Here is a 108,238-nt window from a genome sequence, read left to right on the forward strand (position 1 = left end):
CATTAAAAATACATTTTTTATAGATTCACATAATATATATCATTTTTAAACTGGTTTGTATTTCTTCAGTTGAAAACTTAAACGCATGCTGCCCAACCAAGTGGACATGTAAAAAACATAACTTCATAATTTTTTCATGCCTAAAGAGGAATAAAACACTCAAGAAAAGAAAATCTTGACCGAGGTCCTAATAATTCATGCATGAAAGGGTTAAGGTTACCCCTCAAGGTTAACAGGAGAAACAATAAGCTGAATTTATATGTCATATCTCTGACTTTGATTAATTTAAGCCTATGTTGATTGAAATCGACCCCAAAGTTTACTTTTCTTGATTTCACATGTCTATGTGGATTTGTTTCTTTAGTCTAAACTACTGAACTATAGTCTAAAAAAATTGAGCTGATGCTTACTGTCTGGACACTCAGCTTCATTACAAAGTAAAGACCACAGTACTTAAGGCTGCAGGGTCAGCAAAATCTGTTCATTTTCAAGTCAAATGAAAGAACAAACTTAAGTTCAAAACTTTCACAGACAATCTCTGTCTATCTTGACACAAATTTAGTTCCATATTCAGGCTTTAAACAGTCACAAAGAGAAAAAATAAAATAAATATTATTAGTTGTAGTATTATTAGTAATTATTATTAATGATAATTATAATAATAAACTTTATTTATATAACACCTTTCATACAAGAAATGCAGCACAAAGTCTTCACATGAAAATAGACATAATGGACATAAAACAGGCAAAACAATTCAGAAGGACATTTAAAACTGTTTAAAACATGGATTAACTGATTCATAAAATCACAGAGTTGTAAATCTGTAAATCAACATTATAAAACCCACTGTTCCTCTCTTAAATGTATTCACTTTGCGTTTGGACACAAGGAGGAAGGAAAAGCAGCACCTAGAATTAAATAAATACGCATTGTTTTGTGCAGTCACTAGGTGGCGCCACAGGGATACGGCTACACCCTCTCACACCCAACAAAATGATTTCCTTACTGCACTGAATAAACAGAGCTGCTCATACTGTGAGAACAGCTGGCAATAAACGATCAGGTCACCCATTGTCTCAGAGAGGACACACTGTGGGGATCAGATCTGTGATTGTTTTGATGTTTGGCTGGCGTCGTCACCAGGCTGCTGTCATTTTAGAAAAGGTCAAACACCATGTGTTATGTTGGGGACCACTGCTACATTGTGTTTTGCACTGCACAACAAGAAAGTTTGTAGTGTGTTGAATATTTTTATTTTTGTGGTGTCCTCATGTGCGTGGCTCCTGTCATGTACAGGAACATATAAACAAACGGAGAACCTGGCCTCCGATGGTGGGACTCCAAACATTCATTGCTATGGGAGACGTGTCTGCTGGGATCAAGCATGCTGGGAGCTGTCACCATAGCGATGGCTTCAGACAGAGGCCGGGAGGGGGAGGAAACGATACAGACCCAACCAAGTGAAGAAAAGGGAATCCGTGGATGAGAGAGCATTTTTTATTCTATTCAACATTGTGTCACAACTCCAGTTTTCCTTAAATTGAACACTGCCAGCAAGAAGTTTGTGGTGCTAGGAGACTTTTTTTCAGCATCTTCAGTGATGCAGTTATTCTAGGGGATATTGTATTGGCAGCCTGTTGGAAAATTGCAGCACAATAGCATATTTAGAGTTTATTCACACCATTAAAGGATTGACAGTAAGATAAATCCAATATAGCTACCGGTATCCGTTTAAAACTACATTGAAAATACATGCAGGGAAAGAGGGAGGCCAATTGGTTAAAATAAACTGTCCTAATAAGACAAAAATAATAATCTGAGATTCAGTAACCATTGGTCAGATGAACCTGAGACTGCTTAAAGCCTGAATATGGAACTAAATTTGTGTCAAGATAGACAGAGATTGTCGGTGACAGTTTTAAACTTAAGTTTGCTCTTTCATTTGACTCCAGAATGAAAAGATTTTGCTGAGCTTGCAGCCTTGAGTACTGTGGTCTTTACTGTGTAATGAAGCCGAGCGTCCAGACAATAAACGTCAGCTCCTCTTCATGCTACACAGACCACAGCAAACAAAGTCTTTGTTCTGAACCTGCTCTTTTCAAAGTGGATGCACATGAAGGATTTTTGGGAAACGTGTCATTGCTCTTCCTACATTGTATATTGTCTGTTTTGAACTTAAATGTTGACATAAAACTTAAACCACTATTTTCATAGAGTCATTATTTAAGGTGGTGATGCTCTTATAGCTGATCTGCTTAAACTATGCCCACACATTTCATTTTATTTTGTATTAGGATATTGGACAAAGTTAATATTTATTAACTAAACATTAAGAAAAGAAGGCTTCTCTTCATTTGTTCACCCGGTAAGATGTTAACCCTTTGAAACCTGAGCACCTTGGCTTGATTTCTTTCAAAAACACTGGAAAAAGGCAGTGAGCAACTCAACAGGAAATGACCCAGAATTAGTAAAAATTTACTAAAAAGTTACAAATAAATTACCAGAAAATTAACAAGAAAACGAAATAAAAAAGCAACAATGGGCTACACAAATAAATTACCTGAAAATTAGCAATAAAAGTAACAAAAAAAAAACAATAAATGGGAAAATGACCTGAAAAAGGGCTAAAATGGAAAAATACAGTCATATCTATTTTATTCCATAACATAAGTTTGAATATAAAATCATATTAATCATAAATATAGTTTTCTGGACATTCATTCAGTCATTCATTTTCTTCTTCTAACTGCATAGCTTGGTTTTCTGGACATTTTTCCCCATTTTTTAAGAATCATTTTCTATGAATTTTCTGTCTTTATGTATTTTTAATAGCTGATTTTCACTTTATTTTCTTGTCAGCTTTTATCTTTTTCTTGCTAATATTTTCCAAACAAAACAAAACAACAACAACAAATCAGAACGGTTCATTCAGGTTTCAAAGGTTTAAACAGCACCCTGAAAATAAAATAAAATGACATATTTTACTTAAAGATTAATATCTAACATAATATATCTACAAAACATACTATAGTACACTCTTAGCAATGATGCCACAGTATAACACATTTGGTTTTTAAGCCACAATCCAATCTGAGTTATCACAAAGGAGGAAAAACATACAAGGAAAGTAACAGTGAGGGATCGTATGTGGGACATTTATTTAATGACCAGTATACTCTGAGCTGCACTATGAAATCATAAATTGTGTTTCAGCTGAAGACCTCTGCAAAGATAAGTCACCAGACTGTCACATAAACCAAAATGTTATTGATGTCCCAATCTGCTGCCTCCACTGACAGGCCTCAGTGTGTGACAACTTGTTCTGCTGCCTCCACTGACAGGCCTCAGTGTGTGACAACTTGTGTGCAGACTGCCGTCCCGCAAATGTTCAGAGTCTTTTACACCAAACTGAAGATCACAGAAGTTGCTTTAATAAATGTACAGGATCATTACATGAGCCAACCCACAAGTGTTTTTTAAATCTATGAATGTCCCGTCTGTTGATGAATAAAACAAAAGATCTTCACTTCTGCTTCACTCAAACTTCTGCTTTCACATGTGCACTGTGACAGTTTAAGTGTCCATATCACCTTTATCAACCTTTGACCACTTTGTTTTCATTTAGTAGACTATGGAGAATATTCAGCAGGTTTCAAAAGGGCCCAAATAATAATATTAAATGGTGATAAATATTAAAATATTTATAATAAAAGCCAACTCTGCCTTAGTGTATGAATTTGTCCTACTGTTTTAACAAAGTGCCAAAGTCAGTGGCACTGTTTCTTTATATATTGAGCAGTTTTTGATTTTGTGTTTTTTTGTATTTTGTCTTTTGAAAGTAAAATAAATTATAAAAAGAATTTAAGACAGACACTTTCCTGGAAAGCTCTGTCTTGGAGAGGATTTGTCCTGATATTAAAAGAGGTATTTATTGTTTATCCACGTTATGACATAAATGGTGATACCAGAATATTTCCGTCCAATTAGTCGCTATTTTAGTCTTTCACAACAGCTCCAATTTATCAGTATTTACAGATATAAATAGTTTGACGACTCATTAACTCATAAAAGACAGCTCAAAGCTCCCTGATAAGAGCTGCAGGATTATCAGGACACTCTGGGAGAGGAGAGGAATGTTCTGATTTCAGGGAAAACATTGTCAGGAGTCAGAAAACAGATGTCAGTGCACAATAGCCACGTCTTAAAAGTAAGGGGGTAGGTAAACTCGCTGTCGACATATTAATACCACCAGCAAAACAATCGCATGACACAGCTGGAGAGAACAAAGCTGTGATTGTCGTGGTGCCTCATTTTCTCAGATAAATTATTATATTGTTTAAAAAAATAAAATATGTGAAGGCTCTGGTCATGTTCATGTTCACTGCGGTTCTTTAAGTAACTAATTTAAAAGTTTCTTAAATTATTTTTTATGGAATTACTGAAGCTTTGACTCTGATGGACAACAGCACGAGCCAACATGCTACTTCCAAATAACCAGAGTGATCTGTGTCTTCTTACAAACACAAAATAGAGAGTCTAGAAAAGTAACCTAATATCCTCCTGAGACCCAACTTTTGTTTGATATGCAATTTTAATTTCTCCCGGCTGTTTGGATCAGCAATCAATCAACAATATTTAAGTCCCAATGTCCTCAAACAAGACAACAATAAAGTCCCATAGTCTTCAAATTAGTACTTCCTAATTAACAGCGTCTTATCTTGTTACTCTTGCTAGAATTGGCCAAATTTGTCGCCATTTTGAACTACAAACATTATTAATCATAAATAAACAAGTTTCAACCATAAAATGTGATCAGGTTTTGGACCTTGTCCACGTTTGTGTCGGGATCAGCGGCAGACTGACTTGGCAGAGATGGCTGCCATCTTGTTTTTGCATGGATTAGTGTATTGTGCTCTTACTGCCACTTGATGGCACAAATAAGAACGAGGACAACAGGTCTAAGTTCCGCAGAATGAAGTATAAGGTCAGGTAAACCCAAAATGTGATGTCCTTTTATGAGGACACAGGGTCTCAGGAGGATACGTAATCGATAAATAGGTAGACTGTACTGTGTTTTTGCTTATCGTATTAATTTACCTATCTTATATCTTGCATTTTGTGTGGTAGCACTGCCTAATCACATCTCACCTGCAGAATGACAGTAACAGTTATACACCGTGTGTTACACTGAATTCATGAAGAAAACTTAAGTTTTCTCACATGCCTCCATAGTGAACGGAGAACACAAAAAAAGGCAGAAATTTCTCGTGAATTGAAGTGAAAGGGGGCTGCATTTAATGACAGCAAAACTACATCAAAAAATCTGAATAATTTGCAAAAATATCTGTTTGCAAACTCTCACACAACTCGCGCAGTGTAATCCAAGTCTCATTTATCATGCGTTTTCACTAAAACATTTTTTTAAAGCGTATCAGTGCAAAAAGACTGATGCACAGCCAGTGCCGTAACAGAAACACGTGAGGCCGAGTGAGCCACTGCGGGGGTATACTTTACGGGCATATGTACAGCTGAGTAGTGTTCCTGTGCTCATATCCACACCAAGTCCAGGCACGTTACTCAGCATGCTACTCTGAGGCGAAAGTGTTTTATATTGGAATGGTTTAGCTAAAATGCATGTGTTTTACAAGCACTGAGCATACGACTGAATAAATTAGACTTGGATTACTCTGCGCGAGTTGTGTGAGAGTTTGTAAACAGATGTTTTGATATAGTTTTGCTGTTGTCAAATATGGTCCCCATTGACTTCAATTCATGGACAATATTTGCCTTTTTTGGATTCCCCATTCACTCTGGAAGCATACAAGAAAAACAGTTTTCTTCACAAATTCAAGGTAATACGCGATGAGTAACTGGTATACATTTTGCAGGTGAGGTATTCTTTATGTAATGACTGATAATTATCTAAAATACAACAGTTTTGTTGACACATGCCTGAGGAAGTGTTTGCAACAGATAGTTTATCTGCTTTACACAACTTTACAGTCCATCAGTCAGTGAGGTTAAAAAAATCAGTGATAACCTGAGCTAATGAGAGAGCTAGAGCCTCTATCAGGTGCTTGTTGGACTTTGCCGTTCAGTCATCATCTTGTTTTTGAGAAATCTGCTACCTGTCAACTTCACGTGTTCCTGCTGGAAAGAGAAGTTGACATTCAAATGTTCAAACATCTGTGGACTCAAAAAGAGCAATGGCCTTTATTCTCTCGTCACAGCACTGTTTTGACCTTTTCTTTTTTGTGTTTCTGCCCTGTCATGCAAATTCAGTTCTCACTTTGTTAACGTCACAGTGTACAAAATCAGATGCTCACTGATTAACTTCACATTAAGACCCTCCAATGCAGTGATAATAATGATTAATTTAATTGGTTTATTTCTTCTTCTCCCTTTATATTAAATTATTTTAATATATGCTAAAGTTGATTAAAGGTACCCTATGTAGTTTTTGACCACTAGGAGCGCGGTGGAGCAATGTTTCTATTGTGCATGCACACAAGCATGCAGGCAATGTGATATTTGAATTTAGCGGACTAGTTTGTTGGCACTGATGTGCTACTGTACAATAAGTAGGGGTGTAATGATCGATTTGGATCGATTCGATGAACGTGAAAACATTGTTACATATCATCATCTTTGAGACACGCCTTTATTTTGAAATTCCCATGACACGTCTGTGGCATGATTTTTGTTCGAGCGCAGCTGATCTCTAAACATTTAAACAGTGCTAGCGACCTAGCAGCAAGCAGGCAATGGTGATGGTAGGCAGCCAAGATAAAGACAATGGGAATATTTGCTGATACTGTGTCGAATCAAATCAAGTTGAATCGTGGCATTCTTTGTGATATCAGAAAATATCATGCATCATGTAACATGCATTTGTATTGAACCGTTCAGTACGAGTTGTTAGGTTCAATACGCACCACAAACTGAACAGTTCACTGAACTATCCCATTACATTTGAAAAGTAAATATACCGCTTAAATTGTGTCCAATCTTGTGTTCTCAGTGCAACTGCACTAAACGCGGCAGCCCACACGACGTTACAACATGCCGTCTGTCCCTTCCACCCCCAAACCGAAACACTCTGCTGCAGTGAGACACGCCTGGAGGCAGCTGTGCTAAGCTAGCTCACTGCAGTATGGTTCGTAACACCATTACCTGACAAGAAATAGAAGATCCTCTGATAACCTACAGGTCTGACGCTTGGAGCCACTTTGGTTTCACTGTGAATTATGACAGCAATGTCGAGAGTTATGGATATAAACAGTATGTTGCATCTGGTACATGGTCAAAATGTACTGTGCCGTGACACCACTGTGTCGTATCAAACCAAACCATGAATTTTGTGATCTGTTACACCCCCAGGAATATCTTATTGTTGCCCAAATAATCAGTATAATATTGCATCCTGATAAAACTTATGATTTACACCCCAACAACAAATGTTGTAACTAATGACTGTTTTCAGAATTGATTTGATCTTTGTTTCTTTTGTTAATTTATGGTTAAATAAAATGTATCAAAACAATGTTCGCTATTATTGCTGGATAAATGACTTAAACATTTTATCACTGGCTAAAACTGATGTCAGATCAAATTGTCTGTCAGTCACCTTGTTGTTTAGCACAACACACATGCCATGATCTGTGACTTTGTTGTGCTTTAGTCTACAGAGATTATACTGTGGATAGAGGAATTTCCATCTCTGTCTTCTCCATAATGCATTTCTGCTTGAGTGATTGTTTTGTGCCAGCGTGCACTAATGAGTCCAGAGAGAAATTCTTTATTTGAGGAACTGAAAACTGAAACCTGATGTTTACCAGTTGTTTGTGTGGATAAGGAACTACTTCACCTCTCAAAGTCAAGAATACTGACAGGACAGTGAGTGTCACATTTTTCTGTTGATTTCCACTCACTGATCCACCTTGGTCATTGTCCTTTGAGATTACAGGTATAAAACCTGGAGCAGAGAACTGTTCAGTGTAGCAGAGATGTTACAAGGCTGATAAAGTACCTTTGGTTCTACTTTCTACAGATAAGGCTGTAAAATGTTGACTCAGTGGTGCAAAATCCTCACGGGACCCTGCATCATTTCCTGACTCAGCATAAGCATAGATAATATTGATACTGATCAGTCAGTTCAACCACATCTGTTGTCCTGTTGTACCTTGACCAACAGAGAAGCAACAAAATTATGCTTTAATTGATTATTCATATTTCTAACCTTCTGCTACCCCATGAACCATCCAGACCTCTCAGGTCTTCGGGGACAGGTCTGCTTTGTGTTCCCATGGTCAAGACTAAACAGGAAGGAGCAGTATTTAGCTTTCATGCGCCACATATCTGGAATAAACTCCCAGGAAAGTGCACGTCTGTCCCGTCTTTCACTTCTTTTAAATCGAGGTTGAAGACTTGTCTGTTTGTCGCTGCCTTTTATTAAATTAAATATTTATCCATTTCTTGCACTGCGCTGTATTTTTTTTATTATTCAAATACTTTTAGCGATAACTGCACTTCAACTTTATTAAACTCCATTTTAAATCATCTTAAATTATTTTTTTGATCTTTTGACCTCGTCTGCTATTTTAATGGTGATTTTTTTTTAAATTATAAATACTTTAGAATTGAATTTACCTTACATATCTTTTTTCTTTTTATTCTTTTATTGTAAATCTGTATCCTTTGTTATGTTTTTTTTTATTGCTCTGTAAAGCACTTTGAATTGCCCTGGTGTGTGAAATGTGCTATATATGTAAAGCTGCCTTGACTTGCCCTCCATTCACACCATGAACGGATGCAGAAAAGGGAAGGAAGAGTCTGATGCTCAACGATATCTGAGCATCAAACATTATTATATTTTCCAAAGCATTTGTTAAATGTTTTAGTGTTAAAAAGGAAATCTATGCTCTTGGATCTTGTAACCTTGTGTCAAAAGTGTTGGGACAATCGTTGGCAAAGTCTGTCTTAGTGTTAAAGCCTGTTAGTGTTAATATACAACAGGCAAACATCTTTGACAGGTATGTGGCAGCCTAACGGTACCTGCCACACCTCAGCGTTATTTAGCTCTGCCTAAACAGGGAGATGAATTTAACTCAGATGTAACACTAGCTAAACAAAGAAACCCAACTCCCAAAGCCCAACCTGACTTTCAGCTTTTTGAACTATTTGATTTGGATGGAACCTTGTTTGTTTTGGAGGCACCACACTTTGTGGTGTGCCTGCTTTATTCTCATAGTGCTCTACAAAAGTGTTAAACCATCTTTCTTGTGCAAAAATGAAGAATAACAATCCAGCACATCATTCTTTATATGACTTTTATTGAAATCTTCAGCACATAATAAATTCAAGCATTGCTGTAAAACATTTAACAAAGCATTGCATGTCAGAAATCATCTCTTTTAACAATGTTTGAACGACACAGTAAAAATAAAATTTGTTACATCTCAAACACAAAATCTTATTAAAAGGAGGTGAAGATAAATTTATAAAATGTTTCATTTGTACACACAAAACACATCCTGCTGATATGGAAACAAACATCCTACAACAGTTGTAGTCATGTTCCCTCAGGCTGTCTCTCTCTCTCTCTCTCACAAACACACACACACACACACACACACTGAAAATGTCCTTTGACTGTTTGATATACAGAGGACCATACATGCTGTTGCTTATGATAGATATAAGATACAAATCTAAGATCCAAAAACTAAAAAACACAATATAAATCTATTTAAAACACTCACATAAAGTTGAATATATGGTGTTAGAATACATTACAAATACACTTTATTACATAAATATAAAATAAGCTCACACATATGGTGTGGGTGGCAACCGAAACAGTCTTTTATATGTCCTCAAACAGTTAAACTGTGAGGAAGAAGATAGAGTTGTTTCCTGGGGCCGTATCATGGAGCCATCTTTAGTTTCAGTCTCAGCAGAAACTCTCCTAAGCAAATATTACATGCAAAACACACACACACACACACACACACACACACACACACACACACACACACACACACACACACACACACACGGAACAATCACACAACCAAATCCATGTAAAATGAGAGCTGGCTTTTCCTTGTCATTGTCAGTGACACACAGTATTTTCTCTGAAAGTTTCAGTGAAACACGACACCAGCACGCCAACAGCTAATGGTAGAGCGACACAAAAGAAGCAGGTGTTTTCAGATTCACATAATGCCATAGACATAGTTTGGGTATAAATAGAACATGTCCTTAGCATTTCAAACAATAAAGTTATGTTTTACAGGAAAACAGGCTCTAATGTTCATATAATGAAAATAGGAGCCTTTTTTAACAAGACACACCTGCTGGATTATAGCAGAGCAAAGACATTATGATAATGCAAATGAACATGCCGGCTAAAAGCAAAGCAGAAAGATCAATATTTGTACGAACATCTTCATCTCGGAGTCTTTTTGTGGGATTCACCCTGTGGTTTCAGACAGCAAAATACAACACAGACACACAGAAACACAAATGTGCAACAAACATTTTCATTTCATCCTACATTCCAAATCACTCTGTCGGAGACTTCTGTTCAAACATAGTCTTTCCTGTCGTATCCTGCACCTGCACTGGTGCTGCGTGGGGCAGAGTAGGCCATCCGGGGCGGCTTGTACTGCTTCTCTTTTGGCGGGCAGCTGCTGCACAGCATCGCCCCACCAATCAGAAGCAGGGCAGCTCCTGCCCAGCCGATGTAGAGAGCCGCTCCCAGCTCCCTCCTCTGTGCGGAGGTCAGGATGGGGTTGTAGAAATCCCTGATGACGACACTGGCCGTCCAAGACACAGGAATGAGAACCAAAAGGCCGCCGAGGAGGAAGAAGATTCCAGCGATGATCATCACTTTGGCTTTGGCTGCCTCCTCATCGATGCAGTTGGTGCACTTGGCGCCGACAATGGAGATCATAACCCCCAGCACTCCGAGTATGATGGCGATGATCATCATGGCTCTGGAGGCCTGTAGCTCCTGAGGCAAAGCCAGCAGCGAGTCGTAGACCTTGCATTGCATCTGGCCCGTGCTCTGGGTGACACAGTTCATCCATAAACCCTCCCAGATGGTCTGAGCTGTGATGATGTTGGCTCCAACGAAAGCCGACACCCTCCACATTGGCAGGGCGCATGTCACTATTGCAATGATAAAACCAATGACTCCAAGGGCAATGCCCACGATCTCCATACCCATCGACATGTTGACTCTTTGTCTGATGACCGAACAAAACTTAAATGGTGAGTCCACGGATTTTCCAGCAAAACTATCAGATCACAATGAACACCTGCCTCTGCTGTTCAGCCGTCCTTGAAAAGTGTGAGCACCTGGAAGAGGGTGTGATGTCGCTATGAGATGCTGCCACGGAAACATCTGATCCTTTATACCTCAGGGGAGTAAGGAGGAGTCCCCTGGTGATGATGTCAACAGGAGGCTGTCTTCACCTAAAAAAAAAGCACCACCTGTTCACAGTTAGTGGAGGAGGGGAACTGGAGGCAGGGTGGGTGAGGGAGGATGTGATGTTCAGAGGGTGTGGCTGTAGGTGGTGGGGGTTGGTTGCTGGTGCGATGGCTGCTCTCTTGAGAAAAAGGAAGAGAAGTTCTGGATAAAATGGCTTAAAATCAGCAACTATAGTTCCTTTAACATAAATACTGACTTACATCTTTGCAGTAGTTAACCACAGTGGGGAACTGAGAGGTAGCTCCAGCCTCTGGCTACTTGGGCACCTTGTTGTGTGTAAGCATGGAAACATAAACACACACACAATGGTGCAAACACACACTCAGGCTACAAGTAGGCTCTGATACTATTGATCTTGTGTTGCTTCCTGGTTCCAGTTGTGTGGGTTTCTTAAACAGTTAGGATTCGGTGTTGGGAAAACAATCCCAAAAGCTCGTCTGGAAACCGGAATAACTGCACCCAGAGCAAATATGAGCAGAGAGAAAACATAATAGGCTGGTTCTCAGACACCTTTAGCATACAGACAGCGTGATCTTCTCAGTATCGGTTGGACTCTTTACACTGACCAAACATTTCCTGGAGACACATGTGGTTGAGTTTAAAATTAGAAATGTATACTGTTGCTTGCAGCAGTATTTTAACCCTTGTTGAAGACTGGTCAAACAATCCAGAAAATTTTAATTTTTACAGAAAATTAGGATTTGTATTTTTTTTTTGTTCCAAAAAAAGGAAAAGGAATGAGAAAAGTACAGTTACACTTTCAGAGACACCTTATAAGTTACTGTAAATAGGTTAAATGTAGGTGAAACAACCTTCTTCATAAAACAGATGCATATTTTTTTAACTATTGCCTCAAATTTTCCTACAATGATCTATGTAATTCTGTACTAGTTGTAGGGAAAATAGGAATATTCTTGTACAAAGCTCCATGTAAACCAAAGTAAATATTAATTCTTTATTAATGTGTTATTGTTATTCTGCATTGATGTTCAATTGCAAGCTTGCCTGTAGACAAACTGCACATTTTTGCACGTTCAGGGACTCTTTAGATGATGCAGCCAGCAACTGGAATTAAAGGATAGCTTCACAATTTTTAAAGTCTGCCTGGAAACAGCAGTCAGGTACACTAATGAGCATTGAAACAGTATTTGTATGTTGTAATTATTCCTGCTGTTTATTTACTTTACAGTGTAAGAGGGACAAAATCCACAGCAGGCAACAAACTAATTTGTCAAATAGTGCCACTTTGTTAGTGATCTCTGTGTCAGATACAGAAACACAGAGGCACCTTTTGCGCGGTATGAAAACGCACTGGCCGGCGGCTACCTTAGTGTAAAGAGCGAGAAAGTCCCTAAGGCAGGCGGGAGTGGAGGTGGACGAGTCAAACAAGTTCCTGCTGTTCATTTCCAATGTAATACTAAAGCCGACTGAGTTATTTTGATAACAAAGTAATGTGTTAGTATGTGTGGTAGGGAGGTATGTCACATGACTATGTCACATGATGCTGCATGATGTTAGAAACAACAATACTTATTTTGAGCCAAACCATGATGTTTTTCTCTCAACCTAACCACCTGCTTTTGTTGCCTAAACATAAGGAAATAAACATAAAAATGAGATGTTTTACCTATGTTGTAATTTATTTTGAAAAATACTGTATGCATGTAACCAGCAGAAACTGTACATTTCCTGTAAAAACAGAACTGTATTTTGAAAAGACACAGTACATGTAATAAGTGTAAGTTGCCATCCCACAATGTGCAAAACTGACACAGGAGGCTAACTAGCACGTCATATTTTAATGTGTATGTCCCCTGATAAAGCGGCAGTATTAAGTACTATTCGGACGGGATTAGTTTTACATAGGGATGTGGACTAATGTCAGTTTACCACAGGATGTCTGTAATATAAATGTCCGATTTGCACGGGACAAGAAATCTCCATAATTCTACCAGAGATGGGAGTGGTAACTCGGTTTGCATCCTGGCGTCACCTCCCTGTCGGCATGTGCGTGCTACATGTTGGTGGAGCAGGGAATAAAGCATCAGCTGAAGGATAATAATAATTAATGATTAACAAAAATATGAAATATTGCCCATGATCAGGATTGTGTGTACACAACAATTAGCAATATGGATTTATATTAGGCCTACCTAACACAACCAGAAGTCTTGTGGCTCTGAAAAGTGCTTTCTTCTCGACCTTTTTGATTGGTCTCCCACGTAGAGCTATGCGATCATTAGAAGAATGTCTACTATCACGACTGCCGACAACACCAAATGCTTCTTCAAGCGCCTCCATCATCGAAAAAACACGGAAAACTAGTTGTAAACGTGGGAAAATGGTTGTAAACAGGACATGACGAAATATTTACATACATTTTACAGAGGATCGCGTTCACACGGGATTAATATAACCCGAGGTATTTTCTCCGGACCGTTTTACAGAAGGTAAAAGTCGTCGTAATTTTTACTGACATTACCCGTAATGATTACAGACATGGCGCGTTCGGACGGGACTAAAATCTCTGGTAATAATTACTGTACCCCACCTCTCCACATTAAACTAATCCTGCCCGAATAGGGCTTTAGACAGTAGGGATGAAAATGGGTTGAAGCTTCAGAAAAACATTCCAACACATCCCGCTTATTTGTCACCCATCTGTTGAGGTACCCAGCACGCTGATCTGACGCTAAAAGGTGGAGCATGAAACACTGCAGTCTGTTAATGGGTCAAGAGAGAGTCGTCACTCTTGCTCGACTGTGACCACTGTTCCTATGGATGCAAGTTTACATACATTAGTCAACTATAACTATAAAAATAAAATATGTTTTGCTGCTTTTTCATCGTTACTAGTTAACATTTAGCAGCTATAGACTAAGAAAACTGAATTCATTGTGCCACTCAAAGGCTACCATCGGCAGCTATTGACAGCTTTTAAAGTGGAATGTTTGCTTGCATGTTACTTGATGCATGAGTTGACACAGTGAATCAGTCAGCACACCGTAAATGTCAGCATGACAACTTTGACCTTTCTGTTTGTTGTTATTGTCTCTCCTGCATAGCATGTGATTTAATGATGATTGGATCTTCAAGCATTTAAAAAATGTGTATGAATTTCAACCGGCTCCAGTGCACGCTAATATGACGTGCCCTAGTGTCAAATTTTGCATCTAAACATGCTAATATATATATATTTATTGTCTCATCTTGTTACATGATCAAATAGACACTTTACGTTGCATCAACACACACATTACCCAGTAACTGTGTTTGCATATCTGTATAAGACAAAAATACCAAAGGAAATAAGAAATTATTAATTTAATTGAATAGTTTTTTATATATAGTTTATGTTGGGTAAACATATATTCATAGATTGCCACTGACTATCTAGCAAAAAAAACAAAAACATGAAGTAGATGAATTTGCAATTTTCGAGGGCATAAAAAGCAAATGGCACAACTTTTGATTTAATTTCAGTTCTTCTTTGATCACAGATTTTTGAGCTCTTCTCCCAACTCTGTACAGCCCCCCCCCCCCACTCAACAAGCCCTAGTGCAACCACACTATCTGTGTTTATGCCCCTGATTTAGAGTGTACCAATTAATTTTCCAAATATTTAGTGCCAATTTACACTATCCTCTGAATATGTTGGGATTACTACAAAATACAGCCAAGTGTCACTAATATAATTTGTCATTATCATGTCATTATCAAGAGGAGTACACAACAGGGCAACTTTTATCTTTTCAGAAACGTCACTCATCTCCAAATCTCAAGGGGCTACAACTGCTCTTTGCTTATAGGTTTGAATAACAGGCTAATCCAATGTTTTAGTCAAACACACATTTACATGTGACAGAAAATTGTCCTCGCAAATGTCCTTTACGTTATGAGTATGGAGCCCAAAATACTTCTCACAGCAACAACACATAAAAACAAACCCTAAGGCTCAACAACAGGGAGGCTCTGTTTGTCCTTTCATCGTGTTTATGTAACAACACCGGTTGACGCATCACCACCAAGATAACAGCGATAACCTTTAGGCTACCTGTATCAGTACACCGACCGACCGGTGTTGACCAGCTGCTTGCGTAGCTAAAACAAGAGCCACATGTGTCTGTTCTTGTCAATTAGTAAAGATATCTTTTCCATATAAAACCATGTAAGTTGTTATCACTGTGGAAGAATGAAAGCTAAAACTAAGACACGCCTATATGTGTTTAAATCATGATGTCACCAATTTACAAGCTACCCAGCAGTATATAAAGAAATTAACAAATAGTCCCATTTTTACAAGCTGCAACATTGAAGGGATGTGCAAATACATTCATCAAGAACTACGTTTGATTGGCTGCTACCTTTGCCAGGTCTTCTTCCTTGTTGAATAAAGGTAAAATAAAATATAATATAAAATAATATAATATAATATAATATAAAATAAAATAAAATAAAATAAAATATTTTTTTTCATAATGAGTACTTTTGCTTTTGGTAGCTTAATTTTAATTCTAATACTTTTGTATTTTTAAAAGAAATTTGAATGTAGGACCTTTTCTTATTTTACTTCTAACAGAGTATATTGTATATACATACAGTATTGCTGTTTTTACTTAAGTAAAAGTACTTCTTCCACCACAAGGTGTTCATTGGTGTGGTCGTTTATATTCACAGAGGAGTTTTGAAAACTTAAAGAGGTTTGTTCAGAGGAGCAGAAATAGGTCATGTGTAGTAATGCTCCTGGTGCAAAACAAATAGGCTGCTCTGCACCTGCCAGAAGACAGAGGGATAATTTGACTATTCAAATGAGGAAAGAGTTGGTATGTGGTTCAGATACTGAGTCAGACACCAACAGAAGGGACTGCCCTCAACATATCATCAGAGCCTGAAAGAAGATATCTGTCACACCTAACTCTGACATCACTCACATTGCCAACATCTTTTTTTTTAATGCTGGTTTTGTCAAAGATAAAAAACAAAACGAAGGTAAAAACAAACACGAATGAAATAACTTCTTTTCTTTTTAAAATGTGCTCAAGTTGTCTTCATCTTGTTGTTAATCGTAATTTGTGTTGATTTGAGTCACCACTTTTATTTCAACAGTATGTAGAAGCAAAACCTCATCATATTTAATATTTAAACATGCAATGACCTTAATAATTTTTAAACTGAACCAGGATAAATTCGGCCCACATAATGTTTCACAGTGAAAATCTTTATTACTTTATTATTTAAGTTATTTTAATCATTTCAGTCGATCTCAAAACAATACATTTGCATTCATATAGTAAACTCTCATTATTGCAAGTACATTAAATGTTTAAACAACAAAAGTCATGTTATATAAAGGCATCAACCTTTGTAGAAACACAGCCTCATAATGCGCTGCATGTGAAGTGTGATAGAGACAGAAAATCACACACATATCACCCAACCAAATGTTCATTTTACATAACCTGTCTTTACAGTCCACTCCGCCATGTTGACCTTGCTTTGAGCTCCACTTTGGTTGACTGTACAATGTTCAACGTCCGTGACTATGTGTGTATTTTGTAATAATAGCAGGAAAGCTAATACCCCCCTAGAGACACAACAGTGTCTCTGTTTGCTTTATATATATACACGTACACACTGATCAGTACAAGAAGGAACATTCACAACATAAATGCTACGAGCACAAATAATAAATATATATGAGATGAAGTCTCCTCGTTGAACTGACCACACAGACCAAATTTTCAAACTTCTCTTACCATATTCGGTCACATCTTGTTAGACTGGCTTTAGACCAATGGTAACTGTAAACAATACTATCAAACATCTGTAAAGAGCTTTTAAACCTCAAAAATATATAAAACCCAGCCTCCATATTTACACTTATTTATGGTCGTAAATATCCACAAAGTGGTTTGGCTCTTTTACCATTTTCTAGTGAACAACTGGCTCCACTAAAAACCAGTTTAATCATTATGTAGCTACACTTTTGTACACATTTCTTGACAATGCACAAATAAGCAGGATCCAAGTGGAAATAGAGTTCACAACTCCTCCTACTCCCCCCTCGGTCCTGTCCTCTTCCCTCACACGTAGTCCCTTCTGTTGTAGGAGCTTGGGGCGTTCGACCTCGCTGTGGTGGAGTATGCTACACGGCTCTGGGGGTGCACGCTGTACCTCAGTGGTTTCTCATCCTGTGGTGGGCAACTGCAACAGAGGATGGATCCTCCAATCAGCAGAAGAGCTGCAGCAGCCCAGCCCAGATACAGCGCTGCACCGATTTCCATCTTCTGAGCCAAGGGGATGATTGGGCTGTAGAACTCATACACGATGGTGTGTGCTGACCAGGAGACGGGCACCAGCTGGGTCAGAGCTGCTGTGATGAACAAGGCACCCGAGGCAATCATCACCTTGGCTTTAACCCCTTCTTCCTCAATGCAGTTGGTGCACTTTGCTCCTACTGTAGAGATGAGGAGAGCCACCACCGCCACGATGATGGAGACAACGGTGAGCGCCCTGGCGGCCTGTAGGTCCTGAGGTAAAGCCAACATGGAGTCGTAGACCTTACACTGCATCTGCCCCGTGCTCTGGAACACACAGTTCATCCACAGGCCCTCCCAGTACACCTGAGCTGTGATGATGTTGGAGCCAATGAAAGCGGAGACCCTCCACATTGGCAAGGCACAGCTGGTCACACTCAGCAGCAAGCCGAGCACTGACAGAATGACGCCGACAAGTTCAAGTCCCAAAGACACCATCGTGCACTCAGGCAGGCGTCCACTCTTCGCCCCAAAAGTTCCTTTGTTTGTCTTTCCACTCCTCTTGGTTCCCTTTTATTGAATTCTCTCTTGCACTGTGCTCTTTCCTTCCCTTTCCCCCTTTTACTGTCCAGCAAAAGTCTAATGGCCTTCTGGATTTTGCCCTTAAGCCTCCTCTTTGCCAGCTCCTCTTTCCCCCAAGTACGCCTCCTCCTCAAACTGTAGCTCCCACACCTGCTGCTGATTCCAGAAGTGTCGACTTGTCAGTGTGTTTCCTCCTCTCTGCCGTGTGTACGTGTCCGCTCAGACGTTGTTTTCCAGTGTTCTGCTGCTCTTAAGCAGTCGATGACCCTTATCTGTGTATCGTTTTATTACTAAGTGGTCAGGCCCTCCTGCGAGGTGACATCACTCGTCAAACCAAGCCAATCAGGCAAGTCCTGGGCATTGGCCTCGTTTACCACCTGGGTGTGTTGGTGCTCGTTTGTGTGCTTTTTCAAATGAAGAGTAGTTTTATGGTTTAACCTTTTGCCCATGGTAGCTCTGGGTGTGTCTGCTTTACTGCTGTCAGTAGGTAATAAGTGGCCAGAAAGAGCTTGTTATGTGGTTGATAGGTGACCACATGAGACTGTAACGGATATACAATGTATTAGATGTGTGTATGTATGAGTGTGTGTATGTTTGCATAGAGTGGGATTGTGTTTGAGTGAGACTGAGGAAGAGAAAAAGAGAACTTCACCTCATATTTCATCAGGCTTTCTCAGTCTGTTTTCTGTTCTGTTTTTATTTATTTATTTTTTTTTCAGTTTTGATTTAATGCTATAATGTTTATATAGCCTCGACAAAAACATGATGTGACGGTTTTTATATCAGTTTTTATTACACCTACCATCTCTACTGGGTCACACAGTCTATGGGTAATCATACAGTAAAATTTGAGTTAATGTCAAACTAGAAATGCTATGAATATATTTTATAGATATGGGACTACGGCTTCTGTGAACCTGCTGTTTTCAAATGAAGCAAATTATCTTTTCATGTTTGGGAGCATTTATGATACAAACTAAAGTATACATGAACTTTGAAGCAATAACAGTGTGATAAACACTTAAAAAACTGAAACATGAGTCCAATGAAAAGACCAGAACCAACAAAGCGTTAGCTGAGCTTTCAGTACCTTTTAACCTCTCTTTTCTGTTTGTGAAACACAGGAAGCCCATTTGTACATACTGAAGATGTAAATATTTAGAAAAGGTCACTTATAGATTATTTAAAAAAAGACGAAATAATTTCTTCAAACAGCTGGGCACTGTAGCCTCTAGCAAACATTACTCAAATCTGTGTACAAAGTGCATTTGTTGGGGACTATTTTCAGTGGTGGATTAATACACATTTAGTGTATTAGTAAGTATTCTAGCAGCATGGCAGAGTATGTGGGATTGACCCCAAAAAGCTACAATGCCCCTGTTCCTTGTAATGATAGAATAAGTCACCAAGTGCAATAGTTATTATTATGTAGAAACAGACTTTGGATTTATACAGCACAGAGGAATAAGGCTTTGGATACACAACAACAGGCAGTTGATTAATTATTGGAAAAGTCACAAGACATGAGGTTATCTTTGAGCAGCCAGTATCCACAAGAACAAAAAGCTTAAAACAAACAAACAGCAAATCTTTTAAAATAAAAAAATATATAAGAAATGCAGAAAAGGAAAAGTGTTTTGGTTGGTTGGCATGTTGGACTATTATCCCGTGGAGCAGACTGAGCGCAATATTTTTCTACGAGGCAGACTGAGCGAGGTACATTTGCTGTTCATTATCAATACCACACTCTGACACACTTTTATCTTGTACAGTATACGTGTACACATTATCACACTTCAATATTAGTCAAACATGTCTGCTATAGTAACCACGATAAGATAAAGCCTAATAAAAGGCAATTTATTGAGATTATCTTGGTGTTTAGGAAGGAAACGAACAATCTGCCAACAATTCAAATCATATCTGACCGTCAGTACAATCAAGTTCTTTGTTTGCATGCTTAAACAAGAAATCTTTGATGCTGCTCAACAGCACTACTACAGTGTGTACTCCAGCAAGATGTGTCTTGTGCAAAAGTGATAGAGTCATAGACACAATTGTTGAAGTAACGTTTTTTTAAATTTTTTATGACAGATTCTAATTGCACCAAGCTGTCCGTAGCCAACAATGCTTTTGGCAACTGGGGTGGAATAGCCAATGTGGCTATTTACGCCCAGGTGTATATTCCTGGGTGCCCTAGCAACATTGAAATATGATGTTAACAAGAACGTGTCTATTCAGCTATGCTGCTAAGATTTATGTACACAATGTGCATTCAGCAGCTTTATACATCTAAAAACTGAAAATAATAAACTATCTAAGTCAAAAAAGAAGGCAATATTGACTCATACAGGACCTTGTCTTCTGCATGATAGTCCCTTATTTAACTCACTCACCCACCACATCTGGCTCCCTCTGTGAACTGTGTCGCTCTTTATCTTGCATCACCTGACTTTCTGGCTGTACACGTGTGAGTTTTTTCTGGCAAATTTACCACTTAAATCTCAGAGAATACTCAACACTGGCTAGTTCTAGCCCTAACCATGACGTCTTTGCCCTGGTCCTAACCGCTTCTGACCTTGACAAGTCGACATGACAAAGTTGACAATCACAGTACACAGCAGGATCCATAATAATGCGTCGTAAGGATGGGTACATAGCTGCGTAGCTGCAGTGTGACACTCCAGACACTCCATTTTTTTTTATACACACAGCAAAAGTAGCATTCATTTGGACTCCAAGACAAATGCAGGTCTAAAAGTCACTCTTCTTTTAGCTCTGTTTTGTTCTCCACCATCTCCTAAAGGAAATATCTGGCTCTTTGAAACAGGGTCGGGGTTTCTGGCACAACTTCACCTACTTGAAGGGAAAGAAGTTTAGAGAAGTTGAAACTCCAGCAGCACTTTAAGTATATAGAGCAACTTTATTGCAAGACCAACGTGTTTCGGCTTATCAGGACCCTGATAAAGGCCATAAGCCGAAATGCATTGGTCTTGCAATAAAGATGTTCTATATACTACAGGTGTTGCTGGAGTTTCAACCTCTTTAAATATCTTAATCTTTAGCTGCTAAATGCTCCATTATATTCACCCGGTAGCAGCTAACTGTGTCTCACTGCTGTTTGGGGCTGAGCAGGTAGTGTGCAGTAGGTTTATTAAAGCTTTATTACTTGAAATAGCTGCTGCTGGCAATTGATAAAAGGAGTCGAACTTAAGAAAGAGCATTTACTGCCTGTAAAACCAAAACAATCAGCTAAAAGAGCTGACTAGATCTTCAGAGTTGCAAGTGATACCTTTCACATCATCCTCCACAACAGCCTATCTCATCTGGAAAAGAAAGGGAGCTATGTGAGATTGCTGTTCATTGACTACAGTTCAGAGTTTAACACCACTGTTCCCTCAAGGCTGGTCACAGAGCTCAAGAAGCTGGGATTAAACAACTCACTGTGCATGAGGATCCTTGCTTCCTGAAAGGCAGAACCCAAGTGGTCAGAGTGGGCGGACACACCTCTTCCACCCTCATCCTTAACACAGGAGGACCCCAGGGCTGTGTTTCGAGTCCCCTGCTATACTCCCTGCACACACACGACTGTGTAGCCTCTTCAGACTCCAACACCATCAAGTTTGCTGACCTCATAGCTGCAGTGGGCCTGATCACAGATAACAACAAAAAGGCCTACCTGGAAAAAGTAGAGGACCTGACCTGCTGGTGTCAGGACAACAACCTACTCTTAAACATCAGCAAAACTAAGGAGGTGATAGTGGACTTTGGGGAGAAGCAGCAATGGAACAACACCCCCCTTACTATCAATGGGTGAAGAGGGTGGATAGCTTCATCAGAGGGCCTGAACTGGATGTTGCATACTGACTCAGTGGTGAGAAAAACAAGGAAGAGACTGTTTTATCTGAGATGCATGAGGAAATTCTCAGAACCCCCTTCGATACTAAGGAAACAGATACCAGTTACACAAGGCCAGCACTGAGAGACTCAGGAAGAGCTTCTACCCTCAAGCCACAAGGATACTGACTGCTGCTTTATCCTAAACATGAACATTCATTTACTACTACTACTACAAATTGACAGAACGGACAACTATTACATTTTATTGAAATCATATCTAATGAACTCATGTAACAAATAAAGTGATGAATTGACTGATTGATATTAAAGAAAACACTAATTAATAGAGCTTTAGGATTTTAAAATGTACATAAAAAGGCACTCAAACAAATCAGTCAATCCTTAAAATTACAACAGAAGCAATGTCACAAGTATCATTGCAGTGAATTAAAAAAGAATATATATATGAAACAGCCAGAGGGATAATCCAGATATACTATTTACATGAATATATGAATCAGCTTTGAATTATGTCCATATTTAACTTACTTAAATCATCTGTTTTTGATTTTAAAAGCTGTACAGGTTCTAGCCCCATGCATGTTCAGTAATTCAACAGTTCAAAATGCTATAACAACTCTACATAAATGTACGCAGCTGGTGGAGTTTCACTGGACGGCTCTATCTCTCACATGAGTCGATAAATGAGTTTCAGTTAGCAGAGGGATTATCCATTTCCCTGTTGTTTTTTTCTGTGTGCCATTCGTGAGAGTGTGATCTCTTCCTCCTCCCCAGTTGCAGAGAAAACACACAAATGATCTATCATCATATCCAAGTGGGTGTGTGGAGAGGGTATTTCAGAGGGCGCACTGTGTGAGTAACAGGTTTATCTGTTTGGTACGCTGCCAAGCGAAATTCAGTCAATACGTGCATGGGTCAGCAACAACTGCCAGCACACTGATTATACCTTAGTAACCTAAATAAAGGAGGGGAGACAGACAGTTATAAAAATACCTGTTCAGGAAGTAAGCTACTGATACTGTCCTGCTGGAAGAGCTGCAACAATCTGAAGTTAAAGTACTTGTTGACATATAAAGATGTTTTATTGTGTTGTTTTTTTTTTTTTTTTTATGAATTTATGTCTTATGTTTCAGTGTTTCAAATATGTACAGGTCATGCTTCAGGAGAGTGTTTGAAATGTGATTTGGATCTGACCTACTATCAGTCTAAAACATGCATAGGGAATGAGTTTAACTGCAAGTATGTTGTGCGTTGTTTATCATATATGCAAAGTCTTTCACTGTTAAAAAAAAAAAAAAAAAAAAGGGTCACCTGGTGGTAAACTCAAGCAGCAACTTCCAGGGCTGTCAGTGAAGCCAACATGGAAGTGCTTAAAACTGCAGTTCATTGAATGACCACTTGAGGCAGGCGCTGTAGAGCCCTATGTTAACAAGCCTAACTTTACAGCAGACATAAACATGTTATACAACTCACCCAGTAACAGTTAGTTGCATAGTTAAGGTTGGGCCACTGACTGACAGGCTGTCTGCGAGGTGTCACTGCAGTCTGTGAGTCACATCCATCCATTGCTCCAAAGCTCCACCCTCTCATCTACATTAGGTCACCTCTGGCTCCAAAAAACAAGATGGCAACAGCCAAAATTATAAACTCGAGGCTCCAAAATGGGCGACATCACATAGGCTACATCTATTATTTGGGTAAAATGGATGAAAAATCAATGCTAACTAAGAGACCGGAATTAAAGACGTCTGATGTATGAAACTTAAAGTTCACAAGTATGTAACAAATGTTACGTGACATACAGCATGCCGTATATGTCAAGGACAACTGCAGCACTTGATAAATGATCGTGAACTATCCCAGTAACAGTTTAGTTATGCATAATTAAGGTTGGGCCACTGACTGACAGGCTGTCTGTGAGGTGTCACAACAGTCTATGAGTCACATCCATCCCTTGCTCCAAAGCTCCACCCTTTCATCCAAATCTGGTCACTTCTGGCTCTGAAACCTCCCACCAAAAAACAAGAAGGCAACGGCAAAAATTCCAAATTCGAGGCGCCAAAACAGTCCACAAAACAATAGGTAACGTTACGTAGGCTACGTCCATTATTTGAGTAAAATAGAAGAAAAATCACCACTAACTAAGAGACTGGAATTAAAGACGTCTGATTTATGATACAAGCTGTTGCTGTCTGCTTTGTTATCGATTCAACGATCATTTATCAAGTGCTGCTGCTGTAATTGAATTTAATTTGGACTTTCACCCTGTGTTTGTATCCCATGTGAAACCAAAAGTGAAGGTGACATACATGGAATGCTGTATGTCATGTAACACTTGTCACATACTTGTGAACTTTACGTTATGTTACAACTGTAGTTATTTTAACCCAAATCATGATACTTTATCCAAACCTAAGCAGTTTTGTTGCTGAAATCTCCTTTTTTGTGTGAAGATGTTTATTTTAAAAAGACACTTTGCATGTAAAAAGTGGAAACTAACACATCTAGATTTGTTGCTAGATGGGTACCTGGAGCGTCATAGTTTGATGCGTAGGGCGACTGACCAAGCTGAAATATTTGACATTATGGAAGTGAAAACATGTTGACCACAGAAACTGCAGCACGTTGTCTTTGATTGTATGAACTATACTGGGCTGTTAAACAGTCTGTTTAGCAAGATGAGTCAGAGCTAGTTTATAAACTGTTGCCTTGAGAGGACCTCGTAAACATGTTACACCCTGTAAAGAATGCAAAAGAATTACTAGTTCTATATTGATTAAATTTACTGTGTCGAATGAATATTTTCTCTATCAAAATCACACTTGTATATCTGCATTTATCTTTGAAATATCTCTTAACCAATCACAGCCTTTCATTTCAAACTGCCCTTTTCAAAGAAAGATGGGGATTTTACTAGGTCACTGGTCGGTGGCAATACCACTATAAGCGGATGTTCAGTTACTAAGTAATAAGTCCTTTGAAAGAGGTAGGGAGCCTTGGATTTAATGGCTGCTTAGAGATTTATGGACACATTAAAAACTGCAGTCAGAGGCTCTTTGATGCCACTTTGTTACAACCACCCAGGCATTCTTCTTTCTCTTTGTGCATAGAAAGCACCAGAGTAGATCAAACAACACCATAGTGGACTACTTTATTGGTGCATAATAGGCATTATAAAAATGAAATGTACGAGTTCACACCAAACTGCATGACACAATCAGAAAAGATGTTGTTATCAGTTTGCCTCTGCTTCCTCTTTGTCCAGGTTAAACCTCCAAGGGACTTTTTTTTCCTGTATTCTGTGTACTCTTACAAACAGACACACCACAAAAACAAAGTAAAATGACAGAGACATCTTGAAAGTAGACGCTGCTGCCTCCCTTTGGACAGAGGAGTGAACAGCAGACAGAGGAGCTGACCTGACGAGAGTTCAACTTTTTCTTTCATGTCAGGCTACAATATTTAGAAGTTGCAAAATCCAGTCCTGTCAGATACGTCATATATCATAGCACTTGCTCTTAAACTGACCCCTCTTTGTTGCCCTTCCTGACTCTGCCCACACAAATTTCACATAAACATCTCTGTGATCTCCTCTGAACAAAAAAACCTTATATGTTCACACTTACAATCGGCCTTCAGTCTGATTCACAGAACACACACAGACTGGAAATGACAGAGCTTCTCTCAGAGCCGACCTCAGCCTGTATTTCACATGGCCTCTTCAGTTTTAACCTCAATTCTATTTGTTTTGAGAAATGTTATTTCTTAAAGTAACAGAATACCTAAAAGGCACAGATCACTACCTCATGAACTCTGTAGGCCTATTTATCTAACATCAGCGAGTGTCATGAAATGACGCTGGTGACCTGCGTTATATCAGGGGTCACATGCCTCACACGTTGTGCGTTTCCTTATTAAAGTGATTTAATTGCAAGTATGTGACAAAGTGTACGTCAGGTTTTTTCACTGTCTGTGTACACACTGGTCAACAACAGCACTGAGGAATGCAGAAGGCCTGCTATAAAACTGAATACAGCTACAGTGAAGCACATAAAGGATTCTGCTTTTTACACACACACCTCTACCTACCATGTTAGAGAAAAGAAAATTGTTGCTAAATGATACAAAGAGAGTCACCAAGAATTGATAATATGTTGTTAGCCGAAGCAACAAGTTGAAAGTGTTCTCAGTTTTACACACAGTTTCAGTTCCACACAGTGCCAACCTCTTCCTCTGGAAGTTTACGGCCTCACAAAACTTCAAACTGTTTTCTTTGCCATGATTGCAATTTTGAGCAAATCTGAAAGTGAGTTTGTGTATGTGTGGATCAAAATAATGACCGACAGAACACAAAGAGCGAATTGGTAGTAGTAGTGGTATATTGATGTTCCAGGTGTTTTGTGGCATATACGTCCCTTTTATTACGTATGTGAGGGTATTGCAGGCTTATGGGAATGATGTGGGGGTCGGCTGGTAAATGAGAGCTTTAGATGTAGCCTATGTTTTATGCTGTGATTGTGTCCATTGTAATGAAGTGTTTTACATGTTTTGTTTTGGAACCCCTTGAAAACGAGATTGTTTATCTCAAGGGGCTATCCACTAAACTTTTTTGAATTATGACTATAGAGGGGATCTCAAACTACCCACAAGGATTTCCTCCCCAGTCTTAGTAATAATAAAATTTTCCAGCGAGGCTGCGAAACCAGAGCATAAACATTGGCTCTTTATGTCACATTTAACAGACCGTGCAACTTGTCAACATAAACACTAAAGCTGTGATGAACAGCACTCTAAAATAACTGTAACAGACACCAAAATGTCTCCCTCCAAAACCCAAGCAAAGGTTGACCCCAAATATAGACAGTTTCAACACAGACGGACAAATGATGATTACTTTAATTTAAAGTCTTCCTTCCAGTCCAACCCTGTCTCCTAGAAATTACTTGTTTATGTTACTGACCTGCTTTCTTAATCACATTGTTGTAGCAATGTAAAAATTGGAGGACTTTGACACTTCAGGTTAGCAAACAGATTCCTGTTTTAGATTTAGGCAACAAATGCACTTTGGCTGTGATTGGGAAAGATCGTGATTTTTGTTAAGTGTTAATGAAAATAATGGAACAAAAAATGAATGCTGTTGTCTGTAGGAGTGGATACTGTATTGTGAGATTGGCTATTTTGGTGGAAATACATTGTCAGTGAACACTGATACGTTCAGTATTAACGTTTTAATTTTCATATTAGTTGTGTTTGAATGGATTAGATAGTCTAATGGATTAGACTTAGATTGAGCCGTTTAAATCTTCATACGGAGTGGATCCCTTTCCACAGAGTCTGCCATGTTTTTCTACAGTCGCCTAATACGGACAAACCAAACACTGGCCTAGTTATGGCCATTTGCGTTTTAATGTTGAGCACCATAGTTCTCCTACATAATTAGCACATGGAATAAGTTTCAGATCTGCAACCTCACCGCAATATGCCACCAAATCCTCCACACTAGACCTTTAATCATCTTTCACGCAATAAAACGGACACAGTTGAGTAACGACATTCTAGATATTTTTTTGGACTCCAGCAGCATGTCAGCCATACTTTGCGAAGGTGTAATACAACAAAATAACTGAGCACAAGACCAAATTTGGTCCGTCGGAAATTTTCGTCAGAGGTATCGTCATTCAAAACAGACTGAGTCATCTTTCACTCAGGATGTTACTCCACCCTCCTGCTGCATGAGGTGAAACTGAAAATGGGGGAGGGGTAATTATCAGAGGGAAGATGAAGTAAATAAATGTTATGTTACTATAATTTTTCTCTGATAAGATGCCTATATTGTGTTAAATTGTGTGTTTTATCATGCATGTGGTGCTACATGTAAAGCAGTTTCACCTGCTTTCTTTTGTTAGACTTAATGAGACAGAATGGGTGGGGGAGGGTAAACAGGTTATGGGTTTGTGGAGTTTGGGGGAGTGGAGCTGAAGAGCAGGGACTGATGATGGTTAGCTGTTTTTCCTCCATGGCCCCTCCTCTCTCAGAGGGAGGAGATCATATGTACCTGTTCCTCTGAATCCTCTCCCATTCAGCAAACTCACCTGACTGACAAAGAACTTGCCTCCATCACAGAACGAAACAAACAACTCACAGGCTTACGTCACTGCCAGAGAGGAATTACAGTCTACAGAGAGGCTTTCAAGTCAAGAACAACTCAAAGAACAAATCAGCCGTCAACCATGGTGTCCGCTGGGCTACAAATCCTGGGAGCAGCCCTGGGAATCCTGGGCTGGATTGGTGCCATCATCGTGTGCGCCATTCCCATGTGGAAGGTCACTGCCTTCATCGGCAGCAACATCGTGACCTCGCAGACGTCATGGGAAGGTATTTGGATGAGCTGCGTGCACCAGAGCACGGGCCAGATGCAGTGTAAAGTCTATGACTCCATGCTGGCCCTCAGCCCTGACCTCCAGGCCGCCCGGGCCCTGACCATCGTCGCCATCGTGGTGGGCATCATGGCTATCCTGCTCTCCGTAGCCGGGGGGCAATGCACCAACTGTGTGGAGGATCAGGTGACCAAGTCCAAGGTGGGCATTGCAGCTGGAGTTATGTTCATCATTGCTGGGATCCTCTTAGCCATCCCTGTCTGCTGGACGGCCCACACCATCATCCAAAACTTCTACAACCCACTGATGGTCAGCGCCCAGAAGAGAGAGCTGGGTGCTGCGCTCTACATCGGGTGGGGGGCGGCTGCCTTGATGCTGATCGGAGGGGGAATGCTCTGTTGCCACTGTCCCCCTAAGGATGAAGACTCCTACACTGCAAGGTACAAAGCAGCCCGATCTGAGGCCTCAGCACCAGCGTCTGGGAAAGACTATGTCTGAAACAGATCTAGCAGTCAGTAAATATCTTCCACAAAGCAATGTTTACTGGGACAGATGCACTGGTGCTGCTGGGTTGGGAGTGTTGATATTTCAGGATGTTACTTGAGCAAAAAGTATTCCTGAGTTTTACTCCTCATGAGAGTGTTTGGATGAAATCAACAGCAAGAAGGGAACCACACCCAAAGAGGAAATTAAATTTTATATGTTAACACAGTCATTTGTGTATGTATGATTTATGATATGAATATTAGTCATTTGTAAGTCTTTTCTGAGTGGTATGAATATTCTATAACCTAAGTTGAAATGCTGTATGTGGGTTATTTTTGTAAACCATGTCTATGAGATTCATCATGTGTCAGTTAAATTGTAAATAAATATTTTGTTTACAAATGAGAGATCACTTGTGCTTGCCTTTTATTTTCACACGCATTCACACAACAGCTGTTAAACATGTTTCATCCAGTGGTCTTGAAACAAAGCAAATCAGCATATCATCAAATTCTAATTGCAACTTTTATTGTATTCTTTGTTTTCTATATACTTTTTGACACATTTAGTGACACAGAATTGTCTCTTCACCCCTGCATTACATCAAAACAAGGACCCTTTTTCCAAACAAAACACCCTCAGACGGTTTGAGAAGTATCTATTGTCTGACATTCTTGCAGATCAGGTTTAGGTGTGGCAGAAAAAAAAAAGAGGCAAGGCGGTTGGAAACAGGTCTTTGTTTAAACTGTGAGCCTACGGGCAAAGGTGTTTGTGCTTCATATAGACTCACAGAACCAATTTTTCATTTGTTAAGAGAGCACATATTATGTCAGGAAATATCCACATCCCTTTGCTTCGATCTTGTAAAGTTAACAACATTTCCTGCCTCGAGGAATCTATTTTGACCGATCTGATGCAAGTCCCTTAATTAAATATGCAAACCTTAATACAACAGTGTGTCTGAGATTGAGTGACTGATTTTAATTGCAATACCAATGAAGATTAGTTTTTATGAAGTTTGTCAACTTTTTCCTGTTTTAGAAACATCCACTTCCTGATCTGTTTTTAGTTGAATATGCTGACCCCAACTCTGAAGTCTAGAGTTTGTGTTTGCTCAAGGCTTGATCTGTGTGAATGGGTTGGTATGTGTTTGTGTGCGAGCACAGGTGGGATCTGGAGCCATTGTTCCCAGTCGCAAAGTCTTGCTTGAGGTAACAGAGCTTGTATGTGTGGGAACAATGAACAGAGAGAGAACAAGGTTTGTGGATATCAGATCTCAGTTTTCCCCTTTTGTCTGGGAGCACAGAAACTCCACCCTGAAAGTTTGAACCACAATGGGAATCAGTTATCTTCTCACAGTGCGACCTCGCAGCATCAGAGCACAGCAAACACTTCCTCAAGCAGGTGTGAGAGTGGAGGAGTATATGAGAGCAGCTATAACCCCTGTTGGGTTTTTATGCATTCACAATCTTAAAACCTTCAAGACGTGAGCATTTCTGTAAGAGCGACTTATTCCAGTGTAGAGGTTGAGTCCTGGCTGCAGTGGCGCTATCATGGCTTCTCAGGGCCTCCAGATCATGGGTGTGCTGCTCGCCTTCATCGGCTGGCTGGGCACCATCATCACCTGCGCTATGCCCATGTGGAGAGTCACCGCTTTCGTTGGGGCGAACATCGTCACGGCCCAGGTGATCTGGGAAGGCTTGTGGATGAACTGCGTGGTCCAGAGCACAGGCCAGATGCAGTGTAAAGTGTACGACTCCATGCTGGCTTTGCCTCAAGACCTGCAGGCTGCCAGGGCCATGGTGGTCGTCTCTGTGATCGTCGGGGTGTTCGGTATCCTCATGGCTGTAGTAGGAGGAAAGTGCACCAACTGCATGGAGGACGAAGTGGCCAAAGCCAAAGCCTGCATCGTGTCCGGAGTGATCTTCATAATAGCCGCCTTGCTGATCATGATCCCAGTGTCGTGGTCAGCTCACGCGGTGATCAGGGACTTTTATAACCCCCTGGTGGTCGCGGCTCAGAGGAGGGAGCTGGGGGCCGCACTCTATATCGGATGGGGCTCTGCTGGGCTGCTGCTGCTGGGAGGAGGCCTGCTCTGCAACAACTGCCCCCCAAAAGATGACACAAGACCCTACATGCCTGCCAAGTTTGCCCCTGTAAGAACCGCATCTTCAAACGTGGACTATGTGTGAGTTTTTTTGGGCTAGAACTGCAGAATAAAATGTCTCGATGATTTTTATTAAAATTTGTAAAGGCTCCCACGAAAAGTTTCACAGAAGGATCTGTTTCTCAAAAATGTTGATGCTAAGGCTGACATGAGCGAGAAAGCGGTGTATTAAAGAAGAAGAAACTTCTCAGTCTTTGAAATATTTCACAAACTCTATCAACAATTTGGAGCATTAAAGGTACAAAATCCAGTAAAGTTGTTGTCTGGTAGTTGTTTTGTTTTTTTCCAGATAAAATGTGTACCCACAAAAGGTTGACATATGCTGTCAATTATCATTTTTCACAAAGAAATGTTTTTCTCCTTCTTTTGTTACAAATAAATATTTTCCCTAGTGTGAATCTGAAGGCTGAAAACCTGTAACATTTCTCTGAAACAATATTATTTTTCGGGACAACATGCCCACTATCAAGAATTGTTTTCTTCATAAAGAGAGTGATGCTCTATACCTGAATACATACTGTACATCCTTTATTAAATTTCTCTGATTTATAAGTTATTGTCTAGACTGCTGCCTAGAGAAGTTGTGAAAGCCAAACAATTTGGATGAATTCAGATTTTGATATTAGACAATGTGCTTGAATCCGGTTGTAAAGTGTTTTTTAGTCACGCATTTTAGTCACTATCTTTAAACCGTCAGAAATAAAGCTTCTTTGTTCATACATTCCTCTCTGCTGTTCACTCTGCACCTGCAAACAACACTGTAATAAAACTGAAACTGAACTTCTCAATAAGCGTGATAAGGAATTCAGGAATCTGGGGGAGTAGACTCCTGGGAATTTACTGTATCTGCCTGAGATGTTTGCCATGGTGTAATCCTCCGCCCTTGTATTAAGATGGTAATTTAGGGTTTCTGTCCTGAGTAAAATGGACGTCACTGCCAGAGACAACAGTGCGCTGTGTATGCTCCGATTCATGTTGCTAAGGAACTGTTTTATATCTCCAAAGAATGGATATTTACACTTTGCCCAGTGAGAGCACATCTGCCAAGTCTTGTCAGCTTGATCTATCCTGAACCTCTTTAATGGTTTTCAGTTTAAACCAGTCTGACAAGAAAAAACAATACGTCCCTGTAATATTTCACTTCAGGTCTGTTTTCATTTTGGCCACTCGGATGAGAGCAGGCCAAAGAAGTGTTCCGATCTTTCACTTTGGTAACAGCAGCAGTACCGCAAAAAAGTAAATTACAAGTAAAAGTCCTGTATTAAAATTATAATTATTTCACGGTAAAAGTACAGAAGTATTATCAACAAAGTGTATTAAAATATCAAATGTAAAGATACTCATTCTGCAGAACAACCACTGCCAAAAGCATACACAGGAAAGGAAAATACCAAAAAGCCTTTATTAAAGTGGCTGAATCATTAAAAGATTGTGTGCTTCATGTGTTGTATATTGGGTTGTAATGTGAATGTGGGAGCAACATTTTAATGTTTAAGTTGGTCAAGGTGGACCTAAATTAAACTATTTTATATAGTCAAGTCAATTTCATTCATATAGCCCAATATCACAAACCACAAGGGGCTTTAAAATCCGTACGGCATACAACACCCTCTATCCTTAGATTCTGTGAGATAGTTTAATCTCTAACAATGTATCACGCCATCTAAGTTTAACATAATTTTGTGTGTAAAATCTTAATATTTAACAAAAAAAAAAAAGCTATAGCAGTTAAATAAGTAATGGGTGAAAAGTGCAATATTTCCCCTTGAAATGTGGCATAGAATAATAGCTCTTAAGGTAAGTATCGTAAATTGATTATGTAAAAACAATACTCAAGTAAATGTACTTTATGTTCCACCAGATCAGGCATATCAAAAAAACATCACTGACAAAAATTCAGTTTATTGTCTGAATGAAAACAAATCACACGATGAATACATGACTTTTTCTGAAGTGCTTATGTTGCACAAAAGAAGATGAATGAAAACATCAGAAGAGTCTGAGAGTGAATTAATATCGAAATTATAACAGAAAACAAAACAAACAAATTAAGTTTCAATCTTAACTTCATGTTGCGTTATTGTAACATGGCACATGTCTTATAGGGTCTCTTGCATGTCACAGAAACAAAAGGCCACAATGTGTTAGTCAAAAGTTAGTCACAATGCAAATCAGAAATTGATAAGCAACAGGTTTGTGCTGTATGTAAAGTCAGGTGCTTTTCAAAGGGTGCTGCTTCTCATGTAATGCAGCTACTCAGACAAATTCCTTCCCGGGCGTTGTGGATTTAGGCGCAGAGTACTTTGCTCCATTATACCGGTCTCCTCCTGTCGGGCACTGACAGCAGAGGAGAGTACCACCGATCAGCAGTAGTCCTGATGCTCCCCAGCCCATGTACAAACACGCACCCAGCTCCCTCCTCTGGGCGTCTGGGACCATGGGGTTGTAGAAGTCCTTTATGATAGTATTAGCAGGCAGAGACACAGTCACCAGACACAGAGCTCCACTCAGGATGAAGAAAACACCTGCGGACATGGCCACTCTGGCTTTTGCTACCTTGTCCCCAACACAGGTGGTGCATTTCCCTCCAACCACAGACAGCAGCAGGCCGAACAGAGAGAACAGGATGGCGATGACCACCATAGCCCGAGCCGCCTGGAGGTCCGGAGGCAGGGCCAGCAGGGAGTCGTAGACCTTGCACTGCATCTGGCCAGTGCTCTGCACCACACAGGTCATCCACAGTCCTTCCCAGATAGTCTGAGCCACCACGATGTTGTTCCCAATGAAAGCAGACACCTTCCACAGAGGCAGCATACAGATCAGTATGTTTCCAATCCATCCCAGCACCGCCAGCCCGACGCCCAGAATCTGCAGCCCTAAAGATGCCATTGCTGTTCGGTGGTGCTCCTTGTCTTTCTTGCTGTCTCAGTTCTAAACTGGGCTGCCAACTGAAAGCTCTCCCACTGAGGCAAAGTTTTATACGATCCACAGATGCCTCGGAGCAGCCCCCTCCTCTGGGTGAGCTTTGGCTTCATTGCTCAGATGTAAACATCCATCATGTTGCCTTTGGGTTCAGAGGTGTTTCTCTTCTACAAAGAGGCCCTGTGGTGCCCCAGCAGAGCTCTGAGAGAGAAACCAAGCTTAAACAGTGTGGCTCGCTCAAAAGCTTGCTACAGTAAATGTCTGATGTTGTAAAAACTGAAACATGAAAAACTAACTTAATAGAGTGAAAAAATACTGTACAATATGGACTTTGTTTAAAATATTAATATCAAGTCTTTTGCAAACCAGTAATGTCAAACAATAATGGGTTATTAATAGGATGTGGATCCAAGCAGGGGCCTCAGTATGTTGAGAGACTGAAAAGCTCTGCCTGTATGAAAAGTAGAAATGTTAATTCGGTTAAAAATATATATATATTTTAATATTATTAAACCTTGTTTAACTATTTAAGTGCCACTGAGATCACAAAATCTCATTTTCATCGGAGTGTATGTGTGTTTCATATCCACATATCTGTGTTTAGGAGGAAAATAAATACAAAAAAGGGAGTATAAAGTGATGCAGTGCTCATCTTGAGGTTGTCACAGTAACCAATAAACCACCTGCTAGTACAGGCTGAATGTACAAGACACTGAGTCAGCTCTAGCACCACGTGTTGCACTTGACAGTTTGTGGAAACTATCGATGAGCAAAAAAATCACAACAGCTAAATCAGGCAAAGTGTCTACAGCAAGGATACTTGATTTGCCCAGGGGCCACTTTTGCAAAATGACAAGAGACCAGGGGACAGTCAATAAACAAACATTAATATTATTTATCAGTGTGTATAATAAATTAATTGCCTGTTTTCAACCTTTTGACATTTGCTGTCCTCACTCATCTTTGCCCAGAGGCAAATCCAGTCGCAGCAGCCCCACACAGGTCAGATACACAGTAGGATTGCTGGGATTTGAGGACGTTCCTGGACCTCTGCTGGTAGGTCTGGGGAATCCTCCCCTGCACTTTTTTTTAATGTATGAGAAAAGCTCTACTTTAAGGCTCTTAATATATATGTATAGATATATATATATATTAACTGTAAATGGACTGCACTTGTATAGCACCTTTCTAGTCATCCGATCACATAAAGCACCTTTTACATGAGTCACATTCACACACACATTCATATCAAGGCTACCACACAAGGTGCCACCTGCTACTCAGTTTTTAACACACGCACACAGTGACATATCAGCCATAGGGAGCAATTTGGGGTCCAGTGTCTTGCTCAAGAATACTTCAACATACAGACTGGAGAAGCCAGGGACTGAACCACAGATCTTCCAATTAGTGGACAACCTGCTCTACCTCCTGAGCCATAGCCACTCTAGATTTCCGCCCTGGTGGATTTTGCAACACCTGTAGTTACTGTGGCAATAGTAAATGTGTTTTAATACACAGAGTCACAGAGTTCAGACAGTAATTGGCCTTTTTCTAGCATGCTGCACATGGCACAAGTCTGCGGACAGTGAAACGGTTACCTCGCTAAATAGGAGGTGTGCCGCCTGTCGCCTGCAGCTCTTCAACTGACAGCTCACTGCTCCTCCTTGTTCAGTTACTCTATGCAAATGCCGAAAATGACTGTTGTCTTGTTTTGTAGATGCATTCTTGATGAATGACAGCAGTAAGTGCTAACTCATTGACACACACACTGCATGGCCAGTGAGTACTTCACAATAAAAGTCAGCCTATGTCTCTCCTCCAAAATGCTTTTAATGTGAAGGTGAAGCAGGAGGAAATGTTCACATTAGCAGTAACTTTACTTTTTTTCTTGAACACCCAGTTTATGATATTGCAAATACATTAATATTGCAGTACTTTAATCAGTGGGCTATAGGCCCAATCAACATTGTGTTACTGATTGGGAGCCAGTGTGATAAGCTATAAGATGTAGTTAATTATTGTTACTGTTACTATTACTGCTGTTTTAATATCATCTCATATTTACTCTCTGTGGAATATCTCCAGGACTATCCTTCATATTTTTACTGTCTTTGCTTTGATACATCTTTGTTGTTCATTCTGATACAGATGTTTGGCACATGTTCAAAAACTCAAGAACAAATAACCCCAACAGGTCAACTGAGGCTCACTGTTAATCAGCACAGGTGGAGTCACTCTGCTTGATTGCTGCACTGGTGAAAGAGCATGAAATAAGGTGGCATGCAGGCAGCCATCAATACAATGTAATGTTTAAGGTCTGTAGAGACAATTCAGAATGTAAAACAAGATAATATTTTCAGTCTTGTTACATAATGCAAAAAAAGAAAGAAAATACATCCGACCACGTCTTATTTCTTCTCATGAGTCAGATGAAAGTTTAACAATAAATCATCACATGCACTTTAAATAAAAGGGCACATGCCTTTCTTCATGTTTTGCTTATACTTCACAAATCAAGAGAAAGAAATTATTCGAGATTAATAAACAAAGTGAACGGGTGGAGATATTTCAGAAATGATTGATGCAGTTTATATTTTCATTTGAAGCAAAACATTTGATATGTGTAAAGCTGCAATCTCAACTTCCACCAGTGTGTTGCTGACAATATGGGACCAACTTAATGATCACATGTGTTTTCAATATGGACAATTTTGTACAACCAATCAGGAGAGACAACAGCCCTACCACATGAATAAAAAGGCTGCAGGTGGGAACTCCAATCTCTGCTGTTCATTGCTGCTGCTGCTCAATGTGAGACAAACATGGCATCTGCAGGTCTTGAGATTTTGGGCATCTTTCTGGCCACCATCGGCTTCCTGGGAGACATCATCATCTGCGCCCTGCCCATGTGGAAGGTGTCTGCATTCATCGGAAACAACATTGTGACAGCGCAGACCTTTTGGGAGGGCCTGTGGATGAACTGTGTGAAGCAGAGCACCGGACAGATGCAGTGCAAGGTCTATGACTCCATGCTGGCCTTGCCCCGTGACCTGCAAGCGGCCCGGGCCCTGGTTGTGATCTCCATCCTGGTCGTCCTCATGGGAATCCTTCTTGCTGTCGCAGGGGGGAAATGCACCAACTGCATTGAAGACGAGGGGGCCAAGAGCAAGGTAGCCATTGCTGCGGGGGTGTTCTTCATCGTTGGTGGTATCCTGTGCCTGATCCCCGTGTGTTGGTCTGCCAATGCAGTCATCAGGAACTTCTACAACCCCATTTTGAGTGACCCACAGAGGAGAGAGCTCGGAGCATGTATGTTCATCGGTTGGGGATCAGCAGGTCTCCTGTTAATTGGAGGGGCACTTCTCTGTTGCCAGTGTCCACAGAATAAGGATAGCAGGTACTCTGTGAAATATTCTGCCCCACGCTCAACAGCAAGTGGAGGAGCCTATGTTTAAAATGACTGCATGCTTCTCTTGCTCCAAGAAACTGGACTGAACTCAAGTATTGTTTTATAGTCAACTTTAATTTCAAGGTGTTTTTAACTGATGTTTTTAATAAATCAAACTTTTTATATGATCACTGCCTTTTTGTTTGTGTGGGAGGTGAAAGACAAAGGTTTTAAGATGGTTTGCTTTGATGAAGCCTTTAATTCTTGGCTGAATTCAACCTAGTTGGTGCCTCATCCACATTTCCTAAATTCTTTAATTCTAGTGTTAAAAAAACTGATCAGTAAATGCCAGCAGGAACTACTCTGCAGTTCATTCTAGGCTGTTAAGTGTTTTAGAGTCACTTTGAGTTAACTTTTCATTAAAGGGTCTCTGTAGTGGATGAAAATCTGTTGCTTGCCGTCAAATTATGGCAGGGTTGGAAACTTCCACATGCCACTCATGCAATTGGTCTTTGACAGATGTTGCATGTGGCTTAGTGGTAGAGCAGGCGCCCCATATACAAGGCTGTTGCCGCAGCGGCCCGGGGTTTGAGTCCAGCCTGTGGCCCTTTGCTGCATGTCATCCCCCTCTCTCTCCCCCTTTCACACTTAGCTGTCCTATCCATTAAAGGCAAAAAAATGCCCAAAAACATATTTAAAAAAACAAAACAAAACTGCCATGATAATATCCAACTCCATTTCCATTGTCAACTCATTAAGTCCAAATGTGTGCCTTTGATCCCACAGTGTTAACCCCCGAATTATTACGGTGCAAGACACCTCCTTTTCATCCTGTCTCTATGTCAGTCATTATTCATAACATTCGATCAATTTACAGTCTAAGTCTACTAATGCTTACAATGATCTCTTTGTGACACCAAAGATCATAAATATAAACACTTAGTGCATAAACCTCTGTCAACAGAATTTGACTTTCCCACGTGGGTCCTAATGATGCAGGATTTCAAATGCCAAACTATCCTATCAGTCAACAGAACGCCATGTCTACTCCTTTTGTTTGTTTGTAAAAACAAGTGTGTCAAGGCAGTGTGAGCAGGAACCAAACCAGAACTGAAAAACAAGAATGTACCATTTTTCCCTCTGGCATCGACTAAATGATCTGAACTACAGGTGAGAAAGCACCTGAAGTTTTACAATCAGTGCATGGTGACTGAATCACACTGGTGCACAGGTGTTGATATACTTTACTCTCTCTTCATCAGTGTGTGTTTCTCCTCTTCCCCAAGCTCTTTTTGTAGTTTTTTTTAAAGAAGCTGTTCAGGCATTTGTTTAATGTCGTGTCAGGTTTAAAATGATTCTTATATAAAGTCTGACCTAAAGATATGTGAAAGCTTTCCTCCTGGAAATGATTACAATGAGTACTTCATTTAAGATTTGTGATCAGAGTCCTTTGTTTTGCTTCACAGAGCAGTCTTTCACACACCAGAGCTTTTGTTAACAGCTTTCGCCTCCTCTTTATCACAAAGAGCAGGAATCAGGACAAGCAGGAAACCTGATCCACAAACTAGCAGAGTCCCCTCCCTGTTGCTCGTCCTTCTCAACATGCAGCGCAAAACCACATTGCAAAACAACCACTGCTGCGTTTACAGCCAAGTGAATGCTTGTGGTAAAAATGATCTCCAGCTCAACTGAAGGGGGATTGTTTTGTCTTCTTTGACTTTGTGACAAACTTGGATACGTGTCTTGGACTTGTTTTTTGGCAACATGCAGACTCAGCTAGTTGGTGTGTGTTTGGCAATCATCGGCTTTCTTGGCACCATCCTTATCTGCGGACTGCCTATGTGGAAGGTGACGGCCTTTGTTGGGGCAAACATCGTCACCTCTCAGGTCTTCTGGGAAGGTTTATGGATGAACTGTGTGATCCAGAGCACGGGTCAATCGCAGTGTAAGGCCTACGACTCCATTCTGGCTTTACCACAGGATCTGCAGGCCTCCAGGGCTCTCATCTGTGTCTCCATCGGTGTCAGCGTGGTGGCCATCGGGCTCACTGTGGTCGGGGCCCGCTGCACCAACTTCTTTCATCGTGACTGGCTGACCAAAGCTAATATTGGCCTGGCTGGAGGTCTGGTGTTTATATTGGCAGGGCTCCTGTGTATTATTCCTGTCAGCTTGTCAGCTCACAGCATCATCACAGGTTTCTACAACCCTCTGCCCACCACGGAGAGGAGGGGAGAGCTCGGGGCTTCCATATATGTGGGCTGGGCATCTGGAGCTCTGCTCGTCATTGGAGGAGGGGTGTTGTGTAGCACCTACAGATGCTGAGGACGGGGAGAAGAGAGAAGAGGAGAGGACATGGCGTCAAATATATACTGCAGCTGAAAATACTGTGTTTACTGTGATGGACTTTCTTTGCTTAAGTCTTTGATCAAAGCCTCTTTTTTAATGTTAATTTCAACCTTAATTTAATGCACTATACTGACTTTTTACAACTAATCTTTGTAAAATATTAGAGTGTGTAGCACATTGAAGTGTACAGTGAATTGCATGACCAGGACATACAGTGTTTACGTTTGATTTTAAAGTGAAGAATGAAAAATGAAGATGAAATGGTTGAGCCAATAGTTTGTATATTGTGATATTACAGATCGTTAACAGAAAAAATGTGTTTTTATATATATTTCATGCTGGGTTTATGTGATGTTTTTTAATATGTACAGAGCAAGATATAAATAAGACCCTGAGAGATCACTGCTGTCGTGTTTAATCACAGACTTAAACATTATATTTTAAAGGTCCACTGTGTAGGATTTAGTGACATTTAATGGCAGAAATGTTATAGAATATTCATAACTATGTTTTCATTAGTGTATAATCACCTGAAAATAAGAACTGTTGTGTCGTTGTTACCTTAGAATGAGCCACTTACATCTACCTATGGAGCAGGTCCTCTTCCATGAAGTCAGCCTGGTTGTTTCTACAGTAGCCCAGATAGGACAAACCAAACAGTGGCTTCACATAGGGACATTTACATTTTAGATTCACATATAGAAACTGTAAAACTGTTGTGAAACTGTAACTGACACAACGTCTCAGTTCACTAGTCGACTTTTTCCCCATCTGTTCCTCCCACTTGAGTAGATGAATGACATGTTTGCTGTTTATGGGCATGTTTTGCCATGTCAAATGAAGGAAACTACGAATGTTTGTATGTTTATATCTTAACAAAACAATAAATTCACTTTGTATATTTGTATTTTTGCACAAGCTCTGCATTTTTTTCTGTCTTATTATTTATACAGCTGCAATTTTCAGCCTATTGCAAGTAACACAAGTTGCTTGAATGAAAGAAAAAAATAAAGATTATCTTAAGTGATATGATGCCTAGATAAAAGAAAAATATGTCACTGAGGAAACCTCTGTGCTCTACATCAGCCTTCTCAGTGTGAATAAAAACCTGAAAAACTTGGTTTGGCTCTAGCTCAGAGGTGTTTCAATACTCTCTGTAATATTTACAGATGAGTCACACGTTTACATATCCCTGTTGATCTTTGTGTCATCTGACTACTGAACGTAACAGAAAAACATAGCAGCTGCAAAGAGCAGTTAACTCTCTATTTCAGCAAAAACAAGACCAGAGAAATGCCTTTTCTGGAGTCACAGTGGATACTTTCGGCGGAATAGCTTCCTTTTTAAAATTAATTGCTATATAACCTAATATTTTTTAAATGGGAGGAAAGGGCATGAAGATCGGGGGTCTGGCACTGGTGCTGATTGGTGTTTTAGGAGTTTGTTTGGCATGTGGACTGCCAATGTGGCGCGAGACATCTTTTGTGGGAGCAAATATTGTGACGGCACAATCGGTAAGTCCATATGCATCACAGAGAAATTCATTTCACATACCGCAAGTTGAATGGGATCATGCTGTGTCCATAACCACAGATACGCCTTACAGACTGAAACTGAGGGGGTTAGACTCAGCAAAGCATGGAGGGTCGATATGAAGGTGTGAAAAGTCGGATATGTAACACGAAAGTCATTAAATTTACATTTGTCAATGCTAGATTACATTTAAATGTTCGGTTTCGTCACTTTAATTTACAAAATGACACAGCATAAAATATAAAAGGGCTTTAAAGGGACAGTTCACCCCAAATCAAAAATACATATTTTTCTTCTTATCTATGGCGCTATTTATCAAGCTGGATTTTTTTGGGGAAACTTGCAGAGTGATGGGGATATTAACCGTAGAGATGTCTGCCTTTTCTTGAATATAGTGGAACAAGATGGCACTCAGCTTGTGGTGCCAAAAGCATCAATGCAAGCAATGTCTCTTTCCAGATGTCGTGACCCAGTTACTTAAGATAATCCACAGACCTTGTTGTGAGCATTTCATGTGGGAGCCAGTTTCTTTGTTCCGAAGTACACCCACCAGCTGCATCACAGTGCAATAGGAAGTGAGCATCTACTCATGAATGAGAGGCTCGTGTTTGTGACAATGCGACATGTAAACACTAATGGCGTCCTCCTCGGCTGAGCTGTAACATTAGCTACCACAGTGGTGCTAGGTGAGCTAGCAGAAGATGCACGCTTCCTTCTGCACGGTGATCCGGTTGGCGGGTGTGGTTTGGTAGAAAGAAAATAGTTACTACATTAAACTTCTCACAACAAGGTCTGTGGATTATCTTGAAAAAGCAGTTCATGAATTCTGGAAAGAGACATTGCTGTTGAGTTTTTCAATTGTATTCTTTTAATAGCTCTACAGAGTTTATGGACCACTCCACCTACAACAAAACTTAATGAACATCTTGTCTGGTTTGTTTATATCTTGCTGAAAGGTCCCTCTGTCTCTGTCTCTGTCTTAGGTGTGGGATGGTCTGTGGTTACACTGTATCTTTCAGGCCACAGGTCAGATGCAGTGCAAGAGACACACAACATCCATCACTATGACCTCTGACATCCAAGCTGGACGGGCCCTCACATTGATCTCCATCATCGCCGGCCTCTTGGGCTTCATCGTCACCCTGCTTGGAGGAGGTGTAGTCAACTGTAGTGGCGCTCCACCTGATCCCTCAGAGCCTCCAACCAACTCTTCCTCCAGCAAAAAGGTGCTGAAGTTGTATATCATGTAGACTGGGTGTTTTGGGGATTTGCAAGGAAACACTATAATATTTACACTGTGGCAATGAGTTTATTTCAGTTTTTAAGAATTCTACTGTCCTCAAAAAAATGCAAATGGAGGGCCTCTGGTGAAAAGGGCTATGGATCCTGTATGTTAGTTAGTTAGTGGTAATTTGAAGAAACAAAAATGTATTTAGGAATTTGCACTGTGTAAGAATAATATCAAAATAAATAATACAAATGTTAAAGGTGGTCCTTCTGCAAAACGGAGCCTTAAAATTAAGTAAAAATGTCTAATTCATGTCTAATTCATCCAGTTTATGGTCTCACTCATTTCTCTATAAACAACTGAGGCCATCAAAATAACATTAATATGTTATAATCTGAAAATCTCTGCACATATTCACTGAGCATAGATATATATGGTTTCACTGATATCCTTTGTATTTCTAGGTGTGTCTAGTGGGTGGAGCTCTGTGCATCCTAGCAGGCATCCTCTGCCTGATCTCAGTCAGCTGGTCAGCAGCAGCAACCATCTCACTCTACAATGACCCCTTAGTGGCTGCAGCCCTGAAGAGAGAGGTGGGCTCCTCCATCTACATAGGCTGGGTCTCCTCTGTGCTGCTCCTGCTCGGTGGTGCCTTGATCTGTTGCGTCTGTGGGGAGAAGCAGATAAACCCACCTCCCCGTTACACCTACATGCCATACAGCACCAACACTCAATACAGCGGCCCTGCATCTCACATGGCCACTCTGAGGTCTGATGTTATAGGACCAAACTCCTCAAGGATGTCTGACCATCGTACGCCAAGTAGGATGATAGAGCACAAAGCCCAAGTGCATGAGCATAATCAAGCTCAGAGTGGGCGGTATTATCAGCCTCTGCGGACACCACCAAGATCTGAGCAGGGGACATTTGGTCGTAATCCGTCATACAGATCAGGGACACCAGACAAGGCAAAGGGCTTAGTCATGGGAATGAATCCAAATCTGGTGCGTGACATTCCCAGCAGAGCCACAACAGTGCGCAGTGAATATTATTTTAATTCTGTATAAATCTGGATGGATTTGCCTGGATCATTGCTCTGAGAACGGCTGAACACAGCAATCACTTAACTGTGTCACTGATTGTCTCTGTTCACATGTTAATTAATGCTCACTGTCTTGATCTTTTCTTTGGAGAGGTCAATAAAATTTGATACCATTGTTATTATTACTTGTGATTTCTGGGTTTACAAGCAGCTGTCATTGCAAACTCATACTGTGCAGCCAAACATTTTTCTAACTTGGAAAATTTGCTTTCTAATTCTAGTGGAGTTTCAAAATATCCCAAACACTTCCAGTATATTTTTCATGGTGCAGCCATAAAGAAAATGGAGTCTTAGGTTTGAACATAAACTTAATTTACCTCAATGACGAACTGATACTGTACAAGATGAAACAAGACATCCATTAACAGCGTGAAATAATTTCAATTTAGTGAATTTCAATTCAATACCATCATTTAAATGGTATGTTAACAGATTAATTTTATAACTTGCATTGCTCTTTAACCACACTTAAATAATAATACAATAATGCCAATATGGAAATGTAATACTATGGACAAATATTGAATTTCCATATATGAAATGTATTTACAGATGAAGTCACAGAATATAGAACAAACGAAAAATGAAACCTATTGAAACAATTTTATAAACTAACATGTATGTCTTGCCTATTTTTGTATATTATGTTACTTTAATAAACTTGCATATGTAAATTAAATGTATATCCATAACATATATAGTAGCAACATAAAACACTGTATAAAAATCTATCATATAGATATTTTTTAATATATCTACATACTGTAAAACTCGGGCTTTTATTTGTTTAAATCACTGAATTCACCAGGTCTATATTTGGGACAGGCCTTTCATTCCTTTCACACAAAAACTGTTGCTCAGCAAAGATGAAAAAATACAATCAAATTGTTTATTTAAACCAGTATGAATAGTACTTGTTTAAAAATGTGAGTAATTTCTATTAAAAAAAACCCTTTTAATTCTTTTGATCTGTTGAAATTGGACATGTAATTTGAGGTGGCCAACAACCCAGTTTTATACACCCAAAGAACATCTATAAAAACCAAACAAACAAATAAACAAAAAAACTAACTGCTTGGCAACCAGACCAGGCATCTTATTGAGAAAGATGTTTATTTGTAAAAACATGTAGCCACACTGGGCTAGTAAAAGGGACTTTTCATTGAAGTTTTGCTGTATACAGATTTTACTATAGGTATTTCACATATGTTATGAACCTATATCTTCATAAATCCAGACAATGTATGTATGTGATAATAATATATTGCCTCACAGGTAACATACATCACTCTTGACATAGTGGCACACAAGTCATATGAAATTTCCATGTTTTTCTGAGCTATGCATGAAAATATAATATTATATGATCTCAAATCTAAACAAAAAATAGATTTTTATTAGATTAAAATAAAAGTATGAATACTCACTTTTGCTGTAGCCTGGTGCCAATTTGTATTTTAGGGGTAAAATCACAGGCCTGTAAGACAGCAATCATAATCTGAAGACTGTGGAAAAGACTTTACCCTTATTTCATATTGTTTTCTGGTTTGTGAATGAATGACTGAAGCTCTGCTACAGCTTTAAAGTGCCACAAACTTGCTGAAGTGTCAGATTTGCGTTAAAGGAAAACCTTTGCTGCACATTACCTGCTGCATTATCTGCTGTGTCACTGAGCAACATGGTGAACACTGACCACATCTACAGGCGGTGCTCTGCTGACCCCCCTCTGCTGTGAGAAGAACAGGAGGGAATTTCCCTGCGGGGATGTTGTCATGTGTGCATTCAAACACTTACATGTCATTGTACTCTACTGGTATCGATAGGCGTGAGTGTAATCACTCAGGAAGTGATGTGCTCTGTCTGGGACTCATGAGCATTTACACACACAGTGGATGACTGTTACCTGTTACTGATATTGTAAGAATTATGATTTCTCAAGAGGAGCTTCATTACTTGAGGATTTAAGAGGTGATTTTTTTTGTTTTAAGGCAACATGAATAATTGTACAGGGTGACATGAGTAATAAATCACACCTGGATGCTCTCACAGGTGTGAAAAACAGTTTCATTTAATTTGAAATGAATCACAATAAAGTAGAAACTAAGACTGAAACTGGGTCTTTTATATCCTCCAAATAAACACTGTTTGAGTGTCTTCATTACTGGTAAATTATTTCAAAATCATCTTGCTTGTGTGTTGATGAGAGACAAATTGTCTGCGTGCTGTATTTCAGTGATATTTGACCTTCTGGGGGCTCTATGTGCATCTCTGTTCACAGGAAATCTGGTCAGGTGACATTTCTCCACAAACCAGTTTCAGCTGAGAGGCGACGGCGGCAAACTCCTCCTCTGACTTCTCCCTCAACAACAGAAAACCTGTAAGTGAGGTAGCCACTGTTCTTGTAAGTGGGCAATAAAAACCTCTGCCCGCTCCTCACAGGCGAATTACTCCAGCTCTCTGCCGCACGCAGGCTCACCTCTTTGAAGAGACCGACAAAGCTTCAGCATGGTGTCTGGCGGAAGACAGATTCTGGGTTTGGCCCTGGCCATCATTGGCTTTCTGGGCAGCATCATCATCTCCGCTCTCCCCACCTGGAAAGTCACAGCCTTCATTGGAGCCAACATCGTCACCTCTCAGGTAATCTGGGAGGGTCTGTGGATGAACTGTGTGACCCAGAGTACAGGCCAGATGCAGTGCAAAGTCTACGACTCTCTCCTGGCCTTACCCCAAGACCTGCAGGCTGCCAGAGCACTCACCATCATCGCCATCATCGCTGGGGTCTTTGGGATCCTTCTTGGCGTGGTCGGGGGCAAGTGCACCAACTTTGTGGAGGACGAAAGGCAAAAGTGCAAAGTGGCCATTGCTGCCGGAATTGTCTTTATCATCGCAGGCCTCTTGGTGCTGATCCCCGTCTGCTGGACTGCCAACACCATCATTCGTGATTTCTACAACCCCATCATGACCAACGCTCAGAGGAGGGAGCTGGGAGCCTCGCTCTACATCGGCTGGGGCTCCGCAGGGCTGCTGTTCCTGGGTGGGGGCCTCCTCTGCAGCTCCTGTCCCCCCAGAGATGAGAATGACTATGATGTGAAGTACGCCAAGGCTCGCTCTATGGAAAGCAGCAAGGCCTACGTTTAGATCTTCAGTGAGAAGCAGAACTGGGATAGTCTGTTAGAAAGCAATAAGACAAAGAGTTTACGAACGTTTTACCTTCTGTTTGTCCCATGAGGATAAGTTCATTCAGAAAAATAATGTTTATGATGTGGTTGGGAACTTTTGCAGTATGAACGTGTAACTTGTGCATGTGTTTTAGTCTTAAAAACATCCATAGTCAAATGTTGTAAAATGTGCCTTTTTTTAATCTTTATAAGTTGGACACTTTCATATAGTTTTTTTGTTTATGTCTCAAACACTCACACACGATGTTCTCCATGGCATGAGAGATTCAGAATATGACTGCTATATGTGAAATACATTGTCTATTTATATGAAATCTGCCTGTGCAGTCGCTGTTTTGTGTTGAAATCTGATGATTTCTGCTATTTCTCCATCAAACTAGAATGATTATGTGAGTGATTCACTAAGAAGCTGTTTGAATATAACTTTCTGAGTCAATGTTTTTATCTGTATACCGTTAACATTTAAATCATTTGTAACACGCATTGCTGTGAGTGTGTGAGACTGTTTTCTTGAGACCTTTTCCCTCCTGTCACTGTGTTTTTTTCTCTTCGAAGGGAAGAACAGTTACAGGGATAACGTGCCAAAGAACTGGCTGAACTGTGGATCTGGTTTTTCTAGTGTACATGAAGGAATCCTTGCAAACAGGTTGTGTCACAATGTGAGCTTCCTGCCAAAGAGACGTTGCTAAATAAACAAAGAGACTGAGTGATACCTTTCTGTTTGTGTGTGTGTGTTTTGAGCTTGTGTGTGTGTAGTAATCCCTCTTTTTATCCTGTAAAACTGATCAGGTTTGTAAACTTTTGCACAAGAGAACAAGATTTCTTGTGTCCTTTAAGAGTAAGGAATTGTACAGAAATTAAAACTGAGTTTGTCATAAATGTTGTGAGGGACAAAATGAATAGACAGAACAAAGTATCCCTCTGAACTTTACAAGGACAGCAAGATTAAAGATTATTTTGAGCCTGATTAAAAGGCTAGGGTGTGTGTGTGTGTGTGTGTGTGTGTGTGTGTGTGTGTGTGTGTGTGTGTGTGTGTGGAGAGAGACAGGTTTTCCATGTTTCAAACAGGTTTTTTTTCTGCGCAGTCGTCGCTGTTAGAATGAAACTGGTTTTCCCCCAGGAGATTGTGTTTCACATCATTCTGCATTCTGCGTTTCTGCTTACACGAATGCATTCTGCTTACACGCATAATTCACATGCACAAAAGTCTTGCCAGAGGATGCAACACACACACACACTGAGCCCACACAAGTATTAACTTTTGAACCAAATCAAATCCCTCTTTTTTTAAAATTTTAAAATCCAATTCAGTGTTTCAACAGAAAGATGGTGTGTGACAGGATCAAGACGATGTCTCATGAGTGTTTATCTTTAAACATGTTTGAAGCCCAGAGGCCTATCGTTCTTTCTGCCTCATCTAAAGCTCATCGTTTCCAAAATAATCTTGTCAGACAAAGATAATAAGGGAGGGAATATGATGTCACGGTTTCACAGCTACCTCTCTCTCTCTCTTGCTCTGGTTTTCTGTCAACCTCCTCCCCTTTTGTTTCCCTATAGAGTAGGTGTGGTGCATGTGCACCTGGCCAGTAGCGCACAGGCAGCCGCTCAGGTGACAGAAAAGAAAGAGAACTCTCAGGTAGAGAAATAAAGAGAGAGAGGGGACAGAGGGAGACAGAGGGGGAGGAGAGGACAGCAGTTAGGGATACAAAGGAGGAGGGGCAGAGACAAAGGAAAAGTAGGCTGTAAACAAATGAACTGAGGCTGAACAGGGACACACCTGGAGTCAAGTAAAAGCTGCTGAAGGCCGGACGGGCAACTGAAATAGCCAGAGAGGTCTCTGCGTTCCTGGGACAGATACTTAAACAACATTGCAACTGTGGCAAGAGAAAATGGAGGCATGTGACAACGGCAACATCACACGTTGAGAAAGACAAACAAAAGCTCACGGAGAAATACAAGAGAGGAGAGAGTCACCAGGAGTGAAAGTAAGAAAAGCTCCACAGAGAAACTTAAAAACATCAGAACACTTTTCACCAGTCTGTGAGGATTTCTCAAGCAGCCTCAGAGATCTCTTTACCACCTCTGCATCATGGCCTCTATGGGGATACAGATGCTTGCCAGTGCCCTGTGCCTCGCGGGGTGGGCAGGGGTCATCATCAGCTGTATACTGCCCATGTGGCGGGTCACGGCCTTCGTGGGAAGCACCATCGTCACCTCCCAGACCATCTGGGAGGGGATCTGGATGACCTGTGTGGTCCAGAGCACAGGGCAGCTCCAGTGTAAACCTTATGAGTCTCTCCTTGCTCTCAGCGCAGACTTGCAGGCTGCCAGGGCACTCATCGTCCTCGCCATTACTACGGGTAGCATAGGCCTCATTTTGGCCTTTGTTGGAGGGAAGTGCACTCGCTTCTTGGATGAAGAAGGAGGTGGGGTTAAGGGCAAGGTGGCTGTAGCAGCAGGGGCAGTTTTGATTGTCACAGGGCTGCTGTGTTTGATTCCCACCTCGTGGGCAGCTGGGGCCGTGGTGAGGAAGTTCTACAGTGCCTCTATAGATGCTCAGCGCAGGGAGATTGGAGCCTGCCTCTACATCGGCTGGGGAGCATCCATCCTGCTTATTCTGGGAGGGGGTCTGTTCATCAGCTCAGCATGCCCCCTCAAAGCCCACGACGCAGACAAGAGCCCCTCTGTCCGCTACCTGGTGGTCCGCTCCTCCAACGGGTCCCAGCAGACTGGTTCTCAGCGCAGCAGAGCAACAGCTCAGCCTGTTGGAGCGGTGTTTCCCAGGTCTCAGAGCTACAATGGGGCATCGACAAAGCCCCCGCTGTACACAAGGCCTCCCTGGGAGGATGGGTCCGAGCAGAACTCGAGGCTTGAGTCAGAGACATCATGGGCACCATCAACGAAGTCTCAATTGAAAAGGCCGGAGTCGACAAAGTCTGAATACAGTGAGGCACCGTCTACAAAGTCTCAGCTCAAACGAGCAGAGATGGAAGAGACTTTATCAGTCAAGAGTGACAATGAGGACGTGTCCACAAATCCAGCAAGAACATACCTATAAAATGGACACACACACACACATATACACACACAAATGCAGAGCACATATATACTTACTTATGTTTACACACACAATAGAAGTCTTTCATACTAAGAGTTATTTAGAAATAGTAGTTCAATTATTTTGTGACTGTTTACATGCAAACTAGTTCATGGTTTTTAACTACAGTTATCCTCATACTTTACCATGTTGCTTTGATAGAAGGACAGAAGGGAAAAGGTTTGGTCTACATTCGTTAATATGAAGGAGAATAACAGCTTAAGTTGAGTTTAAGACCAAATACAGTGACAAAATCAATCCTGGTGCAAATGAAGTATGCTATCTTTGTCATCGTTTTAAGAAATGGACTTCTACATCACTGACATTTGTTTTGGCATGTTATGTTCGACCTGTTAATGTGGAGCATTACACTGGTATCAACTGTTTTTCATTCTCACTGTTTAAATGCACTGAATGAGGATGATTCCGTCCGCAGTACAAATTTTACCTCAAACTTATTGGCTTGTTTGTTTCTGCTGGATGTACAGCAACCTGAATGCAACAAATTTGAGCCTATTTTCCATCATTACATTAACTTGATACTAAGGAATTTTATATTCAAGCATGTGTGCTCGTTTGATGAGCTCTACAGATTTTTGTCACAACTGTGAAATGAGATTTTATGTTTATTTTGATGTACAGATTTTATTGGTGAATATCTGCGTACCTACTTCTTAATAAATGACTGTAATAATCGAGCCAGTCTTTTTCACTGATCTAAATGTTTTAAACATGTTAACATGTCACACATGACCTGAAAAGAACCTTTGCTCTATAGTTTACAGCATCCCCCTGGACTTTCAGTCCTCTCTCTGGCTATTAAAATCTACAGGACAAACTGGTTTGACAGAGAGTGTGTTGACAGCGCAGGTGTGCAGGGTTAGAGGAGGGAGGCACAGTGTGTTTGTGGAGGATTCAGACTCTGTCTTTTAATCAGGTTTATGAAACATCTGTTGTTGGGGATTTGTAAATTCTAATGTGCAGCAGCATTCATATCTAGTCATAATCTCACCCTGACAGTTGTCTTAAACACATAAGTTTTACTTAAAAGACTACTTTGTGTTTTGGAGAGATTGACATAAACTCCTAAAATTGTATCTACATACATGAGCAGGTTATTTAAAAATAAAACTACATGGAAGAAAGCTAAAATGTTTAAAATAAAGTTCTGTAGTTCTGATCCACTAGTAGGCCACTTATCAGGACTGATGTTCATGCTTGTCTCATAGCACTGTAAAAACACTGCCATCTCGTGGTTAGTGGTGCACACAAAAACATTAGACCCTGTCAGATCAAAAATATACTGCACCAAATTGTTGAATAATTCAATAAATCTCCATCTATCTGTCCCCAACATACTAAGAGAGATTTGTAGTGATCCAGTGGGAAAAATCTGATTATATTTAACATCAAAGGCATTTCTGTTTGCCAAAAAGACAGCTACAGCATCTTATGTTATTTGCATGTATTATCACACAACACCAGCACAATTTGCTTTTGAACTTTGCTGACAGGACACAAGAGTACATGTGTACATTTGTCTTGCAGGTCTGCTATTTCTATAAGTAGTGTTGAGTTATTTGATTTGTGTATCTTAATATTGCTTTTTGCAAGTCTGGTGTCCAAAGACTTTTTATTTATTGTTGATCATTTATGCAGGGGGTGTCTCTTTTCTGGTTAATTAAAACTAGCTGATAATTAGTTGTATGTACAGGCTGTGAAGTGCTATCTATAGAGATTGAATGTACTGTTGGTTTGGAGAGTCGTGTTGCTGATGTTATTCCACTAGCACACGTAACCGAGTGATGCCACTCAACAGTAGGCCTAATTTTACTTAAGTACAATATTCTAGTACTTTTTTTCACCTCTGCAAAGAACAGAGAAACTCAGATTAATACACACAGAGGAACTGTGACTTCACTCTCTGCTTAGAACACCATTGATCCACTGTATCTGTACATAGTTGTTCCTTGTTTTGTATTTTGATGTATTGATGATCAAATATTTATTTTTTTAACATGATTTTTTGATGTATTAGTGCACATCTTTGACTAGAAAGATGTCTGTAAGATCACTGATTGCCTATAAAAATGATTAAACATAAACACAAACGCTGCCATCCTGTGGTTAACCTGAATATCATTGCAAGATTCCATACTTTAACCAGAAAATAATTCTGTTAATTCAAAGGGAAAGTACAGCATACATCAAATGCATTTTTTGTGTGACACATTTTCAAGTATTAAATAATGTTGTTAGCATGCCATATAACACATCACATGTTATTTGCCGACAGACTAAACAGGCAATACGATCTATTGTAAATTATTAGTGCTTGTTTCTTTCTCTTAAGTTTCAGTCAGTAAGAGGCTGACAGCAGAGTATTAGAGTATTTTGTATCTTGCATGTTTTGTTGTCTGTATTTGCTGGTCTGTAATGTCACATCCCTGTGGTGCATCGGGATACACATAGCCTGACGAATGGTCGTTCCCTGCTGCTGAAACTCCTCCTCCATCTGCTTCAGCTCATGAAGTATAATCCAAGTCTAATTTATTCAGTTGCATGCTTAGTACTTCCCAAACACATGTATTCTCACTAGAAAAATTATTGTATTGTATTGGAGTCTGGCTTTGAAGAAAGCATAGATATTTTTTTACTCACAGATCAGTTTTAAATAGTCAGAGCAATCAAAAAAATCAGAATGCAATTTTCCATGGATGCATGCAAAAAAAACAAAGTTTCTTCATGAATTAAAGGTAACATGGCATGTGTAATTGATATACAAATGGTCGTTCAGTGGGTGAAACAGTCCTTTAAAGCTGCATTTGATGGCTCCATCTAAATCAAACATACAGTCACTTTATTCATTGTTATATATAATGTAGTAAAAAATGTACTGTAAATTTTTGACATAATTACTCTACTGTTTTTGACAGGTAGCCAAAATGTTTAAGCTTAATGCTTAAGGTCTTGGTACAACCCTTTCCTTTGGGCCTCCTCCAGCTTTGCTTCCATCAACGCCCACAAAATGTCAGGAACCACACTGTAAAAAACACACAGTTGATTCCATGTCACTGAGATCAGATTTAAAAAAAAAACACAAGGGAAAGTGTGAGAGGTTTAGGAGATTTAGGAGATTACAACCAGCTGACACTTGTCTTGGTAAGAATTTCTTCAGATTTAATGAAAATGTATTCATTTGAACTGTAGCAAAATGTGCTTTCTGTGACTTCAGCGGGAGAACACAGGTGTAATGGGGAGAACTATGGTATGGTAATCTAAAAGTTCATGGAATTTTCTAATATAGCTTTAATGTATGAAGACCTACACTCAGTGATGACAACCAGAACTTCAATGAGTCTTGGGTTTATTTGAATGTTGTTTTGATGTGATGACACAAGAAGGAGGTCAGATTCAGAATCACTTTATTTGATACATACAGTAAATGTACAGATGTTTGTCATAGACAGAATAGCTTGATGGGAGAACCAGGTGGATTTCATCTCCTGCCATCAGCTCCAAGACAACAGAGTTAGTGAAATACTCAAGACCTCCTTCTTCCTTCCACTCAGCAGTGTACATGATCCGCTGGTTGTTCTTGGACACATATACACCCACAAGACCTGTGTGGTCACCACACACAGTGAACTGGAGATAGTAGACTCCTTTGACTGGTGCTGTGAAGAAACCTGCAGAGTAAGAGTAGAGAATGAAAAACAGTAACAACTGATTTCTGTGGATCTATTAGAGCACACATGATCATGTGACCTGCAGTATATTACCTGTAGCTGGATTGTAAGCATTGCCAATGTTGGTGAAGACTTTGCTGTATTTCAGTGTGATGTCTGTGTTGTATGGTCCAACATGTCCTGCATCAGTCAGAGTTGTGTAAAAGGCCACCTTTGGTCTCTCTGTTAACACAAAAAAAGTAAATTATGTAATTAGTGTGTGTGTGTGTGTGTGTGTGTGTGTGTGTGTGTGTGTGTGTGTGTGTGTGTGTGTGTGTGTGTGTGTGTGTTATGATAAGAAGATTCATCACCTGCATTTTCTCTCTCCAGCTGGTCAATCCTGGACTTGCTGAGGAGAAGTTCACTCTCACTGCTGCTCAGTCTGGTCTGTAAGTCTGGAGTTAATGCAGTGACAGTGAATTACAGAGCAGAGCAGACTGTTAACATGCACAACAAGTTATATACAGTATCTTGACCCTCATGCTATCTGTTGACCCAACACTGAAAAATGCACTGTAATTAAATCAATTGCCGATTTTGTTATAGGAATTAGCAACACTCAAATACATTATTGTCTGATGTTGTGTTTTGTAGAGGATCATTTTGTAATTATCTTATAAAAGGAGCCTAACAACAACAACAACAACAACAACAACAACAACGTTTTTGCCCCCACCAACAGCTTAATCTAACCATAATTCACATCAAAGTTCCTACGCTGGACTCTCCATTTTAATCCGTTACTGTCATAAATGCCCTTACTCTAATGGAGTAAAATGAGTTGAGTGTAATTTTTTCAGAATAAAACACAGCTTCAAAATGACAACTTTCATCATCCATTATAACCTGTAACAAAGACCACAACCGCAACTTGCTCCTTCCCCTGTGTGTTTTCCCGCTGGTCTGATTGTCTGCCCCGCCCCTGAAATTGCTTCCACCTGTGCCCTTACCCTGTGTGTATTATTGTCTGTGTCTCCCTTTGTCCTGTGCCAGTTCGTCTTGTCCTTCGTGTCAGAGAACCAGCGTCATATCCATACCATTTCATTTTGCCATTGCCATTGTCAGGTCTTGTTATTTTGATACTTTGTTCATGTTTGTTTTTTCATAGTGATAGTTCAGCCTCAGTAGAGTGATTTTCTGTTTGTTTCTTAGTCTAGCATTTATTTCCTAGACCTTTTTTTGTTCTTAGATTTAGTGTAGGTTTTTCCTCTTTTGAGAGTGATTTTCATTTTGTGTTTAATAAACTTTGATTTTGTACTTTGCCTCTCGAGTTGTGCATTTGGGTTCAGGTCCTTTGTTCGGTCGTGACATTATGCTTTTTGTCCTATACTTCAGATACATTTTTATAGATTAAAATTCACTCTGACATCAAATTATTTTCTTATATTAAAAACATGAAACACTAAGTCCTGAAGAAGCTTTTTATAGGCACTATAGATCAACACCTGAAATTCATTTGGTTGTGGTTTATTAAACATAAACTCTCCTAAGTGTTGAACACACTACAATTAACTTCCACTACTTTTATTTTGATGAGTCTTGATATGATATGAGGTCATCTTATTTGAATGTTGTTTTGATGTGATGACACAAGAGAGAAGTCACATTCAGATTCACATTATTTAATGCATGCTGTAAATCCCAGTGTAGCCTATAGCCATGGGTAGAATACATAACCACATTGATACATTACATGAAGTAAATGTACAGACATTTGTCTTGGAGGCAGCAGTGTAGAGATATATCAGCGTCTTCTAAAGAATCACAGTGTATTCAATAACAACAGAGTTTGCGACAAGTCAATCACACATCAGCCTGAACAACATCTTTACAGTGTGAAGAGAAGAGAGCCACTGAAGGTGCTGTGGTTATTTGTATTGCCAAAGACAGAATAGCTTGATGGGAGAACCAGGTGAATTTCATCTCCTGCCATCAGCTCCAAGACAACAGACTTAGTGAAATACTCAACACCTCCTTCTTCCTTCCGCTCATCATTATACATGATCCGCTGGTTGTTCTTGTACACATACACACCCATATAACCTTGAAGGTTACCACATACAGTGAACTGGAGATTGTAGACCCCTTTGACTGGTGCTGTGAAGAAACCTGCAGAGTAAGAGTAGAGAATGAAAAACAGTAACAACCTATTTATGTAGATCTATTAGAGCACACATGATCATGTGACCTGCAGTATATTACCTGTAGCTGGATTGTAAGCATTGCCAATGTTGGTGAAGACTTTGCTGTATTTCAGTGTGATGTCTGTGTTGTATGGTCCAAGAGTTCCTGCATCAGTCAGAGCTGTGTAAAAGGCCACCTTTGGTCTCTCTGTTAACACAAAAAAATTGATCATGTCATTAATTATGTCATTCCAATTGTGTGTGTGTGTGTGTGTGTGTGTGTGTGTGTGTGTGTGTGTGTGTGTGTGTGTGTCATGATAAGAAGATTCATCACCTGTATTTTCTCTCTCCAGCTGGTCAATCCTGGACTTGCTGAGTAGAAGTTCACTCTCACTGCTGCTCAGTCTGGTCTGTAAGTCTGGAGTTAATGCAGTGACAGTGAATTACAGAGCAGAGCAGACTGTTAACATGCACAACAAGTTATATACAGTATCCTGACCCTCATGCTATCTGTTGAACCAACACTGAAAAATGCACTGTAATTTAATCAACTGCAGATTTTGTTTGAGGAATTAGCAACACTCAAATAGATTATCTCATGTTGTGTTTTGTAGAGGATCGTCGTTTGATTATTTTATTCATAAAAGGACACCACCAACAGCTTAATCTTTCTTTTTTTGTTTTTTTTTGGGGGGGTATTTTTAGCCTTTATTGTGATAGGACAGACAAGTGTGAAAGGGGGAGAGAGAGAGGGAGTGACATGCAGCAAAGGGCCACAGGCTGGAGTCAAAACCGGGCTGCTGCGGCAACAGCCCTGTACATGGGGCGCCTGCTCTACCACTAAGCCACCGACGCCCCACCAACAGCTTAATCTAACCATAATTCACATCAAAGTTCCTACGCTGGACTCTCCATTTTTATCCCTTACTGTCATAAATGCCCTTACTCTAATGGAGTAAAATGAGTTCAGTGTAATTTTTCCAGAATAAAACACAGCTTCAAAATGACAACTTGTATCATTCATTATATAACCTGTAACAAAGACCATCACCTCCCTCGTTCTATCAGTGCTGATATATCTCCTTCATACTTCTGATGTGTGTACAAGTGTACCAGGGACATAACTGTTAGTACTGATAAAAGTCACAACACAACAACATCTTAAACTGCAATATAAGAAAATGAATCTGTTGTAAACACTGACACATTAACACATTTAAAAAAAAAAAAAATTATAAAGCAGAAAAAGAAAAAACAAAAACAAAACAACAAACTTATTAAACCATCATGTTTGTCAGTGAAATACCTGCATTCTCTTTTTCTAGGTCACTTGTTTTGCTCTCGGCGGCAGTCAGTCTAGTTTCCAAAGATATCAGGTCTGTGGCTTGGACTGAAAACAGAAGTATGACTTTTTGTGTTCTGCCATATTTTTAATTAAATGTTGCAAAATAACCCTGTCCATATCATAATGATGCTGCTCAGTCTGGTCTGTAAGTCTGGAGTTAATGTAATGACAGTGAATTACAGAGCAGAGCAGACTGTTAACATGCATAATCTGTTGAACTAATATTCAAACAGCTACTGTAAATATCCATGACAAGATCACACATCAAATTCTGCAAGGACAACATTATTAACGCTCAACAGGAAAAATAACGAGTCTTTACCAGAGTTCTCTCTCTGCAGCAGCTGCACAAACACCTTAAGCTCCACCACCATGTCTCTCAGTTCCCTCACCTCCGCCCAGATGTCNCAGCAGCAACAACAGCAAACCAAGAACAACCCTCATTGTCCACTTACACGTCTTCACAAAGGTACAGTGGTAGAGTCGGCCTGTCTTATGTAGTCTCCAAACTTCAGCTGGCTGAACCAATGGGAAAAACAACAAGTGTTTGTGTTTGATAGTTTGAGTCAAGGCCTCAGATGATTCAATATGATCTCTGTGCTGCTGAGAAAATACAAGCTGCTACAGGCTGCTGCAACACTTTGACTATGATCGCCTCTCATGCAGTCACAGCTGTGCATACACCCTGTTTATTAATACACACACAGACAAACAGTCACAGAAACACACTTATCCTAATGTTGAGGCCTTTTAGTGTGACTGAGGGTTATCTGATTCAGTTCAGAGAAGGCTCTGTCTCACTAGTCATCTCATTCTCTCTGATATATTATAAACTAATATAAAAACTATCCTCTGTTTGAACCTGGTGATGATAGTCTTTTACATCTTATATCATGATGTTTTATCTTGTAAATTATTTGTTAAATCTCTGAAGCCCAGAGAAAGTTAATATCTGCTCTCTGGAGCCCTCTGGTGGTAAAACAAATTACTGTAACTCATTGGAAAGTGTAAGACCTTCAGATTGCTCAACTGTGGTCAGGGGTCAAAGGTCAGGGGGTCTGATAATCATACACTCTCACTAGATACAAGGTAGAAACCCTCTTGTAGCATTTGAATGATTCACATGGTGAAGGTTTGTTTAGATTGTTGATTATACAGTATTTATTATCATACAGTTTGTTTTGAGTGGCTGACCTCTGTATAGCAGCTGTTGGATCCCTGTTTGCCTTCAGAACTGCCTTGATTCTTGGTGGCAAAGATTTAACAAGGTGCTGGAAACATTCCTCAGAGATTTAGATTTAGAGATACTGACATGATAGCATCACACAGTTGCCGCAGATTTGTCGGCTGCACATCCATGATGCGAATCTCTCGTTCCATCACATCCCAAAGGTGCTCTACTGGATTGAGATCTGGTGACTGTGGAGGTCACTGGAGTACAGTGAACTCATTGTCATGTTCAAGAAACCAGTTTGAGATGATTTGAGCTTTGTGACATGGTACGTTATCCTGCTGGAAGTAGCCATCAGAAGATGGGTACACTGTGGTCATAAAGGGATGGACACGCTCAGCAACAATACTCAGGTAGGCTGTGGTGTTTAAACCATGCTCAGTTGGTACTAAGAGGCCCAAAGTGCCACCTGTGAAAAAAATTATTTGCATTCTGAGAATAAAGTCAGAATCCTGAACATCTTTCCTGTCCCCATCTTTGCACTCTTTTTCTCCTTTTTCATCTTTGCCTTCTCTTTGCCCATTTTTAAAGTGAGCTCCTGAAAAGGCAGAGACAGCATATAATTCAGTATTTTCTCTGAAAGGCTGAATCTGAAATATATGTTATAATCCAACAAGTTATTATTCATTTGAGAATGATCAGCTGATGTGGTGTAACCATCTCCTTTGCTCTCAGCTTGGCCAATGCCATCATTCCCTTTCTGACACTGGTGATCAGATCATCGTTGTACTGGATGACCTGGCTCACCTTCTTCTCACAGCCCCGCTGCAGAGTCTCCAGCTCGGCGGCTGTCTCCCTCTGTCTAACAATCCACCACATTTCCCACTCTTCATTTAACTGTGTCGCTGCTTTGTCAAAGGAAGGTTTCATCTCATTGAACTGGTCCTGCTCTGCTTTCCAGGATTTCTTGACCTTCTCCGTCTCCATCTTCTGGAAGTGCAGACGGTCCCTTAAAGAGCAGATTTCCTCCTTCTTTTCTCTAAATAATCTGTTAATCTCCTCGCACGGAGTATGGAACTGTTTTTGACCGGCTCTTGTGGGCTCTAAAGCCTTCAGAGTGGAAAGTAAAGAGTCCCTTTCATCCAGCAGCACCTTTTTTTATTGCTCCCAGCTGAGCTCCCTGCTGGCTGTCCTCTCCCTCAGAGCCGCATTTTCTGCAGCCAGCTCCTTGTTTTCCTTTCTGGGGTCCAAAAGGGCTTGTCGCAGGACTCTGCTGACAGCACGCTGGTGATGCAGCACCCTTCGTGCTAGGCTGTTCCGATCTGAACAATATTGCTGGCCAGAGTCTTCACACTGCACCTGCCCAAGTGACTGAAAGACACAAATATGGAGCTCTTATTCTGTGTTCTGCTGTCAGTGGCTGTTGCTCTGTTTTCTGTTTCTCCGTTGAAGGCCAGGTTGGAACTCAATGGAGTTTGTCATTTTCATTTTATTTCACACAAATCCAAACAATTTAAGTGACCACACACTTTTACAATGTTTTAATATGAATATTTCTGAATGCATAGACACTTTGCAGTTTACATTAGTGTTAGTTCAAAATGAGCGTGTCTTTGCAATATTAGTGTTTCTCTGCAGGTCACATGTACAGTATCTCCCCATTTGAAAAAGTTGCTTCAGGTTAGTTCCTGAGCGGTCAGCTGTTGGCTCTTGATAGGCTGTCTTCCTTTTGATTTCACTTTATCTATGAAAAACAGAAAAACTAATCTGTCTGACGCAAACTGTGTTGAAAATAAAAAGAGGATTTGGTAGAAACTGCTGTATGTTGTGATAATTGGCTGCATTTGACTGCCACTAAATACTATAAATAGCAATGTAATGTCTTTAAAGTTAAAATTAATTTGCTGGATTTGCAAAGATCTGTGACGTACTGATAACACTTAAGTGCAGACTTGCTACCTCTATTGAATTTTAGGGTCCAGTCCTTCATAACAGCTTTTCAAAACATCTAACATTTGGTGGCAACTCACCTGATGACTGCACTTCAGTGGCTATGTTTTCATGCACACTAATATTCCACTATTATTCTGAATATAACAATGTTCTGAATTTGATGCAGGTCATGTGACCTTGGATATTCCCATTTAGGCCTTTGTGTGAATGTAGCATTTTCTGATTGAGACGCGAGATGTGCTGGTATTATTTGGGTTTTAATGGCATTCTTTGGACACGTATACAGCCCATTTGGAATTCAACTTAAGTTTTGTACCAGTTTGCAACACATGGCATCTTGCCTGTTTACAGTCAGCTCTGTGCGTTTTCATGGATGCATCGTACACAAACCAACACATAAGTTTGGGGGGTAGAGATGCATGCCTAAAAGAAAGCCCACATTTTTGGTCAGAACAACAACACACCTACTTTGAAACGTTATGAAAGACTTGGATATCAACAGGTTTTTGGATATGCTCAGAGATCTCAACACTGACCTGTTAAAGAAGGTGGTTTAATTAATAAAAGAGGGAAGCTATGTTTGCATGATCAAACAAGTTGGCCACCAGTGGAAACTTCCTATTCTGATGCAAAGAAGCAAATGCCACAAGTTGCTCCAGCTGTTTCACTTCTCTATATTTTAACATGATGAAGGACATGAAACAGCAGATTAAACAGATTTTGCATCACTGCATGTAACCTGGAATATTACCTAAATATTATTTTTCATTGGCCATGTAAACAGCTTGATAGGAATATTGTGTTCTTCTGAATAAGTGCAAAATCCAGAACATTTTGTGCATGTAAACACAGTCAATGACATGATCACTGGAAATGGCCAAACCTGATTATGACATTGTGTACAAACGACCAATATTGCTGGACAAGATTTGATTTTTCTGCAAATACCATAGCCAACATCACCCAATCAGACATTAAGATTGTCTGTACATGTGTGTATTTTGGTGCACATTATGAATTTCTAAGCATGTTCTAATATTAAAATAAATTGTTTTTTAATATAAAAAATGTAGAGGATTGTGTGGTCTTTGCTCTGTAGTTAAGACGACTGGTTTTATTGACATGAGGAAGCAAAAAATAAATCATCTGTGAGACAGCTCATTTACATCTGCACAAACAGTGTTGTAATGAACTGATATAACTTGATAAATCAAATAAATCATTGACACAACTTCGATGTGAAATTTTTGTCACTTCAATGTAAACCCAAGGCATCCCCTAATGTACAATCATGTTTTGAGTGAAAATCACTGTTTACACTGGACTCGAATTTGGCAGGAAAATCCCATTTCTGAAAAACAAAACGAACATGAAATTCCCACACAATGACAGAGCTCAAGAAAACAGACGTGGTGATGTTATTTAAGGATTTATAGCACAAATAAATAAAGTTAAAGATGCAAATCGAAGCACTTAAGCAATGTGTTGATGAAAAAAAAAAAAAAAAAAACACTTCCACTGGGCCATTTGACACAATATCATTTAGAAAAGACTAAGGTGAGCATTTCTCATTTATAACCCAATCATGAGGGCAATAATTGTTTGTCACAGGCCGGTCCAAATAAACAAACATGCAGAATCTCCGGCTGTATATTTGGCATCCAGCCTCTCCCTTTTTAACAATGTAATGAGGACCGTAGTCGATTAAAGGTTTACTCAGATTACCCACCTTTTTATCTGTGAAATGCAGCACACACACTGCTGTCAAAAACTCTGTGAAATACTACTGGACTAAGTTAATTGAAAATAGCCTGTTCAAAAAGGTAAACATTAAAAGATACTGTTTATCTCAGGGGAAGAACAAAAGAGTCTACCTGCAGTGATTGTCTCCAACACTAACCCTGAGAAGTACATGAGCAGAGAAAACACAAAAAAGGAAGCAGGAAAGCCATCAGTCTGCTACTCTGTAAATAGGTCAGGGTATGACCCCAAACTACTGCTAAGACACATGAGCACAATGATACCAAATAAAACCTTAGCAACTCAGATCGCAATAGTAAAAAATAAAGTTCAAGGCACATCAACAGTCTAGCGTACAAAATATAAAAATTTGAAATGGCAGAGCTCAAGCTTGTAACTGTATTCTACATTTCTATTAACTACCACCATGAGGCACTAGGGACGATGAAGGCACCAGACTGCTGTTATCAGTGAAGGCAGTTCATGAACCAAGTAACAGAAACAGCAAACAAACACAAGCAAAAGACCAAAACAAAGATTAAACACTGCATTTTTTTATGGAGTGTCACATCTAGACACTGTCCCTGCACACGTCTGCTTGTCAAATTTGGACTTTTCTGTAAGTTGCAATTACTACTTTTATAAATTAGTTTTATGCACAAGATCACAATGTTAATCCTCATATTACATATCACTGATCAAGAGTTGTCTTAGTGGAATTTTAGCGTTCAAAGCTACGATAGTTTGGTCAAAGTATAATCAGAAATTTGAGCATTTGGGTTTCTTTGACGTTCTGTTTTCAAAAGTTTGAGAGGCACTTTGCTGGTTTGAAAGAAAATGACCATGTCTACAAAATCTATACTGATATGTTTAACTTTTCAGAAATTCCCCAGCCTGAATAAGATAATTTACCTAATTACATGCAAAGCAGGAACCTTGCCTTAAGCCAGTTTTTGATAAATTTTAACCCTGATCCCTGTCCCAAAAAGTTGTCAAGGCACTCATTTATAACTTGTGATTAAGTTATGACCTTAAATCAGACCACCTTACAGCTAAGTATCCCTTAAAACCACACACACACAAAAAAACATCAGCAACTCCATCATACATCCATTTTCAGCACCATGTCCTGCATCTGTGTTAGATACACACACAATGTGTTCATTATATATAAAAAGAAATGTGGAAGGCGCTGTAGTGTAGCAGGTGGTACAATCTAGCGTAACAACCTGTGCAGGGAGCCCAAAGTGGCTGTTTGTTGTCGAGGATTGATTTAAAGTCTTTCCAAAGCACACAGTCGTGGTGTATGTGAGTGTCTGTTTGTTAGTTTCAGCCAGGTAAAAAAAATTAACCCAACATTTGGAGAAAGCACTGAGTCACAACAGCCGGTGCCCTCCTTCCTCATCTCGCAGGATCACACTTCTTCAAAGAAGGCCATCTGAGACATGTACGCAGAGTTTCGCTGCAAAACAAGAGGAGTATGAGCAGTCTGAGAGAGCAACAAGAAGTACAGTTTCCTAAACGTCACTACTGATACAACAAATACTATTGTGTTTCATATAAATCACATCTGGAATATTTTGTCATCCCACAACAGAATATTTAAGACAGGAACCCATTAAACTGTTGGCTGGTTTGACTCAAAAGATATCTGTTAATGTATAGAGTAGGAATGTCAGGAGAACTGAGACTTAGCTACCAAGTCAAAATTCTTAAAATGTGCTGGTTCGTTTTTCTCCACTACCGTAGATACCGGGGCTGCAATTCCTCCAGATCTGACGGGGCATCATATACGCCTACAAGTGTTGTGTCTGCAGTTACAAGCAATAAGAAGAAGAGGAAAGCCTACCAGCACGGAAGAACAACAACAGAGAAAAGGCGGCAAGTACAGCTGCAGCGACAGCTCTGCCTCAACTTCTGGAAAAGAAAGGCTCTGTTTCCTGAGGCCTGTGTATTTATTTAGATTTTTTTGCAAGGTGAGCACTGCATATTTGCACTATGCTACAAAAAACAGCAACATGACGAGGCACTGAGCGTCATAATGCGCTGAGCACTGCGTGTTTGTGTTTTTTTTTGTTTTGTTTTTTGTTCAATTTTGGGCAAAACACTGCACTCGTCACTGTCACTTCTTATCCAGCCATCCAGTCACAGGGGAGGATGGGCGGATGGCATTTTAGCAATGCCAGCATGCTTTTCTGACAGTTGTGCACTGCAAGACAATGATGCCAAACTCAAGCGTCTATGCTGCTGAAAACACGCAACATGGGCGAGAGGATAAAATGGTCCAAAGCATGACTTCATTTGTGAGATTACAACAGTGCTGTTTGCCATGTCTGTAAAATTATAATATCAATAAGTGTGGAAAACCAGCAATGTGCTGAAACATCTCTCCACACAACATGGGCTTAAATTCCAAGAATGTCATGTATTTGACACTCGCTGCACGTCTCGCACTGCTTCCCAGGGTAAATATCCTGTTATAATAACATTAATGCCACTCAGGCAGGCTTAACAGGTTTTTCTTTAACTAAGAAAACTGTTCAACAGTGGAGCTTTTGCCCACCTGAGTCGTATGCATGCCTATTTTCTACTCTGTGTCAACACTGTGTTCAGGCTCAGAGATTATAAAACTGTTGCACTGACCCTGAAACCTGTATGGGCCGCCCACACAGACAACTGATCAGGAATCATTAAGGGCATCGATAAAGAGTTGAACAAATAAGCAAAATCGATGACTGCATTGGTATCATTAAAATCAATGGTGAAGAAATAGGTTACAAATACTGCAGGCTATATATTAATATGCTTCCTCGCCCTCGAAATCTAACAAAACCACATCAACTGGCGGTAATGTTTTAATTAAGGAGTGTACGTTTAAGTTCATGGAATTTGTTTGTTTTTTACCGTGGTATCAAGTTGGGTATCGAGATTCTGGAATTCTACTGGTATTAGTAATGACTTCTAGATTTCTGGTATTTCTGGTATATTTAACATCTTTGTACTGTCAAAAAAAAACAAAAAAACATCACTATCATGGGTTTTGACACAGTGTTTTCCTTATTTCCATTTAGAAGAAATATTTCTGGCACTACAATTCCTATTATGCTTTGGGTGATGCAAATAAAAAGTCAGAAAGTGAAGTAAACTGGCTGTAGTTTACATGTAAGCCTGTTATTATGAAACGATAGTATTAGCTGGATTCACAGGTTTATACGCACTACTAAGACATTCTAAAAGGCAATCAATCATCACTAAAACTAATAATATTAGTAATATCAACACTAAGAAGAAGATCATATGAAGTGCTCATGCGTACGTTGCTGTGAGGTATGTAGACAGGCTCCTGGATGTATCCCCTTGCCTCATTGCGGAGGCTGTAGAGGCCAGCCTGTTGCTGCTGCTCCTCCAGCTTCAGAGACTCGATTTCTGTCTTCAGTTCCTTCAGCTGGTCCTGCAGGTGTTTACTCTTCTCCATGTACTCCAGCCTGCATTGACCCGTGACAAGAGATCATACACGAGCACATCTCAGCTGTCTTTCTAAAGTGTTGCCGCAGGGGATTTAAACTCACCTCTCTCTCTCGATCTCCATGGACAGCCTCTTCATGTCAGAGTCCTTGAAGTCGAGGCGCGTCGACGCCGATTCATAGGCAAAGTCGGCTGCTTCAGGAGGAGCGGGGGGAGCAGGAGTAGAGTAGGCTGCTATGAGCTGGAAGACAGGAAAACGGGTGTCAACTCAGTGGTTACACCATGGCGAAAACTGACAGTGATCTCATTATACTTTTTTGTTTTATGGTACTGTTACTACATTTTGACAGCTCTTATTTTGAACGACAACAAAAAATGAAAGCAAGCTTCTTATCCAACTAAATCAAACCTATAATAAAGCACTTCAAAACTCGGTTAGTGGTGCACACTGCATTCATGCTTATATTTCCTCATTTTACCTTCAATGTTGCAGTGTAATGTTACCTTCAAAGCACAGCAGGTAATTAATGTATGCCAACACAAATATCATCATGTTCTACATACCCTGGTGAAATTTCAGGAAGGTATGAAAAAATTGATACCTCCCAAGTCTATTTTAAACACTAAGAAGTTGCATTCACTCACAAAAATAAATAACAAAGGCATCACAAAGAGCAGACCAGCATCATCATCATCATCATTATCATCATCATCATCACCGTACAGGGTATGTTGTTTTGGTGATCTCCAGCAGCTTCTGTTTGGCTCTCCGCTCAGCGTCTTTTGCCTCAGTCAGGTCCTGTTTCAGATGATCTGCCTCCTTCAACCTGGAACCAGAGTTTTGGTTACTTCAAGACTGGTGGGAAACAGTAAGAGTGTTATTAATTTACAGGTAACGCTTGGGAGTATTATAAGCAGAATACTGTGTGTGTTTTTCACTTATTCCGGGTCCAGGGGTAGAAAGAACGTACTGTTGGCTATCAATGGCTTTTTAATTGAAAAATATAATAAATGTTATGCATACAGAAAAGCTGTAATTGAATCCAGACCTCCTTTCTGACTGCTCCACCAGTTTGACAGCCAGCTGCTCTGCCTCCCTCATCTTCTGCTCCATCAGTCTTTTCTCCTCCTTGGTCTTCATGGCGGTGACCTCTAACCTCTGCCTGTCCTGCTCCGCTTCTGCAGCCTTGTGGGCCAACAGCTTGGCCTCCTCCTCAGCAATTTGGGCCTTCTCTGCCAGCAGGTCCGCTGTCTCCTCAGATCGCAGCTGGAGAAATATTTCAAAAACATTTTCACGAAGAAAATTTAAGATAAATCATGCAAGAGTTTAGGGCTTAGCATGATAGAGGAATCTGTCTGTATAACATATATTAACAACAACACAGCTGTGCTCCATTGACTCTAATGCAATCATCACAAAGGGGCAGGGATAAACGAAAGGTCAATTATCTCATGCCAACTACATAAAGCTCTTACCAGAGCCTCGTTGGCCAGTCGTGCCTCGTCCTGCAGCTGGAAAAGTCTACGTTCCATCTCCTCTTTTGCCCGTTCTGCTTCCTCTCTCATCTGTTTTTCCCGTGCCAGGATTTGACGCTCCATCTAGATCGAGGCCGAGAAATCCGATTAAATATAAGACAATAAACCATGATGATGTACGCATGGTGTACATCACGCTTAATCTATTATTCTAATTGCTGAGATGGAGCTAAGAGGGCGCTGACCTTCTTGCGGGCCTTCTCCTCTTTTGCTTGAGCCTTCATCTGTTGCACTTCAATGGAGTCCACCTTCCTCCGCCTCATGAATAGATCATGGTTACCGATGCACAACTGCAGGATCTAAAGACAAAGCCGATACAAACCAGCACCATCTTACTTAACATAACTCCCATCTAAATTTTCAATAGTTAAACATTTACACAGTTAAAGAGGTAAACCAACCAGTTTGTTGACACGCAGCTGAGACGAGTAGAACTTGAAAACATCTTTCTTCTTATCCAGGGGTTTGATTGTGAACTGCAACATAAGGAAGTTATTAAATTCAGTTTTTCTACAAAACTGACACAACTTTTTTTTTGAGTTAACTGGTTAGAGTGAAAATCCTATACTGAATTGTTGCAGGTTTACTGAACAGCTGCATTGTAGAGCCGCAATGAATAATCAATTAGTCGATCGACAGAAAAATTAATTGTCAACTATTCTGCTCATTTGATAATCATTCTAGTCATTTTTTAAAGGAAATAAGTAAAACTTTTTTTTTGATTCATGCTTAATAAAATGTGGGAATTTGGTGCTTTTCTTTGTCATACATGATAATAAACTGAATAGATGTAGATTTGTGGACTGTTGTTCGGATAGATGATACTATTTGAAGGCTCTGGGAAAATTAAACAGGCAGCCTTAATGCATAGACAGTTGTTTTGTCTTTGGCAGTGTATTTGTAGCAACAAAAGATTCAGCCTATTTTCCTCATGTTAGTCTCGCCACCAGACAATCAGAGATCTCCACCTTCTGATAGTCTGGGGACAGTCCTTTCTAAAGTGTGTTTAACACACCGGCGAAAACGGCCGGCAACAAAGCAACGCCTCTTGCATTTTTGAAAAGGACACGCCTTCTCGGAAATGTGCGCTCCCCCTTTTCTCGTCCGCAAGGAAACAAACACACAGAGAGCTTGAAAATGGATGCCGAGAGGTTAAACTCCGTTTTATCAAACGTGTGCTCATACGTGAAGAAAATATTTTTTCCAGCGGATGTCTTAGTTACAACATGATTGAGCTAACTGGAGTAGTTTCATGTCGTATCCGACAACGGGAGGCTTTTAACAGATGACGTCCTAATGTTAGCTTTGCTGCTGCTGTTAGCTGTCCCTGTCAGCTGCAGCCACTGATGCTTTCTAGACATCATGATTTCCGAAAACTGAATAAATACCACACATAGCAACACAAAACTGCTTTGCTAGCTCAACCATGTTGTAACTAAGATATCCGCTGGAAAAAATATTTTTTTCACGGACCGTTTAATGATTTATTACCTATTACAGACACTGCTAACGGCTAAGAAATAGTAATGTTCAATCATTGTGTTTATGTATATAAAGCTCTGCTGGTTTTCTACCCGGAAGTATTTCTAAACAACGAGGCGATTCCCTCTATAGTCCGGCCGGATGGATGAGTCATGGCTTTGTAAAAGATTATGTTTGTTTCTTTTAGTTGGGGAGAATGTGTCGCCGCAAACGCGACAAACATCCACTAACTTTGACGGCGTTTTCTGCGAGCGCGGCTGAGCCATTTTGTACCGCTACACGTGTTTCTAGTGGGACTATGTTTACAAGCACAAGAGTTCAACGAGCCACCGAAGGACCGCCCTGCGCATTTACTATTGGTTCTGCAACGTAGGGAGTTTTTTTAAACTCTGAAATTGTATCCGCCCATCTAAACACAAAATCAGGGAGAAAGACATCAGTCTTTAGTTAAGCAAAGCGTCTAAAGACTGACTTGTGAGTCTACCCTCATGTGATCATTATGGATGTTGAATTTCCATCCAGTTAAACAATCAAAAGAACAAGATATGGCACCTGCTTTTACGATTCTTCCAAAGTGACAGGAATGTGACATAAAAAAAGCACAAAGTCTCGATCTAGGGAAGATCACAAAAGACAGTAAACTGCTTGCATTACCTCCTTTTCGCTGTAAGAGATGTTGCGGATGCCACTCCAAGGAAAGGATTTGTTAGGGTTGAGTTTGCTGTTAGGGCTGTAGATGTGAAGACCCTGAGCATCCACTCCCAGTAAGAGGTCTGTGTCCCTCTTATTTTGCTGTTGATGAGATGTGTAACACAGAAATGTAAACCAGCATGACAGTAATGTTGCGTTTTTAAAATACATTAACAAGGCACAGTAATTTGCACTCACAGTTATGGCAAAGTAGCTGACACCGTACATCTCAAGGTCCTGAGCGATTTTTAGGTATTCCATCTCAGCCTCATCCCTGTATGGACGGTGTAAAAATAAGGAAGAGAAGGCATATACGTTTATCACACTTTATCTACAAAATCTAAGACTACACCTTAAAGTAGGGGTGTCATGATTTTTCAGATCCACAATCTGATTTGACTCTATGACTTGACTGATTTGACGCTATGACATTATTTAGACCATTGAGTCTTAATTCGTAAAGATTAACAAATCATTGGTTTTACGCCCTGTCAACTGTCATTTACATTTCCAAATTCTTCTTTAAAAAGTTAGGCCACATGGTATCAAGTGTAATATAACTGTCATATTTCTTTGAAATGTACAACACCAGGGCCAAATGGTAAAATTGAAATAAATATCACAATAACCTATTGCCCCAGGGAGCAAAAAGTATAGCCACTAGATGGCAGAAAGGTTCTTTATAAAGACAGCTTCAGTTTCCTCACCTCCAAAAAGCCACCTTGCTTTACTTTTCCATCACAAGCACAGCCTACAAACTGTAGTTTTCCTTTCAACCACAGATTTGTAGTTAACAGAACTTAAGGGGACGGCAAAACATTGCCAAACTGCTGACTTCTGGGAGGCTTTGTGGCTTTCCAGTTTCCCTATCATCTCTGACTCTGGCTATGGCCATGATGTCAAGAAAAGTACAGCTGCAGGCTACAGTTAAGTGTTTTTTTTTTCTTCTTTGGACACATGCAAAAAAGCAGGGTAAAGGTGGGGGTGAGGCTGCTTTTGATAAATAATCTAAATTGAAAGCTCATTCCGACAAATTCTCAATTTAGCATTGGAATCACGACACCCCTACTGCAAAGTGATCATTTCTCTTTTTACACTGGATTCCACGAGCACTCCTTTGTCGGTCCTACCTGGCGATGCCTCTGTGTTCTGCATACCAAGCTGTGATCTTCTCCTCCCACATGTCAGCTGTCATTTGGTACTGCATCAAAACCTGGAATACCGATACAGGATCACAGGAAAGACATTATATACTCTATGCCTACACGCAAGCACACAAACACTGGCTAAATGCTGTAACAATAAAGAGACAAATGTACACATAGTACTGTATACTTACTCTTTTTGGCAAAAGCTCGTCTTGTGCCAGGAAGCCCGGCTTGTGAAAGTTTGGGTCATAGTCCCCATACTGTGATTGAGATTGAGGGGGAGGCAGTGGAAAACAAGAAAAGCAAAAGAAAGAAATGTGGACATTATTGTTGCACAAAAGCGAAACGTAAGGTCTGGTGTGTAGAATGGCAAAAATGGTAAATAATATTCATAACTACATTTTCATTAGTTATAAATCACCTGAAAATAAGAATAGTTTGTTTCAATCACCTTAGAAAGAGCTGTTTCTTTCTACATACGGAGCGTGTCCTCCTTCACGGAGTCATCCATATTGTTTTACAGTAACCCAGAACCAACAAATCACACACTGGCTCTAGACAAGGCCATTCACATTTTTGCCTCGGCCACCGAAGTTCTCCTACAGGCTTGGTGCACAGGAGACGTTTCAGCTGGTTGCAATCTGGAACCTCACTGCTAGATGCCACTAAATCCTACACATTAGTCCTTTGAAGCATATACTGTGTATGAGCCTAACTGGAAATAAAACAGATTTGTTTGCACCATCACATAGATCTCCTCTGTCAATATGTTGCCCTGCATCTTCTTGTGAGGAAAAACATCAGTACCCAAGAGGAAGAAATGTTTTTTCATGCTTTATACCATCTGTGCTGTTGTGTCCATACACAGAGAGTGTCTTTGCATAAAGCTGATCAAAACATTTTGGCTTTCTTACCTTGGCCTGGACAGCGTACGATGCCAACAGGACAGATGCTTCAGGGGAACAGAATATCTCTTCATCTAATATCTGTTTTTTCACCTGTACAAGAATTTCAATACATGTAAGAACATGTATTTAACCAAGTGAACATTTTTCATTTAGTTTTCTAAAGCATGAGATCAGAAATTTACTAAAAATGTTTTTACAAAAACAATCGAGCCAAAGGTGATTTCACGAGAAAGGTTATACGTTAGATTACCTGTAAGAAGAAGAGGTGCTGAGTTATCTCTTGAACCAGCTCTTCTTCTACTTTCTCTGGGAAGAATTTCGCCAGGAAATGAAATGTTATGGGAGAGTCCTTTGGAACCTCTTGGTCCAAGACCTTTGAAGAAATGTGCACAATAATATGTTTATCAGGCCAGACCCTCACTAAATCATGTCATGATCAGTGTCTGAGTAATTATTACTAGCAACACACTAAACAGTTAGGTAGTTAATTGCTTAACTGGTCGATTTTTAATTCCTCAGCAATTTAAATAAGCTGAGTGATGTGATGATTTCCTGCTTTAAATCACTGTGAACGGGCATCTTTTGGTTTGTCAGATCACAAGCAATTCAAAGATGTCACCTTGTACTCTGGGAAAATTGTGATGGGTATTTTTTTGCTATATTCTGACTGAACATCAATTGTTTGATGGTAAAAAATGCCTCATAATGGAAATTATCATTAGTTGCAGCCCTATGATCCAGAATAGCCTCATCTTTCAATTTTGGGCACTTCATACAAATCAGCTGCATTGTGCAAAACATTTTAACCACAAAGCATCTGAAATATTGTTCAAGTTGTGTTGTTTTTATATCCTCATTAGCCAGTTTGACCTTCACAAGTTCACTAATTCACTCACCCGTTTCTCTGGTTTCAGCCAGGCGTAGGTGTCCTTTACTGTGTACCTGAGTCCAAAAAACCAAGTCTCCCTCAAACCAACAGTGCGACACACCAGGTCAAACAGGTCTTTACCTTTCCACTTCACCTGAAATAAAAAGTGAGTGATAAAGAGACCAGTAAGTTAAGATGCTGTAAGCAAATGCGCTGTTCTGAAGTTGTTGTGTTGTACCCATTTCAGTGACTGCTGGAATCAACCCAAATATAAACTAATAACTCACGCTCTTTTTGAATAGAAATCTTTCTGATAAAGTCTTGATGTGATGGTTTTGTGAAGATTTCTTCAGTATTTAATAGCAAGGGTGGAGATAACCTTCACTAACAATAAGTAATAAAACATTAATACACTTTACCAGGAGAAAAAAAAGAAGCACAGGCACTATTTCACATGACAAATGCCACATATTTAATGAGTGGCTATCATTTAGACTAGTGGTTTGCAACTGGTGGGTCATGAGTCCATTCTGAACGGACCGCAAGTGACTCACAAATGTGTCAAATTTGTAAAAAAAGACACTTTATTTTAAAGTACAATGAATGTTCAAGACAGAGCTTTTATTTTGAAATGCCACATGCTGCTGTAGAGTGAGTGAATGACAGACAGCTACTCACTAGAGACAGCAAACTCAAGTCCCTTTTCTGTTGGTCCACTTTGGTTTATTTGAAAAGGACTATATGTGAAAACACCCTTAAACTATGCGGACCTTGAACTAATGACTATGGAGAAATCTGGGCCCGGTCTATCTAGCTAAACTGAGATGCACCAGGATCCAGACTGCAGACTGCAACAATAAATGGATCATATGTTAAAAACCAGTCTGGTATCAGTCTGGTTCTGGAAGTCCCACAGCACGCCACACTACAAAAAGCTGTTCAGAAATGGCCTGTGGAGCATGACAAAAAGCTCAAGGTGTCGACCTGGCTTCTAAATTTCCCAGGTCCCAATCTGCTCAAGGATTCTTGTGATGTGGCGGTACAACAGAAGTACCCCTAATCCAAGGTGGGGCCTCCTTGGATCAGACTTGGCTCTGAACAGGAGTCTCTGGGAGTGTCCTGTGGTGTCTGGCACCAGTGCGTTGGCGGCAGATCCATTTAGTCCAGTAGGTTGCGAGGTGGGTTAATGGCGCGTGCCACAGATGCTCATTCAGATTGGGATCTGGGGAATGTGGAGGCCAGGTTGACACTTTGAGATCTTTGTCACATTCCTTGGGCCGTTCCTGCGGGATGTTTGCAGTGTGGCAGGGTGCATTATCCAGTGGGGAGTACTGTTGCCATGAGGGGGGGTACTTGGTCTGCAACGGCGTTTGAGTTGGTGGAACATGTCAGGTTGATGACTGCCAGAACCAAAGGTTTCCCAGCAGAACAATGCACTGGAACAAAATAATCAAAGTTATTCACTTCACCTGTCAGTGGTTTTAATGTTTTGGCTGATCGGCATATACATACATGTATATGTGTGTGTGCGTGTGTGCGCGCTCAGCTCTTGTCTCAGGAGCTAGAACCTTTTGTTATGTGCAGCAGCCTGGTCTCCCTCCTCCCTCTGCCTGCCTCGCACCTGAGTGCAATTAGCACTCAGGTAGAGAGAGGAGGAGGGCATAAAAGGGACAGGGAGTGTAGAGACAAGAGAGGCATGGCACAGCACATGGCTCACAAACAGCAGATCAGGTAGGGAGGAATCTTTTTCCTCTCCCCAAACAGGTTCTTTTCCCCCATGCTCTTTTAGGTGCTGGGGTTTTGTTGCGTTAGTTTGGGCTGGAGTTTGCCAGTAGTCACGTTATTCGTCTCTTTTGTTTTCTTTAGGTGTAATTCATGTTTTAGGTAGTTTAGGGGGAGACGCTGGGAACGACGGCCCACTGTGTGGTTGGCCCAGCGTCTTCCCTCCTTTTGTTCCTTTTGGACGGGGTCTCCAGTCCCTTATGTTTTCCTTTTAGTTTGTTTGTGTCTTTGTTTAATGTTTTGGGGTATACAATAAAGCTGGTGGGTAAACTGTTACCTTTGGTGTGGCGTCCTCTTTTATATGCTGCAGCCTCCTGCCCCTATTGAGCTGGGTTTTGTTACTGTTTGTATGGAGGCTGTAACACCTTACAACTGAGACATGAGGCATCTGAAAAGTCTGCACATCATCACTTACGCAAAAAAAAAAAAACATTTAAAATGCAAGGATGTTTAACTTTATTCCTTAGTGAGCTTGTCCCTGAATCTGAGAGGGCTAACTGTATGCGAAACAAAAAGACTTAAACATACAATACATGCTTACACACTGACCTAGACACTGAAATAACACACCCATCCATCCATAAATGGATACAGCATCCTTTCAGCCCCATTGCCTAAATAAATCCGTACCTCACAGCTGAACTCCATTTCAGCATCCATAGTGATGACTTTGACTTTAAAAGTCTTTGGCTGTTTCTTCTTTAACCCTAGGATAGACATGTTGGGGGTGTTGCTGCCAAAGAAACCTGAGGAAAAGGACACAGCTGAAGAATTATAAGCGTAAACCTGATTTCACGACATAACATGAACTTTTCCAAGCGATAAGACAGATAACTGAACGTTTAGATGCAAGATACATGACAGATTCAAGGTGGTTGACCTCAATTGTTACTGCTAATTAGCCACCAGGCGGTAAGAATTTAATGTTTTAAGCAGTTTTACAGAAAAACAAAAGTTACTTCTTGGTAGAAAACAAAACAGGCAGCTGAAATACAGTAGAGGCCCGTTACCTGCGAGTAAAGTTACAGACTTCTGCCGTCCGACGAGGCTCAGAGGAGGCTGGGCTGTTTTGTTGGGGAGTGCTAAGCTAAGCTAGCTAGCTAGCTAGATATTACTAGACAGCGTTAGCTTCCCAGCTATGCCACGAAAACGGACCAAAACAAGTTATAGAAAGAGCGGAACTTTTGAGAGAACTCCATAATGAAATGAATCGCACGGATTTACTTTGAAGCTATTTAAACTGTCATGGATATCACTTGGAAACACCTCTGCTGACGTTGTCGGGGGCTACGTGCTTTAGCTGGTTAGCTTGCTTTAAAAAATCAAGAGGACTTTCCAGAAGATTTTTGTTTTGACTCCTGGTCACTCTACAGGTGGGAACACGAATAGCAGCCTGGGATAACGCCACTGCGCATGTGCAGGAATCTGGAAGAATGAATGGTGCCTTCAGGAATTGTCGGAAATATAGGTTTTAGATGCGTTTAATGGTCTAATAGAAATTATACATCTAACTCTTATCTTCTAAACACTTACTCTTACAGTCTCAAAATAAAGGGGCATCGTGCTTTTACTGTTTTAGCTCCAACATTTTGGAAATGCCCCCCCTCACGTTCAGGTCAGTGAGTCTGTGCCACATAAAAAAAAAACCCTTAGAAAAAACACGTGTATGAGCTGTGTTTTTATATGTTTGTTGTTTCTTTTTGGTTTTATTTGCCTTTTATTGTGTTTCTTTATATTGCTTTTATTGTTGATTATCTGTTTCTGTTTTTGAAACTGTATTTTTATTTGCTGTTTTATGTCGTGCACCACTATGCACTTTTATTAGCTGTAAATCACCTTTGAACTGCTACACGAACAACGTTTATAATTATTATTATTATTATTATTGTTATTAAGATCTGTGCGGCTTAGGTTAAATAGTATGGTGGCCCTGAATGCAGCAGCAGGAGGGCAAACACGTAGGCTAGTGGTGTTGCTTCCTGGTACACCGAGCTGTGAATGAAAAACACAGCGTTTTATGTCGTTACAGTAGCCTACATTTGGGAACGGCTGGGGGAAGCAACTTGAAACCTGACCGAAGAGGAAACTGCACAAAACAACAACAAAAGGCTAATGCGGGTAACTCTATCACTACCATGCATGCTCATCTCTTATGTACTGTTAATAGTTGTAGTAGCAGGCTGAGGTCGGCCAGAGTCCAGGCTCCTACACAGTGCAATTCAGGGTTTAAAATAATTTTCTATTTTTTGCAAATAGAAACATGAAGCAAGGAAGTGGTTTTCAGTGTAGCAGTTGCACAGTGTTTTAAATCGCCCCCACTTATTCCATATTAATATAACGCGTAACACAATTACCAATTGATTTCCCAGAATTGATTTGGAGATATTTTCAGATTTGTTTGTCTGCACATGAAATCACAAAAGGAGTCACTGAAAGGCCAAATCAAATCCAAGTATGGTATACTAACTCACACGTTAAACTTCCAATCTATGATACATATTCTGATATCTGTTGTTATTATTGTTACCACTTGACTATATTGTCCCTGGTTCTTTCTCTGAACAGGTTTTTATACAATGGCAGCTGCCACTAACACATTTGAAAATGTGAAAGCGGCCGTCTTATCAGCTCATAAGACCACCACATCAGCAGAAAAGGTCGACTTTTACAACTCCTGGGCAGAGAACTATGAACAGGTGAGATGACTGAAGTAAAGTAACATGATATCAGTAAATATTGGCCGTATTTCTTACGTCAAGTTAAATAATAGGAAAGGTTTAACTGATGAAGTGAAACATGCCCGACTGAAAACAACACTGAGTCAATGAAATCCCAAAATACATATCATTATGTGGCTCCCTGTGTATCTTATAAAATGTTTTAAAAACTGGCCTCTATTTCCTTTGTATGTAGCCAAATGTAGTCTTGCAGTGCCATGTTTATCTTGTTTCTTTGTTTTAAAAATCATTGTTCTTTCTTAAAACTGGTTTGAGTAGGATCTGGAAGTTCTGGAGTACCGTGCACCAAGTCTGGCAGCAGACAGCATCTCCTCTCATTTCAGCGGTGACCGTGAAGCAGCTGTAGTGTTGGATTTGGCCTGCGGCACAGGACTGATGGCCAAACAGGTACACTCACAAGATAAATAACTAACTCCTGGTTTTATGAGATTATAGTCAAAGGAAAACTGAATCTAGAGGAGTAACTGCATGTTCGCAGCCTGTATGTAATTTAATATTTGACAAAGGCCTTTTTTCTGTGCTTCTTCTAAGAGTGAAGACTAAAAATAATAATTTCTTTAAAATATGACATCTGTATTGATGCCTGGTCTGTTTCAGTTTAGAAGATAAAGTATATCCAGTCAAATATGTGGCATTTATTGACTCTGGTACTTTTATTGTTACCTCATTTACATTATGTGCAATGTGGTTTTTGTAGTATGCTTTTCAATATTGTATGCAGTGTATCTTTTTTTTAACTCGTGTTGTTGCACCGACAACAAGGAGTGGCTCTAAAGACTTTCTTCCTCTTCTTTTCCCCTCTCTCCTTACATATACTAATTTATTGTTTGGATCAAAACTTCAAAACCTTTCCCTTCTTGGTCTCGTGAGACCTTATCACTATGAGTTTTTAGCTTCTACGTTAAGTTGATTTAACCAGTAGGACTGATAAACAGCCAATGTGTCTCTGTTTTACAGATGAAGAGACATGGATTTGGACATTTTGTGGGTATTGATGGAAGTGAAGCTATGTTGGAGATGGCCAGAAAGAGCGGGTTGTACCAGGACCTGAAGCAGTCCATGCTAGGAGAGGGGCCGCTACCTGTCCAGTGGGGTAATATAATGATTTGAATTATTTCTAATGGGCCATTTATTACTGTGATTCAATAGGTGATCCTTAAGGGGGCAGGTTAGCTGACTTTATAAACTTATTTTGAAAAACACAAATCAAAACTATTGTCTTACATGATATTACAACTATTGAATATTATAAATCTTTATTGTCATTATCAGTAGTGATGTAAACTCTCTTTTATCTTTACTCTTTCACCTCTCTCCTCCTCCCTGCAGGTTTGTTTGATGTGGTCGTGATCATTGGAGCACTGAGTGTTGGTCAGGTCCCGGTTAGTGTCGTCAGAGAGATGTGCAAGTCCACCAAACCAGGTGAGAGCATATTTTTTAGGTCTGATGCTGTCTTAACCGTAATTCCAATCCATGGTTTTAAATGAGCATCTCCTCATTGAAAGTGAACAGTTTTTTTCATTTGCTTGAACATGTTCGTCCATTCAGAATTTACAGTTGGAAACAGTTCACACACAGGCCTAAACTGAAAGTTTCTGGCCAAAATTACACATTTTTTTGTTAGAAAAATGCTCCAACACTTGCAAAACATTAAAAATGTGCAACCAAAACAAATCTTTGGGGGCACCCAGTAGCTCAGTGGGTGGAGCGGGCACCCCATCATGCTCTCTCTCACTCTCTCCCCCTTTCACGCTGCAAATTGTCCTGTCATTAAAGGCAAAAAGCCCAAAAAGTAATCTTAAAAAAAACAAACATTTCCATCAATCAACACAACATGTGCTCAAATCAATGCATTCTTTCAATTAATCATTACATAATGGACAACAAAATACAGCTGCCAATATGAGGCGGTTCAACCTTTATTTGTGCCTGTGCCATTTGTTGATATTTTACATAGTTGTAGTATGTACCAAAAGCATGATATGAAATCAGTGCTTTTCTCCAAAGATCAAGTTAGTAGAAATAAAAAATCCTGCTGCACTCTGCACCTGCACTTTCCTGTTTCCTCTCCTGTTGAAATCCAAAAAAGGGATATGTTTTCTTAGAGTTTCCTTCATTCATTTTACAGTATTACATTCAGTATTCATTTTTACATGCCTTTGGCCTCTCTGATCCATGCTTACAAATAGCAACACTGAGGTGGTACCTTTTACAAATGGATAAGGACTGATTCTTGATTGAAGAGCTGAGCACAGGAGTTTCACACAGGTGCATTAGAGATTTATAATTATGTAAGTAATTTCTATCAGCTGTAAATACATGTTTGTCGAAAAGAGTTTTGGGTCTTTTTACGAGATCTGTGTTAACGGTTTTGAAAAAGGGTGTGAAGAGTGTGTGAAACCAATGGAAAAGTGTCAGTACATTTTAAGAGAGAACTTCTGCTTTGCTAAGAGGATGATGATGAAGATCAAGTGGATCCCAGTTCCATTAAGCGTGTCTGAGCAATTGTGAAAAACTGAACTCTGTTAAAACACCCCTGCATTCTCACCCTTTTCCACTAGGTGGCTATATTTGCATGACAACCAGAAGTAACCAAGACAATGTGGAGTACAAAGCCGCCCTGGAGTATGAGCTGAAGCTGATGGAGGATGAAGGGCTCTGGACTTGTGTAGAGGTCACTGAGGTGGAAGACTGGGAGAGAGCGGTGTCAGAGCAGGAGGACGGCTATATATCTGGTGCTGTGTACCTTTATAAGAGACTACAACTATAGTACATTGCAGGACAATGATGATGGGACATCTTATCAGCAAAGGTACATAACAACTGAAGAAGATACAAAATAAAGATATGGAGCTCCAGTCGCCAATGTAAATATAAGACTCCAAATGTTGATGAATAAATGTTTCATTTTCATGTTTAACAATATTCATGCTACATGCATAAGCATGCTGCAGTAAAATTGGTATCTGAAAAAACACTTCAGATTACTAAAGATGTACAGTATCTTGTGGATATGCAGTAAAGTCTTCCTAGTAAAAAATGATATAATGAACATGATAACCGTGTGATATGTGAAGGTGTAACTTACGTATGTGTCCGTAATGCATCAGTTTTCACCGCACATTAAAGGACCAGTGTGTGGGATTTAGTGGCATCTAGTGGCGAGGTTGCAGATTGCAATTGCAGTTACTGAAACTTCTCCCGAAAACAAATGACCCTGTCTAAAGGCCAGTGTTTAGTTTTTCAGCTCTGGGCTACTGTAGAGACAAAATGGCGGACTCTGTGGAAGAGTACCAGCCCTGTGTGCAGGTGTAAACAGCTCATTTAAGGTAACAAAAACACAACAATTCTTAGTTTCAGGTAATTATAAACTAATGGAAACACTGTAGTGAATAATATATTCCATTTCTGCCGGTTTAATCTTTAATCAAACAAACAGGCAAGTTAGATGAGAATAATTTAGAGTCATGCGCCTTGTAACTCAGCAGGGAGATCTGGTCACATAAATCCTAGGCCACTCATTTTCAATTTAAGGCCAATAAAGCAGCGAGACTTTATAACTGAAAAAGGATTTGAATGACTTACTAAAAAAACAACACTGAATGAGAGAAAAGAGGAAACAGGAGAAAGGAATAACACTCCTTCTTCCCTCTTAATCCCCCTAAACCCTCCTAACACCTCTACTACCCCAACTCCTTTACCCCCTTACCACCTATCTACTCTCTTCGGACTCTGAACAAATTTAAAAATGACCCTTCATGTCACCTGAATACAATTTGAAGTAATTTTAGAGCCTGTACAGTTTGCACGGCTCAAAGGAAATTGAAATGCAAAACAAACATCTTGAAGACTTGAGTGAGAAAGTATGGGCTTGAGAAGAATATGCAATATGCAGGACTGATAATTTCATTTAATTTTTGAAGAACTGAACATGTATTTGCACATTAGACATGTCTTGATGTTAGTCTTGAGTTAAGATTATACTTTGCTCAGTTTACAATTTTCACACACTAAAAGGCCTCAACATTAGGATAAGTGTGTTTCTGTGACTGTTTGTCTGTGTGTGTATTAATAAACAGGGTGTATGCACAGCTGTGACTGCATGAGAGGGGATCATAGTCAAAGTGTTGCAGCAGCCTGTAGCAGCTTGTATTTTCTCAGCAGCACAGAGATCATATTGAATCATCTGAGGCCTTGACTCAAACTATCAAACAAAAACACTTGTTGTTTTTCCCATTGGTTCAGCCAGCTGAAGTTTGGAGACTACATAAGACAGGCCGACTCTACCACTGTACCTTTGTGAAGACGTGTAAGTGGACAATGAGGGTTGTTGTTGGTTTGCTGTTGTTGCTGCTGGCTCTGTGTGGGTCAGGGGCTCAGGGGGAGGGTGGAGGCCTCGGACAGGTGGGTGAGATCAGTGAGTTTCAGGAGACAGCTCCAAGAGATGCAGCTGAGGAATCGGCTGAGTCGACAACAAAGCAAACCACCCCTGACATCTGGGCGGAGGTGAGGGCACTGAGAGACATGGTGGTGGAGCTCAAGGTGTTCGTGCAGCTGCTGCAGAGAGAGAACTCTGGTAAAGACTGGGTACTTTTCCTGTTGAGCGTTAATAATGTTGTCCTTGAAGAGTTTGATGTGTGATCTTGTCATGGATATTTACAGTAGTTTGAGTACTAGTTCAACAGATTGTGCATGTTAACAGTCTGCTCTGCTCTGTAATTCACTGTCACTGCATTAACTCCAGACTTACAGACCAGACTGAGCAGCAGTGAGAGTGAACTTGATGATGATTGTGTGAGCTCAAGAAAAAATCCTTAAAAATCTACAGTATATGTTATGGATAGGATAATTTATTAACATTTAATGAAAAACACAACAGAGCTCATTGTGGTATTTTTAAACTGTCACAAACAAAACTCTAATTCCTGTGTTTTTCAGACCAAGAGATGAGACTGACTGCCACTGAGAGCAAAACAACTGACCTAGAAAAAGAAAATGCAGGTATTTCACTGATAAACATCATAGTTTAATAAGTTTCATGGCTTGTTATTTTCTACTACTACCAGTGGTTAGGGTAAGGGCATCAGCCAGTGATAATAATGGATTAAAATGAAGGATCCAGTGAAGGAACTGTGAGTCATGGCTGGACTAAGCTGTTAGTGGGGGCAAAAAATTTGTTTGGCTATCTTAATGAGTAAAATAATTATGCAGCGACCCTCTACAGAACATGGTCATTTAACAATGTGTTGTAGTGTTGGTAAATTCTTAAAAGATATATAAGTGGCTCAGAGTCCAGGGTGACGAGGTTAGAAAGATGATGTGTTGTATTTTATTGCTCAGAGCATGTAAACAGCATGTTTATAACAGATGGAAACTTATATTATTGATTTTATCCGAGGCGTGTTCCTGCACCAGCACAGTCCCTACTGATATATTGCTTCATGTGACTTGTTATCAGGGTTAATGCTAATAAATAACTTCTATTACTCATTAAGCTCACTTTATGTGAACAGCAGCAAAGGGCTACAAGCTAATACCATATTACAAATAATGTGAGAGTAAAAAAATCATATGCAATATGTGAATTAATAAAAACTTTCTTACCATCAACCAATCATTTACTTTGGTCTGTTGGTCTGCCAACTCTTCAACTCATACATCAACATTTTCTTTGAGCTGATGTTCCAACTTGGTGTTCACGTGAATTTTCCCAGTTGGGAGCTCATTTTTCTGATTATTACAACGCCAAATGAATGCAGGGTAAAACACAATGGACCTCTGAAATGCTATCATCAGCTAACATTGTGTTAGCATACTAACATTTACTGATTACCATTAAACACAAAGTATAGTTTAGGCTGATGAGAATGATATTAGATTTGGTCAAAAAACAAAATTTTGACTAATGACGGCACAAGATTAAAAGGTTAAGAGATCACCAAAGTGAATCCAGTTCATCCTGAGGTGCTAGAAGAAAAAGACCATGAATGTTTGTACTAAAGTTACTGGCATTGCATTTAATATTTTAACATAGATGATAGCCATCTTACATGGTCAAAAAAAAACAAAAAACACCTTTCTAGGTTGCTGACAAAACTGAACCAAACCTATTATGTGTCAGATGAGAACTGAATTGTGTGTGTCCTTTTCTTTTTAATAGTCTCATCAGTTGTTTTGGGCGGCACAGATGGTTTAATTTTGTCATGAACATTTTCAGTATAGTTCATTTTTGAGAATTGGGTCAAAAGATGACATGAGGGTCAAAATGCTGTATATACTTTGTTGTGCATGTTAACAGTCTGCTCTGCTCTGTAATTCACTGTCACTGCATTAACTCCAGACTTACAGACCAGACTGAGCAGCAGTGAGAGTGAACTTCTCCTCAGCAAGTCCAGGATTGACCAGCTGGAGAGAGAAAATGCAGGTGATGATTGTAACGTTTTATTCACTGCACACACACACACACATACACACACACACACACACACACAAAGACACACAATTTTGATTACATAATTTACTTTTTTGTGTTAACAGGGAGACCAAAGGTGGCCTTTTACACAGCTCTGACTGATGCAGGATATATTGGACCACAAAACACAGACATCACACTGAAATACAGCAAAGTCTTCACCAACATTGGCAATGCTTACAATCCAGCTACAGGTAATATACTGCAGGTCACATGATCATGTGTGCTCATGTTCATTTACAATACATAAAGTAATTGTTACTGTATTTCATGTTCTACTCTTACTCTGCAGGTTTCTTCACAGCACCAGTCAAAGGGGTCTACTATCTCCAGTTCACTGTGTGTGGTAACCACACAGGTCTCATGGGTGTGTATGTGTACAAGAACAACCAGCGGATCATGTTTAATGTCGAGTGGAAGGAAGATGCACATTATAAGTACTTCACTAACTCTGCTGTCTTGGAGCTGATGGCAGGAGATAATATTCGCCTGGTCCTCCCATCAACCTTTGTTATCTATGACGATGTAGATAACCACAGCACCTTCAGTGGCTCTCTTCTCTTCACACTGTAAGGATGTTGTTCAGGCTGATGTGTGATTGATTTATCACAGAGTCTGTTGTTCTTCAGAAACTGCTGCTTCCAAGACAAACATCTGTACATTTACTGCATGTATCAAATATTGTGATTCTGAATCTGACTTCCCTCTTGTGTCATCACATGAAAACAACATTCAAATAAATCAAAGACTCTTTGCAGTTTTGTTCATTATCACTGAGTTTAGGTCTTCATATAGAAACTTTACATGAGACAATTCCATCAACTTTTTGATTTGAATGTGGCTCAAACTACACTATTATTATTATTATTATTATTATTATTAACCTTTATTTAACCAGGAAGATCCCATTGAGATTAACAACCTCTTTTTCAAGGGAGACCTGGCCAAGATAGGCAGCAGCAAGTATGAAGCACAGTTACAAATTACACAGATAAAACACAAACAAATAGTATTGAATTTACAAGCAGATTATGAAAAACAAGTACATGTAGTGGAGTCGGCCTCAAGTATTCTTAGTTTGGATTTAAAGGCGCTCAAAGAAATTAACCCTGTTAGTTTCCAGTCATTTTGCAACATATTCCATGCTGAAGGTGCAGAGTAGACAAAAGCCTTTTTACCCAATTCAGTACGGGCATATGGAACAGAAAGCAACAAGTAGTCCTGCGAACGAAAGGAGTAAGGACAAGCACTTCTCTGTGCAATTAAGGAACAAATGTAGGAAGGCAGTAGACCAAGTAATGCCTTATATATAAAAGTATACCAATGACTGAGCCTTCGGGTAGCCAGAGCAGCCAATCCAGGCTATAAAGCCTGAGTGAGGTTTCACTGATACACTCCATGAGCCATATTAACACAAGCTAGGATGCGGGCTGGTAAATGAAAGACAGAATCTATGTCGGTAAATGAAATGTCATCATCTGTGCAGTGTAGACAGAAGAAAACAGGATATTTCAAACAACACTTATACTTGAAGTTGTTGTTGTTCACTGATTTATATCCAATATTTTTTGTACATTCTACAGGTTTGGAAGTATGCTGTTTTCTTTTAAAAAACAACCTAAAATATCTGTCTGTGTCCTCTCGAGGCCTCTCATTAAAGCCCATTCTGCATTCAGGGATAAAAAAAATCTGCCTATGTGCTCTGTTTCTAACAACAAAATGTTAAGTTCTGGTATTAATTTTCCTATTTTCAAAGTGATAAGAATGCCGTTGTTGATAACAAATGTCAGCACTATTGGTAGTAAAGTAACCTGGTGGTTAGCATTGTCGCCTCACAACAGGAACCATTAGAACCCAGGACGGGAGGCTTGAACCCAGGGTGGGGGAGCCCCCTGTGAGGAACTTGCATTGTCCAAAGACATGCACATTAGGTTAATTGGTGACTCTTAATTGGCTGTAGGTGTGTGTTGGGGGTGACTGGTTGTTTGTCTGTATGTCAACCCTGTGATAGTCCTGTCCAGGGTGTACCCACCTCTCGCCTAATGTCAGCTGGGATGGGCCACAGCCCTCCCGCGACCCCCAACAGGATAAGCTGTTACAGAAAATTAATGAATTATAAGTAACAGCCCTGAAGATCTTACTCAAGGGATAGGATCAATCAATCAATCAATTTTATTCATAAAACCAAATATCACAAATCACAATTTGCCTCAGAGGGCTTTATACGACATCCCTCTGTCCTTTGGACCCTCACAGCAGATAAGGAAAAACTCCCCCCATAAAACCCTTTAACAGGGGAAAAAAAAGGTAGAAACCTCAGGAAGAGCAACTGAGGAGGGATCCCTCTTCCAGGACGAACAGACGTGCAATGGATGTCGTACAGAACAGATCAAATTACAAATTTGCAGTAATCCATATGACAAAATGATACATAAAGAGAGACAGAGACAGATACAGAGAGAGATGCAGAGAGAGATGCAGGGCAGACAGTAATGATAATAGCTTACAACCCAGCAGGTCTCTCAGATCCTCCTCCTCAAACAGCCTCACTGTCCCTCCAGCACGCCTGACCACCATGGGGTCCAGAGCCTTCAGCCCCTAAATATATTCAATCCCTGGACACTTTCAAATCCAACATCAAAATCTGTTTAAACAAGCCCATCACTGCTAAATGTCATTGCCTGCTGCTAACTTTTTTAAATGTTTTTATAATTGCTGCTGTGATTTTTGATTTTTTATGCTCTATGTACAGTGACCTTGAGTGTCTTGAAAGGCGCTGATAAATAAAATGTATTATCATTATTATTATTATTATTATTATTATTATTATTATTATCATTACAACAACATTAGGAAAAAGGACAAGGAAAAGGACAGAATCACTACCAGCTAAATGTACTCAAAATTTTAAAAGTAGGCCTACTCATTCAACAGGAAAATAGTCCTTGGGAGTGTTGCAGTAATATATTATATGATTGGATTGTCTTGCTGATACATTAAAGGGGAGCAGCACCTAAATTATGAATTCAGATGTCATTTTTGTGGCACCCTGGACACTCTGTTAGTTCAGTTTCAGATTATGTCCTGATTTATTTCTTTGTTAGTTATTGTAAGTAACTTGCCCCCCTCCACCATTATTTTTCTTATTAATAGTTTAAAACGCTGCGTGTCACTATCAAAAACACACTTACTTCACCTGAAGTAATTGTAGGGCGACACCTGTTTTCGCCACAGATTGGCTGTGTAATGTGACTGAGTGGCGCTGTAACCCTGACGTAGCAGTAAGCAAGTTCAGTGGCTAAACATTAGACAGTCGAGACAGCAGCACAGAGAGCCCACACTCATCCAAGACTGTTTTCCTGTTTTACTGGCAGGTGAGCAAAGCGCCTTACACATTTATGTTAAGTTTGTCTTTAAGTTGTGGTGCCATATCTTTATGTTTACAGTGTGCTTAATGTCCGTAAATAAGGCAGCTAACGGTTGCTAGCCTCAGCTGCTAACACAGGCATGTCGTGCCCGCCATAGCTGTCGGCTGAGCGTAAATACTAGTTAATTGCGTCGGAAAGTAATGCTAGTGGTCTTATCTTGTACTTGTATTGTTTATTGTGTGAATAAATATCACGTTCAGAGATTTGTAAACATGAAGCAGCAGATATAAGCAGCTACTATGGGCAGTTTTGTTGCATAAAAGTGTATGCACACAGCTAAAAATATGGAGTTTGTGAGTGTGTAGGCTGTAAATTTTATGTGTGTTTAATATTGATTTAACTGTAGGACAGTAATTCTTATGCTGTTTGTTACTGTATTGTTTTTGGCTGTAATCCTGACATAAGAGGAAGCAAGCTCAGAGCTGATGCTCATCCAAGACTGTTGTCCTGTTCTATTTGCAGTGTTGCTGTCCAATAAAATCAGTGGCACCTGGATGTAAGTTATGTCATTGTACACGTGTAACACTTTCAAGGCCTGAATGTTGCATCAGTGTTTGTGAACAGGAGCTCTCTCTCTCAAAGCCAGAAACCAGAGAAGTAAGTCTCAAACCTGTGATGTCAAGTCTAGACAATGAATAGGAGACTAATTTTGTGGACCCATACGCTCTTAAAAAAAAAAAAAAAAATCCCCTGGTTCAACTTAAAAAATTGAAGTTAACAGTTTGCATGCATCTTTTTAAGTAGCTCCAACTCTGGCAGTAATGAGTCAGTCCGATGAGGCTTTTTTAATCTGACAAACTCAATTAGTTTAGTGCGACCAACATGATTTGCTTTGAACTCAAAAAGCTTAATTTAGTTGAACCAGCTGAATATTTATCCAAAAGTTGTGGTGATATTTAGTGGTCTAATTATTTTTTTAAAAAGATATTCTATTATTTTAAGTCAATCCTACTCAAAAATGTTTTTCATGTTGACCAACTTTTTTAATATCAACTGACTAAAATACTTGAATGTAACAAAGATAATTGTTATGCTAAAAACTTCTTTATTTTAAGCATTATCCACTAACTCTATGAATCATTTTTTAAAGACCTTAACCCATATGTTTTGTTTGTAAACTAACTAAAATAACTAGTGACATGGAAAGACTGCAGCCTCACAGAAACAAGCTGCTGATTTCCAACTGCAGTTTTCCTCTCTCTGTGTGCATTATGCATGTTCTCCACATGTCTGCGTAGGTTTACTCTGGGTGCCCTGGTTTCCTCTCATACTCCAAACACATGCAGGTCAGGTAACATCATTATATTGTAAATAAGAATAATTAAATATAAATGAAAAATCATGTTAATCATCAGTCAATCATATGTGTTGGTATCTGTTGTTGTGAGTACAGAGATAATATAATCACTCACTCACGGGATTAAAAAAACACACTTTACAACAGTTTTCCGGTCTTGCACGTATAAAACAAAATGTGGAAAACAAAACAAAAACAAAATATCTTCGGAACTTGTTACCATGACAACTCGACTGCAAAGTTTTCATATATTTATGTATTTGACTTTATGTAAACTAAAAATGACCCAATTATTCATTTCCCCCAAAACACAACATAAAGTGACTGCAGTTTGTATTATTCACTGCAGCTCATGCATTTAATACAGCAGATGAATAGCTCTCTCTGCACCAAAGTCTTTGCACAGACCTTAGAGTATTTCAGTAAGAGGATATGTGTTTGAAAAAATATGTATTTCTCATTTTGAGTCAAGACTAGACATCCAGTTTTCAAATTGAATTCAAAATACTGTCTATTTACATGAACACATATAGTGAAAATACTTAATTTAGTTAAATAAAACACTCAAAAAGCAACATGAGAGCTACATCTCAGACAAGGCAATAGAATCCTCTTTTTTTTTTATTTAACCAGCATTTATGTTTTATTACTTAATGTTTTTAATAGCCAGAAAATAATTTGATGTCATAGTGAAGTCAAATCTAGAAAAATGAATCTAGATTAAACAAAAACATCCAAAATAATATGAAATACTTTATAATCATCAACCTAAACAAAATCTTCACAATGTGACTTGTTCAAATGTTACAGGAGGGTTTCTTCCTCGTACTTAGTGTGAGCGTATGTATGTTTGTCTGACCGCCTGACCTTTGACCCCTGACCACAGTTCAGCAATCTGTATTGTCAAAACTGGGTTGAAGTATTTTTGTTAGCACCAGAGGGCTTCAGAGAGCAGATATTAACTTTCTCTGGTCCTCAGTGATTTCACAAATAATTTAGAAGATACAAACATCATAATATAAGATGTAAAGGACTATCATCTCAATATTCTGACAGAGGACAGTTTTTATATCAGTTTATACTATATCAGAGAGAATGAGATGAGTAGTGAGACAGAGCCTTCTCTGAACTGAATCAGATAACCCTCAATCACACTAAAAGGCCTTAGCATTAGGATAAGTGTTTCTGTGACTGTTTGTCTGTGTGTGTATGAATAAACATGGTGTATGCACAGCTGTGACTGCATGAGAGGGGATCATAGTCAAAGTGTTGCAGCAGCCTGTAGCAGCTTGTATTTTCTCAGCAGCACAGAGATCATATTGAATCATCTGAGGCCTTGACTCAAACTATCAAACACAAACACTTGTTGTTTTTCCCATTGGTTCAGCCAGCTGAAGTTTGGAGACTACATAAGACAGGCCGACTCTACCACTGTACCTTTGTGAAGACGTGTACGTGGACAATGAGGGTTGTTGTTGGTTTGCTGTTGTTGCTGCTGGCTCTGTGTGGGTCAGGGGCTCAGGGGGAGGGTGGAGGCCTTAGACAGGTGGGTGAGATCAGTGAGTTTCAGGAGACAGCTCCAAGAGATGCAGCTGAGGAGTCAACCAAGCAGACCACAGAGCAAACCACCCCTGACATCTGGGCGGAGGTGAGGGCACTGAGAGACATGGTGGTGGAGCTCAAGGTGTTCGTGGAGCTGCTGCAGAGAGAGAACTCTGGTAAAGACTGGGTACTTTTCCTGTTGATTGTTAATAATGTTGTCCTTGAAGAGTTTGATGTGTGATCTTGTCATGGATATTTACAGTAGCTGTTTGAATACTAGTTTAACACACTGTGCATGTTAACAGTCTGCTCTGCTCTGTAATTCACTGTCACTGCATTAACTCCAGACTTACAGACCAGACTGAGCAGCAGTGAGAGTGAACTTCTCCTCAGCAAGTGCAGGATTGACCAGCTGGAGAGAGAAAATGCAGGTGATGAAATGTGTCAGTGCACTGATGCACTTATTATGAGCTCCAGAATAAATCTTTAAAAGTCATTATGGTATGGACAGGATAATAATGAAGAATATAAAAATACAACAGAACACAAACATCAAACTTCTTCTGTTTTCAGTCCAAGCCACAGACCTGACATCTTTAGGAACTAGACTGACTGCCACCGAGAGCAAATCAAGTGACCTAGAAAAAGAGAATGCAGGTATTTCACTGACAAACATGATGGTTTAATAAGTTTCATGGTTTGTTATTTTATATGCTATTATTTTGACTTTAATTCTAAGTTTCACATGCACATGTATGTGTGTGTGTGTATTCGGCTGTCTGCAGATAATCTTGCATAACACTGGACCTATCCTGTCAGCCTCATATTTTGTGTGTACATTTATGACTGGTTGCTCAAGGACCTCTCATTGTTGCGTTGATTCACAGTTGTTGAAAATCCTATTTTATTGACTGCTGACTCCTCACTTCTTTTTAACGGTCGGTAAGGGGCACAAGTTTTCCAGAAATCCACATTTTAATGCCTCTACGCCTGTGTTAGCTGTCTTATGTTTTTGGGTTGTCCGTCCATCTGTTCGTTTGTCTGTCAGTTCCATTCTCATGAATTTGATATTTCAATAACACCTTAAGGAAAAACAATAAACTGATTAGATTTTGGTGATTGAAGGTTGAGGTCACTGTGACCTCACAACATGTTTTTAGCCATTACTCAAGAATTCATATATTATCTATGACAAACATTTCACACAAATGTCTGACAAGATAAAATGATGACATTTTATGTCCAATAGGCCAAAGGCCACCTTCACTGCGACATCATAATGTTCTGCAAAACACTGTTTTGGCCGTTACTCAACGCCATAACTCAGACATCCGGAGGGAGCTCGGAGTAGAGCCGCTGCTCCTTCGTGTCGAAAGGGGTCAGTTGAGGTGGTTCAGGCATCTGATCAGGATGCCCCCTGGGCGCCTCCTGCTGGAGGTGTTTGGGGGCACGTCCCACTGGTAGGAGGCCCCAGGGCAGACCCAGAACACTCTGGAGGGATTATATATCTCATCTGGCCTGGGAACACCTTGGGTTCCCCAGGAGGAGCTGGAAGGTGTTGCTGGGGAGAGGGACGTCTGGGGAGCTTTGCTTGACCTGCTGCCCCCATGACCTAGCCGCGGATAAGTGGATGAAAATGGATGGATAGATAATTCAGGAACAGAAGGGGAGACATTTGGTTGGACACTGATTTGGTGATTCTAATCTTGGGTGACCACCTAGAACTGTCCTGATTATGGCAGGCTGGGTTGAAGATGTGTGTGAAGCATCCACATTTTAGAATTTGTAGCTTCTTAGCAGCAACACCCACATGTGAAGCACTGTCTTCTGTCATGGCTACATATGAGTCTGGACAGACATGGATGTAAACTGTAACTGCAGCTTGACTGGTTTGTGGTGGTATAAACTGCAAGGCTGTAATTTTTGTTTTGTCTGTTTTAATAGTGTCATTTCCTTCTCTGTTGTGCAGTAGCTTATAGACAAAGTTATTACTGGTGAAATTCCAGTAATGTATGACATGGATCAAATAATTGTGGCTATGTTTCAGTTATTAAAATACATTTCTCTCTTTCATGATATTTTATCAGTATTTCACATACAGTGCATGTCAGCAGGAAAACTCAATCTGCTCTGTGCAATATGTCACAGGTTCTGAGCCGGGCTGCATTTTGTCTACTGGAATTACAAGAGTGTGTGTGATAAGCCTGGGCCTCCACCTGGATGCCTGGTGGAAATATGCACTCAGCTGAGTGCGCTGTTGTCATTTAAGATGTTTTTGGAATTCAATAACCATCACAAACATAAATCGAACTTCTTCTCTTTTTCAGTCCAAGCCACAGACCTGATATCTTTGGGAACTAGACTGACTGCCACCGAGAGCAAAACAAGTGACCTAGAAAAAGAGAATGCAGGTATCTCACTGATGGTTTAATAAGTTTCATGCCCTTTTATTGTCCATGCTATTATTCAACAGCAGGTTAGATTTTTACTTGATGATGGTATTAGATGGAAAGTTAAGAGATCACCGAAGTGTCAGTTTATCCTGAGAGGTACCTGAATATGTGTACCAAGTGTAAAGGCAAACATCCAGTAGTTGTTGAGATATTTCAGTTTAGTTGCTTAAACCAAACCTCTGAGCTACAAGGAGCCACACAGGTGTAGGTTGAGAAAAGTTTTGCCATTTAGACCAATAGACCTGAGGACCTGATGGACTTTGAGAGTTGAATGTGGTTGAATCTTGTCATGGACATTTACTCTAGTTTCTAGTACTTATTTGAGTATTAACTCAACAGATAGGATGAGGGTCATGAAGATACTGTATATAGTTTGTTGTGCATGTTAACATTTTTTTTGTCTCTGTGCATTAACTCCAGACTTACAGACCAGACTGAGCAGCAGTGAGAGTGAACTTCTCCTCAGCAAGTCCAGGATTGACCAGCTGGAGAGAGAAAATGCAGGTGATGAATCTTCTTATCATAACACACACACACACACACACACGCACGCACGCACACACACACACACACACACACACACACACACACCCACACACACACACACACACACACACACTACTTATTTAGTCCAGGTTAAGTTTAATAAATGTGCTTTTTTGTGTTAACAGAAAGACCAAAGGTGGCCTTTTACACAGCTCTGACTGAAGGATTTATTGGACCATACAACACAGACATCACACTGACATTCAGCAAAGTCTTCACCAACATTGGCAATGCTTACAATCCAGCTACAGGTAATATACTGCAGGTCACATGATCATGTGTGCTCATGTTCATTTACAGTGCATAAAGTAATTGTTAGTGTTTTTCATGTTGTACTCTTACTCTGCAGGTTTCTTCACAGCACCAGTCAAAGGGGTCTACTATCTCCAGTTCACTGTGTGTGGTAACCTCACAGGTCTTATGGGTGTACAATTGTACAAGAACAAGCAAAGGATGATGTACAATGGGGAGTGGAAGGAAGCTTCACATCTGAAGTATATGACTAACTCTGCTGTCTTGGAGCTGATGGCAGGAGATGAAATTCACCTGGTTCTCCCATCCAGCTATGCTATCTATAACAATGGAGATAACCACAGCACCTTCAGTGGCTCTCTTCTCTTCACACTGTAAGGATGTTGTTCAGGCTGATGTGTCACTGATTTATCACAGAGTCTGTTGTTACTGGCTACACTGCAGTTCTTCAGAAACTGCTGCCTCCAAGACAAACATCTGTACATTTACTGCATGTATCAAATAATGTGATTCTGAATCTGACTTCCTTCTTGTGTCATCACATCAAAACAACATTCAGATAAATCAAATATTCATTTAAGTTTTGTTTGTCACCACTGAGTGTAGGTCTTCATATATAAATGTTTTCTAAAAATACATTCATCCTCATAATTATATTGTATCTATATTTCACATACAGTGCAGGTTAGCAGGAAAACTCGATCTGCTCTGTGCAACATGCTGCGGCTCCATTTAAATCTGTGACGTGTATTTCTTGGACGCTTCTGCACCATGTCTGCTGGAATTACAAGAATTGTCTAGAGTGGCTGCAGTCAGCCTTGGTGGTGACTTCGTCGCCTGGCAGAGATCTGCACTCCACTTTCTTGTAAAGGACTACTTCATCCACAAAATGATGATTAATATATCAGTTATCTTGCCATTTTACCTTGAATTTGTCAAGAAAACTTGTTTTTTTCCTGCATACCTCCGGTGAACGGAGAGGAAACGGGACTAAAAGCAAAAGCATATAAGTTTCCCTTGTAGTCCCAGACAGAAAGGGCTAAGGCAAGGCAATGCAATGTGTTTGGGAAGTACTGAGGGTACGACTGGATAAATGAGACTTGGTTTATCCTGTATGAGTTGTGTGAGTATTTGTACATAGATGGGTTTGTGTGTTTGTGGTTGTCAATATGGTCCCCATTTACTTTGATTGATTAACAGTGACTGCTGTCTTTGGATTCTTCACTGGAGGTATCCAAAAAAGACAAAATATTTTTTCAAGAATTCATCATAATATGGCAAGAATAATTGATATTGATATTGATATTGATATTGATATTGATATTGATATTGATATTGATGTGGATGAGGTATTCCTTTAAGTAATGAGAAAAGTGCACTCAGTAGAGTTCAGATATCAGCCAGGCGTCCAAGTGGAGGCCCAGGCCACTCTAGACAGCTCTTGAAATTCATGCAGACGCAGTGTTGCACGGAACAGATTGAGATTTCCTGCCAACATGCACTGTATGTGAAATAAAGATAGAACATAAATATAAGGAAGTATTTATTTTTAATAAGTAAAACACAGCCACAAATCTTTGATCCATGTCATCTATAAATGCACTTCAAACAGTATTAACTTTGTTTTGTTTAGTTCAGGGAAAAACAACATTTTTACTATGCATGTGGTCCATTACAGTGTATGAATCTTATTATATAGGTCACGTTTTCTTGTAGTCTTATCTGGAAAACATGAAAATATGATAAGCATACTCTCAGACAACCGTCACTAAGTGTCCCTGCACCACAAACAAAGACAGACCCTTCACATCCTGAGACGCATGACACAGTCAAACTAACCTTATCTTTATCTGTTGGCTACAGCACAACAAAGGAGGAAATAACATTATCAAAACAGGCAAAAAATGTCGTCTGTATCAGAAGGTAGGACTTGTTGTTTTCAGCTGATCCAATTTCTGGAAATTTTGCCCCCCCTACTGGCTGATAAGAGGTGTGAGGAGTCAGCAGTCAGTAAAACAAGATTTTCAACAATTAAGAAACAAGTAAAAAGTCCTGCATTCAAAAACGTAATTATGTGAAATAACATAATTACTATGAGCTAAATGTACCTGCAATGTCAAAAGTGTAAGTAGGCTACTCATTAGGTAGAAAAATAGTCCATGTGAGTGTAATGAATGTTATGATTGGATTACTGATGTGTTAATGTGTAAGCGACATTTTGAAGATGTACCTTGTTGAAGTGGAGCTGATTATTTACTTTATAGACATTCATTGTAATTTATGAAGTGATTATAGGTTTTGTATGTAAACTCTTGTTGTTAAAAGTAACTAGCAACACTGAAAGATGGCAGCCCTCAGCACTGCAGCCTCACAGAAATAAGCTGCTGGTTTCAAACTGAACTGGCTTCTTCTCACTGTGTGCAGTTCACATGTTCTCCACATGTCTGCATGGATTTACTCCTCCAACACTCAAAACACATGGAGGTCAGGTAACCTGATTATACTGTTAATAAACATGCTTCCAATAAAAAACAAAACACATCAATCATCAATCATAGGCTATGTGTTTCTGTCACTGAAACACAATATGAGGTGACTGCAGTCTGTATGGTTTACTTCAGTTGATACATTACATAAAGCAGGGAAATATCGCCCTCCAGTGACAAAAGTTTGATCCTGCATCAAAGTGTTAAGACCTTTGAGTACCTCAGTGAGAGGGTACGGCATTGAAAAAATATATTTCTCATTTTGAATACAGATTGGAGATTGCATTAACTTTTCAACTTTTATTCCAATTAACAGTCTGTACACATGAACGTAAATATTGGAAATATATTGTGTAAAATTATTATTTAACCTGCATTTGGACCAGCATCAAAGTAAGAGTACTGAAAAATAATTATGGTGTGTTCATGTCTTTGACTTTATGTCATATAAATCACAGCCAAAAACATTTATAGTGTTGCTCTATCGTGCTGCTAGAAATATTCTTTATAGAGTTATTGTTTTAAGTTTTTATTCATGAGAAAAATATTTCATGTCAAAACAAAGGCTAATCTAAAAAATGTATCTGAGGTACGTGATGGAAAAAAACTAAAATACGATAAAATACTGCATAATCAACAATCTAAACAAAACCATTACAGTGTGACTCACTCAAATACTACAGGAGAGTTCCTACCTCATACCTAGTGAGGGTGACTGCATGACTAGCTGACCCTGTGACATTTTGATATTAGGTTTATAATATATCAGAGAGAATGAGATGAGTAGTGAGACAGAGCCTTCTCTGAATTGAATCAGATAACCCTCAGTCACACTAAAAGGCTTTAGCATTAGGATAAGTGTTTCTGTGACTGTTTGTCTGTGTGTGTATTAATAAACAGGGTGTATGCACAGCTGTGACTGCATGAGAGGGGATCATAGTCAAAGTGTTGCAGCAGCCTGTAGCAGCTTGTATTTTCTCAGCAGCACAGAGATCATATTGAATCATCTGAGGCCTTGACTCAAACTATCAAACACAAACACTTGTTGTTTTTCCCATTGGTTCAGCCAGCTGAAGTTTGGAGACTACATAAGACAGGCCGACTCTACCACTGTACCTTTGTGAAGACGTGTAAGTGGACAATGAGGGTTGTTGTTGGTTTGCTGTTGTTGCTGCTGGCTCTGTGTGGGTCAGGGGCTCAGGGGGAGGGTGGAGGCCTCGGACAGGTGGGTGAGATCAGTGAGTTTCAGGAGACAGCTCCAAGAGATGCAGCTGGGGAATCAACCAAGCAGACCACAGAGCAAACCACCCCTGACATATGGGCGGAGGTGAGGGCACTGAGAGACATGGTGGTGGAGCTCAAGGTGGAGCTGAGGAACATGGAGGCAATCGTGAAGGACAGTGAGAGCCAGGTGTATGACCTGAAAGCTGAGCTGATGGTCACCAAGGTGCACGTGGAGCTGCTGCAGAGAGAGAACTCTGGTACAGACTGGTTACTCTTCCTGTTGAGAGTTGATGATGTCGTCCTTTAACAGTCTGACTGAAGTGTGTGATGTTGTCATGGACATTTACAGTAGTTGCTACCACATTTATGAGAATTGGGTCAAAATATGACATGAAGATCAAGATGCTGTATATAACTTGTTGTGCATGTTAGCAGTCTGCTCTGCTCTGTAATTCACTGTCACTGCATTAACTCCAGACTTACAGACCAGACTGAGCAGCAGTGAGAGTGAACTTCTCCTCAGCAAGTCCAGGATTGACCAGCTGGAGAGAGAAAATGCAGGTGATGAAATGTGTCAGTGCACTGATGCTCCAGAATAAAACTGTAAAAATCATTATGCTACAGGTTAATTCAGCTAACCGAGCTCATTGTGTAATTTTAACTATTTTACAAATCAGTTTAATTTTAAACAAAAATCCAACTTCTGTTTTTCAGACCATGAAACTAGACTGACTGCCACCGAGAGCAAATCAAGTGACCTAGAAAAAGAGACTGCAGGTATTTCACTGACAAACATGATGGTTTAATAAGTTTCGTGGAGTATTTTTTCTGTGCTATTATTTATGTTTTTTTCAAAATTGCTAACCAATGTTTACCTAAGATAGGCCTACTTTTTTTGACCTGTTAACACAGCAACACGCCTACATCTCATCAATTAGACAAATATTTCATTTTCATCTCAAAACCATATTTTGTTCATTTAACTCTACATTTAAAAAACAAAAACTTCCTCTACACATACTAATGCTATCAAAACACAACAAACCTACTTGATATCAAATCATTCTTTCAAAACACAGCACACGTTTTCACATGTTTCTCGAGCTCAGAGAAACCACACAGGTGTCAGATGAGAAATGTCTTATGTGAATCATTTGTAACAGTCATATTGGTTGTTTTGGGCGGCACTGACAGATTATCTATTTTACCATTTGGGCATGAGGACCTCCTGGACAGTGAGAGTTGAATGTGGTTTTCTCTCATCATTTAAAGTAGTTTCTAGTACATGTACGGGGTCAACAGATAAGATGAGGGTCAGGATACTGTATATAACTTGTTGTGCATGTTAACAGTCTGCTCTGCTCTGTAATTCACTGTCACTGCATTAACTCCAGACTTACAGACCAGACTGAGCAGCAGTGAGAGTGAACTTCTCCTCAGCAAGTCCAGGATTGACCAGCTGGAGAGAGAAAATGCAGGTGATGATTGTAACACACACACATACACACATATGTATGTATACATGACTTATTTAGTCCAGGTAAAATTTAAAGTCATACATTGACTTTTTGTGTTAACAGAGAGACCAAAGGTGGCCTTTTACACAGCTCTGACTGATGCAGGACATGTTGGACCATACAGCACCGACATCACACTGAAATACAGCAAAGTCTTCACCAACATTGGCAATGCTTACAATCCAGCTACAGGTAATATACTGCAGGTCACATGATCATATGTGCTCATGTATCTGTTGTCACTGTTTTTCATGTTCTACTCTTACTCTGCAGGTTTCTTCACAGCACCAGTCAAAGGGGTCTACTATCTCCAGTTCTCTGTGTGTAGTAACCGCACAGGTTATATGGGTGTGTATGTGTACAAGAACAACCAGCTGATCATGTTTAATGATGAGGGGAAGGAAGAAGTGGGTCTTGAGTATCTGACTAAGTCTGTTGTCTTGGAGCTGAAGGCAGGAGATGAAATCTACCTGGTTCTCCCATCAGATTATTCTCTCTATGACAGTCCACATAACCACAACACCTTCAGTGGCTCCCTTCTCTTCACACTGTAACCACGTTGTTACCGCATATATCAAATAATGTGATCCTGAATCTGACTTCCCTATTGTGTTTCACACGAAAACAATATTCAAATAAATCAAAGACTCACTGAAGTTTTGTTTGTTATCACTGAGTATAGGTCTTCATATAGAAACTTTACATGAGCTCCACTGATGCTCACATACTGTAACTGTGACAGGGTCAAACCATGCTGTAGAGCCTGAGTGAGATATTATTGAGACATATTAACTCCAGTCTCCAAACCCATCAGAACCCACCAGCTATTGTCTGATGATGAGGATAAAGACTCTGGGGTTGATAGCCAATATTTGGAGAGATCAGGGGCATATTCAATCTGAGAACTGTGTGCACTGTTTTGCTACGGTTTTTGGGTTGAACAACATGTTTCCTCAAAACGGCGTGCAACAGACTTTAAGGTCAATTTCCTTTTTTTTTGTCGGTGTGTCAGAGGTGTTACCCAGTCAGCAGGCACATAGCGGTAAGGCTCCTAATACGTTGGTTGCCAACTGCTGTTAAAATCCAAGAAGATGTAAAGGAGAAGAAGGCAGTGTGCTCACATACACAACAAGGTGTTAATGCACCAGTGTCTCTGTTTGAATAAACTTCCCGATACATACACATGTATAAAAAAGACTGGATACAGAGTTAGAAAAAGTTCCTCAGTAGCGCACAAAGCAAAAAAAAATCTTGATTTCCACAATGTAAAAGTACCCGTATCTCCAGCATCATGAGACCCATTGAGCAGGCGCACTAGAGACTTTTGGCGGCCGAGTGGGCTACTTCCCTTTAACACTTTACGAATTTGAATGGGGATAAAATGTTGTAATCGTGCAGCTCTTCCAGACTTTTCAAATGTTGTTAGACCGAGTGGATTAAATCCTGATCGTGAAGTTAATCATTCGCAGAGGTTGTGACGCTCAAAAGAAATGTATCCACTGACTGATATTTGTCTCTTTACAATTTAAGTCTGTGGGAAAGGGTATTTTTAGGCCCTGTGGAGGAGATGGATGCAGTCATTGTAATTCCACATTTGGCCACTATGACTTCAATGCCTGTCCCTGCTCCTGAGGGCTTGGGCTGGATGCACCTCAGGTGTAGCCAGAAGTTATCTGGGCCAAGACTTCCTTTTCCATGGGCTTCTCATTGTTTACAGTTTGATTAGTGACTTGAGACAGGTCGAGAAAACATTTCGGCCAGTCTCCATAAACGGATATCTGCATATGAAAGCAGCTCAATTGGAATAAAGCTAATAAAAAGCGACATTGTCGTCAGATGACAGCTGACGGCTTCAGAGATTACATTTCTGCCAATGGCTTGTGCCTCTTTTGCTCTTCACAAAGACTGTTTACCTGCAGGCAGCCAAAGCCCGCTCAAACATGATTGGTCAATACTACTCAGACTACAAATGGAAACCAGAACGCTTCCAGTACCAAAATCTTGTTGCCTACAGATTCTGCATTTATATGCAGTCTTTACTGATTTAAATTCAGTAAGTCTCCTCCCTACATTTTACAGGTTAAGGAGTATGATGATTTTAAAGAGCTTACCTAAAATATTGATTTGCTTCCTCCTGAGTCCTCTCTCCAAAGCCAAAAATCTACCCATAGACTCTCTTTCTCTTACAACTAAAGAATGTTAAGCTTTGGTGTGGGTTTTTTTTTCTTATTTTCAAAGTGGCAACAGTCCACAAAGTTGTTGAACGAATCTAACAGCACCAGTGGTGGAAAAGTATTATCATCATTTACCTAAAAATACTGATGCATTTTTGTTAAAAATACTTCACAAGTAAAAGTCTCGCATTTAAAATCTTAATTCAGGGGCGTCGGTGGCTTAGTGGTAGAGCAGGCGCCCCATGTACAAGGCTGTTGCCGCAGCGGCCCGGGTTCAACTCCAGCCTGTGGCCCTTTGCTGCATGTCACTCCCTCTCTCTCTCTCCCCCCCTCACGCTTGTCTGTCCTGTCAAATAAAGGCTAAAAATGCCCAAAAAATATCTTTAAAAAAAAAACAATCTTCAGTATAAACAATCAAACAAACAAACAAAAAGGATTACTATCTGCTAAATGTTGCCTACTTGAAGTATTGAAAGGTGAGGTGCTTTACCCAAAGTGATACAACGCAAGGGACTTTGAGGATGAAGACAGCTGATTGGCCTACATCTGATGAATTGCCCCACCTCTGTTGCAGATCAGTGCACAGTCACTTTTCTGAGCTTTTCTATGGGACCTTCGGATGTGCAGTTTGTCGCTAACTTTGCCTGTCAGCTGTTTGGTGCTGAGCAGGTAGTGTTCAGTAGCCTGGAAATCCAGACACAAAACTAGAAACATTTAGGGGCTGGCTATGAGTGAAACTGAAATGAAAATGGCCCAACTCGAGAGGCGGCACCAAGCATACATTTGTAAATATCACTGCACACAATTGGGTAACTATACGACCAATCAGAACGTCTAACTCGTTCATTGTAGCGGCCAAAGCCGTTTCAAACAACTGGTGTTCATCCGTAGCCATCTTGCAATGTTTACTGACTGATTCTGGACTTCATCGTCGCAGCGCTGTCGTCATCTGTTTAGCTCGCCTCTGGCCCGCCTATATCAGATACACCGATGTGATTGGTGCAGCTCGGCTCCAACGGTATGGGTAATGAGCATCATTACTGATTGCCAGAGTGACTCGCTGAGCAAATTTAAATTGTGCTCTCGCGAGAACTCTGGATTTCCAGGGTAAGTGTTCAGCGGGTTTAAGAGCTTTTTTGTCCCCTCACTGAAAACACCTTTCTGCTGTGGCTGAAAACAACATATGACAACAATGAGAATGAACCAAATCAGTAAAGTTGCCGAAAAATTGCTCATAATGCTGTAAAGCCGAAGACAGCAAACATTGTTGCATTGTCATTTGAAATCGAATCGATTAAAGCTGCTTTACAGTACCTAAATGTATTTAGTACTTTCCAGCTCTGGGCTTCAGACACCCATGACCCAGAAAAGACAAAGAATGAATGAAGGCACGTGCAGGTATTTTACAAGACAGTTTGCCTACCAATAATGAGTGCTACACCCTCAGGACACTCATGCCATCCTTTCAAAACTGATTATGTGACGATACAAAACACATTTTTTAGTCTCTCTCCTCTACTCGAGTTAATTTTTAGTTCATTAAATGGATATTTAGAAACAATGAATGTCTCAATGTCTTAATACTCTACCATTTTTTACTGAATCTATACACACGTTTAATGTCTTTTTAATAGCCTACTCTTTATTCATATTATTCATGTCATTAATTCAGATCAAAGGCATAATTACAGCATAACATGTATCTTTCCAGTTAGTGAAAGGTGATTAATCTATGGTGTTCTTATGTAAAGAAAAAGAATAAAAGAAAATATAAGAAGAAAATAATAGACTGATAATATAAAAACATGTCCATGCATTTTTAAAGTGACAGTGACAGCTCTATGAGGTCCTTATCCATAGTCAGTGTATTACCTACAGTAGATGGCAGTCTGCACTCTCCCAGTTTGGAGGAATCACACCTGACCTGCGGTGTAATACAGTGCGTGCCAAAAGGAAAGGACTGTCTGACAGCGAGGTAAAGCTGTGAATATATACACCTACTCAAAATAACATCCACTTAGACTAATATTGATTTTTAGGTATCTTTTTTCTAAGGGCTAAAATATGTTTTACTGCTAACCCCTATTCATAGCAGTGCATAGCTGAGCCTCTGTGGTACTAGTCCCATCTGCTTCTCCAAACACAGAGCGTGCCAACCACCATTTACTGTAGGTAATACACTGACTATAGATAAGTATCTCATACAACCCAACTTCAAAAAATCCTGGCTACCCCTTTAGTGTCTGATATGATCTCATTGCTTCATTGTGATTTTATCTTTTTTAAGCTATACTGTTGCAAAAGGATTTCCCTGTAGGACAATAAAGATATGATCTGCACTGGGATGAACTATCTGCACACATTCCTGACATGGACACTAGATCAGATTGGATTCAGCTTTATTGTCATTGCACATAGAAGCTGTATGTTAATAGCTATATAAAAAATGCATGGAACAGAAAGACTAATAAACCAGTGAGGCACTGATAGTAAGAAGAGATGTAACTTTGATGTGTAAGAAATAACCAAACAATATAATAAATAAATAATTTCCCCTCGGGGATCAATAAAGTATTTCTGATTCTGATTCTAAATATAGAACAGAAAGGTTAGTGTGAATGAACCCATCAGCCTTGGTGTGTTAGTGCATAGACAGTCCAACACAGTACGGAGAAATAAAAATCATTACTGTTTGGAAACACTGCACCCAAATGACTACGTCTTTGCTTTAGTGCCTTTTCTCTTTTTTGTTTCTAATTTGTGTAAAATAAAGCTGAAATGAGGTAGCCTGGATGCTGCACAGTGGTAGGAAAAGAAACTTTCCCCATTACTGAATCACTTTAAGGGCATTTTGCTGCATAAACTGTCTCAGTGGCAATGATGGATCTGCTCGGAGGAGATTATGATTACACACAAAAAAGGATTTTCTAAGAACTAAAGAAGAGTGAGGGAGATAAGTGGATTACGGAGAGGGTTTCCCTCACAGGGACTCATCACAGCGTGATGTCCAGCAGCCACAGGAATATCAGATTGGGGAGAATGAGTATCACTCAGAGAGTTCATTTTCCCTGGAGATGGGCTTGCTACCTCTTTAACTATGGAAACCCTGAGTTTCATTCTCCCATCTGTTTTAGCTGTGATCTGTCCCATGGCATTTGGCACACAGATTAGAGTAATAGGAGAGAAGGGGCAGCGGCACATTTAGAGACCGTGAATTGCATTCTAGGCAGCGCTGACTGGAGAGGAAGGGCTACAAAGACATAAAGGAGTGAAATCACGTCCTACACAGAGAGAAAGAGAGAACAGGCCTTTGAAAGGGTTTTGCTGTGAAGGCATTTAAAGGAGTGAAATAATTGGATGCTGGAGGCCTCGTCTCAGCAAAAGCAAGAATGCAAACCCCATTCTTTCCATGAGAGTGAGGCATGTGGAGGAGGTAAAGTCGGGTGACAGGGGTTGTCATCCAGTAAAATCACAACCAAAGGATTTTAATATCTTTTCTTTCACACAACACAGTTCATTCAATATAAACAGAATTAGGGCATTTTTTTCTGCAGAATTGTATCTTGGGAAGAAGCCAAGTTATACATCGGTACCAGGGGATCTACACACGGTATTGCTTCTTCAGAGATATTGATCCTTTCACGGCTATTCTGCTCCGCTGCAGATGATAGCAAGCTGCTTTCCCACTCGGTGTCGTCCTGGTGAACTTGGCGAGGAATGAATGAATGCCTGAGAAAGAAATAGAGACAGAACAGTTGAATGTAATCCCCTGACCTACTCTTACTGCAATTGGGCTGTGGTTTAAAGAACAATAGGACAAGGACTGGGCAGGCTTATTCTCATTCATCCTCATTCAGTTGATGGTAACTGACAGGAGCTGCATGAGTTAAGACTACTTGACCAATATTTTATCAGAACGTGTCACACTCAAAGGTCCAGTGTGTAGGATCTATTGGCATAAATGGTATGTAATATTCATAACTATGTTTAATTAGTGAACTAGTCCATACCCATTGAGTGCACAGTTGCCCACGTACAGTTTCACATGGTGTGTGTTTGGGATACAGGTCATAGGAAATTGCAGATTGAATAGTCAACTGAACCCATTAAGAAGAGCAATGTATTCAGACAGAGTTTTTGTGGATTTGATAGTGCGATTGCTTTATTGAAAGTACAGTAGTACCATTGCCAATAGTGGGATAGTTAGTGGGCTAAAACTGTACATTAGTAGTTGAGGTAGCACGTTGAAAGGCAGATAGTTGAAGTGTTTATATGTTGTATTGACTTAAAAGTGGGGCGCACTGGTAGAATGACTGACTGACTGACAGAATGACACACTGACTGGGGGTGTTTCCATATATCATATAATGGGGAAGATATGTCTGAGTGTGTTTGCGTATGGGTATACTGTATGTGCATGTGTATTTGTGTGTGTGTCTATGTGTGTGTGCCATTTGTCTGTACCTGGCAAGGTCAACGCTGCACATCAGTCATCTAGGCCGATGGGGTTTCTCTAATCTGTCAAACTCTGGCAACACCTGACTGCACGGAACAAATGGTGGATGCAGACGGAGTATTTTATATCTACAGGGCTTGTTTCACTGAGATTTATATGTGTCTGACTTTGTGTGTGTGCTATATCCATATGCTTTGTTGAGACAAACCTATGCATGGGCATTTCTGTGATTATACTGTAACCACTTTGCAGCCTCAGAGGGGACTAACCAGGCAGCAAAATGAGAACTTCATCCGTTACTGTTTATCCTTTCGGTGTGAATTGACGCAGTGAGAATAACAGAAGAAACAGATGCTTTTATTTTGGTTCAAATGGGCCGTTATAGAAGCTTTCTGGTGCAACTTACAGAGAGAATGGCTTCTTTAGCTGATAAACTTTGTCAATGAGATGCAAATCCATGCAGCACTGAGGAGAGAGAGCCAACAGGGCTACTGCATGCACGCACACAAACACACACACACGTGCTTGCATGCATGCACACACACTTGCATGCACACATGTGCACACACAACATTACAGCCTAACTTTTTTTTCAAACGCTTCAAGCATGCATGCATCTACCAAGGCACTGCATAGTAAAGATGCCTTTCTTCTTGATCAGTCACTTAGTGATTCACACACCATCGGTGTCAGCCGCAGCGCACAGAGCTGTCTGAGCAATCCTGTGCACAAATTGAATCAAGCCAATCATCCTCAGTAAATCCAATCATTCTGCCATGCAGGTATTCCGTGCGGGGCTTTATTCAATAACAGAAGAATTGTATTCCAAAACATGATATATCCATTTCAGCTACAAAATACATCATAACCAAAAGTTCTCGGCTGACTCAGTGGGATTGAAGCAAATGGGATTTAGTTTGTAAAAGTTATTCTCTCAATCACTGTTAAACGTCACACGTAGGGATTCTTTAATACTGATGAGTCATAGTCACAAAGCAGTTGTAAGTGTACATGATCTAATATCTCTTGAAAAATAAATATTTTTAAAGGCGTGGCATCCATCAGAGGTCACGTCCAGTCACATGACTTGGAGTCCAGTCACACACAATTCACAAATTTGATGACTTTTGACTTGACTTCAGCCTTTTGACTGGAAAATACTTGATATTTTCCCGGAAGCTAAATTAAGAAGAAAAACATATAGAGATTTACTAATACGAGATGAGTCAAATACAACAAGATAGGACAGAAACATACAAAATGAACTCTGTTGTGCCATTTGTTAATAGTGCTACATGAAAGTGCAACGTCAGCACTTAGTTCAGTTTCAGCTGTTTTAATAGATAAAGACAACTTTTGCAGCATTTATGATTTTTGTAAATGTAATACATTATAACTCTGTTGTTAAAATGCCATTACATTTGGTGAGAAGCACCTTATGACCTGTTGAGGACTTGGAACTTAACTTATGACTTTTCAGTCTTGACTTGGGACTTGGCTCGAGACTTGCAAAACAATGACTTAGTCCCACCACTGGTGTCCATGAATTTATGCCATTTTGTCTCCAGTGGATTAGTGCTTCAGTTTGGATGTATAGTTATTATCAAATTAACTGTAATATCAGTAGGTGTAAAAATAATTTGCTTTTTAGTCTCTCTGCTGCTTTTGATGTGAGACTAATACCGAGATCATGTTACACAATATTTTTTGAGATGGTAGCAGCGTCAGAGACATAAATCTTCACCGTGATTGACCGACTTCCCACCTGATAGCGCCTACTTCAAATGTATGTGATACTGTATGTAAAGCTAAGCCTATGTTACAGGCCTGTGCTCGAAAATTGTATACCCATAATGAAATGAATATATCTCTGCAACCAAAATGTCTATTTGAATACTTTTGTTGTCATGGTAAAGGGAACACTTGTGAGATTTGTTAAGATGTGTAAATATCAGTATATGTGTTATATGTGAAGAGTAAATGAAGATGGCACACAGCACAAATGAAACATTTTGAGGCTCCCCTACAAAAAAAAAAAGCATTTTCAGGTTGAGTAGGCTCCCCTACAAAAAAAAAAAGCATTTTCAGGTTGAGTATCCCTTTGGAATGATGCAGCAGCAGCAGCAGCTCTAAACCTCTATCAAATCATAGTACAATATGTGAACATGAACCCTGCAAAGGTTGATTCTGATAAAGTGAAGCAGAACAATATTAGAGAGGTTTTAGTACAGAAAATTTAGGCGAGCTCTCCAAAATTGCATCATGTTTGCATGTGATTTTTGTCATGTACAATGAAACTGAGTTTCTATTCTGAGCTTTGGAGTATTTCCCTGAGGGCTTGGCCGATTTGAGTGATTGACACCTCGTTTGATTCGTTAGAGCCAATAGAATGGCGCTATACCCACCAAAACGAGATTGACAGCACTGTAAGCCAATCAGAGTCAGGAGAACGCGTTGGGGAGATGACGGCTGCTGTGAGTGGTCATTGTTATACTTATCCACGGAAAATCCAGCTGTCAAGTTTTTCCGCCCGGATTCATTTGAATGACGGACAACAAGTCGGTAAACGGGAAAGAAGCGTGATTTAACGGCAGAATGAGCTTTTCACGGCAAAAACAACAAGGTAAGAGAGATATTACAAATATGTTTTGGCGAAAAGATTTCTGTTGTTGTTGTTCTTTGGCCTGTAGCTCTCTGATGCTTTGGGGTAAAGTGCTTTGGCGCACATGTGTGGAAACAGGAGTCTCAGCTTTCATTTGAGATGAATGGTGTGTGTTTTGCATAACGTGTGGTCGAGTTAGAGCCTGAAATATACCGAGTGGGTCGGGATATCGGTGCTGCATGGAGTTGGATTTGTTGTTGTTTATTTAGTTGTTTGAGCTGTGTTTGGGGCTTGTAAGGTTCTGCTGTTTAATTTGATGCGCAACATCACTATATTCTTTGTGATCAGTGTATTGTTTCACACTGTGTTTGCAAAGTCGCTCTCAAAGTCCCCCAGATGGGGGACTTTCGGTTTTGATACTGATCTGTGCACTTAAGGTCCAGGCCATGTCACATAACTTATCTTAGAGGTTGTCATAATTTTTTAGAGAGAAGGCAAAAAAAAAAAAAAAAGCATAGATTTTAGCTTTATATTGAGATGTTGTAAGTTGCTGCATCGATTGTCTTCCACTGCAGGCAAGTTTCTATCCAAATATGGTGCAAATTTTTATGAAATTTCAGATAATCTGTAAAGTTGAGACAAAGAGCTGATGCTGCTAAATGTCCAGTCCAGTGCCATTAAACCATTGCAGAAGAGGGGAGAAGAGATGACGTCATTAAAAAAACACCAGTCAAATTTCAGCGCGATGTGGAAAACATGACAGAAATTAGCCTCGCGTCACCAGGCTCTTCACGTACGGCGAAGAGTCTGGTTTCCATTCACTCTGAATTTTGTCTGGATTCTGGTTCCGGTCTAGAGAGCGGATCCAGAATTCACCAAATTCACCAAAGTAAAAGTGTTCACCAAAGTAAAACTTTAAATTCTGGCGCACCATCGATTTCCGTCTCCGGTTTAGTACCATATTGTTGTTGTTGTTGTGGTTGATAGAGCATGCTACATGGCGAGCATCACGCAGTTTTCCTCTCTCTTCCGCCCCCACCGCCCCAAACTTTATCGAAAAAATGCATTTACAAACTACAGGTAT

General features: G+C 40.0%; 12 protein-coding genes and 1 long non-coding RNA gene across 43 annotated transcripts; 9 read left to right on the top strand and 4 right to left on the bottom strand.

Annotated features, from left to right (window-relative positions):
* Positions 1-9,318: 9,318 nt before the first annotated feature.
* LOC126388016 (claudin-3-like) lies at positions 9,319-18,576 on the bottom strand. Its single transcript, XM_050040894.1, has 2 exons — positions 17,775-18,576; positions 9,319-11,247 (listed from the first exon to the last, which is right to left on the bottom strand). Exons 1-2 carry the CDS (start codon positions 18,253-18,255, stop codon positions 10,592-10,594), a joined length of 1,137 nt encoding a protein of 378 aa, XP_049896851.1. The 5' UTR covers positions 18,256-18,576; the 3' UTR covers positions 9,319-10,591.
* A 9,719-nt stretch (positions 18,577-28,295) lies between these two features.
* Positions 28,296-31,949, top strand: LOC126388015 (claudin-4-like). Its single transcript, XM_050040892.1, has 2 exons — positions 28,296-28,918; positions 30,607-31,949. Exons 1-2 carry the CDS (start codon positions 28,431-28,433, stop codon positions 31,253-31,255), a joined length of 1,137 nt encoding a protein of 378 aa, XP_049896849.1. The 5' UTR covers positions 28,296-28,430; the 3' UTR covers positions 31,256-31,949.
* Positions 31,950-33,135: 1,186 nt separating this feature from the next.
* Positions 33,136-34,173, bottom strand: LOC126388013 (claudin-4-like). The gene has a single exon (XM_050040890.1). It carries the CDS (start codon positions 34,117-34,119, stop codon positions 33,487-33,489), a length of 633 nt encoding a protein of 210 aa, XP_049896847.1. The 5' UTR covers positions 34,120-34,173; the 3' UTR covers positions 33,136-33,486.
* Positions 34,174-36,942: 2,769 nt separating this feature from the next.
* LOC126388011 (claudin-like protein ZF-A89) lies at positions 36,943-37,751 on the top strand. Its single transcript, XM_050040889.1, has one exon. It carries the CDS (start codon positions 36,978-36,980, stop codon positions 37,608-37,610), a length of 633 nt encoding a protein of 210 aa, XP_049896846.1. The 5' UTR covers positions 36,943-36,977; the 3' UTR covers positions 37,611-37,751.
* A 1,415-nt stretch (positions 37,752-39,166) lies between these two features.
* LOC126388014 (claudin-4-like) lies at positions 39,167-40,796 on the top strand. Its single transcript, XM_050040891.1, has one exon. It carries the CDS (start codon positions 39,308-39,310, stop codon positions 39,863-39,865), a length of 558 nt encoding a protein of 185 aa, XP_049896848.1. The 5' UTR covers positions 39,167-39,307; the 3' UTR covers positions 39,866-40,796.
* A 295-nt stretch (positions 40,797-41,091) lies between these two features.
* LOC126388008 (claudin-4-like) lies at positions 41,092-43,868 on the top strand. The gene is made up of 3 exons (XM_050040886.1): positions 41,092-41,403; positions 42,406-42,648; positions 43,115-43,868. Exons 1-3 carry the CDS (start codon positions 41,269-41,271, stop codon positions 43,715-43,717), a joined length of 981 nt encoding a protein of 326 aa, XP_049896843.1. The 5' UTR covers positions 41,092-41,268; the 3' UTR covers positions 43,718-43,868.
* Positions 43,869-46,105: 2,237 nt separating this feature from the next.
* On the top strand, positions 46,106-47,643 carry LOC126388010 (claudin-4-like). Its single transcript, XM_050040888.1, has one exon. It carries the CDS (start codon positions 46,258-46,260, stop codon positions 46,888-46,890), a length of 633 nt encoding a protein of 210 aa, XP_049896845.1. The 5' UTR covers positions 46,106-46,257; the 3' UTR covers positions 46,891-47,643.
* An 884-nt stretch (positions 47,644-48,527) lies between these two features.
* On the top strand, positions 48,528-52,131 carry LOC126388009 (claudin-4-like). Its single transcript, XM_050040887.1, has one exon. It carries the CDS (start codon positions 49,021-49,023, stop codon positions 49,987-49,989), a length of 969 nt encoding a protein of 322 aa, XP_049896844.1. The 5' UTR covers positions 48,528-49,020; the 3' UTR covers positions 49,990-52,131.
* Positions 52,132-55,362: 3,231 nt separating this feature from the next.
* Positions 55,363-57,627, bottom strand: LOC126387862 (complement C1q-like protein 2). The gene is made up of 5 exons (XM_050040592.1): positions 57,547-57,627; positions 57,186-57,269; positions 56,214-56,297; positions 55,959-56,087; positions 55,363-55,865 (listed from the first exon to the last, which is right to left on the bottom strand). Exons 1-5 carry the CDS (start codon positions 57,596-57,598, stop codon positions 55,585-55,587), a joined length of 630 nt encoding a protein of 209 aa, XP_049896549.1. The 5' UTR covers positions 57,599-57,627; the 3' UTR covers positions 55,363-55,584.
* A 3,815-nt stretch (positions 57,628-61,442) lies between these two features.
* Positions 61,443-75,348, bottom strand: nf2b (NF2, moesin-ezrin-radixin like (MERLIN) tumor suppressor b). Its single transcript, XM_050040433.1, has 17 exons — positions 74,978-75,348; positions 74,598-74,713; positions 72,214-72,339; positions 71,568-71,690; positions 71,324-71,407; positions 70,601-70,669; positions 70,392-70,474; positions 69,460-69,535; positions 69,226-69,363; positions 67,491-67,565; positions 67,275-67,388; positions 67,030-67,152; positions 66,603-66,820; positions 66,278-66,380; positions 65,658-65,794; positions 65,405-65,573; positions 61,443-63,550 (listed from the first exon to the last, which is right to left on the bottom strand). Exons 2-17 carry the CDS (start codon positions 74,685-74,687, stop codon positions 63,503-63,505), a joined length of 1,776 nt encoding a protein of 591 aa, XP_049896390.1. The 5' UTR covers positions 74,688-74,713; positions 74,978-75,348; the 3' UTR covers positions 61,443-63,502.
* A 546-nt stretch (positions 75,349-75,894) lies between these two features.
* On the top strand, positions 75,895-79,765 carry mettl27 (methyltransferase like 27). The gene is made up of 6 exons (XM_050040862.1): positions 75,895-76,085; positions 76,533-76,663; positions 76,964-77,092; positions 77,663-77,798; positions 78,035-78,127; positions 79,267-79,765. The coding sequence occupies exons 2-6, from the start codon at positions 76,544-76,546 to the stop codon at positions 79,473-79,475; spliced, it is 687 nt and encodes a 228-aa protein (XP_049896819.1). The 5' UTR covers positions 75,895-76,085; positions 76,533-76,543; the 3' UTR covers positions 79,476-79,765.
* A 96-nt stretch (positions 79,766-79,861) lies between these two features.
* Positions 79,862-98,514, top strand: LOC126387987 (girdin-like). Of its 31 annotated transcripts, none has more exons than XM_050040828.1 (11): positions 79,862-81,281; positions 81,644-81,706; positions 83,046-83,129; positions 90,018-90,101; positions 91,772-91,855; positions 92,318-92,401; positions 96,883-96,966; positions 97,120-97,182; positions 97,800-97,883; positions 97,986-98,114; positions 98,196-98,514. In XM_050040828.1, the coding sequence occupies exons 1-11, from the start codon at positions 81,026-81,028 to the stop codon at positions 98,474-98,476; spliced, it is 1,296 nt and encodes a 431-aa protein (XP_049896785.1). In that variant the 5' UTR covers positions 79,862-81,025; the 3' UTR covers positions 98,477-98,514. The 31 variants fall into 31 exon arrangements, with proteins under 31 accessions (XP_049896785.1, XP_049896786.1, XP_049896791.1 ...); XM_050040829.1 differs by lacking the exon at positions 83,046-83,129 and adding an exon at positions 89,792-89,875; XM_050040834.1 differs by lacking the exons at positions 81,644-81,706; positions 83,046-83,129 and adding exons at positions 89,449-89,620; positions 89,792-89,875 and having other exon boundaries at positions 79,862-81,109.
* LOC126387990 (uncharacterized) lies at positions 86,475-89,427 on the top strand. The gene is made up of 4 exons (XR_007569714.1): positions 86,475-86,551; positions 87,068-87,202; positions 87,844-87,891; positions 89,290-89,427. It is a non-coding gene; the product is annotated as an uncharacterized LOC126387990 (long non-coding RNA).
* Positions 98,515-108,238: the final 9,724 nt, after the last annotated feature.

The sequence above is a fragment of the Epinephelus moara genome, chromosome 3 (genome assembly GCF_006386435.1).
Source record: "Epinephelus moara isolate mb chromosome 3, YSFRI_EMoa_1.0, whole genome shotgun sequence".
Lineage (NCBI taxonomy): Eukaryota > Metazoa > Chordata > Actinopteri > Perciformes > Serranidae > Epinephelus > Epinephelus moara.

Bases quoted from the DNA above. Each gene is read 5' to 3' on its own strand.
- LOC126388011 (XM_050040889.1), top strand. From the start codon at position 36,978: ATGGCATCTGCAGGTCTTGAGATTTTGGGCATCTTTCTGGCCACCATC.
- LOC126388009 (XM_050040887.1), top strand. From the start codon at position 49,021: ATGGCCTCTATGGGGATACAGATGCTTGCCAGTGCCCTGTGCCTCGCG.
- LOC126388014 (XM_050040891.1), top strand. From the start codon at position 39,308: ATGCAGACTCAGCTAGTTGGTGTGTGTTTGGCAATCATCGGCTTTCTT.
- nf2b (XM_050040433.1), bottom strand. From the start codon at position 74,687: ATGTCTATCCTAGGGTTAAAGAAGAAACAGCCAAAGACTTTTAAAGTC. The intron at 69,536-70,391 runs GTAGGACCGACA...CCGTCCATACAG, and splicing joins GAACACAGAGGCATCGCCAG to GGATGAGGCTGAGATGGAAT. The intron at 66,381-66,602 runs GTCTGGATTCAA...CTCTGGTTCCAG, and splicing joins GTGGAGCAGTCAGAAAGGAG to GTTGAAGGAGGCAGATCATC.
- LOC126388008 (XM_050040886.1), top strand. From the start codon at position 41,269: ATGGGAGGAAAGGGCATGAAGATCGGGGGTCTGGCACTGGTGCTGATT. The intron at 41,404-42,405 runs GTAAGTCCATAT...TCTCTGTCTTAG, and splicing joins ATATTGTGACGGCACAATCG to GTGTGGGATGGTCTGTGGTT. The intron at 42,649-43,114 runs GTGCTGAAGTTG...TTGTATTTCTAG, and splicing joins ACTCTTCCTCCAGCAAAAAG to GTGTGTCTAGTGGGTGGAGC.
- LOC126388013 (XM_050040890.1), bottom strand. From the start codon at position 34,119: ATGGCATCTTTAGGGCTGCAGATTCTGGGCGTCGGGCTGGCGGTGCTG.
- LOC126388016 (XM_050040894.1), bottom strand. From the start codon at position 18,255: ATGGTGTCTTTGGGACTTGAACTTGTCGGCGTCATTCTGTCAGTGCTC. The intron at 11,248-17,774 runs GTGCAGCGCTGT...TCAGACAAAGAG, and splicing joins GGCTCAGAAGATGGAAATCG to TCAACATGTCGATGGGTATG.
- LOC126388010 (XM_050040888.1), top strand. From the start codon at position 46,258: ATGGTGTCTGGCGGAAGACAGATTCTGGGTTTGGCCCTGGCCATCATT.
- mettl27 (XM_050040862.1), top strand. From the start codon at position 76,544: ATGGCAGCTGCCACTAACACATTTGAAAATGTGAAAGCGGCCGTCTTA. The intron at 76,664-76,963 runs GTGAGATGACTG...TGGTTTGAGTAG, and splicing joins GGGCAGAGAACTATGAACAG to GATCTGGAAGTTCTGGAGTA. The intron at 77,093-77,662 runs GTACACTCACAA...TCTGTTTTACAG, and splicing joins CAGGACTGATGGCCAAACAG to ATGAAGAGACATGGATTTGG.
- LOC126387987 (XM_050040828.1), top strand. From the start codon at position 81,026: ATGAGGGTTGTTGTTGGTTTGCTGTTGTTGCTGCTGGCTCTGTGTGGG. The intron at 90,102-91,771 runs GTATTTCACTGA...TCTCTTTTTCAG, and splicing joins CCTAGAAAAAGAGAATGCAG to TCCAAGCCACAGACCTGATA. The intron at 92,402-96,882 runs GTGATGAATCTT...CATTAACTCCAG, and splicing joins GCTGGAGAGAGAAAATGCAG to ACTTACAGACCAGACTGAGC.
- LOC126388015 (XM_050040892.1), top strand. From the start codon at position 28,431: ATGGTGTCCGCTGGGCTACAAATCCTGGGAGCAGCCCTGGGAATCCTG. The intron at 28,919-30,606 runs GCTCTACATCGG...TCCTGGCTGCAG, and splicing joins AAGAGAGAGCTGGGTGCTGC to TGGCGCTATCATGGCTTCTC.
- LOC126387862 (XM_050040592.1), bottom strand. From the start codon at position 57,598: ATGGTGGTGGAGCTTAAGGTGTTTGTGCAGCTGCTGCAGAGAGAGAAC. The intron at 56,298-57,185 runs GTATTTCACTGA...CATTAACTCCAG, and splicing joins CCTAGAAAAAGAGAATGCAG to ACTTACAGACCAGACTGAGC. The intron at 55,866-55,958 runs GTAATATACTGC...CTTACTCTGCAG, and splicing joins TGCTTACAATCCAGCTACAG to GTTTCTTCACAGCACCAGTC.